At 37.5% G+C, this 120,121-nt stretch overlaps 4 protein-coding genes, 1 long non-coding RNA gene and 1 other non-coding gene across 8 annotated transcripts; 3 read left to right on the forward strand and 3 right to left on the reverse strand.

Moving 5' to 3' along the window:
- Positions 1–27,250: 27,250 nt before the first annotated feature.
- LOC105382423 (protein FAM98A) lies at positions 27,251–51,668 on the forward strand. Of its 2 annotated transcripts, XM_048632301.1 has the most exons (12): positions 27,251–27,437; positions 29,573–29,805; positions 30,196–30,329; positions 35,397–35,532; positions 36,273–36,427; positions 37,871–38,053; positions 38,540–38,623; positions 41,858–41,976; positions 42,400–42,503; positions 43,126–43,221; positions 49,889–49,999; positions 50,650–51,668. In XM_048632301.1, exons 1-12 carry the CDS (start codon positions 27,400–27,402, stop codon positions 50,727–50,729), a joined length of 1,473 nt encoding a protein of 490 aa, XP_048488258.1. In that variant the 5' UTR covers positions 27,251–27,399; the 3' UTR covers positions 50,730–51,668. The 2 variants fall into 2 exon arrangements, with proteins under 2 accessions (XP_048488258.1, XP_048488257.1); XM_048632300.1 differs by lacking the exons at positions 41,858–41,976; positions 42,400–42,503; positions 43,126–43,221; positions 49,889–49,999; positions 50,650–51,668 and adding an exon at positions 39,282–40,474.
- A 4,248-nt stretch (positions 51,669–55,916) lies between these two features.
- LOC105391124 (RNA-binding protein 25) lies at positions 55,917–91,282 on the reverse strand. Its single transcript, XM_048632170.1, has 19 exons — positions 90,914–91,282; positions 90,489–90,645; positions 89,329–89,553; positions 88,805–88,957; positions 86,997–87,103; positions 83,505–83,761; positions 83,219–83,362; positions 82,871–82,969; positions 79,243–79,377; positions 78,310–78,471; positions 77,744–77,900; positions 77,218–77,340; positions 73,695–73,792; positions 71,764–71,854; positions 68,712–68,777; positions 63,153–63,228; positions 57,729–57,815; positions 57,096–57,265; positions 55,917–56,105 (listed from the first exon to the last, which is right to left on the reverse strand). Exons 1-19 carry the CDS (start codon positions 90,989–90,991, stop codon positions 55,917–55,919), a joined length of 2,574 nt encoding a protein of 857 aa, XP_048488127.1. The 5' UTR covers positions 90,992–91,282.
- A 1,294-nt stretch (positions 91,283–92,576) lies between these two features.
- LOC125491120 lies at positions 92,577–96,088 on the reverse strand. Its single transcript, XM_048632307.1, has 2 exons — positions 95,973–96,088; positions 92,577–95,236 (listed from the first exon to the last, which is right to left on the reverse strand). Exon 2 carries the CDS (start codon positions 94,943–94,945, stop codon positions 92,744–92,746), a length of 2,202 nt encoding a protein of 733 aa, XP_048488264.1. The 5' UTR covers positions 94,946–95,236; positions 95,973–96,088; the 3' UTR covers positions 92,577–92,743.
- A 721-nt stretch (positions 96,089–96,809) lies between these two features.
- Positions 96,810–116,491, forward strand: LOC105391116 (protein IWS1 homolog). Of its 2 annotated transcripts, XM_048632215.1 has the most exons (15): positions 96,810–96,965; positions 97,999–98,039; positions 98,221–98,923; positions 99,196–99,492; positions 99,729–99,804; positions 100,168–100,223; positions 100,556–100,703; positions 101,200–101,321; positions 101,808–101,929; positions 102,544–102,669; positions 103,200–103,362; positions 104,508–104,601; positions 109,677–109,699; positions 110,747–110,844; positions 116,139–116,491. In XM_048632215.1, the coding sequence occupies exons 1-15, from the start codon at positions 96,950–96,952 to the stop codon at positions 116,262–116,264; spliced, it is 2,211 nt and encodes a 736-aa protein (XP_048488172.1). In that variant the 5' UTR covers positions 96,810–96,949; the 3' UTR covers positions 116,265–116,491. The 2 variants fall into 2 exon arrangements, with proteins under 2 accessions (XP_048488172.1, XP_048488171.1); XM_048632214.1 differs by lacking the exon at positions 110,747–110,844 and having other exon boundaries at positions 109,677–109,797; positions 116,139–116,490.
- On the forward strand, positions 99,880–99,951 carry Trnad-guc. The gene has a single exon. It is a non-coding gene; the product is annotated as a tRNA-Asp (tRNA).
- Positions 106,369–107,043, reverse strand: LOC125491100. Its single transcript, XR_007268111.1, has 2 exons — positions 106,733–107,043; positions 106,369–106,500 (listed from the first exon to the last, which is right to left on the reverse strand). It is a non-coding gene; the product is annotated as an uncharacterized LOC125491100 (long non-coding RNA).
- Positions 116,492–120,121: the final 3,630 nt, after the last annotated feature.

Consider the following 120,121-nt stretch of genomic DNA (forward strand, 5'->3'; position numbering starts at 1 on the left):
TTGTATTGCGAGAACTTTGTAACTTACATTTTGGGGGGAATTTCTTACTTAATTGCTGAAGTAATAAAGTAGGATTTCGTTCGTTTTCTCGGGGTAAGTTATGTCTGTTTTCGGGGTAGCGGGTGGAATTCGTCCTGGGTTAAGGCTTCGAAGGACATTGGAAATAATATTTTCTTACGAGACCCGACGAGGGAGAGGTTTCTAAGCCTCGTCCACACAATGGCAGTGGATCTCTTGAAATATTGACGACGTGAAAAAGACAACCTAAAATGAAATAAGTATTCAGTACCTTACGTATAAATTTGTCGTTTCAGCATTGTAAAGTATTTCTTCAGAAACAGCCTTAAGTGATTCATAAGAAGAATATTTTTTTTACGTAGCAATATTAGTGTCCCACAGCAGGGCAATAGAAATACTTATTTTAAAATAAGTACTTAGGCTTTTTTTTATCCTGGAATACTTATTGGAAGGCGAGACGTATTTCAGAAATAATACATCAAACTGAATATAAATGTTACGTAACAATAAACTTGGTTACTTTGTTACAGTCAACTTCTAAAAATCGCTTTATTGATCAATGGATGGATCAAAAATGTGACCAAAATTAATAATCCAAGTCATTATTACAGATTATACTTTGTATAACGGCTGATCCGTTTTTTATGAAACTTATCAAGCAAGCATAATGTCAGTCTTGTAATAAAAACGAGTAAGTAGAGTACATTTTAATTTTATTTATTAAATATCTAAGTATTTACTCGCGTACTTGTAATTAATGTGTGACTACATCATATAGAATAGAATAGAATACTCTTTATTTATATATGTTTTTCTGTAACCTGTAAGAGAAAATAAAAACCCAGTTTTGGCCGGCAGAGCCAGCTTTATAAGTTATTTCTGTATAGATATGTCCTGGTACACTAACTTTAATCACGTAATACATTTCTTGGTAATTCCTAAAAGGGTCTTTATTTATATTCTTATAATATTGATGTCCCAATTTGTTGCAGCCGCTTTTACAAATTGAATTTATAAATCGTCTCGCCTTGTTCTTGCACATACAGGGTGTATTTATTATATTTATACCATTAGAATAAGTAGCAAGAGATCGCTTTTAGCGATAAGGCCGCCTATTGCGTTGTATTGTAAATTGTTATTTTTGTAAATTGATTTTAAATCAATTAAGTAGTATTCTATTTTATTCTATTCTCAGTACCTAGTAGAATAGACTATTATAAATTAAAATAAGATTTACATACATGAGTTTCAGCGATCATGATTTATTTTTAAATGCTGATTTTCATGAAACGAACTTATAAGAATAAACCTTGTTACAATGACTCAAGATTCTACGTATATTTCTAACGTTGAGTGTACATGCTCTTCTTCTAGCTATATTTTCATTTGATGTAAATTGACCTTTATAGAATACCTATCAGTTCGACACGACTGAACGCTGTCAAATTAATGTAATAAAAAACGTATTGAAGACAAACCAAGGTTACTTGTTCATCGGTGTTGGTCTCGCGCCACCCGAGCACCCTGTATACATCATTCATTATCTCAATCCACTGAAATGCGAAACGAACCTTTCTAAATCAAACGACAGAACCCGATCTCACTTGCCGTTCAATAATAGTACCTATTCCACTAGTAATAGGATTATTGTAACGAATTGCGCGGACCCAGAATAATTACTTGGGCACGGGTAATGTTACTCTGTAATTTTATTACAGTATAATTTATAAATTATAGCTTTTTTGTAAATAAATAAACAAATTATGTAGCACTTAAAGGAACAGATAGACGAACGAGTAAGTGCGCGTACTTTAAATTCGACAAACTTTTTTGTGAACTACGCGATAAGGTGACACAATAAGTAGAGTGCGACAAACTTATCTGTTCCGGTGACAGTTCACTAAGTTGGTCCATATCTCATTATTTACTAATAAATTATATATTGATATAGATTAGATGGGTTTATTAAAACCGCAAGGGTAAATTACCATTACGGGAAAACTTAACATCTTAAAGAATTAAGAAATATTAGACATTTACGTGAGCTCTCACCGGAACAGATAAGTTTGTGGCACTGTACGCGATCTCACAGTATTCTCGCACGTCTATCTGGCCTTTTAGAATTTTGCAATTAGGATTAAGTATGAAAAATTAACTTTACACAAACATTATTTTAAGTTGGACATAAATATCCAACTATACCTAAATAATTTGCGCTGTAGTCGATAGTAGCTATCCGTAAAATTTATGTACTTAACAACAATCTACAGATTAGACAGACTGTAAGTTAGCTGTGCGTAGAACAATGCCGTTAAAATTTGTATCGAATTTTCTCGTATACCCCGAGAACAATTGCCGAATTAAACAAATAGTGTAGGTCCGACTCTACCATTACATTTAAAGTTATGTGCCGTTAGACGCTAGTCGCTTGAACTGGGTTTGTCTCAAACAAAAACAAACACTCACACCTTGAACTAATGTACTCCCTTGCGGGGTAGGCAGAGGTGCATTGCTGCACCCACTTTTCGCCAGTGTTATGTTAGTCCCAATGTAATAGGAGGCGGGCCTATTGCCATTTTACGGGCACATCCAAGACCCGAGAACAAATACCTTTGTTTAAACAAATATCTGCACCAGCCGGGAATCGAACCCGGGACCTTCGGCTCAGTAGTCAGGGTCACTAACCACTACGCCATTCATTCGTCTGTCTCGGTTTCTGTCGGTTTGTCTCAATTTAATAAATACAATGTTAACACTCTATCTGAGAGCGGCAGTGTACGGTCTTTTTCGTAGCAGATGTGGATAATGTGGGTATCGGACATATAGGTACGCTAATATATCTACACAGATACATAGATAAGTACATACATTTTATAAACATAACACAAACATTACATAAAACAGCCAAGAGAAATATTCTGTTATCAATCGTCTGCTAAAAAGATGATAAACTAAAGGAATACATCGACTTAGCAATGACTCTGTATAAATAAGGTACAGTTGATATTTGATACGTTACAGTTACACGATTAGGCTCTTTCATTCCCAAATCATTCAAGCTGTATAAGTTTTATTATCTAAATGGACAAATCCATTCTTCCTCACTAGTAGATATTACCAACAAATAGTAAATGTAGCGTTGAGCGAAGTTACTAACTCACTGATATTGGAAGGTCTCCTTTGTTCCTCTGTTGATAAATGGACTTACTTTTCTAAGCTTCGGAAGGGATAACCCTTCTACTGTATAGGTACTGAGGGGGACTTGGTAAGTGAAACAGTTTATATTTTGTACTGATCTTATATCAAGAGTAGTAAGATATATTTTTCAATTTTCAATATATCATTGAAGATATCGTCCCCTGTGCATACAGATTTATTGTAGACAGGTAAACTTTATTGAATGCTGAATAATAGAAGGGAAGTAAATTATAAAGCTTTCGAGGGTTATTAAAAAGAGCTCATACATCTTGAGATTTTCTACCTATAATAACTAGAGGGAGTTCCAAAGTAAAGTTAAATAAATACCTTACTACCTCACGAAAATGTCGGGATCTTGGCTTTAAAGTTGTTCCCACAGAGAAAGGAGTTCACCTTTAAAAATTTCACTCTGTGTACAAAACATTAAGTACTCTAATTCGTAAGTCGAGAATAATGTATGAAAATGTGTATGTATAGTAACTACAAGAGTAAAATTGCAATCCATCTATCTGTTTCAGAGTTGTCATAACACAAACACAAATTAATGGTCTGTGACAACTCTACTGATTAAGTCCGTTTTAAAACCACCCTGCACCGTGCACACACAGACACACAACTACCAGCTAAACTTACAACATTCCTTTCTTACAACCGAGAGTAGAAATAATAAAACGCTTCAGATAACACTTGGCATAATGTAAACTTTGCGGCGAAGACATAAGATCGAATATTCCACATCAAACATTAACCCCAGTACAAGTTTATTTTTCCTCTGAGAATCATAGGGAACCTTTTTCAAACCCCGGAGTTGTCCTAACTGATCAGTGTTTATTCTGATCAATTATGTAAAATGTAGTAACATACATACATATTGCAGACGGCGTCATTGAGCCAGCCTTTTGTGTTTAGTAGTAATTTGGTGATATAGTCACCGGAACTTTTGTATTTACAAGATTTTAAACAACTTATTACAAAATATAATTTAAACTACTTATAAGTAGGTCACTAAAAAGAACAATGCGTATTTTTTATGTGCTCAATTAACTAAATTAAATAGTTGTTATTGGTCATGATCAATTGGGACAACCCCGAGGGATATGTGAGTCTAAGGAAACGATGTGTTCTGGTCAGTCAGATAGCTTAAAGAGGGTTTTACGGTTTAAGCGACATACATACATACATACATGTAGATAGGAGCGCATTTGCTGGGCACATAACCTATTCTCTTTACGTCAATGTCGGGTGAAATAGCTTTTGAATATGCACTAGACTGGCATCTTAGAGCTGTTTAGGTCTAGAGTATCCTAGACTATGTTTAGCCAGACTGTACTCAACACAGCTTACAAACAAAACATCTATACATATACATAGATGATCGCACTCGCTAGTATGTATATGCCGTAACGAGGTAAATGGGAATTATAGTGTAAATAGGAGCATAATCTGCCTAATTATTAGCGCACCATTTAAGATATAAAATGCTTAACTACAACATAAATAACTACTACAGTATAATAGAGCCTCGATAATCCGTACCCAGGCTAACTTACGGTACTAACTATGTACGAACACAATACACACCTCAAACACTTATTTGACCTCTAAAGCGCCATTTTAATTTGTCCATTCATTCAGTTTTTTTGACATCGTCGGCCGGCGTGTTCAGGGGCGTCCCACGGATATAATTTGAAGCGACATTTAAACTAATTTGTATGCAGAGCGGCGGCGGCATTGTGTGGAACTGAAATTATATTTCGGAGCTGAAATTGAGCAATTCTCGCGCGTGTAATATACCCGTTTTATTTAAAAACGGGATAGTTAGTAGTCGGTCAGCTTCATAAGTGGCTATAGTGAAACCAAAATGAAAGCGTGACAATATAAATATTAGGTATTTCTGGAAGTATAAAATTTTGTACCCTGTTAAACTTAAAAATCATTACCAATTTTTGTTTTTGATAGCCCCTATAATGTAAAACGCAAAAAGTTGTATAAGTTCTGGAACTAAATGTATTTATTTATGTATGAAATACGTAGACTTAAACCTTTTTTTAACCGACTTCAAAAAAAGGAGGAGGTTCTCAATTCGACGGGATCTTTTTAATAAAACAGAACATAAGTCTACGCCTAATAAAAAGGGGTTTATGTTTGAATAAATAAATAATATGTCTAAGGTTTTCTTACAGCTACTGATGCTGACGATAGACTAAATAAAACGGATGAACAAAATACAAACCAGGATTTGAACCCACGGCCTCTCAAATGAGAGGACGAGGCCTTAGCCAATACACCTTCACGGCCCTTATTTCAGTCGGGTTAATATCAATTTCTTACTTAATAAGTACGAAGGGAAGCCATTGCAAGCAGCTTTAGTAACTATGAGAGGGTGAATGGGGGCAAAACCGTCGTCTGTTGGACGATAACTCACGAGCGGCGCGGGACTGCAAGTGATTGCTTATTAACTAGTGCCGCAGCTGTATTCTGTGGGATTGCGCTGTTCTGATTCAGGTCCTATCGCGAACTTGTTTTGATTTTCGGATTCAAGTTTTATAGAATTTGACACTATAATAACTTCATTTTGACTTATTCATCCCCAGATAACATAACCCTATTGAATCATCATTTATTCTAAGTAAAATTTTACAATTATTTTAAGTCAAGATCCACAAGGGCTAGGTCTTTGAGCAGAATAACATATTTGTATGAAATTATTAGCAGGTTTAGTTACGAAAATAAATGTAAGAAGTGACATTTCAACTGTCTCTTATAAATTGTGCATGTGTACCTACATAATTACAGACCAGTGTGTTGCAAAAAATATAGTAAGCTGAAAGGGGGTGACTCATTCCGAACGACTTTTATTCTGAGTGGTTATCCTTTCTTCACTGTGACAAAAACAGTACACTTTTGTCACCTACACGATACATCACGTGAAATCACTATCGTATTAAAATCTCTGCGTTAAACTGAATAGTGCACTGTTGTAATAATAATAAGGCAAGATTATAGGTACCTGTTTTTTTAGTATATTTATGTAAATAATTATTAATATTATTACACATAGGATGTAGACTTGTAGAGCCGATGCGTCACTCGGGAGGCTTATTTCGTACACCACTTATGTGTATAATTAAAAACATACATTTAAATCATAATATGAACTTTAACTACGCCAATGAACTTTTCTTATGGTGCCACCAATCATATCGTTGTGTTTAACGCAGAACGCGATATAATAGTTCACACATACATAGTTCAAATCGTTTAAATACGAATTTGTCACGCAGTCTTAACTTGTTTGTACGCATAATTTATTTAAATCTTGGTGTATTATAATTACCATAATATTGAAACAACAACCTGCGAAAGCCTAGGATGACAGGAAAACCGGATTATTTAAGCCTCGAATTCACTAGGGCACAAGTTCTGAGACTGTTAAAGAACATCTACGGTGCGTGTTCTCAGAACATTTTGGAAACATGTCGTGATACATGTTGCTTGTCCACACCAGCAGTCTCCGCCGAGATGTCGCCCGAGGAAGTCAATAAGTTTTTTCTACTGGCATGTTGATGCTAGAAGTCGCGCACGCGTCCACACTCTGCAACAGCGGTCGCTAGACACAAAGTACTCTGTGCGCTAGACTGATGTCGCAAGAAGTTCTGTCTCGCGAGCCAAAACACGGAACCTGTTCTGCGACACGTAGATGTCGCTGTATAGTCGCGTGCGACGTCGCAGAACAGAGCGCGACGTCGCGGCGACACGTAGACGACATGTGCCTAGACAGGTTCTGCGACAATTTGTCGCCTAGTGAATACGAGGCTTTTACTCTGCAAATGGCAATGGGCAGATTGGGACCACCCTCCAATAGCATTAAGACTAACATCGTTGGATAGGTCTTGTCAATAGGAATAACTTTTGCTATGACAGCTTTGTTGTCACAGTTGTCCGTTCAGAGATATATGACTTATAAGTTCCGATACTCGTCAGTTCATCTTACTGCTATTGGAGGCTGGACCACCCTCCAATAGCAGTAAGACTAACGTCGTTGGATAGGTCTTGTCAATAGGAATGACTTTTGCTTTGACAGCTTTGTTGTCACAGTTGTCCGTTCAGAGATATATTACTCATATAAGTTCCGATACTCGTCAGTTCATCTTAATACTATTAGAGGCTGGACCACCCTCCAATAGCAGTAAGACTAACGTCGTTGGATAGGTCTTGTCAATAGGAATGACTTTTTCTTTGACAGCTTTGTTGTCACAGTCGTCCGTTCAGAGATATATGACATATAAGTTCCGATAGGGGGTTAATTAAATATTTTCTTGGTAAGAAAAATAATAGCACTGGTGATTCTTTAATTATTTATTATTATAATTACACTATCTACACTATCAGGCGAGATTCGGGCATATTGGATAACAATAACTGACGATAAAAAACAAAAAGGGCTTCGGTGGAGGTGTATTCTGCCTCCAATAGCAGTAAGATGAACAGACGAGTATCGGAACTTATAAGTCATATATCTCTAAACGGACCACTGTGACAACAAAGCTGTCAAAGCAAAAGTTATTCCTATTGTCAAGACCTATCCAATGACGTTAGTCTTACTGCTATTGGAGGGTGGTCCAGCCTCTAATAGCAGTAAGATGAACTGACGAGTATCGGAACTTATATAAGTCATATATCTCTGAACGGACAACTGTGACAACAAAGCTGTCAAAGCAAAAGTTATTCCTATTGACCAGACCTATCCAACGACGTTAGTCTTACTGCTATTGGAGGGTGGTCCCAGCTTCCATATATTTTTGCCCATCCTCTTAAGGGGAAGCTGAAATCTTAGAATAAGATATGTACCTGTCTTCAAATTGATATGAAGTAAAGTTCCGTATCTCAAAATGCAAAATCGAAACACTTATAAGATCACTTTGTTGTCCGTCAATCTGTCAAGAGAGAGACACGAGTCTTTATGTCGAAAGATGAATATTTATTAAATGATCGTGAATTCATAAAGATTCAGATAATTCAAGAAGAAGGATTCAGTTTTTTTGTGCCCAACTGCTGGACCCTCCCAACATTAAATGTTGACTCCATAATTATGTTAAATTAAATAACACAACCATTATTTCATTCAGTATTACCAGCCGATAAACAGCTCAGTTGTTTGGCTGATATTGTAAATATTAGTTTTTATGGATTATTTTGGTTAAATAAATAAATACAAATACATGGGTACCTACTACCTTAAGGCCCGGTACAGGGTGACGTGCCGCGCCAATTTTGGGTTTTCAATGCTCTTCACACAGCACACGCAGTGACACGCACACATGTAAGTTTGCACAGTGGGTCGATAAACTTTTACTCGCCAACTTTATTGTCAATTATGTTCAAGTACATTTTGGGTGATTTTAGGGTAAGTATAATTCTTACTTACACTGGTAGGCACCAGGAAAGAGTAGAAATTAATAGGGGTGCCACTTTACTCTATACTCGGAACCCGATTAGCTTTCTCAAACAAATGTGGTATTTACTTGTAGAAAGGTAACTACAAGTATTAAAGTGTAGATAATAAGTTTCTGGAATCCTCCAGCCAACTGAACCCCGACGACAAAGCAAAGTAAATACATAGTGTCGCAAAAGGGCTATACTAAGCCAAAAGGGGTGACTCAAGGGGTCATTCTGAACAACTTTTGTTCTACGAGATTTGCAAATTCGCGAAAAAAAATATTCGTTTTCCATGGTAAAAAGTCACATGTCCAACAAAGTTTCTATGAAAAAGGTTTTTTTTTGTTAATTTCCAAAACTCGTAGAGCAAATGTTCAGAATGACCCCCTGTCTTACTCCTTTTTACCCGACTGCTGAAGGAGGAGGGTAATGTTTTTTGTATGTATGTATGTTTGTCTGTTTCTTTGTTCCCTCCTGTAGCCTAAACGGCTTGATAGATTTTGATGTATGAGGTATTGTTAGAAGCGTATTGATAGCACGATGGTTATAGGCCAGGGATGCACAGACCGCGGCCCGCGGGCCGCATGCGGCCCGCCTGTCGAATACTGGTGGCCCGCCGACAGCAAAAATTGTACTCTCGTACATTTGAATAATATTCCAGAATAAAACCAATTAAAAAATATGTTATTTAGAAACGTGAAACCTCTGTTGGATATATTCAGCAATCCTTTCACGATTTCAGTTGAAAATGTGCCAGATCCATTGTATCCAGTTATAAATTATCGACATTCAAAACGACGATGATTAACGCAACAAAATCAACGAAGGAGACTTGCTGAACTTTTACCGCTGCTTTGATAAATATACGTACAAAGATGTGCCAGGTTATTAAGTTTGGTTTTACCCATATATTATGTGAACAAACCTTTTCAATATAAATGATAAAAATACATAAATTAGGCTATTTAAAAAAATTACAAGAAATCGAAACAGCCTTTTGCAAACGAAAGTTTTGAAGCAGTTTTACGAGTGGCTACAAGTAAATTATAAGTAAATATTTAAAAAAATTGTAAGCAATATGCAGTGCCATGCTTCAAATTAATAAGTTCTTTTTAAATTTTAGCATTATTATCAATGACCTATTTATTGTCTTTAATTACCTATATTTCTGGCGGCCCGCCATCAGTAAATAATTTGTCCGAGTGGCCCCTAGTCTTAATAAGTCTGTGCATCCCTGTTATAGGCTATGTGACGTTCCATTAAAATGTACATAGCGCCCTCTAGAGGACATAACGTGATGATCGAAAAAATAATAATTCAACTTTGCCGTGTAAGGTATCAAATGAAAGGGCTTGATTTTCACATTACAAAATATGCATATTGAAGGTATTTAAATAACAACACCAAAATTATTGAAATAAAAAATGATCATGAACTACTGACGTAAAATTTGAAAAATTTCATAAGTAAAATAAAAACTACTAAAAAGTCACAAATAAAAAAATACAATTATAAACAAACGAAAAACCCGACTGTACGCTAAAAACATGAAAACAAGTCCCAATGTTAATGGAAAGTATCGCAGGCGGGGACCAACTTGACCGCCACTCAAGGCCGTTTTCTAAGTAACATTCAGCTAAATGGTGAACCCTCTGCTGGTCCCCGCCTACGATACTTTCCATTAATATTGGGACTTGTTTTCATCTTTTTAGCGTGCAGTCGGGTTTTTTGTTTGTTTATAATTTGTTTAGTAGGTACTATATACCGCTTTTTCAATACCTGTAAGTACATTTTTTGGTAGCAGCATAATATTTTTACTTAATTTTAGGGTTTCGAACGTCAAAAGAAAAAAAGCAACCGTTATAGGATCTCTTTGTTGTCCGTCTGTCTGACTGACTGTCTGTCACCGCCCTTTTTCTCAGAAACGGGTAAAGATATCAAGCTGATATTTCGCATAGATGGGGAGTACCCCAAAAAAAATATTATGGTACTCCCTGTCCCACACAAGTAAATTAGGGCTTATATTTTTTCCAGTTATTTTGATGTGTATCCTTTTTTTTCTTTGTTGTTTTGTATAAGTATGTGTTTCTTTTCTTTAAATCTGTATTTTTTTTGTTGTTGCTGTCTATGTGTCTTTATCTTCAAATCACGCCATATATCGTTTGTTTTTTTTGTGGCTACTGTCTATAGAAGAAATTCCGTCATTGTCAATTTTACGTTACGAATTTATTTTTATTTATTTTATTTTTATTTTTACATTTTCGTGGAGAACCAACAGCATTTTGTTAATAAATAATAATTACTTATGAACACATAACAACTTGATGCCATTAACAGAATGAACTTAGTAAACCCAGTAAACCTAACACATCCAGAGGAAAAATAAAATCTCTTTCTCTCTCTCTGAAAAACATACTTAATAGCCCAAACTCGATGCTTTTAGCTATTAACATCTTTGAAATAAAATTGAGCCACCACCGTGTTACTGCCCTCATCAGATCCTCACGAGACCATACCTCAACCAGCACCAAGAGACTGTATTTTTGATCCCTAACCTAATGTTCGTGCGTATTGTCATCACTTAGATCCATTCGCTATATTCCTGCTCCTCATCAGACCTTTACGAGACTGTAATGTCACGAGAATATTGCACACTATCTAATTTAATTTAATGTATTGAATATACTGGAAGAATTATGCTTCCTCAATTTCAAATCAAATTATGTTGGTGTCATAAAAGTTGAAAAAGTGCAATGACAACCAATGTGCACTGATTTTGTATCTGTACACGATAAGATCGCGAGCTTGACAGCTGCTGCCTAAACCGACGTGACCCTTCTTTGGAGGCCAGCGGCCAACTGAGTCAAACGTCACTTGTGTTTATCCTAATCCTAATCCTAACTATCCTAATCCTAACTAATATTATAAATGCGAAAGTAACTGTGTCTGTCTGTCTGTCTGTCTGTCTGTCTGTCTGTCTGTCTGTTACTCTTTCACGCCAAAACTACTGAACGGATTTGAATGAAATTTGGTATGCATACGTTCTGGACCCTGGGAAAGAACATAGGCTATTTTTTATCCCGGAATTCCCACGGGAAAACTTTTTAAGGCGAAGGGAAGCGCGCAGGAACAGTACTGAACGGATTTGAATGAAATTTGGTATACATATGGTCTAGACCCTAAGAAAGAACATAGGCTACTTTTTATCCCGGAATTCCCACGGGAAAACTTTTGAAGGCGAAGGGAAGCGCGCGGGAACAGTACTGAACGGATTTGAATGAAATTTGGTATACATTGGTCTAGACCCTGAGAAAGAACATAGGCTACTTTTATCCCGGAATTCCCATGGGAAAACTTTTTAAGGCGAAGGGAAGTGCGCGGGAACAGTACTGAACGGATTTGAATGAAATTTGGTATACATTGGTCTAGACCCTGAGAAAGAACATAGACTACTTTTTATCCCGGAATTCCCACGAGAAAACTTTTTAAGGCGATGCGAAGCTCGCGGGAACAGCTAGTGATTTTATAACACAGAAAGCCGCCATAGATATTTGTATGAAGATTTGAGGGAAAAAAATGCTCAAGTTTGGGATTAATTTACACAAAATAAGTGTGTGTTTATTAAAAAACAAGGTATTTAGCGCCTAGTCCAAGCCTTTAACTTTATAATATGATAAAAATCATATGAAAATTCTTGATAATTACGACACAGTTGTTACAATACGGGAGTGTGATTTTCTGGTCATTCGTGATATTCTGAATTTTATTTACAGTTATCCATAAGCATTTACTTGAATTCGAATCATTCAGCACCTAGCTAGACTCTTCGGCTACCTGTGTGATTATTTTCAAGGTTGTAGAGCATCGTTTACTACATAATTCTATGACAATGCCAACCCTCGATTCCCCCTTGCTGACCCTTAATTTTATTTAAAAATACGTTTTCCTAAGTACTATTTGGTATTCAGCGTGTCACTTGAAAATTTTACATTTTATTTTCTACTGGAATCTAAAACGTGATATTTACAATTTAATTTAATACAAATACTATTTTATGCACTATTTGGCAATATTTTCGGTGATACAACATGGAGAATGAACATAACATAATTATAGTTTGTACTAGGTTAGTGTTGCCCAAATGCAAGAACAAGACGAGACTTAGCCAGTCTTGGTCTTGGTCTTGCGCCAATACACCTGGTCTTGGTCTTGGTCTTGGTCTTGCGCCAATACACCTGGTCTTGGTCTTGGTCTTGGTCTTGCGCTCCCAGTCTTGGTCTTGGTCTTGGTCTTGCAGCAAGAGTCTTGCAAGTCTTGCAATTACCTATTAGTCTATTACTATTTATTAAAGTTTACTTTTTGATTTTAATAGATATTTTTTTATTCGCTATGTTTATGGTATTAGTCGTAATGCGCATAGGTCCAGTTTTTAATTTCCTTTGATACAGTTTTTTGCATCTCATAGAATTCCTAAGCGTACTTACCTATACACCGAACTGTTACACCTAACTACTCAGTGAAATAGCGCTCTGCAAGACGCAAGAGTCTTGCAGGCTATGTCTTGTTCTTGCTCAAGTCTTGCACGGTCAGTCTTGGTCTTGGTCTTGCTAAAAATACGCGGTCTTGTTCTTGGTCTTGGTCTTGCAAAAACGCAAGAACAAGACCAAGACTGCAAGACCAAGACTGAATTTGGGCAACACTATACTAGGTTATTGGCTTAGGAGAACCTCTAGACTCCTCAAAACGTAATTTTACTTGTTCTAGCTTCGTTTATTCCTTACACTAAGTCGTTTATAACATTATTATAAGTAGGTATATCTATAACTAAATAGTGAATCACTATTAGTTATACAAACAACTGGATCTAACTAGAAGAAAAAGTTTTGTAATTATATAATACTACAAAACCCTAGCATTAAAAACTAAAGTGACGACGATGAAATTCTATGATGATTCTAATTTCAATTAGTTTAAACTTTCCTTACATAATTTTTGAACTCAGCCCTATTTTTTGTGAAAACTGGAGTCCTCTAGTTACGAGTTCACTTTGAGCAACTTTGTAACAAGTTGCGGCCGCGATGCCTCGTCGAGACGGCCAGACCGTCTTTATGTTGCGGTCATATTACAAAAACACAATTTAATCCGTACATTTTTTATTTTGTTGGAATAACCTAGGTATTTCATTGAAAGAAAATAAAATAATGTTGAATAAATAAAATTTTAACATCATTGTGAACAACAAAAGAAATGGTGTTAGAAATCATCATTTATAATATTTTATGTAACCATCATCACAACAGTTCATAAGCGCCAAATGCTGGATGAATAATTACTACTATAACTATCTCCACATCTACCTAGTTAAACAAAAATATCTGGAATTTCCTCATACCTTATAGAATTTCAATTTTGAATTTGAATTAGTATTGGGAATTTTCTACCAAAAGTTACGAGACTCTAGAGTCTAGACATTTCGCCTACCGACCAGTCCCGCGCTTGCACCGCGACATGGCTCGGTGACTTCAAGGGAGGTAGTTGCTGTTGTGTCGCAGGTACTTACTCACCGGGACAGCCACAACTTTTTGTCTAACCCTGTAGTGGAGGTAGGTAGTGTAGGGAGGTACCTGGCTAGATTAATTTGAGAAGAAAGTACTTTTAGCTCTTGTTTCACATCGCTGCGCTCGGGGATTTACAGAAAAAAGTTTACTGGTTTTGACTATACCTACACACAGGTAAATTTTTAGTTCGATAAAATTAACCTTTATAAAGGTATTGTGTGTGATACAGGGGGTAATTTTGAACAACTTTTGACCCCCTGAGTCACCCCCTTTTGGCTTTGAATACCCTTTTTGCAACACTCTGTATTTAAATATGTGATTTGAATCTGAAAGCTGATCTTCCATCTACGATATGTCTCGAGTCTGTGTAAACTTTTGATCGGCAATATCAGATCAATACATTAAATATATTATGTGTTTCCGAAACTAAGAGCCAGTGTACAGTGAAAGGCTCTTGGTGTAGTTATAGACAAGTTATGGAGCCATCAATCTCTGCCAGCCGCCGTCAAGTGGAGTTAGCGCCGGCAGAGTAGCCGCGGCCTAGAGGGGACGGGACTAGGCACAGTGGCTCGCCAGTTGAGGCCACGGTGTGGAGCCTACAAGATTTATAAAGAAAAGACAGTGCGCCTACGAATTACATGCTACGGGCTACGCTGCTACGAGCTATGAGCGGAGTTAGTAGTGTTAGAAAATGGATTCACAAGAGATATTATATGGACCTACCGCGAATTTGTTTTGAATACGATTTTCGGAATCAAAATGAAAAATATTGAATTTGACGTTGTAAATGTTGTTTATTTTTGACTTCATTATAGGGTACCAGATTACTTTTGGACACTGCGGGATACGGCTACATGGTCTTGTGTTCCCAATACTTTGCCTGATAATTATGGTGCCAATATTTACTCACAGGAAACTTCTTCAGGAGTCTCTCTGTATTAGCGCTGGGTCTGTGACACAATACATCACCGTTTATTCGTTGACCGACACGGTGACAAGGAAAGCCGGGAGAGAAAACATTGAGTACATAATATAACTTATACCTACTGAGCTGAAATTATAAATATAATGTGGGTATACATATGATTATGTACCTACATCATACTTATAATTTTATACTTATAATTTTATCATACTTATAATATAATTTTAAGTACAACGTCAGCAGATAAAGAATATAAACATTTATTTACTTATTTCTCAAAAAAAGCAATAACAATAGTGGTAAGTAAACGACGAAACAATATAATACAAAAACGCCGACCGTGGGAAAGGAATAATATGAGAAATTATGACTCCGGGTTTCATTTTTATGTTATTTTTTTTCGCGCACTCCTAACGGTATCTTACGTATCGGATCAAATGGATTGTCATAAATGTATGGAGAAACAGCGTCGGCAATGCCGATGAAGTGGACGCACTTGTGTGAATTTCTAGACAAAGAATACTGAACACGATGCGTCTGTTGCATACGATTCCGATAGACGGACGCTAACCTTTAGAAGTCAATGTGGATTGTAAACTCAAATGATCAAACTGTCGAACTGAATCATCCAATATCGGCTTGGTACGAGTCCGCGTTGTTCTATGGCTTTAATAATAATGATGAGTGGAAGTAAAACCATATACATACCTGTAAACACCCTGTAAAGCAACATCTTCGAAAATCACAACTTCTGCCATCTAGCGAAGTAAACCGCACTTAAGTTCTCATCTCACGAGCGGTAGGTGGGTATTATTTTCACTACACTTTCCACTCGTCTACGCTACATGGTCACGAGCTTGCAAAACTTTACACGAGGTGGCGCTACAATATATATCGTAAAATTTAAATAGGATCCCACTACACATCCGGTAACCTGATCCGATAATCGGATGGATTCGGTTTGGAACCAGAACACGCTACAAATATACTGATATCGTATTATACGGGATTCGCGCGTGTATTTTCACCCTAATGCCTCAGTAACTTTGCACACATATATCAAGTTAAAGCTGGCTTTAGCACATAATATAAACAATAGTTGAGCATACAGTCTAAAGCAGTTTACCGAGGATATATAACTATGATGTAATGTACAACTAGATATGCAACGTAAACACGGGGTGTATATCGTCTTCTAACTAGATCGTTATAAGGTACTGCAAAAATAAAAGACATGCTTCTGTAAAAGCTAAGCGCTCGTCACGCCAGTATCTCTGGGTTCGAATCCCGGCGCTGACATGTGCCAAGGACTTCTACTTATGTATACCTTCGCTCTTACGGTGAAGGAAAACATCGTGAGTAAACCTGAATATATTTCGATATGTGAACCCACCAAGCCGCAGTGGACCAGCGTGGTGAGAAATCATGCAAGCTTATGAAGGCTTTGGGATATTCACAAAGGTTCTATTCGAGAGAGCCAGGTGCAGGGGGGTTACCCTCTTAATTGTCGAACGAACGAACGGGAATTGTCACGCAATCGCGTGACACGCTTAATACAACGAGATAGAGCCGTGGTTAGCGCTGCAGTATTGTTTTTCCTAAGCTAGGAGCGCTCGACTAGAGAGTGACCCCCGAGGCACTTACACTCCCCACATAGAATAGAATAGAATAGAATAGTGTCCTCACCTGGCTGTGGGTTGAACCGTCTCCGCATGTAGTCGAGCAGCTTGGAGCTCAGGCCGCCCTGCTTCCTCGCGCTCTCCTTCAGCTCCTGAAACAATCATATCATCACATATCCGGCCACTGCTAGATCAAGTTGAGGGATAACGTTAAAAACCTCCGAGATTCAAAGCTAAGGGCCCTACCACAAAAACTTAGGCAGTATTTAACAGATGTTTAGAGCTGTCTACAAAATCCGACAATTTTTATTTAAGACGCTTGTTAAACAGTGTTTAAAGTTTTTTGTGGTAGTACAGTAAAAGTCGCATAACTTTTGAACGGTCAGGCCGACATTGATAAAATATGGCTAAGAACACTCGGGCAAACATTACCAATGACCATGACCCAAAAAATATATCTAAAATCAGTTCAGCGTTTTGGAAGCTACTCTTCCACAGACAGCTATACAGACACGTTTTAAACTTATACCCCTCTGTTCCGTCACAAGCTAACGGGAGCTCTCTTACAATAGGCATGTTTAATACAACGAGATAGAGTCGTGATTAGCGTGGCTGCACACTGAAGTTTAGAAGTAGTTTTCTTGTACCAATAGCCTGCGGCTGATTTCAGACCTCATTTTATATGAAAAGTGTGTGAAAAGAAAGAGTGTTGCTACGCCGCGCCGTAGCAGGCTACGACGTGCTACGAGCTACGGCGTAGCATACGACGCTTGCTACGAGGAGTGAAAATCAAAACTACTTTTTGTAATCTGATTCTTTGCACGTTGTTTCACCTCAGATTTTATTTTATTTTACAATATTAGGCAAACTTAACTAATTTAATATGTAGATAAAAATGAAAGAGTAACTTATGTTGCACAAGTTTCCACCTCTAGGTAGATTAGTTAGGTAGTATATGGAGGGTTTACTAAAGCTATAATAGACTAAATCTAATCGCAAATAGAGCTACAGATAACTTTAATACAGCTTGTTGCTTCTTGCCATATATTAGTTCTAATGGCCATACCTAATCTCATGAATTGGAGCCCAGATGGAAAAAAATAAAGAAGTGACTGAAAACCACCTAATGAAACAAATGTAGATAATTAATTTTGGGTATCCACTTCCATTCTAACTTAATTTAACTTTAGTCCAAGAAGTGCTTACAAAGTTTAAATGTTTCGTTAAATTTCAGTCGCGATCGAGACCTTGACAACTTTAGTGTTTAGTTATTTACTGAAAGTCTGAAAGCAAGTACTGTATAATATACTTAACTAAGTAACAATTACTTACAATTTCGTAAGTTAATTAAATTATGTAGGTCTAACTATTGTCCCCGATTTGATAGCCGGCTGGGGCTAACATCAGTAGTTCTTAGTGCATACATAGTTGGGTGAGCCCAAAACATGGCCCCATAATACGTTGGGGCATTTGGGACTATTAACATTGAACCGACACCGCTAACTTTGCAACAAGTACGGTTATTGCGATCTGTGTCTCTTGAAACTACCTAATATGTGAAGCCTGGAATGCCCAGAATTGGCGATTACCCTTTTTCTTAGTTTCTGCGGTTAGATAATTAGCTAGACAATACAGTAAAATGCCACATTTGCCATTCGAAATTAACTCTAACTACGAAAGTATTAAGATTAAGAACGGCACAAAGTTCAATGGAAAGCTATGAGGGTTTAAGGGCGCCCCACGCTCGTTATAACTACTTGACCAAGCCTTTGTTCGCTCTTCACAGCCCCAACATTGCGGAACACAAAACATGGCAGATGTGATCTGAGAACTCTTAAAACGGTGATACGGCTCGTGACCTATCACGTGAGTACAAACGTACAGCGAAAAGCGGGTGTCTCGCTTGTGAGTCACCCCTGACCACCCCTTCGGGGATAATAGTCGTGAGCATATGTATGTATGTATGTATGTGATCTGAGATCAGAACTATAACCGTAGCATACGAGTTCTCGGGTGGAGACCACAAACAGGTAATCGTGACGTGGGCCGACGACCTTAGACGGGTAGCCGGTAGCGGCTGGATGAGGAAGGCCGAGGGCAGCTAGCAGTGAACTATTATGTCTATTGGCTTCTGAGTCTTATGACAGGTAAAAATTTGTGCAATAAAGAATATTATTAAAAAATTAATGTTATATACGTAAGTAGTTAGACGATAATGTGAACAAGAATGTAATATGATCATTAAAAGCGGTCTTAAGCACACATTTGGCCAATATAATGATGTTTACAGTAAATAATAGCATCTCCTTCTTTTAAGTATTCTGATATGAAGGCAAATTTTCCACTAAATTAAATTCAACCATCTGGTTCTGCCCAGAACTATCGGCTGAGCCATTTGGCACAGATGAACTTTTTTTTTACTGGCTTTCTTCTCATAATGAGAGCAGAAATGGTTCAATTGCGTACCTACTGTTTTTTTATATATATTGTAAGTAGGTAAGTTTAAAGCTGAACTCCTACCTCAGAATCAGATTACTGGGCAGTTCCCGTCAGTTACGAACCATGTTAAGTGACACTATGTTAAAATGGTAGAAAAACCTTCTCAACTAAGTATCTAAACTGAATTACGTGGGGGTCAGATATCTGTGTGGCTGACTGCACCATTTTAAAGAATCTATAACAATAATATTGTTTCCATCTCCTCCCGACAGTGATCGATGTCCGCGAGGAACAGACCGACAGTTACATAAATTAAGCTTTTTCAGAGAAATATTCAGGCAATTTTAAATAACATAAAATTGAGTACAAGGATTTAGGTCATAGAGTGTAGTGGCAGTGGTAAATAGTGTAAAAGCGATAAGTGTATTGCAGATAGTTTTCAGACTTGCTTCTTCATCTTCCTATAGTTTCGGTGGCAATCGCAAGAGCTTCAAGGATTGCCACCGTGGTGCAAATGATTATTGGCCATGGCCAGCCAGCAGTCCGGTTTAAGGTAATCGTATCCCCAGATTTCCTTTAAATACTATCGGGAAAAACGGTGACTTTCGCTAAATGTTATTAATAAAATGTTGAGAAATATTTAAATTTGCGTCCCATAGGTTAAATTTCAGTGCGTACTTTAGTTCCTTACATTCCCTAATTCTTAAAAACATTCCAAGCACACTCGCAGAATAACGAATGGCGTAGAAATGAGAAATAAGTACTCAGCCCAAGTAACAGGAAACAGTTATAAAACTGTCAAAGGCCTTTAGGAGGTAATTTATATTGAGACATATTTCATAAGTGAGCATTTTTTTCGGTAGCCCTTTACGAAGTGAACCGAGCGATATAAATGGAGGGTAACTATACGCTTAGAGCTTAGGCTTAGCAACTTCGTGAAAAACTTTTATTAAAAGTACCTGTTTATACGTATTATTACACTCACAGGCAATTAAATAGTTCCACTCACAAATGCCGACTCCAAACGACCCCAATGTTTTCAAACATTTAATTTAAAATTTGAACAAAATATTACAGTTTTTAGTTGGTAATATCTTGATGCTCGGTTAAATATACTTCAATGTTGCAGAAGGTGAAGCTAGCATTGACTGCTAGGAGTTATTTATTCAGTGGAACGTTTTCATTGCCCGTAAATGTATATGACGCTTTCAAACCTCTTGTAAACTGTAGGTTTTATGAATGCGGAGGTTATGGTGTAAACACCGCTTTATAGAGATCTTTAGAAAGACCCCAGTATGATGCTGTTGTAACTTTCTGGCGAAAGCATTAAAAACACACAAAAACTGGTAATAGGCTCGGTTTCCGTCTAATTTCCTCAAACAACACTTTAACACCTTTTATATCCTTTATTAGGATTAGTACAAGTGGTTACAGTGCATATCTAAGTCTATCTTTTTTAAGTGTAGATATGCGTCCGTAGTAGAGGTACCATAAGTGGTCACTCATTGGATGGTATTGCTTGTGTTGGGGTCCACCGACCCTTAGAGGGCCCGCGTAGTGGACTAGGCCTAAAATCGTTACTTGATTGGAAGGAGCCCGTACCCCAGCAGTGGGGAAGTGATGGGATGTGATGATGAGGTATCAACCAAACCGCATCTCACGAAATTGTTTTATGGCGCTCCTTGGATGAGACCACATTATGTCTAGCATTATTACGGGCATTTTAAATTGGAAATGATAATATAGTACCTAAATTACCTATAATAAATGTTTTGTCCATTACATCAGGACGCTTCGGAACGCTCAACAAGCACAGACAACTACAAAACTCAAATTTATTACACCTATTTTTTCACAAGGGGTTCAAATGTTACATGACACGTGTCCTCTAGTGTACGCTGGCTTTAAACTCGAGTTAAAACTGTGAGTACCCACGGCTGTTGGAGGCTTAATTAAGTCATTTGTTTTGTTTGTTGAGCGCAAGTAGGCACTTGGCGGGGTTCGTGCTAATAGGACAGTTTAGTTTTTTGTTGTTTTACCCGTTGGCGAATAAAGTAAGTGTTATAAATTTTAATATTATGAAGTTTTTTGTAAGTATTTCTGTAGGTTGGTGTTGATTTGTACCCGCAAAAATGATGAAAAGTGTATTTTCGAAAACTGTGGTTTTAACTACAAATAAATTAATGTTTGGTTCAATGTAAAGTTTGGTTTGGCTGTACGTAGAGAGAGAGTAGAGTTTTTACTCCCGTTTTATCTTTTATCGTAAATATTATGGCTTTCACAAATGGTCTGTAGTGGCTGGATGAGGAAAACCGAGGACAGAGAGTGCTGTGGCTTTCCTTGGGATAGGCCTATGTCTAGTAGTGGACAATTACGGGCTGACGATGATGATGATGATAAAATCATAGGGATTTCTCTAACCACTGACGAACAAACACAAAGGATATTACCTTAATTTGGCCAGTATTTATATGCCTCTAACTTCTCTTGTTATAATTTTACGACGCTTACGATTGACGATGGTTTACCTCGTCCATCAACACTTGATTAGTCAACCGTTCGTCAATAGCCTCAGAACAATGACTTCCTCTCGCTGGCTGGTTGTAAATAAAACAAAACTCCGCGGAGTTTCTCTCGTGTCCGGATCGGTGTTGCCATTACAAAGGCATTAAATAACGAGCTGTCAACAACGGCGCAGTTATTTACGAGCAACGTTACTGTATCGCACTTCGTTATAACTGTATGAACAGTGTATACTATAGCTAGGTACTATATGTGGTGGTGCAGTGTTCGCCAATATTTACTCTTTAGCCGAATGTCCCGAGTTAGTTAGAAATACAGATTAGGTTTTAATGGCCTGCTGAAAATAATACGTATAGAATGTACCTATCCACCTCCTCATCAGAACGATTTTTATACATGTAACTAGTTATAAACGATATGCAACCCCTGGCAGAAGGAAAGGAGTGTCATGAGTTTGACTGCTGTACTAATAATGTATGTTTATGCATTTTTGCGTAGGGAGGGCGTTAAAATCCAGAGAAAACAAATAAGGGTTTGACCGGAGGTAAACAATGGGCTTTTCATTACGAATACGATGAAAGTAAAAATTTAAACGTGAATGGTAAATGAGTGTACTAATTTATTGTACTTCTAAAATGCGTACCTAAAGGTACTTCAATTCAACATCAAAATATTCGGCAATAGGGTAAGTAATGCCGTCCTTGCCGCCTGCTTATGAAGAAAGAAATTGGGGTGTCATTTCTGCACCTGGTCTCCTACCCATCATATACATATGTATAGTAGTCTTTGCTCCTACCTACTTGCAAGTCTAGGTATCCAGCAACCTAAGAAGCTGGTACAGTGGTTTGCAGCCACCGGTAATGTACCTACTTTCATGAGCATGAGATATGAAAAACTGCTATCTTCAGAACCAACCGCACTGTTTACAAATTCCAAATCTTATTTCACTTGTAATAAATAGTTGATATTCGCTGAGCGCGTCGGATGCTAACTCGACGAAATAAAACCCACTTTGGAAACTTTCCAACGCCAGTTTTCCTCCAGAACTTAGCGGGATGCTTAGATTAACAATATACGAATAAGATTGTGTGGCACATACAAAAAATAAGCAAAAAACAGCCGCAAAACCGCATTTTGTTTACTGTCAAATCGTTCTATGTTCAACCTAATGACAGGCATTGTATCAAAAAGGTACCTATGGATAGTCACAAATCTTCTAAGCGATCTAATTTAAAATAAGAGCTCAGTGGTAGAAGTGGGCTGATATTTGTCGAGACTTTTCTTTTGCACTGACACTCCATCTAGTTATACTATCGTTAATCTAAGGCTGGATGTAATAAGAACCAACAGACGTGCTGCCTGTTGCAAAGACTTCGAATTACCACTTTAAATCGCTAATGCTTAAGTTTGAAAGTGCTACGGATATGATTTATAGTTTCCTTGTCTTTGAGTAAACTTCAGTCAGTGCAGTAGAGGAAGCTCAACTACGGATTATATATGTATACAGGATGTTGCAAAAGTGGTGGAGCCAACTGAGCCGAGAGGGGATCATCCAAAACAACATTTAATTTTGGACTACGATTTTCGGATGTTATGCTACATGTAGGATGTAGGTATAACAATTACTGAAAGAACTGAAACAGCTGATATTCTAAGGACGAAGATGAAACCTTATTACCTTTCAGTCGTGCCGCGCTATAGGTACGGTCAAGTGCAGAGAAACCTGACCCCCCTCTCATAGTAACAATGCTTCTGAGGGGGGTCAGGTTTCAGGTACACACGAGTATGCTGAATATAATATGAATATTCATGTCACACGCACCTCGTATTTTCAGAAACAAAATTCGATGTTTGGTAACTTTTTATTTTTATTATTGAGTACACCTACACATACCAATGGGTATATAAGGTTAATAAAATATTTGTAGAACATACTAATACCGGCCTAAACGCAGTCGCGGTCGCACCTAAACGGCGTGAGTTTTGAAATATTTGAAATAACATTATAGGTATTGCGCTACTTTCAACAGAATTTCTACAAACGCAACCATTTCTAGATTTCTAGACTTGTTACAACGTAGCACAGAGTCGGCTCTCCATCTGGATTCAAGATGGCGTCAGCCCGCCTCTTCCGTGTTCTGTCGATGTGATCTACATTCATGTCATGTAAAAATATAGGGTACGGTTTTGTCAATAACCAAAAAGAACAAAATTTCGGAAAAATTGTTGCAGTTATTTTAAATTCGTAGTGGCAGTGGGAAATAACAAGGAAAAACGTGTATATCCAGGTAGGTAACTACATCCATCTCCTACCGTAGGTTAATCACTGAAAAAAATTCAACCTGTACATACCTATGGAATATTGGCGTAAAATACATTTTCTAAAAGCCACACTGTACGAAGGTATTCGTATTCTCCAAACTCCGAATAAATAAATGATGTGGAGTGACAGAGAGCCTCTATAAATATTAATTGAATAATATTTCCGCACGTGTGGTGCGTGACGAGACCCTGCTAGATACAGGGTGTGCTAGATACAGGGTGTTCAGATCCTGCCACACACAGACAGGGTGAGAGAATGACCTGGTTGTAGAAGCGAAAACTAGATTTACGCTCGACGCTCGACCAATGATGGTAGGTGTTGTCAGATTGGCGTATGTTTTTCTATAATAAATAATAAATAATAAATATGTGGGGACATCTCACACACGGCCATCCGACCCCAAGCTAGGCAGAACCTGTGTTATGGGTGTCGGACAGCTGATATATCTACACAAATACATAGATAGATAGATACTAAATATAAATATCAACACCCAAGACCCGAGTACAAATATATGTCTTTAAACAAATATCTGCCCCAGCCGGGAATCGAACCCGGGACCTTCGGCTCAGCAGTCAGGGTCACTAACCACTACGCCATTCGGTCGTCGGTTTTCTGTAACCACTCAGTCGATGTAAAATAGTGAACTTAATCGAACTTATAATTATGAAAAATAATACAAACCAGGAGCTTTTAACAGTAGAGTACCTAGGTCGAAATAGCGGCCTAAGCCATAAATTATGAAATATGCAACGCACAGATAAATTGATTCGATAACACCGACCAATTTCTACCCCAAAACAATGATAGTAGGTATAGGTACTGTACAAGTATTTCAAATCGTTTTTCTATCCAAAATATTGCTATAAACACAAGTTCGCCTTTTCGTAGTTACTAAATGTTTTATTTTATATGTTTTGTCTATTTTTTTTGTGCTGCATATATATTATTATTGTGATGTTTTGTGCTGTGCTATGCTGCTTGACCAAAGCTTATACCGACTATACCTAGATCCCTGTCGTAAGCTAGGGAGGAGGAAATAAGTAGAAACGCTCTGACTGCTGAGTAACAACTTCTTCTTCTTCTTTCGTGTCAGTGAACATGCTAATTTTAAATTCTGTTTGGCCTGGAGTAAGTCTTCCCTAGTGCAGGTAAGGGTAACAATTAACTACTTAACAAACTTTATATCTTTTACACGGACATGGCAAGTAAGCAAAGTAAGCATAATTGTATATCTATAAGTGTATCTATCACTACACTGTAGTCTCACCGAGTCTCTCCTAGCGCGGGACGCCCTCCCGCCGCCCCGCTGCCCCGCCATCACGCCGTACATCGCACCCTCTGCTGTAGCACCTTTGTATCACTGTTGTGGCACCTTCAGCTGTGTAGTGTGGCTGTTGTGGTGTTAAATTCCAGTCTATGTAGTGCAATGATATTCAGAGTCCGACACACAAATTATTAACTTGCTGTAGGTAAGCGTCCCACCCACGTCCCACCTATCGGTTTCGTACGTACCGCACTAAACGATTTGTCATAAATGTATGGAGAAACGGCGTCGGCAATGCCGATGAAGTGGACGCACTTGCGTGAATTTCTATACAAAGAATACTGAATGCGATGCGTCCGTTGCGTACGATACCGAAAGGTGCACGCTAACCTTAATATGGCAAGTGTATGTAGTCAAATTTAGTTCGAATTTAGAGTCATTCGACACCAAAATTTACTCTTCATTTGGTTAAGGCCAGTGTTATAACACACCGTAGAAGAATGATACTAATAACAGACACACAGATACTTATGTTGCCGCCAAACACATAACACCCCGCTATTTTATACTTCCGTCCGGCTTTAGTAAGTTTGTTGCCAAGATAATCAGGGAACTAATGAACTGCTTAATTAAGTGAGAGATTTAAGGTCATTAGTTTTAGTCGTCGTCTGCAGTACAATAAATCACAGTTTTTCAGGAGCTGAGATTTATTTCAGAATTACACTTTGTATTCTGCTATTGTCTGGCCCATTTAAAAGATGTAGGTATTATATGCCTAGAATGTAATTTCTTATAGAACATTATACCTACATTGCGTTACGTACGGCTAATTAATAAATAAAATAAATAAATAAATAAATAATAGACATTTATTTCGGGTGTATAAAGCCCATTAAGTAAGTTAGTATCTCCATAATATAAGATATCGTTGTACCTATGGGTTAATTAATTTATTTTTGCCGTCTCACCCGGCTTGTAAATTACCTCTCTACTAGGTACCGTGTATTTCTTAATGCATTTAAGGATCAGTACCTAAATTTAATTTGATTGAGTACCTAGGTATTTATTTTGTTAATTTCAAGTTTAGCAAGTGTCTACTGTCTAGTGTATAAACTACAAACTACTTTAGATTATTGTTCCGAGCGCGCACTACGAAACTTTTTTTATTTTTCTCCAGTTTTCGCGCGCAATGCGTGTCAATGCTTCGCGCGGTCTATACGTACTGGCAGCTATACGTGTAGCACGGACGCTGTATGTACGCACACTAAGTAGCTATAGTACAGCGCGTACACCCTCATTGCAGTGGTTTAGACCGGGAGTGAAACGCTTATTTTAAAGAGCTACATGAGGAGAGTTTAGGGATCTAAGTGCTTAAATAGTTTTAATGCTTTAATGGGAGTTTAAAGTTATGTCGACCTCTATCTGCCAACAAAGACTGTAATAATTTTATTTAATGTTAACATTAATCGACGAACATGGTGTAGTGGTCCGAGTTCATCTCCTCTATGTTCAGCGATCGTCTACCTATGACCTATGAGTCTTCATAGGCTGCGTTCCCAGTCGGCAAACTGCTCAGTTGCTACTGAAGGCGCTCGTAGATAATGCGGCAAATTGCGTACAGAACTGCTCAGTTTGTTATCTGTCTACACTCGGCATACCTACTACACTTCTTGTGATTTGGTAGATTTAGCCAAGCGAATTCTTGATGTTTTTAAATGTTACATATGGCCTGCCCCAACTCCACGGGTAAGTTATTGGCATTACGATAAATACACGTCAGTAAAATAGCGATAAGACGTCTACGTCGTCGTCGTCGATAACTAACCCGTGTAGCGGCAGCAGGGACGTTTTAGTACCATAGACAACAATGCGCATTTTTACCATAGACAATTTTTATTGACAGCGTCCCGGCAATGACAGATGACACTTGACACTGACAGATTGTAAAATAATTAGCCCGGTCAGCTCACGCGTTGCCTTTTCTTTCTTATTTTTACATAGGAATAAATGCAATAACTTCAATAATTTAGATTTTAATAAAACCCTGTGATACTAATTACGGCCGAGTGTGAACACGCGCTGCGGTGATCATGGAGACCGATATTTTAGACTCTCTAAACGATATCGGGTAAGTGTTTTGTTGCATTTTTAGCATTTTCAGCTTTTCCGATGGCGAATTATAGTGCTTTTATGAGAAGTTACTCAATAATTTCAATGTGAACTTTTGAAATGCATAAGTATGTATATGGAGTGTACAAATGGAGTTTTGTTAAGCATTAACTGTTAACAACAATCAATCCAAATACGGATGAAGCAAAGCACAGACCAAGACCCAATAACTGACGAATCTTTTCACCACGACGGCACTAATGCTAATCAAACAAGTACTAATACCCACCATGTATCATTGCACATATAATACCTATCCTGTCAACAACCTGGTTTATCAATATCAGTGGCGGATTTACAAATTTGCCGCCCGTAGGCCATTCAATTTTTGCCGCCCCAACTGACTTCTGAAATTCAATTTGTTAGTTTAATCCCGTTATTATTATGATTGTGAACTTAATGATGTGGATATTTCTATGTCTATCTGTCACCAACTTCAAATGTTTCATCAAATCTTATTTAAGGTTCCGTACCTCAAAAGGAAAAAAAGAAACCCTTATAGGATCACTTTGTTGTCCGGCTGTCTTTTTCTCAGAAACGGGTAAAAATATCAAAGCTGACATTTTGCTAAGATATACAAGGTGGGCCAAAAGTAATCACCCTATTGGAAATCGCTCTCATTTGTACAAATGGCCGCCAATTTCAAATTTGTTTTGATATTGATGGACTAGACAAATGCAGAATATAAGTTGACAAGCCATGGAAGCCACACTTCCCAAGAACGCCAAATAATTTTGTATATTCAGTTTTCGGGTCGCCTTTTTTTTCGTTTTATATGTCATTTTCCCTGCAATATCGCCCGATTTAACCGTTTCAGACAGTTTTTGTGAGTGTTTTTTCAAGACCCGTGTTAATGTGAATAAGCCCGTGTCTCTGGAAGCCCTTAAGGACAACATTCGACACGAGTGCGAGAATCTCTCGCCCGAAGGTCTCGCTGAATTGATGAGAAATGCCATAAAAGGAGCCCATATCTATCAATTGTGACGGCGCCCATTTGGCCAATATCATCTTCTAGACTTTACCAATAAAATTTTAAATGTTCAAATAAACATAGTTAATAAAAAAACAGAATCGAAGTTTTTCATTTAGAAAAAAATTAGAGCCAATCAAGATAGGATGACTTTTTTTGATCCAACTTGTACAAATGAACGGCATCGACAAACTGGTAAAATAAATTAATGAAAAAAAATAATGTTACCTTCCATACATGTAAAATGGGGATGTTTTTTTTCGTTGGTGTAAGGTATTGTACAGGTCTTTCAAAAATATCAAAGGTCTTCTCAAACCATTTTTTTATTCAGTGACTGGTTTGCGAAATATTAAGCTTCAAACTGCGAATTCTTGGTAGACTCAAGTGACTGTTTGGTCCAAAAATATCACTGATGTACTTAGTACATTTATGACAAAATTCCACATTATCCACATATAACCATTACAGCCGTTTCCAGTTTCTCCAAATTCGAAAGTATTCCCGCCGCTTCTTGTCGCATTACAGGCTTTTTAGTAATATCATATTTGATTGATTTCAAAGAATATGAATTTAACTATTTCTACTATCTTTTCTGACTGACTATCGTCTCAAATTCACTCTATTCCGGGTTTTGCCTTTCCCGATTTCACTCATTTATTTAAGCCAGCGTTGTGTCGAGTTTACAAAAAATTCCTGAAGCAGCATGAAAAAGCGTCAATCTTGGCTAGTTTAAATCGTGATTTAAGTTATGCATCGCGCTCACTCACATCGCGCAGCCTCAAGAGCGAGCGCGACGACGTAGAACTTTTGTCACGACTTAAATGCGCCCCGTACTAGCCCTTCTGAGCATAATTCAGCAGCCACAGTTGCCACTAAATTCAAAGAATATAAGTACATACTGATTATATGACAGTGCGTTTATTTATATGTAGATTGTGTACACGTAAATTTATATTTAAAAAATCTGTAAAATAAAAAATGCTAAATTTGCCGCCCCTCTAAATCTGCCGCCCTAGGCACTGGCCTTTTTGGCCTATAGGTAAATCCACCACTGATCAATATCAATACACTTTTCTAGCTTAACTTACATAAACAAAATTAAACATTCCAAACCAAACTTCCAGCTATGAAGGCCCCCTCTCCGATGAAACAGCCTTCACCGCTGCGCTGGCTGCGGGCCCCAAATCCCTGGAGCTCACGAAGCTGGTGCACATCCTGGCGGCCGAGCTGAAGGAGCTCCTGCACCTCGAGGAGACCGTCTCCATGATGAACAGTCCTGATGAGTCTAACACGTTCCTGATGGAGCTTAGTTCCTTTCTGAAGGAGTTGGGCTGCCCATACACTAAACTTGTTACTGGTATGTGGGGGTTTTGTTTTTAATTTTTAATACAGACAGTAAATTATTGCAAAATGTTACTACTAAAAATCTATCAATAATTATGTGTCTGTGTGTGACTGTGGTGGCTTGTCTTCTCATTTGAGAGGGTGTTGGTTCATGTTTTACCATACTAATTACTAATGTATTATTTACTGATAGTAAATTTAAATTAAATACACTACTAATACTTTTGCAGGAAAAGATCATGAGCATGCATGAGGAATCCTACACTGTGTGTAACCATCCTAAGTCAGTTCTGTCTAAATTTCCCAAACATAGGTAGCAGTTTATACCTGTCCAGTTTTTTAGCAGTTTAGACCTCACCAGTTCTTTTTTTCCTTATTGTGATGATTCTTACTATGTCTCCAGGCCACATGTCCTCCCGCCTGCAATGCACAGAGGACTGCGTGCTGCTGCTCGAGTACCTGGTGTCGGAGCTGATGGCCGCGCGCATGGTGCGGCACGACCGCCCGCAGACTGGACCCAACATGGAGATTGTTGTCGTGAGTTGCCAGCCAATTTATTCTTTTATTTATTTATTTATTTGTAAGTTACAAAAACAGATTGTTATTAACACATTCTTATAAATTCATGCTTGTGGATCTTAATGTAAATAACAGTCCAAAACTATGTAACAAAAACAGGCTAGAGTAGTTTGCTACACAAACATTTGTTTAGGTTTATTCTATTTTAACCTCTCACATCCAGAGAAATCAAAAATATATTGTGTCTGGCCTATGTATGTGTTTGCCACTGCATAAAATTAGTTTTTTAGTATTCGGTTTAATCAATAATATAAAGTGTTTTTTTTTATATATGATTTTGCAAACATGCGATCAGTATGTATACTATGAGCAGTTGTGTTGAGAGTAATATAAAGTAACACTGTTTCTTCTTCTGGTTCATGAAGTAATACAGTCAGGTTCCTAAACCATGATGTTAAGGCTGTCACTAAAGCTGGAAGAAAATCAGAATCTGTCAAATCTAGTGAGGGGGGGTTGAGGTATGCGGGGCGTTCTACGGACAATGACATGAAATTTTAACATAGTACTCGAAAACATAAAAGTGAAGACATGCCACTTTGTTAAAAATATACTAAGTAAGTAATATTGTTTTGTGATACGAAAATATTTATTTTTATTTGAAAGTATTTTTAATATTTAATAATTAATTATATATAAAGTCGTACCCGTGCCGATATTTATACAGGTTGTTGCAAAAAGGGTTTAATACTATGCCGAAACCTACGTGTGCAGCATGTTATTGATGTTATTTCTAAGCCAGGAAATGAAATCAGAATGTAAAAAAATCGCGAAAATATTATCAGAGTTTAATAGTTCAGGGTGTTGTATTAAACTCTGCCCCCGTGTAATAAAAAAAGTATAGTTAGCCGAAAGGGCGTTACTCAGGCGTCACTCTGAAAAACTTTTATCCTACGTAATTTTTTATATTCATGAAAAAAACGGTTCTTCATATAATTTTTTTTTGGTCACGTGACCTTTTAGTTCCCTGGTACTCAACCTTTTTTTTTTTCGCGGGCCACAAAAACGTTTAAGTCATGGTTTCGCGGGCCACAAGCAATATTTTTTTGTTTTTTTTAAACTATTATAAAGCGATGTAAACTATCGAATATAATATAAAAAAACACACGCATATTCCCTATTATCTCTCATGGCACGCGGGCCATTGATTAAGGCCTGGCGGGCCGCATGCGGCCCGCGGGCCGCAGGATGAGTATAGCTGTTTAGTTAGACGACCTGTTTTTTTTTGGTGTTTCAAAAGCAGAACAGTAGTTTGCAGAACTCTGCATATACAGGGTGTCACAAAAGGTTACGTAGCTGGCAAAGGGATATGGGGAGGTCACCAGAAAAATAATAACATGTAAGTACCCCCGCAAGGGAGTACATTAGTACAAGGCGAGAGTGTGTATTTTTTTTTTAAGTACTTATGTGTATTTGGGATATGATAGAAATAATATTTTTGTTTCTTAAAAACCAAAAAATTTACACCTTGCTGCGCTCTTTTGCTCACTGTAAGTACACCTACAAATATTGCTGTATTAAAAAAAACGGTTTTGTTATAACGATTATAAAAAAAAAGTTATTTTCATGTCAAGGAGTCATTTACCTAATTACGATTTCACTCAACAGCAGGTGAACTGAAAAAATAAGTTCTAGTTCTATCATCACTTTAGATCGCAAACATTGTAACTCCACTTTTCTCGGCGAAAAGTACTCTTTGGTGTCAATAGAAACGTTTTTTGAATTCACATGTTTTACTCTTTATTCGAAAAAAAAAACTGTATTCCGCATTTTACCATTTGTTTTCCTCTAAACCCCAAACCGTGATTTTTAAACAAGAAAACTTAGTAATTATACCCTTTATTCTCATATACAACGTGCGATGTAGGCGAACGTGAACGAAAACTATGCAATAAGCCTTTGTTTTTATTACTACTTTAGTAAATTACAATAACATACTCAACAATGTTAATTTTTTTTTGCAATGTTATGTTGTTAAATTAAGATCTAATATTTTATTAACATGAAGTTACTTTCAACTTTTTTTTGCATCTATGCGTCGAATCACAGCATGACGGCTGCTGCAGCTTCCTGCTGTCCTGTCCTCCAACCAATCCCACCAGTACTGCAGGTTGCGTCGAATACGAGCCATTCTCTTCGACTTGACAAGACAGGTGCTCCCGGAAGGATCATAGATCGCACGGAACCCGTACCGTATAGAGGCAACGGACTCCTTTGCAACAGCCCCCCAGATTCGGAAGTAGCCCATGCACTGCATGGCGAGCACAGCTGCAGCAATTTTTTCGTAATGAATCATTGGGATGTCATCCCCGAAGGAGGCACTCAGCCTACCTCACGACCTGTGTGACATTAGAAAAATGCACTGTGCTAACGCCGTTTGCGAGCTTGATTTGCAGGACCGCGTTGTATGCCAAGTTCCACAGCAGAGGGGTCCAAGACCTACCGCTGTGGAACTCCGCAACTGAACTTCTTCAGTGAAAACAAACCCTCTCTTTTCGCATCCTTAATGTACTTGTTAGACACGTATGACCTCTGTCAATTTTCTGCAGATGACGAGATAGAGAAGACAAGTGATGGTATACAAGAGCCGCCCTAAAGGTTCGCCTTCTAGGGGATAGAGTTGAACGCGGTTACTATTTTTAAGCAAACAGCCAGCGCAACAACTCGCCCGTGGTTCTTATCCTGCTCCGACAGTGAACGAACGCAAAGTATTGTACCCACTATTCGAATCCGCATTTCGGATGCCAAACTGACTGTCCGAAAGGTCGAAACCGTACCACCACAGAGGTATGACTCGTTCGAAGAGCTTATCAGGCTCTTACAGCAATCAGATGTGTCGGTACACTGAAAGATAATCTACAGGCCTGCTTTATTTATTTAGGAGCACTAATGGCCTCCTTTCAGTCATTGAGTCACTGGCACTCAGGCTGCGGTTGAACAGGAAGATAGACTGTCTAAACAAATCATTTTTAGGCTAGTTAAAAAAAACTTTAGGTGGGTAGTATGCCAACTAGAACTACAAATAAAACAGTATTTTTGTCTCCTCTAAAATTTGGTCACGAGGAGTTACGATGATTACGATCTAAGGTGACGCTGACGATATTTTATACAAGGTATTGAAAAAAGGGTATAAAGCTTAGCCAAAAGTGGATTTAGGTGCCATTCTGATCCACTTTTCTTCTACAATTTTGAAAATTCACGTAGCAAAACCTTTTACATAGAAACTTATTCGATCACGTGACTTTTTACTATAGAGACCGAATTTATTTTTCGAGAATTTCCAAAACTTGGAGAACAAAAGTTGTTCAGAATAACCCCTGAGTCAAACCCTTTCGGCACAGTATACCCTTTTTGCAACATCCTGTATAGGTAATATCAGGTTTATAAAAGACCTGGGCCTGTAGAGTGAGACTCGGCATGGGGAGTCATAATTTATAGATCTTTTAGGTTGCAGTGGCGAATGGGCACTGGTAGCCCTGCCCTTTTCTATAACTATAACTATAGGTAATTTTATGGCAATTTAAAAATGGTATAACATTTATCTATTTGAAAAAATCATTAAAAATATACATTACCTATCACCCTAATTAAAAAAAAAAATTCAGCCCTTACTTTAAACTTATAACACCCCTCTATTTCCTTCAGGGGTTAAAAAACCTGTGTATTTAATATTTTCTTATGAGTTTTTTTTTAAAAAACTAGGCTCTTACATAGTTGTACATAATATTATGCGGTATTTTATTCCACTTGTAACGCATAAAATTCATAGCTACAGTAAACATTTCATTTTTTTCATGGCGAGATACAGTCGCACTTAACCGCTTTTTTGCAAAGCTTGTTAAATAGATTTAAAAAATTATGTAAATTTTAGATCTTCAATTTTTAAAAATACTTACTTATTTTTAACAACCTGTAGTGTACAGACTACCACATCTTAAAATATATATATTTTTAATTAACTACGGTTTTTGGTTTCAAATAAAACAAATTATGAACTTACTTTTCAACACCCTGTATATTGTGTAGCTTACCTACCATACCGTTAAAACAAAATAAATTACCCCTCAGAATATAAACAGGCTCGCGCTTTGGCATACTGCATTGACCGTATAGTTCTTATTCGGAGAATCTAATAAGTGTCATTATGTGCAATGTTTACCTTTATCTATGCATCTGTAACTCTATAGTAAAAAATGTAAACAAATCAAAAAGGCGAAATGTTTTCTAAGAATTTTCGGCTTTTCTGCATCTAAAATGATTAGAAAATTAACTTTCCATAGCAAATGCATATGTATTATAATACTTGTAGTCATAATTTGTTGATTTAATCAGTTTTTGTGAAATATTTGATAAAAAATAAAATGGCGTGGGTATCGCTCCTAACAGGCCGCCACCAGGGCGACGACTGAAGAAATCTGAAATCTGTCACGGTGTCATCATTTTTAAACCGGAATTTATTAGTTTTTTGCAAAAAAAGTTGACTTCTGGTCCATTAAATCCAACTCTTTAAGGTAACTTTGTTAAGAATTTAATTACCTACACATACATATAAGATTCCATGAAAATGGGCCCTCTGATTTCGAGGGTTTTTTCATAATAAGTCAAAAAATGGCAAAAGACATGGTGTGTTTGCAATTTTTTTTAACATACTTATTATAATCCTGCACCAATTTATAAGCAACTAACATGTTCAGTATACCCTCTGCTACAAAATATATTTTTATCAATGTGATAGAAGCCACCGTTTTTCCAATCTAATCAAGTATATCAAGCCGACTTTAGCATTTTAGCTTTAGGGATCCCCTTAAGCTTGGACTATTTTCTCTTCCACATTGTGTTAAAACATTTGTTTCATTCCTTTTCAAATAAGTATAAATTTTTGTACCTTGTAAATGTTTCTATATTTATACTTTGACCTTACTTCAAATGTAAATAGCGACAGATATATCCACGCAACCCACATAATATACCTAAACATATATCATAAGTTTAAGTGCTAACAAGTCTATTTTATCTCCCCGTATCCAGCAAGAGTCCCCGACAGCCAGAGACCTCAAGAACATCCTGATCTCCCTGAAGTTCAACAAGCCGCCGCCCGGCATCACCGCTGAAGTGCTGTTCGCTAAGCTGGAGACCAAGCTGAAGGATACTATACAGAAAGAAGGTATTGTGTACAATTTCTATTTCATTGAAAGAATAACAAAAAACGAGTCTATGGTCTGTTTTTTAATCTTAGATACTAAATTGTCAGATTTTAGCTCAGTATTGTTCGCTAAGTTAGAGACTAAGCTGAAGGATACTATACAGAAAGAAGGTATTTACACATAATATAACTCATGAAAGAATAACAACAAACTATGAGAAAGTAGCGAGTGTCGGAGGGAACATTAAAAGATATATACAATGATAAATTTATTTATTGTAAAATTACATCATTATTAACGAAACTATAAAGTACCTCTTTTTGTAAACGGGAAAAGCAGCAACAAACTAATGTTTTCTTGAGTGTTACTGCTATGTAAGATATTATGTATGTGTGCTAACCCAGCCCAAACAGTTAGCTCCTAAGGGCTATATTTCACCGGGACACCATGGCGGCGCAACCAGTCGCCGCTACCAACAAAATGCATAGAGCTCTACGGAGAGTTACTCACCTGGTGTGCGTTTGGTTGCGCAACCAACTCGGCGAGCTCTATACATTTTGTTGGTAGCGGCGACTGGTTGCGCCGCCATGGTGTCCCGGTGAAATATAGCCCTAAGACTCAATCGTGGAAATTATAGATTAATCAAATAACAATAACATTGTATCTGTACATACAAACTATATATTTTTCTTGTCACATATCACCCGACAGTGGGGTGGCCTACACGTCTCTTTTGCTGACTCCACACATTATATTCCAGGCGACAACCTAGTAGGCAAGCCTCTCTACAACAAGGCTCTGACGGAGAAACAATGGCGTGAACTAGAGACGGCCTTCGCGGAGATGAGTAAGGAGTACAAGCTGCGGAGAGAGACGCTTATAACCAGGCTGGAGTGCACTATACGGAGCTTTGAGGTATGTCATATGTCGTGTTTATTATTTATTTTATTCTATACTAGCTGTTCCCGCGCGCTTCGCTTCGCCTTAAAAAGTTTTCCCGTGGGAATTCCGGGATAAAAAGTAGCCTATGTTCTTTCCCAGGGTCTAGACCGTATGTATACCAAATTTCATTCAAATCCGTTCAGTAGTTTTGGCGTGAAAGAGTAACAGACAGACAGACAGACAGACACAGTTACTTTCGCATTTATAATATTAGTTAGGATTGGACCAAATGTTACACAGGCGTTTTAAGTACGTACACTCTGGACAATAACCTTTGTTTTGTTTGTTCTGTATTAAGTATTCTCTTTATTTTGTTGTTGTTTCTTTTTCTTTTTCTGTCTTATTATTCTGTGTCAGTGTGTCAAATAAATATATCTTTCTTTCTTTTCTTTTACATAAAAATAAAGACCTTATTATAGATACAGCAAATAAAACGAAATAAAATATAAATAAAAGGTTTTTATTTCTGTTAATATCTTCTGCCTTTTAGTCTTTTGCTTTGGAAATTAAAATTTGCCTTACATATAATGGACTGCAGTTCAATTGCATATTCACCACATACAACTCAACTGCATACCACGAGACACACACCGCCTAGTAAAGCTATGCCCATATACCTCACTTGTATATAATGTAAACAATAACTTATTACATCATTATCTCCATAACGACAACAATTGAGTAATAAACAGTACATTTTAAGTTGCTGATTTTAGTTAAAACTGCGCAGCTGTGTACGTTTTTTTGTCGCTTTATTATCCTGCCTGCAATAAACTCGACTGTGGGCATCCCGCTTACCGAACTTTCTAAGAAATTCGTTCTTTTGTTTACAAATTGGGATTTCTTGCACGTGTAGACTGATCTTGCTTGACCATGACTAATAAGTAGGGATCATGGATTGTCTATACGTTATCTTATTCTTAGTTGCTCACAAACTTTCAAACTGTAAACATGGCTAGTAAAATAGTTCGTGGTTAGTTCATAGTTATTTATTCATAAACAATATACATTGTGTGTGAAATTTTTAAAACTATCTTAACCTAGGTAAGTATTTACTCAATTATAAATGTGACGTTCCACGTGAAAAGGTACCTTATGGAACGTCCTGTATTTATATGTCCATTACCCTACACCTTCTAATTACTTACCACGTATCCATACATTTTATCTGTAATTTTAAGGTTTTCAAGAGAAAATGAACTTGATTCTCCATGCATAAGCATCTGTCCATAAAACTTCATAGGGTTGTTAAATATTTTACACAGTATAAGTGGCAATAAGTCCGCCTTCGTATGTATGTTTTACAAAAACTTTATAGTTACATTTTGTGTACAAGGAAGTGTCCATCGTAGTAGAATAAAAATGCTTTTTCTACTTCGATGGAAGTTTCTATGAATGATTTAACTATGTCCGCAGTGGTCGGACCGCCTCAAGTGCAAGAAAGACGCCATCCTCTCCGTCTCCCGCCCCGCCATCTCCTCCTTATCCCCCCGTCCTGGGGTCACTCTGAGTCAGCTGCTGGCGGCGCGGAGTTCCATGTTGGAAGATAAGAGGAAGAAGGATGCCGAGAGCCATGTCAGGGGGATCGTTATTGGGCCGGTGAGTGGGATTAGTTGATACTTATTTAGATTGATATAGTTATTTAGTACACTCGACCCTGTTTGAAATATGAATATTCTTCTACCCAAAGGTTATCCTTAAAAAACGGTTTTAGTGATAAGACCGCCATTTTTGTACCTATATGTTTGTTTATATAAACTTTGTAACTTATGTCCTTGTGTGTGTATAAATTAATGCTTAAAGAATATTCTATCTTTATCTATTCAGATGTATGGGTAATGATAGCATGAATGGAGTTGTTCTTGTACTATTTGTTTATAAATATATCATAGGGTTAAATTGAATTTGAAAGTGGAATTTCATCTTGACTTACCTAAAGGTATACCCAAGTACGCCGCCGTACTTAATTTGAGTGTCAGCCGATAAACTTTACAGTCAGTTTAGCTACCTACTTATCTATTTAAACACATTTGTAATATTTGTGGTAAAATGAACGTGTCAATATGAATATCTGTCTACTCGCAGGTGCCGGACCGCGGCGGGCGGCCCAGCGAGGCGCAGCCGCCGCCGCCCGAGATGCCGAGCTGGCAGCAACGCACTCCTGGACAGGTACCTACGTCACAGCTGATTAGATAAAACATCATTTATTGTGAACATTTAGACGGTCGAATGGCGTAGTGGTTAGTGGCCCTGACTGCTATGCCGAATGTCCCAGGTTCGATCCCCGGCCGGGGCAGATATTGGTTCTCGGGTCTTGAATTTTTAATGTTTTCAGTGTTCTTGATACATTTGTCTTTTTTAAAACTTTAGTGGCTGATGACGTCATCGTTATTAAACACTACAGAATCTAGTGAGCCTATAGGTCTAAATAGAATTTTGATTTACATTCCATCATGGAAACTAACCACCCTTTTGTATACAATGTGCCATGTTTAATGTTGTTTTAGGTGTTAGTTTTTTTATTACTTAATCGTACGTGTTCGTCACTAGCGTACCATTTCTACGATTATCGATCAATACATAGTAGCTGTGTAGTTCGTAGTATATCCGTTAATATTATTATAGGTGCTTTTTGCACATTATGTTTTAAATATACAAACTTTGTTTTTGCATTTAAACTAAAATTGCACCGAAGAAAACCAATAATGATCTAAGTGACAACAGAAGAAGTAATAAAAACAAACTCATAACAGTGATGAAACATTCAGCAAGACCCGTGCCTGAAGATAAATAAATGAAATTGTTTATTGAAGACATTTGTTCGCAGGAAGAGGATGAAACAGTTTGCTCGGGAGATATTAAACCAGAACGAACCATCCACCAATACGAGAGACCAGCCGAAAGACGACAGAGACGAAGAAATAAGAAACGTACATATACATTACATAAGAAAATCTTGCTAGAAATGGCTAGCAATGCTGCAGGAACATCGTGCAAAATGGAAGAAAATGATTTGACTCAAGACACCGATACGGATTTTACCGACTTTGACAGTAACACTAGTTGTACAGACGACCAGAGTGATGATAAGAAAGAAATACTAGATGTTACAGACAAATATTTAGAACCACCTGTGCCTATGCAAATTGGAAGTAATAATATACAAGTTCAGTGCAAAAAGCGACGAAATACAGAATCTAACGCGTCCACAACGCAACATGAGAACATAAACAGTGGTCCAGCAAGAAAGAGAAAACGAAATAACAGATCTGTCCCGATAGCTATTGCAAGTTCTTTGAAAAGATTCGCCGTAGCAATATACAGAGAGGATGGCGTCAATGTAGATGAAAATACAGGAGCTGTTATAAAGAAAAGACTAGTGAGTCTACTGACCGAGGCTATAAAGGCAAAAGTCGATAGTAAATGCCTGAAATTCGCCGCTTCAGGGGTATTTTTCGGAGGATTCTACATTGTGACCCCAATGACGCCTGAAGCACAAGATTGGTTACTAAAAAGCGATTTCGGATACTACAATAACGCGAGACTTGTATCGAAAACTATTGTAAATCATCCTAAGAAGCGAATAACCGTTTGGTTGCCGGGAGATAATAATCATGAAGACCCTTTAATATTGTTAAAAGGACAAAACTCCGAAAGAGGGGATCTGAGAATCGACGAATGGGCAACAATAAGTAAAATAGTAAAAACCTCGGGTATAGAGCTAATAGTGAATGCTCCATTGGATGTGTTAAGATATTGGAAGACTCCTATTTGGTTGAATTATGAAACGACAATGGTGGAAGCTAAAATGATTGTTACATATGATAATAACTATGACAAAATGCCTGAAGTTGTGGATAGTAACGAAGGTTCGAATGATGTGAAAGTGTTGAATGTAACTCGCGCAACACAGACTGATCTTACGATGGTGGATATTGATAATATGGCCTTATGATATTGTGAATTAAATATAAGCTCAATATGTTTTTTTTATAGTAGTATAATAGATCACTCTAGTGAAAAACAAAAACATGTAAATGTTACACTGAATTATCGCTACATTATTTTTATCCTCTCTTTCTTTAACTATTGATATTTTGCTAATACTTTATTGGCTGTTATTTTTTAGACCTAAGCAAATAAGTAGTTTTTAAACTCACAAAGAATAATATTAAGTACTTACCTAATTAAGAACAAAGCCTTTAATAGATTTAAGACGTTTTTGTAAAAGAATACCTACGTTATTTTTTTATTATTATTAAATATGTATTGGCACAAACGGGAATTCAAGTTGTTTTATTTAATTATATTCACCCATCACCGTGGTTACTGACATGAAAAAAATTGGCTGAGAGTGCTCGTATGTATTCATTATTTTTTGTATTTTGACTCCCCCATGAGTTTTACGATCAAACTGTTTGCGATGGGTTGGCATACGTATCTCTTTAGGTGTCTGTACACACTCGAAACCATAGTTGAACTTCAGAGGTAGACAACAGTTTTTTTTTTAAATAGCCTGCGTTGTGTCCCATTGCTGGGCAAAGGCCTCCTTATATTTGGTCCAACGATAAATAAATAAACACACGGCCATCCGACCCCAAACTAGACAGAACCTGTGTTATGGGTGTCGGACAGCTGACATATCTACACAAATACATAGATAGATGGATACTAAATATAAATATCAACACCCAAGACCAGAGTACAAATATCTGTCTTTAAACAAATATCTGCCCCAGCCAGGAATCGAACCCGGGACCTTCGGCTCAGTAGCCAGGGTCACTAACCACTACGCCATTCGGTCGTCATCCTCGCGGTTTTTTTTTTTAAAGTGGACTTATTATTGTCGACCTCTGGGGTACAGATGCGCGATGTGAGTTAGCACGATGCAAAACTTATGTCACGTCTTAAATGCGCCCCGTGCTACTAGCCCTGGCATATTCACAGCAAAATCTTAAAAAATGCAAATTCCTATTTAGTTAGTATGTTTAACAAATGTGGTGCGTCTATCACGAGTGGTGGATGAATACCAAAAATATTCATTTGTCACTATGCAAAATATGGAAATTGTTGTCGTGAGTTGTATTGTTTGTAGATTTAGCTTACTATACAGGGTGTTGCAAAAATGTCTACCTACTAAGCCGAAACGGGGTGACTCAGGGGGTCATTCTGAACAAGTTTTGGAAATTCGCAAAAATAATATTCGTTCTCCATAGTAAAAAGTCACATGACCAACAAAGTTTCTACGGAAAAGGAAATATTTTTTTCGTGAATTTTCAAAACTCGTAGAACAAAAGTTGTTCAGGATGACCCCCTGATCCACCCCCTTTCGTCTTAGCATACCCTTCTTGGAACACCCTGTAGACAATAATAGTAATAAGGTGACCCTTACCCCCATTACAGCAGGGCGGTGGTCGCGGCGGGCCCCGGGGCGGGCGCGGGGGCGGCGGGGGCCGCGGGGGCGGGGGCAGGGTGCAAGGGGGGTATAATCAGGGCGGCGGCGGCGGCGGCGGCGAAGCACGGTAAGATATACTATTGAGCTATTAGAGTAGGCTTTGTCACCGTGGTGAAAGTATTTGCGAGTCAGCTGACTGACTAGGATGCTCCAGACACAATTGATACCTTTAGTCCTTTTTTGCACCCCGTATAATATATTCGAACAAAATAGTAACCACAAATTCGCTATGAAACTTATTGCTTACTAGCTTTTCCTACGTACTTCGCATCTCCTATAACTTCATCAAAATCTGTTCAGTAGTTTTTCCGTGAAAGAGTATCAATCAAACCTACACAATATACACATAAACCCAGAAACTTTCTTCTGTATCATTATTAGGACCGCATTCACAATGTATAGAAAATGGCTGACACGTAGCCATTATCCAGACATTGTGAAACAGGCTCTTGTGTGTCCTTATGTACAAACCAAACCCTTTTCATTTCAGTCCTCAATCCAACTCATCCGGCTACCAACAACAGAACAACCAGCGCTTCCAGAGCTATCAAACGTACGAGGTGCCGCCGGGAGGGTACCAGAACCAAACCACAGGTACAACATACGTTTTTTTTAAATATATTGCCTATGGAACAATTGCCGTACAAAAAGGAGGCCTGAGCCGCTAGCACAGGATTCGATACTTACACACACCTTACATTTGACGATACGCAACGTAAACGGAGGTTTCGAATCCTGTGCTCGCGGCTCTGTATACCCAACAGTGGCTGGATAGAAGGCTGATGATGATGATTTAGTTTCTTCTGCTGGGCAAAGGCCTCCCCTTTTTTCTTCCACGCCCTTCGAATATTTTATGTTTATGAAATATTAATTAAAAGTTTTCCCCTGGGAATTCCCGGATTAAATGTTATTCTGGGCGTCAGCACCCAGCATATAAAATTTTCATAAAAAATACATACATAACTACAGACAAATTGATCCTTTTTTCGAAGTCTGTTAAAAATTCTTTCTGTACTTTTGGGAAAGAGTAACTATCATTCTCACAAAGTTTCCCATTTTTTATATTGGGAGGATATTTTTTTCTCTCGTGCCTATTTTCATAATATTAGTAGGCACCTAAATTCATTTTAAATTTAGGGTTGCTTTTTAATAAAACGAATTGTAAAAACTGTACCTACTTACCTCCTCTGAAATAAATCAATTGTAATTGCACCAGGTTACAACCACAACCGAGGCGGCTACCAACAGGGCGGCGGCGGGTACAATCAAAACCAAGATAATGGGTACCAAGGAGGTTACAACAAGAATCAAGGTATTTATACATAATGGTACCGATTCTGAAGGGCGCACTTCCTAATTTTAAAATGAGCTAAAATCTCTAAATTTAACTGACAGCGCCAATTTTTGCTATTCTGAAGGCAACGATTTTAACGGCGAACTAAATTTAGAAGGCTAATTTGACGTCTTTAAAATGAGTGTGGCCATGTACTTAAGGATATTACAATCTAAAATATCGATTAAATTTTTTAACCTTAAAGCACTCCAAATAAATATAATTATCCTAAATAGTAGTTGAAAATAATTAAAAGGATTAAATACCCTGCATTTATATTGGTTTTCGTGATAATTTCAAATATTTATGTAACATATTCATAATTCATTATTGCAACTGGTAACCCTGGCTAGAAAATGCTTCTATAGTGTTCTATGGTGTGATTTAAAAAAATATAATAGAGTAGGGATGGGGTAAGTTGATAAAATTGTAAGAATAATCGAATATAATCGATTATTGCACTAGAATATTTTAAACAATTGTTTTTCAGTAAAGTATGTAGGTACTAAGTTCTACATCTATGTGTTATCCATGATATTTAATGTAAGTACTTACTTACTTACTTAAATGTTTAATAGTTGATGATGATGTAACGTTATATACTTAAGTAGATAACTGTGTAAGGGATGATATTCATAAGTATAAGAATTTGAAAAGTATCGAATACTTACAAAAGCACAAATACCTTATCAGTACTTACTTATTTCCTATGAGTACGTATTTATATTTACCAAAAACGCATATGATTATAATAAAAGTAAAGGAATCGATCCAGCATCGATTATTTTTTCATTCAAGCATAGTTCGGAAGCAAGTAACATTGCACTAGGTACATCTCTATGGCGCTTTGGCGCATGCGCACTGGGCTGCAAGAGATGCGCGCCGCCGCCGGCGCGGCGCCACACCGCCATATTGAATTTTCCGCCGAAAAGTTTGCCGCTATTTTTTAAAGTATTTTTGTTAAGTCTTTACAATATAAAACAAACATCTATTATAAATATTATGTTTGTGTTTGCAATATGCAATTGTAAAATCGATAAGGTGCTTGTGTGCAAGTTTACGATTTATTTTAGGAAGTTACCTATACGTAAAATCTAAGGAAATATTTTTATCAGTTGGGCATCTGGTTATTAACTATCTGGTTACTTATGTTTGTGTTCTAGCGTTTTCGTTTCTAATATTTAAAGTTTTGTGTAAATAGATACCTATAAGGATAAGCTTATTCTGTCAACTATCCATACAACTTACCTATACTTACTTTATTTTTCAGTGATGAACAACAAAGAAAATGAAAAATCAACCACACCCATAAACTAAACATGAAACGCTGGATACAAGATATTAATTCCTCTCCGGGACAACAATACTAAAACGACCATCAGACGACCTAGTTACCTACCTACTAACTAGAAGGATAATGGAAATAAGATACAGAAATGAAATCAAGCAATTGTGTATATTGGTGTCAGAAAAATTACTAAAAGTGTGTGTTGTGTGTCACCCAAATAAAGTTTTACGTCCATAAAATATATTTCTTCTTTCATAAAAAGTAATAGTATAGTAGTAAGTGTACCTATATAGTTTCTTAAAGTCAGGCATATTTTTCAGATAAAAGGTAACCTAGGTAGATATAACTTGTTTTTTCCTGTAGCAAAATAGGTAGTTAAATATTTGAGCTATGTAGAGACCACTTTGAGTAAAATATTCTTACAAGTTGAAAGGGGTAAGTAGAGAGTTAGATAGGTACACAGGTAGGTGAGTTAAGGTTAAGCTGTTCCTCATGTATGTAGAGCCGGTCCGTTTGGAAGAGGAAAGCCGAGGTGTTAGGGCTAGTGTAATCCTGAAGTAGATCCGTAGGTGTGTTGATTAATTTTTAGACCTAGAACTATAACTTAAGTGGTTTTAAGCAACCCGGTTCATGCCTACCGTTACTACGTTTTTCAGTCATTCAGTCCAAAGATCAGAAATAATAATATGACAAAACAGAGTCACTTTCACATCTTAGTTTCGCAAAAAATAATAAGTTAGCGTCGTTGCAATTAGCTTTACATGCTTAAACAACACATCAGCTCTAAGTTAAATACATATTTATGCACCTACAACAACAATTTCCCATATATTTCACGGTTTTACTTTTAGAAATTTTAGTATAATTTTAAAAGGTACCTGTTTAGACCCCTTTTAAATTTAGGAAGAAAGTTGCTAATTTTAAGTTGACAGCGCTAAAAATGGCACCTTCAGAATACCAATTCGACCATCTAACCTTAGTTGAATAGTTTTAACGCTGTCAGATTCAAAATTTAAAGTGACGTCTCTAATTTTGGAGATAAACGGTGCCTTCAGAATGCCAAATAAATTTAGAGAGAATGTAAGCGTTTTTTGACAGCGTTAAAATTAGAATGTGCCCTTCAGAATCGATACCAATATCTATTCTCTTGTTTTCACACGTTACCCATTTTAGTAACTTTATTTTTAACTAGCAGATACCGCGAGCTTTGCTTTGCCTTAAAAAGATTTCCCGTGGGAATTCCGCGATAAAAAGTAGCCTAAATCCATACCAAATTTCATTACTATTATTATTATTAAATACTTTATTGCACAATAATAAATATGTACATAGGCGAACTTAATGCTAACAGCATTCTCTTCCAGCTAACCTTGGGTGTTGTTGAGAAAGTTATAGGTAGTGCGAAAGACTGAGGGGAAAGATAATACTACTAGAATACTACTAGATAATATTACTGGGAACACCCAAATATTCCGAAAAACTTTTTTCCGAATTTGATAACCCCGAATATGAAATTTACGAAACATTGCAATACCGATTTTTTTAAATACCGAATTATAATAATCACGAAAATTATAATTTCGAATATTATAATCACGAATATTGTTATTACGATTGTTAAATATACGAATGTTAAAAAATACGATTACTTTAATATACGAAAAATAAAATACCGATTTATTATAATCACGAAAAAGTCAAATCCCGATCGGAAATATGATAATTCGTGATTTTGACAAAAAAACATAAACGTCTTTAAAACTTTAGAACCAAAACCAAAAGATAGGTGCGACGACGAGCAAAGCGAGGAGGAGCGTGTTAGGTGCACATAGATATCGAAAAAACAAAGCGGAGCGCAGCGAAGCGGAGCGGAGCGTTTCAAATTTAGAGCAAAACAATTGCTAGGATTTTTATGGTGTTTAAACTTAAAAACCTTAGGACCTAAACCTAAAGATAGGTGCGACGACGAGCAAAGCGAGGAGGAGCGTGTTAGGTGCACATAGATATCGAAAAACAAAGCGGAGCGCAGCGAAGCGGAGCGGAGCGTTTCACATAATATAGCTTAAAAAATATTGTTTTTATACGCATTATGCTGCATTATTCATATAACCATTTCTTGTTAACTAAGAAACAATCGGGAATTTGTATTTTCGGAATATTAAAACTTCGGGATTCGTAATTTTAACAATTCGATATAATAAAAAATCATACTTTTGAAACATCGAAATAATAATATTCGGAAAATTGACTTTCGTCATTTTAATAAATGTGTTGTTTGAAATTTCGTTTATAAACTATTCGTGATTTTCGTTATTCGGAAACTTAAAATTCGGGATTGTGAATTATTCGGAACTATGAAATTCGAAATTTTAAAAATGGTTATTTTCATATTCGTAAAAAAGTAATTCGGAATTATGTAGTGTACCCAATATTACTAGACTTGAAGAAGTAACTAACATACACACACAGTCGCAAACTTTCGCCTTTATAATATTAGTAGGTACTATATCTATTATGAGCTCCTTGAGCTCCTTGAGCTCCTTGAATACTGCCGTGATCAACGATGGCAATGTGCGGACTTATCTGTGTTAGGTGAGGACTCCAATACGTTTACATATCGCAGTGCGTCGCATGGGACAATAAGCTGGCTTGATCACTGTGTTGTGACGGCGGCGGCTATGGACTTAATAACTAAAGTAAGTGTTGATAATAATGTTAACTGGTCAGACCATTATCCACTTATAATCGTTTTTGACATAAATTCTGTAGTACCAAAAATTAACTTAAAATGTAACACAATTAATAAAATACTATGGGGAAATAGGGTTCCTTCCCAGATAGACAAGTACAATGAGTTAGTTATAAATTCCTTACAATTTATCTCTGATCCAAATTTTTTATGTACAGGTAAAACCTGTAATAATTTAGAACATTGTAATCTGATTAATACCTACTATGATAGCCTGGTGAAGTGTCTGAGTAATACTGCTATTGACTCACACAGGGAAGCTGATGTTAAAAAGAAACAACAAGTTATAGGATGGAACTACCATGTGAAAAATAGTCATTCGTTGGCTAAAATAGCCCACAATGCATGGATTTTTTATGGATGTCCGAGCTCTGGCCCTTTTTATAATAACATGAATAATACACGGAAAGAATTCAAAAACAAATTAAAATGGTGCCAAAGGAATGAGGATAAGATAAAAATGGACATAATTGCTTTTAGTAGGCACAACAAGGACTTTGGTAAATTCTGGAAACAAACAAATAAGTTAAAGTATAAAACAAGCCTCCCTGTGTCAGTGAATGGCAGTCATGATGAATCTGAAATTGCTAGTATGTTTATTGGTCAATTTAAGGTTGATAATTTGGAATGTAAGAACTGTAAGAGTGACTGTGCCCGTCGTGGCGCGGCATGCCCGTCTCAGGGCACGGCTACACCGCCGCCGGCCGGCCCGTGGTCGCCGCCCGCTCCGCTGGGCGGGCGGGTAGCACGGGACGAGCCATCTGAGCCCGAATCACGTGACACACAGATGCTACACGTCACGGCTGACCAAGTGCGTAAATGTGTTGTTTCTATGAAGCGTGGCAAGTCTCCGGGCCATGACGGGCTCAGCATTGAGCATGTTCTATATGGAGGTTCATTCATTTGTGAGAAACTCGCCGTCCTCTTGAATGCGTGCATTGATCATAGTTACTTACCTATGAATTTTATGAAAACAACTGTAGTGCCGATTGTAAAAAATAGAACTGGTGACCTCTCAAGTCTATCAAATTATCGTCCAATATCATTGGCTACAATTTTTTCAAAAATTTGTGAAAGATTAATTAGTCATCACTTGAGTGAAGAAAATATGCCTATAAACGAAGCTCAGTTTGGTTTTCGTAGCAAATTGTCAACTGACCTGGCAATTTTTGCACTTAAAAATACTGTTAAATACTATACTGCTCGTAAAACGCCAATTTATGCTTGTTTTCTAGATTTGAGCAAAGCCTTTGATACGATAAGTTATCATAAGTTATGGTGTAAATTAAGAAGTACTAATGTTCCATGTAAGATAACAAATCTATTACAGTATTGGTATGGAAATCAGAGAAACCATGTTAGATGGGGAAGTGCCATTTCAGAAGAATATAAGCTATCTTGTGGAGTGAGACAGGGGGGTCTGACCTCCACGAGTCTTTTCAACCTCTATGTAAATGGTTTGATTGAGGAACTCAGCAGCATGAGGATTGGGTGCCATATAGGGGGCAAATGCATAAATAATTTAAGCTATGCGGACGATATGGTGCTGCTGAGTCCCTCTGTCTCAGGACTGGGCAGGCTCTTGGAGGTCTGTGAGCGCTATGCGACTGACCATAGTCTTGTGTATAATGTAAATAAAACGGAAATCGTTGTTTTTCAATCTAAAAACGAGTCTACTTGTAGTCCTTGTCTCAATATGTATGGAATTCCATTGAAGGTTGTACAAAAATTTAAATATTTAGGACACCTCCTCACTAAAAACTTAAAAGATAATGATGATCTTGAACGTCAAAGGCGTTTATTAGCAATGAAAAGTAATATGTTAGCGAGAACATTTTCTCAATGCTCGATTCAGGTTCGCATAACCCTTTTTCAGGCTTACTGCCAGGCGTTCTACACTGGTCAGCTATGGTGGAACTACACGCAGCGTGCCATGAACACTCTGCGTGTTCAGTATAATAACGCATTTCGATGTATGCTGAAACTCCCCTGGCGGTGTAGTGCCTCTGCCATGTTTGCCACGAATGGGGTCAAAGACTTCTTTGCCTTGATGCGTAATCTTACAACTTCATTTCACAATAGAATTGTTAACTGTAATAATGAAATTATTAAAACTATTTTTGTAACTGTTTACCAAAAAACCACACCGTTCTGTGGCCTTAAGACTAATGATAAAATATGTAAAATGCCTAATCAAACTGTTCAATTTGTACCACACTCTCTGACAAACTAATTCGATTCAATTCTATGACATTAAATAAATCTCATAATTTCTGTTTATAACAATTTAATTTAATAATAATTTAATTTAATTGCTTACTTTATAATTGTAAATTAAGTAACAATGAATGTTAAATGTAAATTCTGATGTTTATTATGTTAAATGTAAATTTTGATGTATTATGTATTATGTATAACTATGGGCCTGTGCCTGAAATAAAATGATTTTATTTATTTATTTTTATTTATTTATTTTATATCTATGTGGTTGTCTGGAAGAGATTAGATTTAGTATTTAGGTCGCCGATTGTGCTATTTATTTCCTGTTGTATGTTTGTGCAACTGTTTCTGTTTGTGTGCAATAAAGTGTGTTATTTATCTTTATCTAGGCGGCGGCTATCAAGGCGGATATAACCAGAGTCAGGGCGGATATGGTCAGAGGGGCGGCGGGTATAACCAAGGCTACGGCAGCGGCGGCGGCGGCTGTAGTGGTTATCAAGGTGTGTTGTGAAAATTTTAATACCTATGTAATTACTTCCTTATTTGGTTGAAAATTCATTGGTACATGTCAGGGTAGGAATCCAATACACCATCGATGTATATTATTATATATCGAATATATATGTTTATTTATAAAACGTTTATAGCTCAAATACACACCGACTCGTAGAAAGATAAATTATTAGGCAGCGTCCACGACTTATGTACAAAGTGAGAATTGCGTACAAGTAAACAATACTAGTATTTAGTCGCTGGCGTCCTTATACGTATTGCTTTTCTGATATAAAGGTCTGCGAAATATCCCACCGGTTGTCAGACATGAATTCATAAACGTGGTGTGTCATTAGTGTATGCAACTTTTCTGACTTGGCTGTAATAACCCACTTTCAGCACTCATATCATTCATACATACCTGCCTACCCATATGCTCACGACTGTAATCCTGAAGCGGTAGTCAGAAGTGACTTTCAAGCAGGTCACCCGCTTTTCGCTGTACATTTGTTCTCACTCACTTGATAGATCGCGAGCCGTATCGCCGTTTTAAGGCGATATTCTGTTATTAGTTCTGCGTATAATAGCGCCTTTAATGAGTATAATACTCTCATATCACAATGTTCTATAATCCTATGTATGTATGTGTATCCTTCAGGAGGCTACCAGAACGAGCACGACGACCGCGACCGGCCCGCGCGCGGTCGCTCCAACTACAACCGCGGCGGGCGCCGGTAGAACACATGTAGCCCACCAAGAAGCGTCCATCTATCGACATCGCACGTATCGGCCCAATCGGACAGTTGGGAGGAACTAGCTAAGATGAGGCCAGAGTGGCGTAACTCTAACGTTCACAAAGGCTTCCTCAAAGACAATTTTGAAAAGTCTCGACTTCAAGACCTTGACGTGAAACGCCACTCGGAAGACACGCCCTAAGCCCTCGTACAACTATACATACAACAGAATGGTACAGCTCTACTGTGCTCAGTGTGACAGGGTGTTCAAGACGAAGTTCGGACTTGCCAGCCACATAAGAGCACATAACAGAGTGTAGCAAGAGTCGCTGTTGTCGGATACGACGAAGAGGACATCATCAACATCGGCCCAAACGTATTGTCAAAGATGTATAGAGAAACGGCGGCGGCGGCGGCAGTGCCGATGAAGTGGACGCACTTGTGTGAATGTCTACAAAGAATACTGAATGTGTGCGATTTCAAAAGGTGGACGCTTATCTTAAGGAACCTCGTATCTGTTTCCTGACACAAGTTTGATGAGTCATGTTTTTGCCACAATAATTATAGGTACCTAATAATGAATGGATAAACAACTAAAATCTACGAATGGATTCCACCTGTTCCTAAGTTTTGTATTGAAACGTTTTGAAACGCATGACTTGAGAAAGTATATTTTATAGCAGTCTGAAACTAGAACTTACGCATCACGTAAATGATACTTATGACTACGCTTTAGTATGTTTTTTCAATCGAATAATAATATAACTACTATTTCTGCCTTAGCAATAACAGAAACTGCCTATAAATTCGTGCTTAGATTATTAATATGTGTATTGTGTAAGTTATAGAAGCAATGTTAGCTAAGGAACTGAACTATTTATTTGGTAAAAACCCGACAATACATTATGTATTTATTTATATGCAATAAAAATCATCTAGAATACTTTTGTCTTTAATTTTCGTTAGTAATTTTTGTGGTTGGTAAGCGCAAGCGGTAAATATAAATTCGAGCTGTATTTAAATGTAAGTGGGCAGTTCTTCTTTTTAACCTACATAATGGATAAAAAATTATCCCGAATTTGAAAAAAATAACTTTAGCTTTTTGGTGAACTATTATAATTTTTATGATAGCTACATTTCTATTCTATCGAAAAAGGTCGTTGGCCGCGAAGTTTAAGTATTTTTTCAAGATTTTCAGAACATAATACGTGGATAAGGCAGAGAAAATTACACCTTCGTCACAGAATCTTTTATTTTATTTTAACGAAATAGTCTCCGTCGATTAAAATGAAACTTTTTTGATACGTTAATAAACAAAATACCATTTTAGAAAATATATGAAGGAATGGATTTTTAGTAATAACAAAATATTTATTAAGTAGTTATTACCACTCTGTCACAATTTCAGCTAAAATGAAGCTTGTTTTTGCTATAAATATTTTTTCGCTACTAATTACAGTCAAAAATTAACAGCATAGACGTTAACATCAATGACTAAATTTAATATGATTTTTCCAAAGTTGCACTATTTATAACATAACATATAAACGACCAAAAATAAGTTGTCTACCAGGAGACACCAATCGTTACAGAGTGGTAAACGATGTGACATAGTTGTTATTCTATTAAATATGCGGCAGAGTTTTGGAATAAAACAATTTTATTTAAAAATAATAATTTAGTAACTTACATATAAATCATTATGGTTTCAAGTTAGTCAAAAAATTTACTGGAGATATCTTTATTATTAGTATAACTAATGAAATCACAAGTGAGAACCTCTGGAGAGTGAAATATCCGTATTTCAGGAACTTAAAGGACAAATTTGTTCTAACTACATAAAATAATGTTTATCTGCACAAATAATATTTTCGGCAACCTAAAATTTAAGTAACATAATGAAAAATTACGTAATTTGTTAAAGTTTTAATCAGCCAAATTTCGAAAATACAGCAGTGGCTCTTAGAACTTGAAAAAAATACTCTTTCCTTTTTTAAGTACCTTAGAAGCTGGAAGGACTTTAATGTTATCATCAAACATCCGATAAATCATTCTCCACCATATTAAACAGTCTACCACATTCATCGTCTGTTCTTAAGAACAATTGCACGAAATTACCTTTTTCACTAACGAAACTTTTTATTAATGCAGCGCAAGTGTATTGGACGTTCCTTTCGCTTCGTACTTTAACCAAAACGTGTAGTTTCTCTTAAATTTTTCTTTGATGAATATCCTCAGGTTGGAGTGTTTGGTAAGAATGTGACAGATTTGTCGTGTGACAGAGGGGTAAAATGTGTTGCAAAGTCGATTAGCATTTAAACAGTAACATAAAGTGTAATATTCACATGTTGATTGCAAAGTAATTGTTATTACCAATGAGTAAATAACAAAATAATAATTTAATTGTATTTTATTTTAACAATTACCTACGTGACGAAGCTGTCGCCGAATAAACACACGCACCTCCTGTCACACTTTGCGGGTGGCCGATACGCGGTGTCTGGATCTCAAAGCGGAAATCTTACCAAGGGGAAAAGGAGACCTTAAGCTCTGATCGATGGCAATAAGGACGAGTGGCTCAAACAAATATTTTAAATGGCAACCTACGTGACAGAATGTAACTACTAAAACATTAGGTAGTAAGAGACAAATTTTCAAGATTTTTTTTAAATATTTCATAAATTATTTAAAAATATATATTTTGTTTTACTAAATAGGTAATATCTTTTGGAGTTTAAATAAATTTTTATATTTTATGTCGACATATATATTTTTTCTAACACTATCGAATATGCGCAGGATGAAGTGGCGGGAGACAGCCAAGATTCGTATGAAATACACCTCTGTCACGCGGATTTACCACTCTGTAACATAATATTAAATACAAAAATATAAATTTATATTTTTGTAAACGTGCACAGCCGTTGTGTTTTTAGTACAATGTACGCTGAAATATAAATAAATAAATAAATATTTGTAAAACTCATGATTTTTTCTTCACAACTGATGGAGACTAAGTTATGTAGGTTAAAAAGAAGAACTGCCCAAGTTCTCTTTATCTTAACATACCTATTGGAAATATTGGGATAGGTAAATAGGTATGTAGGTATTTTAGGTAGGGAGTCAAGGAAAGAAAACTATTAATTGAAATTCGTTTACAATCACGGCCTAACCATTTCGTCTTTTGTTACTTGCGAGTGAAATCAAACCAATATCGATACCCTTTATAATTATTTATTATTTCGAAGATAATATTAAACTTAACGTACACAATACAACAATATATTTAGTTCTCTGCGCACTCTTACATACAAAATTGCATACGTACAGGGTTCATACTAACTTAAGTATAATCATTCTCCTATGGTACTTCATTTACAGTGACCAAGTAAATTATAATAAGTAATAATGGTGATATAACAGCCGATTATGAAAATAAACTTTATCTCAATACCGGTTAATAATTGCATTAGTCGGGACCTAAACAGTTTCTAAATTGAAAAAAAAACTACCTAAGCATGAACTTAAGTTTTGCTCAGCGTCTATCCATTCACATAGCTATATTATATACTTAAGTTGTGCTTAATTTGACATTCTCAAGTAGTTCGGTAGTGGATGGATGAGGAAGGCCGAGGATTGGAAATTGTTAAGATCCACGCAAAAATCAGTATACAAAGTCATTACTGAAGACGAATCATAATTTTTACATGAAAGTTATTCAAATGATGGTGGACGTTAATGATTTTTTGTTAGCTAACACATAAATAATTTAGCTACGTATAAAATACTAAAAGTACCTTATCTTGTTGGGTGTTATTTCTGTCCTATTACAATTATATAAAAAGAATATTTCTCTTGACGATACGAGAGTTATATTTATAAATACAAAATTTATATTACAATTCTAGTTACTGCGTTTTTAAATTTAGACAATACATATTACATAGGTGATGGCTGAATCATTTTAAAACCGTCTAAATCAAATTGGCTAAAGTTAAAAATTACATGAAGCTCTTGTAATGCGCATGATAATCTGATTGTGAACAACACCTTGCCAGTATCTTAGACAATAATTGTCAACTGTTTTGAATTGACTTGCAAAAAGAGCAGTGTGATATTTAAAATTTTCAATACCTTTTTAGGTTATTTGTAACAGCCTGCATAATTTTATATCCATCAGAAGATCTTATAATCAAAACGAGTTGCGCAAAGTTCACAATAAACTATCACACGAGACAGTCCATCCAGTAACACTAGCACTTTCATAATTATACTGTAACTGCATTTTCAGACTTGTCATAAAAAGTTAACAATCTTACCGTGACTAATAAACGACAGCTAAAATATCGTTCATTGCCAATAATAAAACATAATTATTATGAACCGGTGTAATATTAACTAGCACAAATTGTGCTAGTTAATATTACACCGGTTCATAATAATTATGTTTTATTTGAACTTACTTTATAGATTCAAATAGGAAGTCAAACAGTAAGATTGCTTACCTTTTATTTTATGACAAGTCTGAAAAAATGCAGTACGTATAGCACTATCATCTATCTATGTATAACACTGGCACTATCACTCAGTTTTCACTAATCCGGCCTTCTTCGCTTCTAGTTCGTAGATGAGCAGCCGCCACATCTTCACTACGAACACTTCGGCTTCTTCATCTAGTACCTGAGGAGGAGAAGGCGAATTTTGAGTTTAGTGAGATAACAACTAGATAATAAGTAGGTATAAAGCTAACTAAATACGGGGGAAAGTAGGCACCTATTACTATGAACATGACAATTTGCCCTTTAAGTTACTTAATTTATTACTCAACTTGCCTATTGAGTTACTGAACATGCCTGTTGGGTTACTAAATTAACACATCAAGTTACTAAATTTGCCCATTGAGTAACACGATTTTCCCATTGAGTTACTCAATTTACCATTAAGTTACTCAATTTGCTCATTGAATTACTAAACTTAACCATTGAGTTACTCAATTTGAACATTGATTTAATCAAATTGCCCACGGAGTTACTCAATTTGCCAATTGCGTAACTCAATTTGCCCACTAAATTAATCAACTTCCCAATGACTTAACAAATTTGCCCATCAAGTTACTCAATTTGCCCATCAAGTTACTCAATTTGCCCACTTCGTTAACCAACTTGCCCACTTCATTACCCAATTTGCCCACCTACTTTCCCAACTTGCCCATCCTTGCACTCACCATACAAACATCATCGAGGATGGCGGCGGGCGCGGCGCCGGCGAGCACCTTGCTGCAGATGAAGTCCACTAGCGTGGGCTCGGGCTCGCCGATGTACTCGATGATCTTCTTGTTGATCCACGGACGGATCTTCTTCTCCATTAGCGTGTTGTCTATCTGTTGGCGGGGTAATGGGGGGAGGGTTAAGAAACAGACGCATTTCTACCACGATGGGGCAAATACTAATGTAAACGTAAAAATGGCTTTTCAGAACAGACAAAAAAAAAAACACGCACTCACGCCTTGTACTAATGTACTCCCTTGCGGGGTAGGCAGAGGTGCATTGCTGCACCCACTTTTCGCCAGAGTGTTATGTTAGTCCCAATGTAATAGGGGGCGAGCCTATTGCCATTTTACGGGCACATCCAAGACCCGAGAACAAATATCTGTGTTTAAACAAATATCTGCCCCAGCCGGGAATCGAACCCGGGACCATCGGCTCAGTAGTCAGGGTCACTAACCACTACGCCATTCGGTCGATTTGTGCAAAGCGTTACATAAGAGGGTAGTTTCCATGGCATGAACAAGAACATCATTTTGTTTAGTCCGTATTTTAGACAATAGAAATTGTAGACACGTTTTTTTTCTATTAAACACTTTACTCTTATACTCTTATACTGTGGCGGGGGCAGTGACGTCACACCTTCTATTACTATTACAAGTTCTGACGTCACACAATATTTCAACACTTATTCAAGCCATACCTGATCCATTTAATCTCATTGTGTTATTACCATTAGTGAATCAATTATTTGAAATTAATGTTTTATTTAGTTTAAATTAAGTGTAAACTGCATGGTAATAAATTGGAAATAAATGGCTTATTATTATTTACCTAACGACCGAATGGCGTAGTGGTTAGTGACCCTGACTACTGAGCCGAAGGTCCCGGGTTCGATTCCCGGCTGGGGTAGATATTTGTTTAAACACAGATATTGGTTCTCGGGTCTTGGATGTGTCCGTAAAATGTCAATAGGCCCGCCCCCTATTACATTGGGACTAACATAACACTGGCGAAAAGTGGGTGCAGCAATGCACCCCTGCCTACCCCGTAAGGGAGTACATTAGTACAAGGTGTGAGTGTTTGTGTGTGTATTTAAGCCATACCTGTTCTGTGTCCAGCTTGTACTGGAACAGCTGTTCCTTCTGCGTGGGGATCTTGTCGATGAGACTCTTGATGTGGCGTCGCTTCTCCTCCGCGCATTTAGACTCTTCTTTAGACTTGTCCTTCTTCTCTCGCTCTTTCTCTTTGTCCTTTTCTTTCTTCTCTTTCGCTGCTGTAAAACAGAGGAATTTTTTATTTTATTTAATGAAGTAGATGTTAATTCAATTAAATAATATTATTAAATTTCATTTATCAATTCTCGTCATAACAAAAATTTTGTCAAAGAGACCCCTTCTTATGGTACCTGGCTTGAAGATTCTATAATGCTAGCTGCATTACCGCGCTGTACAGGCATGGAGAGTCTTTGAGCCAGAAAAGATCCAATATTCAATTATAAATATTGCCAGTAAATAAAATTACTTATTTATTTTTATTTACTACAACTCTTTTACAGTTCAAGCCGTGCCACTATGGAATGCTCTCCCTTTGGAACGTAAGACTAGAGCCAGCACCTGTGTCTTTCAAAATTCCTGTTTTTATGAAGACGTGTGAAAATGAACAGTTGTTGGCGCTTGACGTCCAAAGGGAGGCCCATCCATATAACTGATTGTAAGGTGTATTATGATGTGGTATACCTTTATGCGACTCCTTAGTATGCGTAACTTCTTCTTCTTCGTCAGCGAAGGCCGCGTGCACGCCGCGTCGCACGCCGCGCGCCTCTCCTGGGGGACAGTTTATGTAATAAATAATATTGTTATGTATAGCTAGCAAAAGAGATACATTACATACATTCTTAAAAGGCACAAACTACAAAGAAAAACTTAGACTGTATTTAACAGATGTTTCGCAATATGTTTATACAATCATACATTAACTATGCGACCGAGCCCCTATCACAGGCTCACGTGGCAATACGCTAGCGTTGTACGACACTACACAAACATATGGATAAAGAACAGCGCTAACTTTTGGAACTAACAAATTTACCTTAAATTTTGACAGTGACAGTTGACGATACGCAACGTAAACGGTGGTTCGAAAATATTGACAAAACTAAATGTATGAACCAAAAGTTGATTTCATTTTTCATTCATTTATTTATTCATTCACAACATGCTGTCATATTTGAAATTACAATGGGGACTTAATTCTAACTTAATTCTAAAAAAATACAATTTTCAAGGGTAATTTACACATGAGATATTAATAATTAACAATAGTAAAAATAATAATAATAAAACAATAGAAGATAAGTAAATTAATTAATTCAAATTGTAATAAAATAAATTTAATTTTAAAAATTATCTAAAATTTAAAATGTCGATTTAAAAAAAAATAATCATGTCAAATAATAATACAATAACTACAAATAAAAATAAAATAAAAATATTAGTCATTTAAAAATTCGTCTATTGTGTAGAAGCACTTTTCCAATAGATGTTTTTGTAATGTATTTTTGAATGAAGCTATTTTATCAATTTGTTTTAGGTGTGAAGGAAGTTTATTATATAAAGTGATTGCCTGGTATCTCGCACTGTGTTTTGCGACTTGCAGAGTTGGGTGCACAGTATCTATGCGTATGTCTTTCCTCCTAGTTTTATTACGCGCAGTTTTATTTTCGGGAGATTCAAATCTCGGTAGGTTCTTTGCTAGCTTGGTAAGCAAGACAAAAATATACAGACATGGAACTGTCAGTATGCCTAACCGAACGAAATGTTCCCGACACGACTCCCATGGTGGAATCCTAACCATTGTACGAATTGCTCGTTTTTGGCAAGTAAAAGCTTTCTTAGTGTTATAATCGTAACTGTGGCCCCAAAACATGATGCTATATCTTAACCGGGATTCCACTAGCGCGTAATATACCATCTTAAGATGATTTAGACTCAGCTCATCCCTCAAACTTCTGAGGGCATAACAAGCTGAGCTTATGGAACCCTCTATTGCTAGAAGTTCATGCTTCCAGTTTAGAAGTGAGTCTATATGGATACCGAGAAACTTCACTTCGTCAACAAGTTCAATTTTATCTCCGTTCAGCTCAATATCAAGTTTATCATTATTTCTTACAGTATTTCTAAACAGTATCGCACTCGTCTTATTTGGATTAAGGACTAGCTTATTTGCACTAAACCACATGTTAAAGGCTGACAGAGCTTGGTTAACTGATTGGCTCAGTGCATCCATCTCATCGGAATGTAAAATTGCGTTTGTGTCGTCAGCAAAGACTACCAGTTTCATATCAGGGACTTTGTTTGTTATGAAATTGATAAGGTCATTCGTGAAAGTTATAAAGAAGATGGGTCCTAATATTGATCCTTGTGGAACGCCTCTGCTGATCTTAACCGCATCGGATTTTGCTACTCGTTCAACACCATTTTCAACATATTTTATTTCGACGAATTGTGTCCTATTTTGTAGGTAGCTTTGAAATAGTGCGAGAGATTGACCTCTGACCCCATAGTACTCTAACTTTTCTAGCAGGATAGAATGATCAACCATGTCAAAGGCTGCACTTAAGTCGAGGAAAAGACCAACTACTTTTTTACGATCGTTAAGATTTTTAACGACGTCATCCACTAATGAGTCAATTGCATCAGTTGTTCCAATGCCCTTCTGGTACCCAAATTGTCTACTACTAAGCACATTATTTTGAATTAGGTGTTGCACAAGCCTATTCTTTAGTAACTTCTCGAATATTTTTGATAAAGTCGGAAGTAGTGAAATCGGCCTATACTTTTTAGGATCCGTCTTAGAGCCTTTCTTAAAGATTGGTAATATTTTCGCAATTTTTAATTGTTCTGGGAAAATATTTTCTTCAAAGCATTCATTAAAGAACAATGACAGTGGCTCAGCTAAAATATCTATATTCTCCTTGATAATACCTATGGGAACTTCATCATATCCACACGATTTTTTATTTACCATATTTGATACTACCTTTTCAACTTCTATTGGAGTGACATTATGTAGTCGCATACCAGTTTCAACTCTTTCAGTGTTGTCTCGTAGAAATGACTGTACAGTTTCAGAGTTATTGGAAGAAGCATTATCATTGTTATTAAATTGGTGTGAAAAAATTTTGGCTACTTGTTTGGGATCATCAATAATTTTACCCTCCATTTTGAGGATGAGTTTGTCCTTTAACCTAGCACCGCCCTTGTTCCTATGTTTATTTACTATTGTCCAAATATGTTTTGATTTATTGTCCGCTTTATCTATTTCCTGCTCAATTGTTAGTTTTTTCAAGCTTCTAATGACTTTACGATACTGTTTAATGTACCTAGATTTGTACTCCAGTATTGAGATATCGGCATTACATTTTGTTGCAGTGCTCAAGAAACGTTTCATTTTACTTGAAACCCTCAGTCCTTTTGTAATCCAGTTTATTTTGTTTTGTTTACCAAAATTGGTTTTCTTTTTCTTTTTTAAAAAGCTCTGATTAAATATTTCTGTAAATTTGTACAAAAACGAATTTATACCCACAGATTTCCAGTCTTGCTGTGCAATTTTATCTCTAAAAAGATTGAGGTTATTTTTATTATACGTTCTCTGTTCCTTGTATACAAACTGAGTACAGATATTTTGTTTATTTAGTACATCTCCTTGTAAGGTACTGTTAAAAGTACCAGAAATGCTTGCATGTCCATCGCCTATATTGTTGTGGTCAATATCAATATTGGTGACGTCGGGCTCATTAACGTTTGTCAAGATGTTATCTATGCATGACATAGACTTATTTCGTACAAAGGTTACAGAATCGATTAGTGGTCTAAAGTTATAGCATGTCAATAGGTTTAGGAGGTCATATTTTTTTTTGTTATTTGTTAAAATGTCAACATTGAAATCACCTACTAATATCAACTTCTTATTGAAAAAGTGCTCCAACAACTGCTCCAATCTACTCATAAAACAATCTATATTTTTATCCGTAGGGGTACGATACAAACAGCATATATTTAGATTTGTCTTTACATCCCTTATTCCACAAACTTCGAAGGAGTCAATTTTATACATTTTTTTACATATTGCAAGTTCTTCGAAATTACTGTTATTTTGGGCCAATATGAGTGATCCTCCTCTTTTTTTATTGACCCTAGCGGTAATTGCAGCAACGCAATAGTGGTTCATGCTAAATAACGGAGCAGAGGTGTTATTTAAGAAGTGTTCTGTAATACATACATAGTGGGGTTTAATTTTTAAATTATCTAGATAAAGTTCATATTCATCCTTTTTATTATTTATGCCACACACATTTTGATGAAGGATGTTTACACAAAGTGTTTTATTGACGAAAAAGTTTAGTTTGTTCTTCATGGGCTGGAGCGCCATCACTCTGCTGCTGTAGGTGGTTTATCTCCATCTTCAAGTTCTCAAGAGCACGTCTCATACCGTAGTTGTTTAATACACCTTGTTTTCCGCTATACATATTATGATCATATGATAGCATAGAGTTTGTGTCATAGACATATACATGTTGATAGGTCAGAGCGTCCAGGTACATTAAATTGTTAAATATTTCCACCCTTGAGTTAAACATCATGTTATATTCACCAAATTTGTAAGTCGGTAAACAGATTATTATGTTTGTGTGATCTATAGCTTGTGACAATTTGCGTATCATTAGGACTAAATTGCAATAGTCCTTTGTTTTTAAGAAATCTGCTTCTCCTATCATTATGATGCAGTAATCATCTCGGGTGAATGACTCAGTTTTCTTAGCAAGACTTCCCATTAGGTCTTTTAGACTTCCTCCTGTAGTAAGATAGTGACATAGGTTAAATCTATCCCCAAATGTTTCGCAAGCAATTTGAAGAAGTTCATTTCGTTTGTTAGAGCTTATGATACACATTTTATTTCTTTCTTTTATTTGTTCTGTTTTGGTTTTAGTATTAGTAATTTGAGGTTTTTGTGTCATTTCTTTATTATGTACAACTTGCCTTGATGACTTGGCAGCAGTTGAAGGCATGCATATACTGCGTTCTTTCCCTTTTTGATCATTGCCTTTTTTTATTGGTGTGGAACTTGCCGATTGTCCCTTTTTTGGTGTTGCGTTTTGAAGCGTCTGAGCAGTCACTTTTTTATAGATGTCATTCTTTCGGGTCAGTTTGACAATGGTTTCTTTGAGATTCATGTTCTCTAATGATAAATTCTCAATTTCATAATTAGCAGTGCTTAACTGTAGGGTAAGATCGTCAATTCTTTTCGTAAGTTCCTGTATTGTGTTATCATTATCGTCACTTGTTGACATGTCTGGTAGACTGTTGGCTGAGTCATCTACAGTAATTTTAGATGAGTCTTTGGAATCTTCGCTCATATTTGCCTCAGATTGTGTCCTCGTACGCACACCTCGCAATGTTATATTTTTGAAGAAAGACATTTTTGAGTGTTATTTAGTTATAATTAAATGAAAAAATAATTTACTCCCGGCAGGATCGAACCTCGTCTCGCCGAATGCAATTCCGGCACCTCTACGCTTGAGCCACTGTGCTGTTAAAAGAGGTTGTGAATATAGTGATCAGATGAGTACACACTACTTCGTAGCACTCGTAGCAGAGGGTTGTAGCTCGTAGTCCATAAAAACGTAGCACTGGTCGGAGCACTACATTGACCCAGGTCAGGGATGAATATTGGCCGTTACACTTACTTATTTAAATTGTTTTTGTTAATATCTCAATAATTCGTGCACGGATTTTAACACTTTTTTCACTGTTATGTTCACTGGGATAAGCACTATTGAAGTAACTATGTAGATTTCCGGAATAAATACTTTTTGTGCGTTTTTTTGAATTTAAGAAGCGGAGTAATCAAACGATAGACTTGACGTTGTCGCGCTCGTCGTTGAATTTGATTGGGATTGAGAAATGCTCAACCTTTTGACTAGTTTTGACACGCGCAGTACGTAACATTTGGGGAATCTAGTATAATAGCGTACTGAGACTCTGAGACAAAAAACTCGTCTTTTCGAAAACTGTCTTTGTCTGAACCCTGTCGTGAGTCTCCCCCTTATGTCATCGTATCAGGTCTCGGGGTCTCTAGAGTATCAGATAATCGTTCCTCACCTGCGTGCGGCTCGTTGTTCTGCTTGAAGCTGATGGTGAGCGGGGACGTGGCGCCTCCGGAGCGGGACGACACGCTCTGAGAATTACACGGATAAAAACATTATAATGACAATAATGGACAATTCGCATTTCGCCGCTTGTATGAGTCCTAAGACAGCTGTCATTTGTTGGTTTTATATAAAAATTTACTTTACTCACCAGGCATAAGCATCTGTCCATCACGTCATAGGACTCTTGGTGTATTTTACAGAGTATTACCTATAGTTTACAAGCGGCGAAAGTTAAATTTATACTTTGCTAATAGTGCATTATCGTATTATACCTTCAGTCCAGGTCTCGAGTTAACTAAGGCCTGTTTTTTCAATAGTCAGATGAATGTTATGTGACGAATAAAATTGTTTCTGACACTGCCTATTACAAACATTCAGACGCGACAAAGCTATAGAATTATTACCCAGATAACCCACCCCATAACAAGAAGCTGCTAAGTAGAACCAAGCAACTTGCGCGCCATAAGAATTACCTCTATGTCTGGGTGAAACATGCCAAGATCCATATTCGGAAAAATGACTCTGCACCAGTTTTAACAATCAGATCCATCGAAGATTTAAACAAACTCAACTAATCAGGCTAAGTAGAACCAAGCAACTTGCGCGCCATAAGAATTACCTCTATGTCTGGGTGAAACATGCCAAGATCCATATTCAGAAAAATGACTCTGCACCAGTTTTAACAATCAGATCCATCGAAGATTTAAACAAACTCAACTAATCAGGTTCTTTTGGCAGTTAAGATTAAGTTTGATTGTGCCGAAAAATAATTATTTGTCAGTGTTGGTCTGTTGTACTGTATATTCTAAGTCTCTTATGTATTTGTTTTTATTCGCTATTTATGTTGTGTGCCTTGCTTTCTATTTTTTGGGTGTCTCTACCTGTATTGAAATCAATCTACTCAATTTATACTTTAGTGTCGTTATAATTATAGTTGGTCACGTTTATATTTTCAACATTGTTTTGACTGTTATATTTGAAGTGGAGTTCCATGATGAAATGAGTTCTGTTCCGGATTGCTATCTTATAATGTTGTTAATCAAGTTACTTTTCAACTTAGTTACTTATTACAATGCCTAACTTAAAAATATATCATCAAAATGTCAGGGGCCTACGCACCAAAACAGATATTTTCTCTAGAAACGTAAGAATCAATAATTACGACATAATAACTTTAACAGAAACCTGGTTAAACGACGGTTTTTTCGATACGGAATTATTTGACGACCGTTATTGTGTCTGGAGGCGCGATCGCGATTACGCCCGCACAAAACAAGAGCGCGGGGGAGGGGTTTTAATCGCGATTAAGAAGCAACTTATCGCACATGAACAACCCAATTGGCGTTCATCTGCCGAGGATCTTTGGATCACGGTGACTCTACGGTGTCCGACATCCAAATCTCATTATATCCTTAGTATTTGTACGCTATATCTATGTGCCGAAAACCTAGGTTTATCGTTTGTGGACCAATTATCGGCTTTTTGTGATAGTTTAGAACTAGCTTCTACGTCGAACGCGTCCCATAAATTCTTAATTTTAGGTGACTTTAATATGAGCGACATTGTTTGGACTACAATCAACGACCATCTCGAAGCAGCACCAAACTCTTGTGAATACATAAATAACTTTTTAGAATCCCTTCAATTTTGTGGTCTTCAGCAATTTAACAATATCAAAAATGAATTTAACCGTATTTTGGATTTGGCCATCTGCAACGAAAATGAGCAAGTGCTTGTTGATGCATGCTCTGACCCTTTTGTACCTGAAGACCCGCACCATAAAGCGCTCTCTATCACTTTTACAATTATAGACCTCAAACCACTTCGTCCACTAACTCGCTTAGTATATAGCTACAATCGCGCGGACTATACTGTTATTAATGATGAAATCTGTAATATAGATTGGCTATCAATCCTAAGTTGTGGATCCGTTGAAGAGGCTGTTATTAAGTTCTATGATGTTATTTATAAAATTCGTGATAATCATATTGCTCAACGTACTGGTTATACTGGCCAATATCCGCCATGGTATAGTAGAGCTCTTTCTAAAGCAATTAAAGAAAAATTCAAATTTCACAAGAAATATAAAAAATATGGGAATCTCTGTGACAAGGCAACTTTCGAGTTACTAAGAGAAAGAGTTAAACGTCTTGAAAAACAGTGCTACGATAGTTACATGAGTCGCATCGAAAATTCACTTCACACCAACCCGAAGGCTTTCTGGTCTTTTATAAAGAACAAACGTAAAGGGTCCTCATTCCCATCCACTATGAACTATCTAGGAAACTCATCTTCTTCTGGAGATGAAATAAGCAATTTATTTTCCTCCTACTTTCATTCGAAATTTCTTCAACCGGAGCCTGATCAAAATGCGGATGGTGGTACTGTGGACGATGCGACTCCTAATATTGCGGACGTAAGCTCTATAGAAATAACCGAAGACGCTGTCCACAAGCTATTGAGTTCAATTGATCCCAATAAATCAGCAGGACCAGATGATCTACCAGCGATATTCCTCATCAAATGCTCAAAGTCGCTATCAGTCCCCATAGCCACTCTATTTAGAAGATCCTTAGCTGAAGGCGTAGTTCCTGTGATCTGGAAATCGGCTTTTATCAGTCCTATTCATAAAAAGGGTCCTAAAAATCAGGTAGACAACTATCGACCTATTTCAAAATTATGTTTAGTAGCAAAAGTATTTGAACGAATAGTCTATAATGAAGTCTACGTTTCACTTAAACTTACTTTTAATCACCAGCAACATGGTTTTTTAAGGCATCGCTCCACCGTTTCTAACCTGGTACTTTTAAATGAGTTTATTAGCAAGGAAATGGAAAGTAACAATAACGTTGATGCAATCTATACTGATTACAGTAAGGCGTTTGACCGCATCGATCACAAAATGTTACTAAAAAAGTTACTTATGGCTGGCATTCGAGGTGATCTCTATCGTTGGTTTTCTTCATACATTTGTAACAGAACTCAGGCAGTAGTACTAAATGGCTATAAATCTTTATGGACAGATATTCCGTCAGGAGTTCCTCAAGGATCATTGTTGGGACCTTTATTGTTCGTTATTTTCATAAATGACATAGATACTTGCTTCCGTTACTCCGACTTTCTCCTCTTTGCGGACGATATGAAAGTATTTAGAGTAGTTAATGACTCTCTAGATTGCTCTTTGCTTCAGGATGACCTTGATAGAGTGGAACAATACTGTCGCCATAACAAATTAGACATCAACGTATCTAAATGCTTTTCTATTACATTTAGTCGGAAAAGAAATATATATTTAAATAGTTACAAGCTGAACCACCAATCAATTTCCAATTGTTCCGAAATAAGAGACCTAGGAGTAACAATGGATTCCAAGCTTATCTTTGATACACATGTTCAAACTATAGTAAAAAAATCCTACAAAGCATTGGGCTTTCTTATTCGCTCCTGTAAAAATTTCAAAATGATGAAGTCCATAAAAATTCTATACTGCTCCCTTGTCAGGAGTAATTTAGAATACGCGAGTCAGGTTTGGAATCCACTATATAATGTTTACATATCACAGATCGAATCAATTCAAAGAAAATTTATTAAATACTTAGGTTATAAATTCAGAATCCCTAAAGGTCAATACGAATTTATGTGTAACAAACTCCATTTATTGCCCCTCTATATACGGCGTGACGCAGCAGACATCGCATTTATTTTAAAGATCGCTCAAAATAAAATTGACTGTCCGGATTTATTAGGTAAAATTAACATATTAGCCCCCGATCGTCAAATGAGACAAAAGACTATTTTGCATGTACCAGTAGTTCACACAAACTACCGACAGAACTCATTTCTTTTAAGAGCCTCACGATCATTTAACTCCCTGACCAGAGAATACCCAGGTCTTGACTTATTTGTTAGTAACCCTAAAATGGCATACTTCTGTCTGACCGACAAATTCAGCTCAAAATTTGTTAAGTAGGTAGATATTTATATAGATATTTTGTGTAATAGGCACATTCACTTCATTTATTTGTAATCTCACTTATAGTTACGTAAAGTTATTATTTAAGGCTATTTTAATGTTTTTTACTTTTATTTATTACTATTCACTGAAATAAGTAGAACTTATTAGGCATAATGGCAATATTTTGTTTCTTACATGTGGAAACTTGTAATGGACAACATTTCATTTTCTTTACCCTATATTTTTATTAGCTATTCGGAAAGTTTATAGAAAATTAGTGGACCCGTATTTTTTTATTTTGTACATACATTAATTTTTGCATGTTATTTTTAACTTTAAAGTTAATTATTTTAAAACCGGAAGTGACGTTACATATTAGGCTCAATTTTTATTTTTGTCTATTGCCTGAATCTCGAAAAAAACATAAATGACACTGACAAGTGACATTTAAACTTTGTTTACATGCCAACCAACAAGTGGGTCATTTTCAAGTGACATTGATATTTCTGATGATGGAAAGTAGGTACTTATCATGTAAAAAAATAAGCAGAAGCATTTTTTCAACTGTGTAGGCGGTGGCATGCTCTGGGACATATTATATAGAGGTCATCTCTTAATAATAAATAAAAAAAATAGTCAGAAAGTGTCAGAACAGAATTAATGAAAATGACCCAAATAAACAACAACGTCACGATAAAACGTAAACGCCAATCAAAAATGAAAGTGACAGTTACTTTGTTTTTAAATCTATGGGCTTTGATCATCAAAATGCATCGCACCTGATGCATGACGTCATCAGCACTTTTTTACTATTTTATGATTTTCTCGAAAATGATACATCCAAAAAATACAAAAACATTTTTTTTGTGCCCTTTAGAGCTAAATCTCGAAATGGTTTTCGATTTATAGCAGCTTTAGTTTTTTGAAATGTTGTCCATTGGCTGTCTGTCTCATACTTTGCTATTTTTACTGATATCTCTAGCTGTAAGTTTTCCTTTAAATAAATAAATAAATAAATAACTTTGATCTGGCTATTGAAACATCAGTTCTAAGTGAGTAGGCCCTATTTTGCCATAGTTGGATCATTAAAACCCCTCTGTTACATTGTAAATGTCATCTAAAATAACATTATTATCTATCTTAAATTATTGACAGATGTATCAAAGTCAACAACTAAACTCACCTTATAATGTAACAGTGGTGTTAAGGATCTAACAGAGTATGGTGTAACTATACTCGAGCCGTGATCGTATTTAAATGATTGTAAACATAAAAGTGACAGTCATGTGTTGACAAATGTAAAAGATGAACTTCAAATAGAACTATCATTGATTCAGTGTCCTCTTTGATTTGGCGGCATTACAATGTTTGCAATTTATGACTTTGAGTCTTTTAAGGTGCTCATTCTTATCAAAAGCAAAATAACTCAAATATTATAATGACAGAATAACTGCACCTTGAAAAACCTTTTTTATGTTTGTTTACAATTATTTAAATACGATCACGACTCGAGTATAGGCCTTAGTTAGTTAAGAGATACTGTACTGTACTCACGGGTCGCCGGGGCGGCGGCTCGGCGGACGGCGGCCGCGGCGGCGTCGTCGCGCCGTCCGAGCTGTCCTGTAATAGGAATTAAATTATATGTTAGTAACAGTATATTGTATGGTAGACATTATAATAATATGTATGTTAATAACGTGATGGGTCGTGATGATGTTAATAAGTTATTAACATCATCACATTAATAAGTTATTAATAATAACATTGTATTGAATGGGAGATAATTATATTGTTGTTTTTGTTGATGATATCCTGTGAGGGTCTCCACTCAAAATCTAATGTCGTATTGCAGAAAAGGGCTTTAAGCTAGTGTCGACATTAAATCTGTCTGTCTCTTTCTGTTCGTATACTGTCACTGACACTAACTTAAAAGTAGTGATGTAACGAATGTGTGTTTTTGAACATTCGCGAATGCGAATATCTGATATCGACATTCGCGAATGCGAATGCGAATATTCAGTTTGTGTTCAAACTTGGCGCCATTTGTATGGTTTGGGGGCAGTCTCGGTTCAGTAGAACGAGGTACGTTACGTTCTAGGCGCATTCCGAATCAGACTAGCCAATCCTAGATGCAGTGTTTTGTAAAAGTAGTTACACTTGTAGTAACTACTTTTACAAAACTACCCCTACAGGTTCACTGTAGGCTGTTACTAGTGGACTGTATGTTGTTTACTGTTTTGCTGTTACTATTAGACTGACTACGTTATTCGCCGGACCCGTCTCTTTATATAGTCCGGCGAGCGATCTTCCCGATAGTTCCAGAGATACCCGAGTTCACACTATTTATTATTATTATTACCAAAGTAGGTACAAACATAAACAATACATCGAACAACTATAAGTACCTAACTTATGTCTAGAAGGTTCGCGGACGTTATGGAACATTCCCTGGCCATTGTTCTAGAACCTTCTGGACTATTATCGAACATTCTATTCTATATATATAAGTCTAGAACATTATGGAACCTTCAGGAAAACTATGGAATGTTCCAGAACCTTCGCGTGTGTGATCGGGCTAACTACTCTATCTGGTTATTTCTATGTACTATTTACAAAGAAGACTAACTATTAGACACATTGCGACTGTGTGCGGTTTCTGAGGACGACTTACACGAAATTAAATGTTTAAATCGATTAAACGTATTTAAATCTATGACTGTCTTGCTTTGAAACTACAGGGTTATTGTTAGTAGACCTGATCCTTTCAAGAGGTGACAGAGGAAGACATTTTCAGCCGATTGAACCTATAATGCATTATCCGGAACTTAACCATTTCTAAGATTAATTTAATATTTAAGCTTTTTTATTTTTTGCCAAAATTTTAAGCTTAAAACCGAAAAAAGCTAGCTTTACTTTAATAAAACTTTTTTGGTTGTTTTGCATAAGTAACACCTTAATAAACTAATTTAAATAATAAAATGTTTAATGTAATGTAATAATTTGAGTAAAATTAGAAACAATACCTCAAAATTAAACATTTTTTTAAAATATTCAAAATTTATAAACAACTAAGTAAAATTAAAACCGGCCAAGTGCGAGTCGGGCTCGCGCACAAAGGGTTCCGTAGCAGCAAAATTACAGTTAAATCAACCTATCTCAAAAACTATAAGAGATACTTTGATCAAACCAAAAATCGTTGAAAGAGTTAATTAGCATGCATCACCTCTATTTTTTTTAGAATTTTATACCCCGTAGTTATAAAAATAGAGGGGGGGGGGACATACTTTTTACGACTTTGAGAGCTGATATCTCAAAAACCGTTCACTTTAAGAAAAATGTTTTTTAGAAAACTTTATATCATTTTAAAAGACCTTTCCATTGATACCCCACACGGGTATGTACATCGAAAAAAAAAATTTCATCCCTCAGTTACATGTATGGGGGGCCCCACCCCCAATTCTTTTTTTTACTATTTAGTGTCATATTTTTGTAGCGGTTCATACAACACATATTCCCATCAAATTTCATCACTGTAGTACTTATAGTTTCCGAGTAAATCGGCTGTGACAGACGGACAGACGGACAGACGGACAGACGGACATGACGAAACTATAAGGGTTCCGTTTTTGCCATTTTGGCTACGGAACCCTAAAAAAGAATGTCATATGACAATTTTTTGTGCACTTCAACTTAAAAACATTGTCAACTTATAAGCTTTAAAATAAGATATTTTAATATCAAATCGATTTAGGTATCACTAAGATATTGCCAAAACAACCAGAGAAGGCGGAGAAAACTCAATAGGCGTTTCCATACTAAAGTCAACAGGACTGAAAACAATCACATTTTTTACCGTTATAATGCACATTTTGATTATTTTAATTAGTTTATTAAGGTGTCACTTATGCACAAAACAACTACAAAAATATCGAAAATGGCTAGTTTTTTTTTTCGGTTTTAAACATAACATTTTGACAAAAAATATATTAAAAAACTTAAATATTAAATGTCTTAGAAATGGTTGAGTTTCGGATTATGCATTATAGGGTTCAATCGACTGGAAATGTTTCCTCTTCCACCTCCTGAAAGGATCAGGTCTACTTGCAAATAACCCTGTATACTGTCAAAATACACTTTTTAATTGTTAAATGTTTTATGTTTAGGTATTATGAAACTATAAAGTAACTATAATATCTAAAGTTTCATTTCCCAAAGTAAATACCTAAATAATACCAAATGATAAAGTAAGTCTGGAAATGTGATTAAGAGGGTAATTTGTAATAAAAAAGTTATAGACGAATGGATTTAGATTTTGTTAACATATCATTATTTTCAAATCTGAAACTCAGCGAAAGTCAGACATTTTATTTCGTCGTAAAATTCGTAGAACTACAAGCAGTGTTTAACTCGAGAGAATCCCTTATTCTCTCGCTGCGTTTAGGCGTCAAACCCCGTCTTGTTTCACGGGGAAAGACATCTGAGAGGAATCTTATTACATACGAATAAGGGTAGTTTTTGTTTGTATCACATGTCTTTCTCCGTGGAATGGGATATAAATAAGCGGCTTCTACCCGTTGGGTAACAATGTATAATGTAAAGCACATACCTGGTGCTGGTGGCGCGGGGGGGAGGAGCCGGCGGAGGGCGAGGGGGAGGGGGTGCGCGCGGGGGACGCGGCGAGAGGGGACCCGCCGCCGCTGTGGAGAGAAACATGTATTATATTTGAACACTTTATTGTACACAAAAACATAGTATAAATCCTACTTAATATTATAAATGCAAAAGTTTGTAAGTATGTGTGTATGTGTATGCTGGTCACCTCTTCTAAACGGTGTCTAAACGGCTGAATCGATTTTTAATGAAATTTGGTAGCTGACACCCTGCATTAACACATAGGCTACTTTTTATCGCGGAGTTCCCACGGAAAAACTTTTTAAGGCGAAGCGAAGCTCGGGAGAACAGCTGGTATTATAATATTTATAAGAGCCAGCTGAAAACCAGCGCTGTGGCGTTATTGTCCACAGCCACATACTGAGCTGGTGCGTTTTTAACGCTCTGGACAGCAACCATTATTTTTTGTCTGTATCTTGTTGTTTGTTTATATCATTTTCTGTATTTTTTGTTGTTAAATAAATGTTTCTCTTCTCTTTCTTTCTGTCTAATAATAATTGGTATGTATAAAGGTCTATCTCTCCCTCTTTCTACGAGGGCTACACCGAAAAGATCGGGAATAGAATACTTAGGAATAAATTAGAGTGAAACCTTTTTGGTGTATCAAATGTAGTGTTTTTTCAAACATAATTCCATTTTCGAATTTTAAAAAAAGTAAAAAATAAAAGAGTATTGACCATTTGAATTTGACAAGTCGGTGTAAAAAATGGAGCTTACGCGGGAACATTTCCGTGCAATAATTTTTCACAACTTTCGTCGAGGTTTATCTCAAGAACAATGTCTCGCCGAGCTTGTTTCTATTTATAAACTTGAAGCACCAAGTAAAACGACTATATATCGTTGGTATTCTGAGTTTCGCCGTGGACGTTCCTCTCTTACCACAGTCCCTTCTACTGGTCGGCCAAAAACAGCGGTAACACAAGATAACATCGATGCTGTACGCCAGTTAATAAAAGAAGATAGACATGTGACATACGAGCAGATTCGGGCTTCTCTCAGCATTGGTATGACAGCCATTCAAACCATTTTACATGAAGAACTGGGTGTCAAGAAGTTAGTTTCGCGCTGGGTGCCCCACCGTTTGACCGAGGAACAAAAGTCGGCTCGTGTTAATTGGTGTCGATCTGCTCTGCAACGGTTCAATGGAGGCAGTTCAAATGCTGTCTACAATATAGTCTCTGGTGATGAATCGTGGATTTATTCATATGAGCCCGAAAGAAAACATCAATCGGCAGTTTGGGTCTTCGAAGGTGAGGTCAAGCCAACAAAAGTTATTCGCTCACGCAGCGTGTCGAAAAAAATGGTCGCTTCGTTTGTATCGAAAACTGGCCATGTGGCTACGATTCCATTACAAGAACAAAGGACGGTTACTGCTGATTGGTACACAACAGTTTGTTTGCCGGAAGTCGTAAGAGAACTTCGTAAAACTAACCCGAATCGTCGTATAATCCTTCACCACAATAATGCAAGCTCTCATACCGCTCGCAAAACAAGAACGTTTTTAAATATGGAAAACGTGGAGTTGATGGACCATCCTCCGTATAGCCCTGATCTGAGCCCCAATGATTATTTTACATTCCCAAGAATTAAAGATATGCTACGTGGTCAACGGTTTAGCGGCCCAGAAGAGGCGGTCGAAGCTTACAAATCAGCTGTTTTGACAGTATCCACTTCAGACTGGAATTACTGTTTCAATGATTGGTTTAATCGAATGAAAAAGTGCATTGAATGTCACGGAGACTACTTTGAAAAACAATAAAAGTAAATAATATTATGATATCTTTGTACTTTTTTCTATTCCCGATCATTTCGGTATCGCCCTCGTATCTCTCTCCTGTTTGGGAGATAGATTTATACAATACATACCTATCATCCGAGTCGATGGGCTCGGCCTCGTCGGGCAGCTGGCGGCTCGCCTGCGCGCGCAGGTAGCGCTCTCTCTCTCTCTCCAGTCTCTCTCTGGCCTGTGGGGGAGGGAGATGGAACATATTAGCAACATGGTAATAATGATTTGCATACAAGATACATTACTTGTACATGAAGTCACTGAAAGTGAACAAATGACATATTTCTCTGTATTTCAAATAGCGATATCTCTCTCTCTCTCTCTCCAGTCTCTCTCTGGCCTGTGGGGGAGAGAGATGGATGATATGAGTTGAAGACATCATATACATAATTACAGACACAGTAGTAAGGATTTAGTGGCAAAAACATTCAGTTATTCATTTAAAGAAAACAAAAGTGGTATTTGTAAAGTTTCAGGGTGTCCACTCAGAATGCTCCAAAAAATTCCCTGACTTTTCCCTGACTTTCCCTGACCATTTCAGAAAATTTCCCTGACCACAGATCAAAATAAAATCCCAATTTAAGTAATTAGATGACGAAAGCTTCAAGTTTTGCGTTTATTTGTTTGAAAGTTATTGCAACTTCGATTACGTAAAATATTTATACAGGGGGCTGCAAAAAGGGCATACTACAACTAGGGCGGAAAAACGTGAATCAGAAGGTCATTCTAAACTATTTTTGTTTTACTAAAACATTCACAAAAAACTTAGGTTTTCCTAATAAAATTTGTTGATCGCGTGACTTTTTACTATGAAGAACCAAATATATATTTTCTAAAGCTCGTATTTTTTTTAAATGAACTACCTTTTTAATCACTTTTTTTGATTTTGTATATCATCATCATCATCAGCCAATAATAATCCACTGCTGGATAGGCATCTCTCAAGGAGAGCCACTACACTCGCTCCTCGGCCTTCCTCATCCAGCCACTACAGACTACCCACCTAAGGTCATCGGTCTAGAGAGCAGGAGGGCGTCTCACGCTATGATTATATGTTCGAGGTCTCTACTCGAGAACTCGTCTATCCCAACGGTTATCGGTTCCTCGGCAGATATGACCAGCCAACTGCCGATTCAGCCTGCATACTATTTTGACAGCTATGTCGGTAACCTTAGTCCTCTGATGGATAACCTCATCTCTGATACGACCCATCAGAGAAACCCCAAGCATAGCTCTCTCCATAGCACGCTGAGCGACTTTAAATCGGTGGACCAGTCCTGCCGTCAGTGTCCAATATTTAATTTAAAAAAATTTTGGAAATCTACTGGTTTTTATTGCAAAAGAGGTTAGTTAGCTGAATTGTTTGAAGTTCACTTTATGCTAGGTCTAGTGTAGAGTACAGGTTTTTAAAGTACGCATCATCGAAAATAACTATTTTTTTAAATGTGTGAGTCAGAAAGCTGGCAGACAGCATATTTTTTTAATTTTTGGATAAGTTTTTTACTTGTATGTTCATCTCATGACCTTTCTTAGTCCTCCAATACCGAAAAAAATATAAAAAGTTATTTTATGGGTGCGGGCGCTTTCAAATTTCCCTCTAAGAAGGTGCCGCGAAAAGGCAGCGTTTCTGGAGAAACCCGGTTGCGCTGTCGTCGTATTAAAAAAAAGCTTGAGCTGAGTCACCCCCTTTTGCAACAACCTGTATAATTTTACCATTCAAAACCTCTGAACTATATCAAGATCTACTTGTAGCTAAACATTTAAAATTCTTAACACATATTTTTCTAAAGTCATATTTTTATTATATCACTACTATTTACTATACTTTATACATATTTATTGTAATAGTATGGATCAGACAAAAATATTTATAAAAACTAAACGAGATTTTATTTTATGACTTCTGTATTTCACGTCTAAAATAATAACGTAAAATACTACAACTTTGCCAAAAATTATGCTTTGATAGTAGTTTTTCCCTGACTTTCCAGGTGGTCCATCAATTTCACTGACTTTCCCTGACCACCTTGAGCTTCCCTGACTTTTCCCTGACTTTCCAGATAGTGGACACCCTGAGTTTATATCAAGTAGCGCTCTCTCTCTCTCTCTCTCCAACCTCTCTGTGTGGGAGGGAGATGGAAGATATTAGCAACATGGTTTGCATGAAAAATACATAATTAGTAAATAATACATATTTTATTATTTCTCGACAATTGTAGTCAATGAAATGAAAGCAAACATAGGTAATTGTTGGTCTATCTGTCCAGTCTTTCTCTGGCCTGAGTGGGGAGAGAGATGGAAGATATTAGTTGAAGACATGATATAATTACAGACATAGTAGTAAAGACGACCGAATGGCGTAGTGGTTAGTGACCTGACTACTGAGCCGATGGTCCCGGGTTCGATTCCCGGCTGGGGCAGATATTTGTTTAAACACAGATATTTGTTCTCCGGTCTTGGATGTGCCCGTAAAATGGCAATAGGCCCGCCCCCTATTACATTGGGACTAACATAACACTCTGGCGAAAAGTGGGTGCAGCAATGCACCTCTGCCTACCCCGCAAGGGAGTACCTACATTAGTACAAGGCGTGAGTGCGTGTGTGTGTGTGTGTAGTAAAGATTTGGTGGCCAAAAAAATGAATGTATCGAAAACAAAAGTGGTATTTGTAAAGTATATATCAAGTAGCGCTCTCTCTCTCTCTCTCCAACCGCTCTCTAGCCTGTGTGGGAGGGAGGTGGAAGATATAAGTAATAATCATTATTATACAAAATAAATACAATAAGGGTTTTCTCGGCACTCAATGGAGACTTCATAGTCAACGAACGTAAAGCAATCAAAGGTTGTGACTCAATTAGTAACGTTTATATCAAGTAGCGGCCTCTCTCTCTCTCCAGCCTCTCAGTGTGTGGGACAGAGATGGACGATATTACCTACCAATCTAGGCACTTTTTAAAACAGTCAAATCTTCATAAACAATGTAGCCTAAGAACTCTCAGTTTAAGCGGCATCTAAAGCGTCGCCGTTTTCACAACACAAATTCGATACTCGTTTCTCAGCTATTATTGAAGCTTTTAATGATAATGAGAATTCTATGAACATAAAAGTTAAGCATACAAGATGATGATGATGCTAAAGTGGTATTAATGGTAAGCCGAAAAAGACTGACTCAAATCGTTATTCCGAACAACTTTGATCTAAAGACTTTTGGAAATTCGCGAATAAAACCCATTTTGGCTGACCATACCACTTATGCAACACCCTGTATAACATTGCAGTACTCACTTGCTTACTCGCTTGCAGACGAACGAATGGCGTAGTGGTTAGTGACCCTGACTACTGAGCCGATGGTCCCGGGTTCGATTCCCGGCTGTGGCAGATATTTGTTCTCGGGTCTTGGATGTGCCCGTAAAATGGCAATAGGTCCGCCCCCTATTACATTGGGACTAACATAACACTCTGGCGAAAAGTGGGTGCAGCAATGCACCTCTGCCTACCCCGCAAGGGAGTACATTAGTACAAGGCGTGAGTGCGTGTGTTTTTTTTTTAAACCCATTTCGGCTGACCATACCCCTTTTCCAACACCCTGTATAACAGTACTTACTTGCTGCCGTGCCTCTTCTCTCTCCCTCGCTCTCAGCTCCTCTCTCTGTCTTTGCTGCGACTGCTCTAGATTCACATCTATTAGAAGACGGGGTGTGTACAGCTCTTCTTGTTCACGTTTCGCCTGAAATAGGGGGGTTTTGGTTATTGCTTTTGTTTCTGTATGTAAACGTAAAATTAAGGGATTTTCAGAGCTGATTTTGGAATACTAGGTTCACCTAGTGTTCATTATATGTGTCGCAAATCTCGCCCGGTCATTCTGCCAGCTTACACATACCTAGAAAGATAGCTATCGCTACCTAACCTAAACTAAAAGGAGCCTGTGAAATAATGCTATAAAAAACATCTTTGAGCTTTTGGGATCTTATCTCAGTAATGGATGGACCGATTTTGTCCTCAATATGTGTAATAAACGGTTTCATTCACCAAAAATACTGGATACATGAAAAACAGTTGAGCTAGCGATGTTAAAGACCGTATGTATCAATGAAATTCAGTTTAAAAAATTAGTTATTTGTAATAATTACCTGTTCAAACGCCGCCTTAGCGTCCTGTTCATCTTCTCTATCCTCATATATAGCTCTTCTCAGCTGCTCCAGTTCTTCCGTCTCTCTCTCTCTCTCCCGAGAGTCTCCTTCTGCCTCTCTCACTCTCGCGCCGAGGCGGCGTTGTAGCTCTTTGCCTCTGTTGGAGGGAAAGGGATGGGTGTTAGTTAATGGAAATAAAGCCTTGTATGATTATTTATTTATTTTATTTTATACTTTATTGCACAAATATGAGATATAAGTGTACAAAAGGTGGACTTAATGCTAAAAGCATTTTCTACCAGCCAACCTACAGGAGGTACAAGATGATGATGAAATAAGAAGAAAATTGAGGTTAGAGCTATGCCACACGGGCGTTATGTGTGAGTCGCCCTTAGTGATTTCAACGCAACGCACCCACAACGCTCGTGTAAATAGCTTACGTCGGTGTTTTAATCTATTTTTATCTACTGCATTATGTAGATTATGTTATTACCTGATAAAAAGTAGTTCACTAACATGTATATACATATGTGTTTTAAACAATATTAATAAAATACCCCGCTTACCTGTAATACTTATGATCGTCCCGCTCATCGTCATAGTCCTCGAGGAACTCCTTGAGTCTCTTGGCCTCTCTCTCCCTCTCCTCCTCGCGGCATCTCTCTCTCTCCTTCTCCTTTTCGTAGTCCTTCGCCTTGCGCCGCTCGCGGGACTCCCACTTGCGCAGTCTGAGAGGGAAACACATAGGATTTTGTTAATTAATTTATTTGTTTCACAAATTTGTGTAGGTATAATGGATAAGGTAAGTATCTCATTCGCTTTTCAATTAATTAATAATAATTAATTTTAGGTAATTCTGTTTATTTTTAGAACCTACTTCCTAATACCTAAGTGTCGCCGCACACGGGCCACCGGCCACAGCCACAAACGCCGCCAAGAGAAGCTTTTGTATGGGAACGATTTCATGCAGATTTACTTCTAGGTACTAGATATTAGGAAAAAACGATTGATGCCGCTAGTTAGCACTAGTAACACCCTTATTAACCCTTAATAGCGCATGACTACTACCAATTTTTCATTGGTTTTCGTCCTTAACTTGGATAAAGTTCAAAACAATGTGGGATCCATAATAATTTTGCCCAAATAAGGATTCATTAGCACAAACTAACCTCGCCTGGTAGGCGGCCTCCTTCTCGACTCTCTTCCTCTCTCTCATCTCTTCTTTCATCGAGCAACATACAATAGATATTACGGTGAAGGAAGAAATCGTCACAAAACCTAATCATCTTATTCACTATAAGCTACAATTGCTTAACATTTGAGTAAAATTTTAATCTAAATTCGTAAAATTCTGTAGCTAAAATTTAATCAAAAAGGTATTTTTTATTTTTTTATGTAAGTATTTTTTTAACTTTTATTTGCATAATTAAACCGCTTGCGAGTTACCTCTTCGGGGATTATAGTCGTGAGCATAATTAAGTATGTATGTGTGTACTAACCTCTCCTGGTAGGCGGCCTCCTTCTCTCTCGCCTTCTTCTCGACTCTCTTTCTCTCTCTCGCCTCCTCCTCCATCTCCTTCTCTTTGCGCGAGTCGAAGGACGAGCGGCTGCGCCCGCGGGACCGGTCGCGCTCCCTGGGAGAGAATGAGAAAATAGAAATATACAGGATGTTGCAAAAAGGGTATGCTAACCCGAAAGGGGGTGTCTTAGGGGGCGATAAGTTCGTAAGTTGTTCATAATTACCCGCTGAGTCAATCCCTATTGGCTTGCAACAGTTGCAACACCCAATATTATACAGGGTGTTAACTTGATTGCGTTGGAGCGGGAAATGGTAGATACAGCTGATGATACTGAACACGATAAGACATAAAAAAACGTATATTATTTGCTTTAAGCTGACCAACATAAAACAGTTTTATCTAGTACATTTTAAAATTTCATAGTCACCCTATTCATGTTTAGGTACGTTTGACAGAATGACCATGAACTTGAAAGCCAAGGTCAAGGCCAAACAATTCAAAGCCAAGGTCAATAAAAAAGTATGCGTGCATCAGCACCACACTCGTGGAGCCACATCGTCAAGGTACCTACCGAGACTTTGGCTACTCAAAGTACCCGATCCATTGTAAACATTTCATTTTACTCCATAAGTATCACTTTATTGATACACAATTCTTCAATCTTTTATGAATACAGAACATTTTCATTTTATGCTTCATAACATAGGTTACACGTATTCACAGCACAGCACAACATAAAACAAGATGAGGAACAAGGCTTGGTAATCAAAAGATAGAATTGTAGGTACCTTTTCCCTTTTAGGTAATAATTATTGTAAAAAATGATTGTAAACAAGTAAACAACAATGACTGACTGCAGTCTGGCGAAAGACAGTCTGGAAAAAAATAAGTATGGAACGCGTACGAAAAATAATGGCGAGCACCGCTCACAGAGTACTTTTTACGCTATCATAGACATCTTTGGCTTTTGTCATCTGTCAGTGTCAGTCAGTCAATCGTTTAGTTTGAAAAATAATTTTAAATCATAAATAAATTAAGATTTAACAGTTATTTATATATTATTATTACTGTGGATAAGTGCAGTGTTTGTGTGGAGGTACCTAACTATTAGTGTTGCTTGATATTATTGATAATAATTATGTTTTATAAAACTTGTGAAATATGTGGTTTAAGAGCCGCTAGCCGGTCGTATAGATGGCCAAAAGAGAATTTTCATGGCCAAATTTCCACTGGATGAGGAAAGGTAAGCTACAATTAAAGGCTAAAGCATAGGATTTAGATTATTTATATGTATAAAAAAGTTAAAGTCTAATAAAATAACTGGAGGGTCAGCACAAACAACAATAGTGCATGAATGTTTTTTTTTATCGATATCGATATTTTTATTTATCATTAGTACGCACAGCTCATCAATCAGAACAACTTTTGTCTACTAGTTTTGGAAATTAGCGAAAATCAAATTCGGATCTCCATACAAAAATTACCAGTGACTTTTATTATACCTACTTAAATAATATTTAATTCTTTAATAATAATTATAAAAATGTTGATTGCAGATGTAAACAGTGGGTTAAGATGACCGGTAAGGAGGATCTGGTTTATGTGCCTATTGAAAAGCTACATCAACTTAAACGAATTTTTGGCAATCATTTTCTACCACAACATTTTAAGAACACAATTGAAAAAAAAAACAATTCCATGTGTGGGACTGAAAAGGCTTGGTAGCCTTATGCTCGGATCGCTGGTAGTAGAAGCATGGTTTATTGGTATAGGTATATTACAAGGGTCATTGACATATAAAATAACTTAATACCGCGATGTAGTTTGCGGGATAGTGACATCTATGTTATTACATGAATACTACTTGATAACTGAACAGGGACTTACTGCAGACACTTTATTTTATAATAAATAAATATAATTATATTTTTCCACTTTTATTTTATTTCAACATTATATCATAGCAGCCGGCCGAATGGCGTAGTGGTTAGTGACCCTGACTACTGAGCCGAAGGTCCCGGGTTCGATTCCCGGCTGGGACAGATATTTGTATAAACACAGATATTTGTTCTCGGGTCTTGGATGTGCCCGTAAAATGGCAATAGGCTCGCCCCCTATTACATTGGGACTAAACATAACACTGGCGAAAAGTGGGTGCAGCAATGCACCTCTGCCTACCCCGCAAGGGAGTACAGTAGTACAAGGCGTGAGTGTGTGTGTATTATATCATAGCACTTACGTCAACGGAAAATCTCGAGTTTATTTTATGCATTATATTTTTGTGTTCAAATAGGAACATAACATAACGTTGAACCGAGACTTAACGTTGGTGTCATTGTGAAATACTGAAATCCTATTGTGTAAAACTGAAATTAAAGTAATACATACACTCGCACTTCTTTTTTTTTACTAGTTATCGATAAAAAATATCCATAAGAAGCACATCACTATTTCAGCGGGGCTATGTTGGCAGTTTTGTACGTCATAATTTTTGTTTTGTTGGTACCCTCTGTTAGTACGCGTGAATAAAAAAAAATAATACAAGTATTTTTTTCTTTTTTTTCCCTTGTACTCCCATCTCTTAAAACGTAGTGTTCTTTTCTCTATGACTGACTGACAGACTAGATCCACAGAGAAGGTAATGACTATCATAAATACTCAATGGTTATGATACGGAGATTGTTATTATTCTACTGGTATTCAAAGTGAGGCAATACTTATTATGAGGATTTCCGTACTATTCGTCATCAAAGACGTCGCAAGTACACAACACAAATCGAGATGAGCGAGTGTAAGTAAAACAATTCGTCATTGAAGTAGACCCTGTTATCATCCTGTTATGCATTGTGGTCTTTTATCTTTAGCTGCGTATAGACCGGCCAAACGAACGCCAACGAACGGGTTTTGTTGACCTTCGTTGCTCAATCTGCCCCTGTATTATGTGATAAATGTCCATCGGTGGGCGTTCGTTGGGCGTTCGCTGGGCCGGTCTGTACGCATCTTTAGGTAAAAAAAGGAAAATAAAACGTTATTCTGAGTAAAAAGGTTTAATTATTGTTCTGAGCTCCTAGAAAGTCATAAATTATATTCTGTACGATCTACCAAACTTTATGAACATCAGCTGTTTAATTGTTGATTAAAATGTCATTAATCACCATGAATAATTTCAATTTTATTTAATAATAGTTATTACCTACTGTGTAATTAATAACAATCATAGTTAGATAAAATAAATTATGAAAAGTGAAGTTGATAACAAATTTACAGTGTGTGTTCTTTTGCAATCGAATGTCTCATTGGTTATGTGTTTGTGTAGGGTGACCATGTTTTTGATAAAGGTAAAACATTCCACTTTACTTTAGACTTTAAACATAAATATTCGAGATTCTGATGTTTTTTTTCTTAGATACGTGCTTGATTAGACTAGTACTAACCCCCATTTCCCGCTCAAACGCATTCTACTTAACACCCTGTATACTGTACTTTTATGTAATATCATTATGGTATACGGGGTGTGTCAAAAAGAAAATAAGTACGCCACAAAAATGGTTTTGCGAATTTTGAAGTCGTAAAAAATATGACTCGAAATATTACAATTAAAACTCACCTTTCCCGTTCTCTGTCTCTTTCCCTCTCTCTCTCCCTCTCCCTGTTTCTCTCTCGCTCTCGTATCTCCTTCTCTCTTTCACGTTCTCGTTCACGCTCCCTGGAAATACAACAACATAGAATCATTAAATAATTAGTTAACTTTGTATAAAATTATCGAGCCGGTATTCGCCCACTGCTGGACAACCTGGACATAATATGCTCTGTATTGGGCCTTTCTCATCCCACCTGAATAAGGATAAAGTGACCGACATAGCTCATAAAATCTGCAGCTGAACATATATGGCATATCTACTACAATAATTATAAACAACTCTTATACTAAGAATGCAAAAAAAGTATATCTCACCTTTCTTTCTCCCGCTCTCTTTCCCGTTCCCGGTCACGTTCTTCTCTCTCCTTCTCGCGCGTCTCTCTCTCCCTCTCCCGTTCTCTTTCGCGCTCTCTGTCCCTTTCCCTCTCCTTCTCCCGCTCCTCACGACGATCCTTGCCCCTGGGAAGAATATATGCATTTTTTTTATGAATTTTTACAATTCTGCATTCTGAAGATTACTTTTTACGGGTTTTAAGGGATGTGCCATAAAGCTGAACACTTATTTATGTAAGCAATTACATACCAAACTAAAAAAACTAACCTTGACGAGCTCCTTCGCCTCCTCTCCTTGTCTCTCTCCCTCTCACGTTCTCCTCTTCCTTCTCTCTCCCTCTCCCGCTCCGCTCTCTCCGGCCTCTCCGGTCGCTCCCCGCGCTCTCTCTCCCTGTCTCTGTCACGCTCGCGTTCCTTTTCTCTATCTCCTTCTCTGTCTCTCTCCTTCTCCTTGTCTCTCTTCTCTTTCTTCTCTTCCTTGTCATCTTTGTCTTTCTTCCGACGAATGACCACGTCAACCTCCTCCTATAATGTAAGGTTTGTGGTAAAATCTAAGGTTTTATTGTGTTTGTGCAGTTGCGACGTTGATGAGGCGGGGACGGACGGTCTTGGAATACTTAATTTTACTGTCGTGATTGTTTTGGATTTGAAGCAATTTTTTGGCTTCTTAACAGTAATATGTTACGTAACAATATAAAAATGGTAACGCATGTAATGAATATTCAATGTGATCGAAGTTAATAAGACTTGCCTTGGTAATGGCGTAAGTCAACAAAATATAAAAATAATGTTATGTAAAAACGTACATACTTAACCGATAAATAAATAATTATTGTTAGATCATTAAAAAAACGGTAATAACGGTATCGGTATTAAATAATTCATCTTCCATAGATCCTTGGGCTCAGACACAGACTTCAAACAAGTAGCCGGTAGAGGCTACAGGAGTAAGGGACACTAGTCCCTATATATGGTTGCCTTGCTTACTGCTACTAAGTTTTCCAAGACCTTGCTAAAGAGAATGACATAAAGTTTCTATAAATAAAATAATTAAACAAAACATGTCAAAAAACAACCACAGGACATTTTTCCTAAAATATATAAAGTAAAGCTAAGCTCTACGGAAATTTATTGTTATTGTATCAAATAGTAGGTAAATAAAATTACTATGCTTTTTCAAGTGTTTGGGTTACATCATTTTACATTCCATTTTAATGCCACCCAGATAATTTCAAACAACAAATTCAAACGACTGAAAGTTAACCCACAAAAACATTTCACCTGAAAACCTTGTATATCTGCCAAAAAACAACGACACTTCATCAAAACAAGATCATTTACTAAAATATAACATCACAAATACAATTCATCCATCCAGTGTTGTTACAAATCCCTAGTCCAAAGTTTTATTAAAACATCAAACTATCGTTCCCAACTAGGCTCCGTGTTTGGACCCCATTTATTCTACACAATGTATATTATTGATGGTGTGTCAGTCACTTACGCATGTAGTTATCTTGCGGAGCGGCGGCGGTGACGGCGCGGAGGGGGCAACTCGGCGGGCAGACGGGTCCAATCCCAGCACGGTCACTTAGTTTAGTTTTTTTGGTCTGACGTGGCGTTATTCCGAGTTTAAATTACAGTTTAGTGGTGAAAGTTGTAGTACGAGAAATATACGTCTCGGTAATTTTCATAGAATGACTGAAGAGATCGTTTTCGAATATATTTTTTTACTTCAATGTTACAACATCAGAGAGTTTAGACCTTAAATTTCAATGCACTAAGGTTCCATTTGAGTGAGCCTGGTGCAGGGATTGGATAGAATGTAATAAAATATCATTATGTGCATTTCATATTTATCTTTTTTATAATTACTTTTATAAGAATAATACCACGTCATTCCGGATCGCTTTCTCATAACTCACGAATATGGGATCGCGACTAAAGCATATTCAATGGATATGGTTCATAGCTACTCTTCATTTCTTGTCATCATTGAGAATCACAACTTATGTGCACAACAAAATAATGAATATGACTAATTCACAGCACAACACATCGTTTGGCACAATTTTTTTGAAAAAAATTACTCCTACAATGTTTAAGGTATATTCTAAAAACAAAATTAATTTCAGTATTAAAATTTTAATCGTATTAAATAAAATGAATTCAGTCTTTGTATAAATGAAACTACTAATTATAAAATCATAAAAAAAACTTAAATGTTTCCAAACCATATCCATAAAATTTTAGCTTTTTGTACTTTAAATAATAATAATAAAAATGAACGAAAATGAATTTACCCAATACTTTTGTGTATGTGTCATGTAATGTAATGTTTTTTGGGTGTTTTTATGAAATATAAATTTAAAAGCGATCCATACAAGCCAGTGTTGATGATTACATATTTATGTTTATATTTTTAAACATAGTGTAGAAAAATCTACAAATATAAAATGTGTCTAGCGCGAGGTTTGAACCGGTTCGATGCCAATTTATTGTTTAATCTAGAAAAATATTACCTAAAAGTTACATCGAATAAATGCTGGACTTGAAAAAACTAGATTTCACTCTTGGGTTGGGGCTTTCTTATTTATTTTATTTATTAAGTATTTGACGGACACAATAGATATTCAAAGCATCTAGAATAATACGTGTCCAATTAATAACATAAACACGAAATAAATAATCGATAAAATTTCAATGCAATAGAACCCTTAGTTCCTTAATTTTATTTTTTACACATTGCCAGAATAAAGTTGAGGATAAAAACTGCAATATTTACAGTATTTTCACCATCCCATCCCCCAGATATTTCTGAATCTGCCCATTTTATACTTACAATAAACTTTTTATTTAATTATTGCACATTAGCATTGCATAACAGTACTAGGCAAGGATAAAAATCGTTTTTTGAAAAAAAAAGTTAGATTTTCTTTTACACATTTTTTAATTAAATAAAATTTTTACTCCACAAGAAAGCCCATTTCCCCCTGTATCGAATAACTCAAAATTTAGCCACCGAACGGACTCGAACCTCGACCGTTTAACAGTTGGAGTGACTCACCGCCGATGTCGCGCGGCGCGCCGCTGGGCCGGCTGCTCAGCTGCCTCTATCGTGGGTTTATTCCGTTACTATTTCATCGTCAATGCAAATTCTATCAAACATGAGAAATAAGCTCCAAGTAGGTAGATTGGTATTTTTTGTTTTTTTTTCGGTTGCCGTCTGTGTGGGTCGCGCTCGATGTGTGGATGGCTTGTTTTAATGGTAACTTATCGGACATTGGTATTTTTTTTTATATGAAATCTTTCTTGTATAAATCATAATGTTACCGCCGCCGATATTAGATTAATAAACTCTGCATATTTCAATTGTAATTTATATATTTTTGGCTAACGTTGACCAAAATATATTCGGAATTTTGAGATATCACTTTTATTAAAAAACACAGTTTTTTTCAAGAAAAAATCTATTTCTTTTATATTAAAAAGTTTTTTTTACGATTTTTGAGTTAGACCTTAATTTTTCAACGCACACCCATGCTAAACCCACCCACCGAGCGCGCCTCACAACGCAACCTCAGAACAAACACTCGACTTGAACCGTCACGAACAATTTGACACTTCGCATCGCTATTCGAAACTTACGTCAAGCGTTTGCTTTTTTCGTTATTTCCGGCCAGCGAGCGCTTGATATAGATTCGAATTTGAACATCGAACACGTGAAAGAGTTCGTGACCCGTCGTGAGCGGGTTATTACCTTCATGCTTTCTCGAAACTTGCCGATCTCGCGATGGATGACGTCACGCTTCTCCTCCTCTATGTCCGCTTCTTCGAGCGCTCGGTTCGTCTTCTCTATTTGTTCCTCTGTTGGGGGGTTGCAGGTGTTAATGTAGTACGTATTTACTGGTTATAAGAATAGAGGATGTCTATTTATTTATGGGGAATTATAAAATGAGCGAAAAAAAAAAAACTTTGCGACTGATGATGACATACTGTTTTAATAACTTAAGCGGTATGAATTTGAGTAAGCGAAAAATGAACTAAACTGACGACGTATATTGATTTATAATAAAATCCAGAACGAGCTTACAAAAAGTGGATTGTGATAAATCCATTTCAGATATTAAAAAAATATCCGAGCGACTTAATTACTACTTTGAGCAAACTTTTGTTTGCTGCTTTATTAATGATTATTGGTTACTGATATTCTATTTGAGGGCTTATGTTTTTTATTTTGATACGCTTTTTAAATGAAAACTACAGATTTTTAAGTCCAAGCCCGCACTTATTTACCAGTGACGATGAGTAGTAGGGCTCCTCATACCTATCAATGTTTCTTAGTATTAATAAGAAGTTTTTATTTAGTTGACTGAAGCGTCTTATTTTATTTTTTGTTCATTTGATTGAAATAAATGCATGCATATTACTTTATTTTTACGGAGTACATTGTTTTATTTAATTAACCTTCTATTCTATTCTATTCTCTGTGGGGGTGTAAGTACCTGCACCTGGCTCTCTCGAGTGGAACCTTTGTGCATATCCCCAGGGTCTAAACTGCCTTCCTAAGCTTGGACCATTTCCCACCACGCTGGTCCACCGCGGGTTGGTGGGTTCACATATCTAGATGTGCTAGATCTAGATATGCAGGTTTCCTCACGATGTTTTCCTTCACCGTAAGAGCGATGATACACAAGTTAAAAGAACTCATTGGTACATGTCAGCGCCGGGATTCGAACCTGCATCTCTTGCGTGAGAAGCGGGCGCTTACCCGACTGAACTACCACCGCTCCTCACCCTTATATTTCAATAATAAAATTTCTCAACTAATAGTGTTTCTTCAAATAGTTATTTCATATTATTTTTATTTTTTTAAATTTGAGCTCATTATACTCTGCTCATTAGTGTATTTTCAAAGTGGTTTTTGTATTCGAAACACTCCATTTAAGATAAAATGCCGCTCAGTATAAAAAATACATTTGCCAAATATTGAAAAAAATGCAGGACGTAACGTTGACACTCAAACAAATATTAGGTCGCTCAAATATTATGAAGCTGCTCATTTTGTTTTTTAAGTAACTCATATTAATGTTTGTAAGTTGCTGTTTTGTTGATTTCTCGTCACTCGCAGTCAGTCGCTCACTTAGTAATTCTATAACCCAAATTAATTAATTTTAATACTTAGAACTGTAATTTACAGTCACTCGTTTTATTGCTACCCTTTATTTATTAGATAAACTACAGGTATAGACATAATTAATCTTAACATCTAAACTTCTAGTTGGGAGATGTGACCGTGGAAACTCTAAGATTAAAGCTTTTGGCGTTATTACATAAAATAGTTTATTGATTCCATGGACAACACCAAAATAAATAACGAAGGATAAGCCAGTTAGCTTGCACGATAGAAAGAGGGCCCTAGCATAGCCTGCTATTCATAAACCAAAAATCGAACTTTTAATCCTAATCAATTATTTATATGAACCCAATGTTCTCCTGGCACTTAACTAAATTAGTAAAAAAAAACTAACTAAATATTAAATTATTATAATAAAAACCTAAACTCACCTTTCTGATGCACCTCATAATTATTAATATGGTGCTGATGCTGCGCCATGGCGGCCGCCACGCGCCGCGCCGCCGCCTCGTCCAGCGCCAGCTGTCTCGCGTCCAGGTAGTTCGAACCCGGGTCCGAGCCCGTCAGGCGGGAGCGCTGCTCCGCTGTGGGGCGAGAGAGGTCATTATTTACATATCTTTTAGTCCTAGGAGATACACAAACACTTGGCTTCAATGAGATCCGAGAGAGAGTGTGAGTGAGAGAGGAGATAGTGTGAGAGAGAGAGAGGGGGAGATACTGAGATAGAAAGAGAGATAGTGAGAGAGACTAGTCAAGTCCAGCTCTAGTTGTGCTACATGACACGCTAGCATATTATGAGGATGAGGCAGATAAATTTCATGTTTTCTAACTTAATTGAGCAAAATGATTTTGAATCCCACATCATTTTGAACTTTATCCCAATAAATTACGATTAGGGAAATTTTTTAAGTAGTCATGCCCTATAATGTTTAATACACTCATGTACAACACTCACTCTTATAACTATCCACAAGCGGCTGCATCTTCCCATCCGTCTTGGCCACCAGCGCCCGCTCCCCGAGCATCGTCCCGTGCAGCAGCCGCACACAGCGCAGCGCCGCCTCCACGCCGAGGAACTCGCAGAAGCCGAACGAGGAGACTCGCTTCCAGCTGAGCACTGGGCCACAGGCAGAGAGGAGTGCCCGGATCATGGGGTCTGGGGCGCGGGGGGTTATGTTGCCTGTAGGATAATGGTGAAAATATTACAATTCAATTCAATTCTGGTTTTGAATGGCACTTTTAAGGCCTCTACACACCAAAGCCGCTGACCCGGCGGCATAGCCCGGCGGCCTAGTGCCGGCGGGTTAACATAGTACAAAATGAGGCATGATTATACAAAATGAGGCCGGCGGGTCGAGCCGGCGGCCTGAGCCGCCGGGTCAGCGGCTTTGGTGTGTAGAGGCCTGTACTGTGCATGACTAGTAAATTCCGCCAATATCATGTGTTGAAATAGGAAACAGTAGAGCAAGTTAAAATGTATGGTGAAGTTTATAGGTAGACTGAATACATGTTATTTGGTTTGAACAGAAACTGTCTAGACAGAATCAGCTTGTAGGTTTTCAGAGCTGTAGCAACCATAATTCTTGAATAAATTATCACATTTTTGGTGTTTTTCTTCAGAGCAAATATGAGCAAACATTTTCATATAACCTGCATTTGCCTAACCATAATTACTTTCAGCTATTCTGAAGAAGTATTTAAAAAAAATCCCAAGGGATCAGGGATGCTGGCTATGCAGAACAGCCTCAAACCTCAAATGATAACTGTATATCTGGCCCATCCTGCATGTAAATGTTTGACATTATCTGACTGGCTAATCCTTTCACCATAGTGACAAACCTTAGTCCAGCACCTATGTTGTTACCTCAAATGCTACCACCTTACTTGGTTATTTGTATTTGCCAAAACTGGCATGTGTGGTGAGTATATTAGGCAAAATTATTGCCAAATTTGCTGACATGTTTGGTATTTAGCAAATACAGCAAACATCAAATAACAAATACGAATAACCAAGTGTGGTGCCAGCATAAGAAGAATAGATAGATAGATAAAGCATTTATTTTATCCACTTTCTTACATACCCAACATATCAAAATAAACCAATCATGCTCTCACCAATGAACACAGTAACGGGTGGCCCATCCTGAGCCTTGCCGCCATTCTGTGAGTTCCTGGTGGGTCCCCGCGCGATGACCGCGGGCTTGGCCGCCACCCCGCTTGGGGCGGGCAGCAGGCCGCCTCCGGAGCCTGAGCCATACGCACCCACCATCATCTGGGGGGCAAAAGGGATGTCATTTTTAGGGACCTCCCAATTAATCTAATATTGGTTTTTTTGAAATTCATACTATAGGGTTAAAACTCTGTGGTAATATTCTAAATACTTAAATAATAACATTGAAAATTAAATTTTATCAGAGGAATGAGTTAAATCAATACTGAAGCGGCTAACACTCGATAATCAACTGAACAAACCACTTTATTGATGTAACAAACATCCATTGCACAACTGTCGCGAGAAAAAAATCTTCGTGAAGACTTACATGCGTGGTCATGGGCATGGTGACCATCCCGGTGGCGATGCCGTACGGCACCAGCGGCGGCCGCGGCGGGAACGACATCACCAACCCTGAAGCTAATCCTCCGGTCAGAGACTCCAAGTCGACAGCATGTGAAAAAACTCCGTCCACCGATCGCTTGAACGACACCGTATTTCCACACTTAATAAGCTTGGTGGAACTGATTTGGATGTTTACGAATGTAATTTAGTAGGTAATCCGACAAAAATGATGCTGTTTAGGTGATTTTAATGAGGTTTAATTGATTAAAATCGAGATATTCCGTGGTTTTAACAACGAAAAGTGTCAGACGAAATAATAGACAACGCCATTTGCGATTAAAGTTTTTTTAATGACGTAGTTTATTTACTCTATGGTTTTTAGTGTTTATGGTACGCTTCACCACAGAGCAGATTAACTCATGAGCAAGAGATAAAAATACAAAATATGCTCGCGTCGCGACTCTGTGGCGGGTGTGTGAGTTTAGATTTGGTTTAGATGGAGTTTAGCAAGACTTTAGCAAGACACACAAGCAAATAAGCTAACAATATATAAATAAACTTTTTCAATATCAGTACGGTGTGTATTTTTGAAATGTTTCAAGATTTTTAATAGTTATAGGGCAACACTTATCTTTTTTTTGTTTATCAAAACAAAAACAAACACCGTGTTTTTTCATGAAGTTTTACCAAAAATCTTTTGTAAACTGCAAGTGCTACTATTATACCGTTATAAACCAAACAAATCGCTTACTAAAACTACAAATTAAGAACGCAAATAGTAAACACTTTATTTTCAATATGAGTTGCAAAAGCAAAGCGGACTTTTTCAAGGCCGCTCACAAAGGTGACGTAGATTTAATATGCGAAATGCTTAACAGCAAACAAATAACTGTTGAAGAGCGTAATGAACTAGAAGACAACAATACAGCTCTTCACCACGCCGCCTCGGAAGGGCATCTTCAGTTAGTCAAAATCCTGGTCGAAGAGTTCAAAGCCAATGTTAACGCCAAAAACGACAGAGACGAAATACCATTACAAAAAGCTGTCGACCACTATTTCGTGAGGGTAGTCAGATATCTCATCCAACACAAGTCTGAGAGAGCCGAATATGCAGCAAAGATGACCAATCCTCAGCCAATAGAAGATTTCTTTGTTGCTGCGGAAAACAATGATGTGGCTAAAGTTACAGAAATGCTGAAGAATAAAGTAGTGGATGTAGATGCGACGGATGCGGGCCACGACAACGGCACAGCTCTGCACGTTGCAGCGCGCTATGACTATCTAGATTTGGCTAAAGCACTGGTGGAGTTCGGAGCTGACATGGAAGTCACGGATGACATCGGTGATCGTCCAGTAGAAACAGCTGTAATTCTTCAAAAAACCAAAGTCGCTGATTACTTGATTGAATTAGAGGGTAAAGAAGATGTGGTAGCAGAAGTTCCAATGAGTAATGACATTGAGAACAAAGCTTAGAGAACAAGTGAAGAGAGTCACTTGATTTTTCTACCATAACAAGACTATCGGATAAATAGGCTCCTGAAATTAAGCATCATTTATAACAGAACACATATATTACTTATCAAATATTGTATTTTTTACAAAAATTACAGCATTAATAAACCCTAAAATTCAATATAAGCACAGTAAAGTGTTGTAAATTAATCTATTTTAATATAAGGCAGTGTATAAATTATTCATAAAAAGATATAAAAGTGCTAAAAAATAAGGAATCAATACAGCCGAAGGTGAAGAGCTATGAAAAAAAGTTGGCATTAGAAAAAGTTTACGTGCAATTTAAAAAATAGCCAAATGGTTATCTATATCTAGGATAAAATGACGTTATGAAGACATCCGCTGTTGGATCTTTGTACGAGCCGTTATGGTGGCCAATAACTAACTGCATATTCGTGTAGTCAAAATCATAGACTCTCCTCCCTCCACTCCACTTGCTAGCTTTGCTCCACTCATCACCTAGATCTAGCTCCCGGGTCGTCAACGTCAGGACTTCACGATAACTGCCTTGGTTCAGACTGTTCATCGCATCTTGCGTTCTCGAATGACTCAGCGCTTTGTGACACGCGTAATTCTGAATGTCGATGGAATTAAATGCAGATTTGTCACCGTACATGGAGTATTGTTCTACGGAGTTGTTGGCGCCGGGGTTGACGGCATGGCCGCGGGGGTGGCCTGGAGGAGGCGGCCCCCTGTAGTTCCCAGGAGGATAAACGCAGAAATTACCATCAGAGTTATCTAAAATCCTTGCAGCATCGTTTGCATTGACTCCATCATATTTCGCACCCCCCGGACAAAGCCTCATAGGATCATTCTTCTCCAATCGAGTTATGTCTGCCGATTGCTTAGAAAACTCTACAATATTTTTCTTCATTCGTGCCACTGTAGCAGCCTTTAAGGCATCCGGGTCTGTCCCACATTGTTCGCTTATTACGTTGTAAAGACACATGTTAGGTTCTTTTCCCAAAGTCACAGGTTCTTTGCCTCCTAACATTGTGTAGTGCTGTATGTCTTTATGGTATTGCACTTTTATGGGTGTAACATTTTTATTTCCTGCAATCGTGAACTGAAGCCCACCCCGATCATTGTAAACTTCAATCGGTCTTTTTGTCTCCTTACATATAGCTCCCATTTCATAAAGACCAACCTTTCCTCCTAACTCTGAGTCATTTATGATTTGTATTGCTTTTTGGGTTTTAGGATCGCTGTCATCGAAATTAGCATGATTAATAAATTCATTATATCCATGACTTTGATAGTGAAGTTGTCGTTTCATAGCTCTGTAATTTTCAATATCTGTGTGAAGTGGTCCTTCAATCTTACTAGCAATTTTATCCATACTATAGCCAACGCCAACTTGAATAACAGGATGGATAACTTTACTCATGAATTTATATCCAAATCCTTTAACTAAAACATCGCATAACCTGGAAACATACATTTCAATTTCTTCTTTCTTGATTTCAACCGGCTCAATTTGATCATTGTTCGTTTCTATCGGTGCATTTGGGTTTAACACTGATGTAAAAGCCTGACATTCCTCATGTTCTCCCAATATTATGTCTTGTTTGGCTTTAGCTTCTATACGTATTTTCAAATCATTAAGGAAAGAAGGAAGGAAAGTGGAGACTTCATTTACTGCAAATAGTGCTTGAGTTATTTTTCTTGTACCGATAAAACCTTTGCTATCGGCAATAGCAATACTAATTTTGAGACCAATATCTGTGATTTTATTTTGGTTGTTTGTATCTAGAAGCTCAAATGCAGATGCTTTAATAAAGTTAGCGTATTTCGTACTTTTATTTTTTAAATCTTTTAATAACAAAGCTTCGACGCATTTGTTATTCATTATTGCGTTTTGTATAGGTCTTTCTAGTAGTTTAAATCGAAGTGTTGGCATTACAGTTTTCTCAAGACCATGAGTTGCTATTTCACTGATAGTTTCTTTTGCGATACCCTTGGAAAGTTCCATAACAACTTTTTTGCCAACCAATTGAAAACCTTCTTTGGTTATTTCACTATAGTTATTTTTAAAGCCCGATTTACAGGTGTTTACTACATCTTTAAGGGCCAATACTCCAGCAAACATGACAGAAATACTTAAACTCAATACCTTTTGTATTAAGAAAGTTGCCCAATTAATATTTCGATTAATGATTCCTTCTTTTACTGCATAAATAATATCGTTTATTCCTTCGGTAGCCAAATTGAAAACCAACAGTGCACCAGAATCTAAACTAAAAACTGCCAGTACAGCACTAGCTATGACCTGGATAAGCCCAAGAGCCAGTATCCCGCAAACTGATTTCCAATCTACTGGTTTAATTTCAGTGATTTTGATTTCATCCCGTACCTCAAGTTTCATATTATTATCTTCAACATTTTTTTCAAGTAAACCATCGCTCATAGTCGTTAATGCCATGTGGTGTGCCATTAAGTCTGTAGTGGCGTTATCTTCTAAAGTTGTGCTAGTTATTTCTTTGTTCGATATTTCTGATTCCATAATATCGATATTGATAGCTTGGATAAGATTTTAATTGATCACCAAATATAAAATGTGGATCTTTCAGCTTTCATAAACGGCGTTTGTATTTTATTATTTAGCTGTTTTATTGATCAAGGATCAAGATCATTATTTTTAATACATAAGTAAAGCGGAGCTGATTTTAGGGAATTTTTAAAGTTATATAGTAAGTAAGTAAAATATTTTTTTTTTTTATATTCCATTGACTTGCTTGCTGCATGTTTTCATCGTGTTTTTAAGTTATTTATTTTTTCTGTAATGTAACTACATCTGAAAGCAGAAAATATTTTTAAATTGGAATATAATTACCGATTAGAAAATTTCCTCATAGTTTCTTAGATCCCAGCTTTTGTCCTTACTGACAGCTAGCCGGTAGTGGCTACACCTTAGGGCTACACGAGTGCTGTGATGTGATGATTCTTGACAGAGGCCTAACTGTGTCCAGTGAGATGATGATGAGATTAGGAACAATATAAATAACAACCATTAACCAAGATAAATGGAAAACAAAATAGAACAATTGATGCCCTTAAGCAAGGGCGTACCCAGGATTTCGGCTAGGGGGGAGGAGCTCATGTTCCAAGATGATGGTCGGTCGGATTATATTAAAACATTATAGATAAAAGAATATTCAATCAAAATATCTGACTAAAACGAAAATACATATTTTGTTTCCAACACTTCATATTGCGCACAGTAAGTAACACTTTTTTATGGGCAGCCAGGCAGGCCATGGGGCAGCTGCCCCTACCTGGGTACGCCCTTGCCTTGAGGGTTTCCGCCTTGAGGGTTTCCGCAGGTAATAGAATTCAGGACATCTCGATGTTGAAGCTAAGTATTCGAGTGAGGGATTAGACGTGCTCCCGAAGGATGTAGGTACTATTCTACTAATACATAAAACTGACACAGAGGCTCATAAGAGCACTATAAAGACAGGTAGGTACTTAACTATCAAATTATAAATGCAGCTAAGCTTCCTACCTACTACAAAGTCTACTCCACTCACCTTTAGTAACTAGGTATGTAACAAGGTATAAGTACTGCATAATGGAGTCAATGCAAACATGGTTCTAATTTCATGATGTCTATTTATTATAGTTAAGAAATTATTTATTTTTTACTTAAATTTTGCTACTTAAATTCATGTTAAGTTAACGGGATTTATTCATTGGACCAAATGAACGTTTTTTTTACTTACTATGTTTTAAATTTTTTTGCAACACCAAAAAATAACAAAGGTGAGGTTTAATATAAAAAGTCCTGGGAAATACCAATTTTAATTAACCCCATATCTACCTAATATTATTTTTTAATCAGATATAAATAAGTACTAAGTAAATAAATAAATATATTTAATTTAATTTAGTACCTATACATAATAATTATTATAATACAATCTAAAATTCGTTACGTTTTTATGAAAATTTTACTCTATTTTGAACGAACGGACGTAGGTACCTACTTATAAAAATTTATGTTCGGGGAACTCCACAGCAAATTTTAATGACAGCAAGGATGTAGGGCGGGCTCAGGATACTGCTTTTTTTGTACTGCTTTCTGATGGAATACTGTCATGTTCCAAAGTTCCAAAAAGAACGAAAATTCGACGAAGGCATACGAAGGAGTTAAATTATATTTACATTAACTTGTTCCTTCAAAATCTCTACCAGTATTTGATAAGTTTAAACTAATACTTTATTACACCTTTATATAGTGCAAAAATATCATACATTAGATTACCTATGTTTTTTATTTTATAAGAGTCAAATATTATTATTCTGAGTTCATCGTAATAGCATTGCAGACTACTCTGTATAAAAATACTATTTGTTTATCGTGTTTATGGTTTTAAAAATAAAAAGTCAGTGCAGCGCTGTCTTTTTCGTTTGCAAAATTCCTAAAAATTGGAAATTTATTTAAAGTAGCACTCTTCCGTCGCTATATTTACGTTTTCTGGATTCAGCACAGGGAGAATATTTAACGATGGACGTGGATACAGGTAAAGCCTTATTTTACCCTATTTATGTTTAAATTGCGGCTTGCATAACCTTATTGTTATTGCCTTTTTTTGCTGCGTTATTATTCCGAATTCATTGTCGACTCTGTCGAATTTTAGTGAGATTTTGTACCTTTAAGTGTGACCGATACCTTTTATTGGCTTTTTTTTCAATATAATTAATTTGGGGTAACTAAGCTAAGTTTAATGTAGGCAGCCATTATAGGTAGTTTTGTTACTGTAGTGTTTTGGAAGGTTAAAACATAAGGTCTTATTACCAAGCAATGCCATATCCATCTCACCACACGGATTAAATGTTTAACAAATAAACAATAGACCACAGCTATAATTTTTATATTTTGTTTCTGTCTACCTACATCTACATACCTAATTTAGCTTAGGATATAATTATTATTTACTGCTTAGCTCTCCATACCAACATACTTCTGATAACGATTTTTTAATAATTTCCAATTGCAGTTTGCCTTTATTTGCTGTCTCTTGTATTAGTATTCCTAGGTACATACATAAGTGTAACATTACATTGCTGTGCCAGGGAGCCTCCCAAATTATGTGATAACTATAATTTATGCTCCCTGGGCAGTCTGGCCCCTTTTCTGAGTGGGGAATAGTTTTTTTTTCTCAATTTTACAACACACTTTTTACTTAATAAACATATTTTAGGTAAATATAAGTATTCATGTTTTGTTATAGGTGGGTAGCAGGTAGTGGCTGGATGAGGAAGTCTGAGGACCAAGTGTTGTGGCGCTACTTGGGAGTTGCCTATGTTCAGCAGTTGATGATGATGATGAAACCCTGTGTAAAAAGACATAGATGCTCCATTGTTGCAGCAGTTATGCCTTAATGCAATAATAAGCAATTAATTTCTTTCAATAACAATACTTCCTCAGTATGTATTGTGTTCATTTGCCAGATATGGGCTTGGAATGTGTGCATTGCATAGAAGACAGTTTCTCAACAAGTCTTTGGTGCTGATCCTAAGTAATTTAATATCTTATGTTGTTTGTTTACAAAGGTGGCCGCGAAGGCAGTCCGGCACGCTCACGCAGTCACTCGGTAAGTCTTCTTTATTCCCTTATGTAAATGCTCCTTGAGTTAGTCTAGATTATATAAATAAGGAACAACATTCACTTATAAGAAGGTAGATGTAAAAAATGAATATTCAATTTATAAGTAACTAAATAATTTGAAAATGGTGAAACATTGATTTTAGACATTAACTATATTAATCCCGCAGGTGGAATCCAACTCCAAGATGTCCCACGACGGGTCGGCGCGGTCCCGAAGCGGGTCACGGTCCAAATCTCGCTCCAGATCCCGAAGTGGATCCCGAAAATCCGGCTCTAGATCCCGCAGTGGATCACGTAAATCTCGCTCTAGAAGCGGTTCAGCCAAGTCCCGCAGCCCGTCTCCAGGAGGAGCTGGAACTCCTAAGTCTCCCAGAAAATCCCGCAGCAGATCCAAGTCAAAGTCTCCGGCTAATGCCGGTTCTAGAAGTGGGTCAAAGTCGAAATCCCGTTCGCGATCGCGATCACGCAGCGGGTCCAGAGCTAAATCAAGGTCCAGAAGTGGATCGCCGGCAAAGTCCAGGTCCAGAAGTGGTTCAAGGAAGTCTAGATCTAGGAGTGGATCGCGAGCTAGAAGCGGATCGCGGGGGAGGTCTAGATCTAAAAGTGGATCTAGGGCTAGGAGTGGGTCTCGGGCAAAATCACGGTCCAAAAGTGGGTCTAGAGCCAGAAGTGGATCCAGAGCAAAGTCTAGATCTCGTAGTGGGTCTCGAGCTAGAAGTGGGTCCAGGGCTAGGAGTGGGTCCCGAGCTAAGTCCAGGTCCCGTAGTGGGTCCCGGGACAAGGCAGCAGAAGGCACCAGCAGAAAGAGTCGCTCCAGAAGTGAATCTCTAGATAAAGTTGAAAAGAGGAAGCGGTCAAGGTCCAAATCTGGTGAGTAGATGGATCTAGATATTGTTTTCTTTCTTCTAGTACACTATTTTTTACGCAATAATTAAATTTAAAAAATACCTACACGGAATGCCAACTGGCGTAACTTATCAATACTCATAGATAGTAAAAGACTAAAATAATCAGATCTTCTTAATAAAGTTCGTATAAAATACTCATACTTATTAGACATACCTTTTCTACTGTTGCGTTGAAAAGCTATACATAATACATAATAGACCCCATTCACAAAATCTGTACTTTATTCTGTTTAGGTTCACACAGTCGTAGCCGATCTAGATCTGGCTCACGAAGGTCCAGATCTGGGTCCAGGCGTTCCAGATCTGGCTCTAGACGGTCCCGCTCCGGCTCTCGCTCCCGATCCGGTTCCCGACGCTCCCGGTCCGGATCTAGACGATCCAGATCTGGCTCTAGGAGGTCTAGGTCTGGATCTGGGTCAAGGAGATCTAGGTCTGGGTCTAGACGGTCTAGGTCTGGATCTAGGAGGTCTAGGTCCGGCTCACGCAAGTCTGGGTCTCGGTCGAGATCACGATCTAAGTCTGTTGGTGCTGGTAAGTGTTCTCTCTATTGAAATAATTATACATATTTCGTTTTTTACGGCTGGCATGGCAATAAGCAGATACAAAACGTTTGATAGAAGTTTTTTTTGCTTATAAAATAACTCTCATTTATGTTGTTAAGGGCAAATATTTTTATGTAATGTTCATAAGTTTTATGTAGAATGTGGAAAAATATATGTATACCTACATCACATGACTGTGTAAATTGTGAGTTTTATCATTTCCAGATGGAGGACGCCGCAAGCGCTCTCGTTCCGGTTCAAAATCTAGATCTAGGTCCGGATCCAGAAAGTCTAGGTCTAGGTAATATTTCTCAGTTAACATTATGAACAGTAATATTTTGAATACCTATGGTTGATTTCACACGTTCACCCAACATCTTCGGTAGTATAGTGGTCAGTATCCCCGCCTGTCACGCGGGAGACCGGGGTTCGATTCCCCGCCGGAGAGAATCTTTTTGTTTTTTAATATTATCACTTTTTTAAAACTTTTTAGCAGATATAATTAATTTGTGTAGGAAGGTATGAGCAGAATTAATAATTATAATGTACCTTCCTGAACCAAAACTATTTTATCTTATTTTTATAACTTTTATTTTATGTAAATAAGTAAATAGTTATCGTGATTCATTAATATTTGAATACTAATACTTGATTATATTTTCAGGTCTCGATCTCGCTCTGGATCTCGCTCCAGATCTCGCTCGGGCTCCGGCGAACCTCGTTAGTATACTCTTTATTTATGTCCTTGTAAATGATTATTTTGTTAGAGGATAGAATTTTTCCGTTTTACCCGTAACATTATTGAGTTGAGAGACTTGCAGCTATTGTGTAAATTTATGAACCTTAACATTTTTAAAGTCTATACACAATGTGTACACATACCTATTAGGTATTTCATGTAATTTCTATAATTAATACGGACTTTCGGCAGATGAGAGTATGCGTTTTCGACGTTCGCTTATGTCTGGTAAGGAAAGTTGGTTTTCCTTTGCAGTCATCAAATATGTATGGATTTCGAGGGCCATACTATACCTATAATTTCTTCTCTACAGAGACCAAGAAGCGCCGCACAGTCCGTCTGACGTCAGAGTCGGGTGACGAGGCGCCCCCCGCGGTGGACCCCCCGGCGGGGGAGGGGGCGGCCCCCGCGGCCCCCGCCGATGACAGCTCTGATGATGAAGTGGCCCCGGATTCTAAGAGGTAAGGATACATGTAAAGCGGGTGAGTATAACGCTGTAGTTGAAAATCAGTACCGGTTTATAGTATTACAAAGCTTACAAAAACGTAAAAGTTAAGTTTTCTTATGCTATCTGAAAGGCTAGGACTACAGGTTTTTATTGCCAAATTCTCAAAAACGATAAAAAAGAAATACCTAGCTGGTCTTATTTACTAGTTTTTGTCATCATAAGTTTAACGTATATTCCTGCTAGAGGCGCCACTTTGTAAGCGTCAATTTGTCAAATCAAATCAAATCAAATCATTTATTTGTTTGTATCTGTCTTACAGACTTACCCCCTTATTCATAGAAAAGTTACAGAACGTTTTAACAATTGAACTGTCTTGTCCCTGTCAACAAACAATTTGTTCTTTGACAGAGAGGGACAAAACAGTTCAAAGAATGTTTGTATATTTTCAGTCCAATATACATTCAATTTTTTATTTAGATATGTAACAACTTATATCTTTCTCCCCGCAGTAACGAGATGGCGGGCGGCATGACCGACTTCGAGATCATGTTAGCTCGCAAGCGAGACGAGCGCAAGGGACGACGACGCAGAAGAGATATAGACATTATTAATGACAATGATGATCTTATTGGTGAGTAGATAAATATATGTATCTAAATCTATTATGGCGAGCAGAATTTCCAAATTTAGCCTCTAACGTGGGCCATTATGCGTGAAATACGTATGGGGTGACTAGCTATTAAGCTACCCAAGCTAACGCCAGAAAGCCAGTTGGTGACATCGAAATGTCGATGATAATGATCAAGGTCAATGATGCTTTATCGGTCAGTAAATATTGGGGGTTGTTTAGAGGTAGTTTAGAGGTATTTGGTAGTAGTTTGGAGGCGGTTTGGAGGTAGTTTGGAAGTGACTGAGACGAGACATCGATATCAATGATAATGATGACCTTATTGGTGAGATAGGTGAGGTTGTTTGGAGGTAGAATAGAGGTTGTGTATGTGGTTACTCCCTGAGTCACTCCTTTTCGGCTTAGTATACCTCTTTTGCCCTTTGCAATCAATAACGTAATAAAACTGGTGTGTAAATTGTGAATTAATCAAAATCCATTCATCCGCAGCGCAACTCCTGCACGACATGCGTAAAGCAGCAGAAGAAGACCGAGAGCTGAACAAGTTGTCTCAACCGGCCGTCCGGAAGGTGTCCATGCTGAAGAAAGCCATGAGCCAACTTATTAAAAAGGTAGGTGTAGAGGGGAGTTTTGTCAGTGAAGTACCCGTTTCTATGTCAAGTTTGATGACAAATAACTTGATCTAGCTATGAAGGCTGCGTTTCATATACATAAGTAAGAACTTATGTAGGTATATTCATTTCAAGGTGAAATTTTATCAGTGAACTACCGAGAGGCTGGTTACGAACTCATGTGAATGTGGATATGCCTAAAGCGACCGAGAAAAACACAGAATAAAACAAGCCAGCAGGCAGGAAGATGTCTATTTTCATCGAAATGAGAAACTATTGACATAATTTCCTCACATTCTTTGTTTCCTTTCTACGGGTACCGGTACAAGTATACAGGGTGTTGCAAAAAGGTATACTAAGCCGAAACCTACGTTTGCAACGAAGAAAATAATCATTCTCCATATTAAAAAAATCACGTGACCAACAAAGTTTCTATGGAAAAAAAATTCTTTCGCGAAATTTGACATTCTGATTTGGTTTTCGGGCTTAGATACCTATAACATGCAGCCATGCAGCACACGTAGGATAGCGTGTATAGCCTTTTTGCAACACCCTGTATAACTTACCCGCCTTTTTATATTTTCACTCTAACGCCTGTTTCATCTTCCTCCCAGGACCTCCAACTAGCCTTCTTAGAACACAACGTGCTCAATGTGCTCTGCGACTGGCTCGCCCCGATGCCTAATCGAGCCCTGCCCTGCCTGCTGATCAGAGAGAGTGTGCTGAGACTGCTGTGCGATGTGAGTACATTATATCCTACAGGGTGCCCTAAGTTTAAGTGCACATCTATCCTGTATATTAGAACACCATATTCAAGGTAGTAAGAAATTAGGCATTAAAATATCGAATTCAAAATCATGGTGTATATTAAGTTACCTTAATCCATTCACATACATTCATGATTTTGTGTTATTGTTATTTTCTTCAGTAATGTTGCCGGTGAGCTTTACTTCGCCTAAAAGTAGTCTCGTGGAAATTCTAGAATAAAAATAAGTCTATGCGTATTCTAGATGTCAGCTTCCTGCACATCCATTTGGTAGCTTTTACGTGTGTAAAATAAGTAGGTTAGTTAGTTATAGTAATAATGTTCCTTTCGAATAAAAATACGATTAAAATATCGATTTTAGTTTAAAATTTAAATTAGTACCTTTTATTATATATAAGTTATATAAGTTTTTATTATATAAGTACCTTTCTATAAAATTGTATCACTCTATAATGCCCACCATACTTACAAAAAATTAATATTATATTTCTTTATCCCCCGCAGTTCCCAGCCATAGACAAGTCGCTCCTAAAGCAATCCGGCATCGGCAAAGCCGTAATGTACCTGTACAAGCACCCCAAGGAGACGAAGCGCAACCGGGAGCGAGCCGGCAGACTCATCTCCGAGTGGGCGCGCCCGATATTCAACCTCAGCACCGATTTCAAAGGTGAGTGTAGCGTGGGACACCCTTCGGACACATCTAGATTGATTCTACAAAAAAACTGGGACAAAAACTACAATTTTGTGTTAAAAAGGGTGGAATTTTATCAGTGAACTAGCTAAAACGGCTATCTGGACACTTACAGTGTACAATTTTGTCAGTGACCTGGCTAAAACGGCTATATAGACACTTACAGGGTAGAATTTTATCAGTGACTCATCTAAAACGGCTATATAGACACTTACAGGGTAGAATTTATCAGTGACTCATCTAAAACGGCTATATAGACACTTACAGGGTAGAATTTTATCAATGACCTAGCTAAAACGGCTATATAGACACTTACAGGGTAGAATTTTATCAGTGTCTTTCCCGGTACAAGGTAAAATTTATCAGTGACTTTCCCGGTAAGTACAAGGTGCAATTTTATCAGTGACCTTCCCGGTGTGTTTTACTAGCGACTTAAACTATAAGAGAAACGCTGAAATCGTGTAAAAACAACAAAATTTGGGATAAAAAGAAATTTACACACCATGTACGGTGGCCTGCGCCTAAAAGTATACAGGCGGAGTTTTTAAAATAGCGATCCCTGATGATGAAGGGACCAGCTACATCTGTTATAAATCCGGGGACGTGTTGTGTGTGATTTGTGTAGCAGTGGTGTTTATGTGGATGTGCTTGAGCAGCATGTGAGATTGAGATCGCTATTTTTAAAACTCCGCCTGTATACTTTTAGGCGCAGGCCACCGTACCTACTCGGATAAAATACCACCCTGTACATCGTATATCTGTCGGTAAAGCAATAATGTACCTACCTGCACAAGCACCCTTTATCAGTGGCATTGTCATCGGACTGAGGAAATAAGGGACAAATTCGGTAATAAAACCATACCGAATGAAAGTAACTTTAGTTTCTTTGCACACTGTACGATGTTAATATATTCTTTATTGTGATATTGCAGCGATGTCCCGCTTACTGAGCAACTTTTCATTATGCGTCCAACTCTGACATTGTTTTATATCATAATGAAAGTTTTCCCTCTGTTTCATCCAGTCCCATGTTGTTCCTTGCCCCTCATGCCACTTTACTAACTCAAAAACCCTAATAATACATAATACCTATTATAACAATGCTTATTGTGCTATTCCAGCGATGTCCCGCTCGGAGCGGCAGGCGCGCGACGAGGCGATGGCGGGCGGACGGAGACCAGACAAGGAGTCCACTTCTAAGAAGGAGGAGGAACGGTGAGGGTTACTACAAGCGCGGGTCGCGATTATGATAACTTATAAAATTCATAAAATATGAGTTGTAATCATATTTTATTTTATAAGATATCATAATCGCGTCCCATCACGCACCTACTGACGGGTCTGTTAAGTTACATGTCTCGTACATTGATGATGAAGACCGAATGGGTGTAGTGGTTACTATAGTGTCTGCTGTGCCGAGTTTTATTGGCGTTACAAGATTACAACTGATATTTTATAAGTTATGATGATGAAGAGCGAATGGTGTATTGGATAGTGAAACTGGCTGCTATGCCGAAGGTCCCGGGTTCAATCCCCGGCCGTGGCAGATATTTGTTTAAAGACACATATTTTTATTCGGGTCTTGGGTGGTAATTTCGTGGCTAGATATAATATGTATCTATCTGTGTAGATATATCAGCACGCGTAGCACAGTATGGCTGGGACAAGATATAAATGACAGCTAGTTGCAACAAATTGTGTGATACCAGTTGTCCTCACAAACGCTAACATGGCCAACACGAAATAATCACTACAAGATGTGAGTTACAATTTTGACAGCGAGATTGGAAGATTTGTCTTATTTCCTAACATGGGTGTACCAATTTATCCACACATGTCTCAGTTTGACATTTGTTTAGGTAGCATTATATCACTCAAGTTCGAAGGTGGTGATAACATGTGACACAAATAATTATTTGTTTAGTTTTTGTTAATTTCATCCTTGCTCTACAAGAAGAGATGCAGGAAAGGAAAATTACTATAATACTTATAGGGAGGATGATCCGGGACTCTAATAACCCGTTGAAAATGCTTTAAAAACAACGTTTGTCAAAACACACATCCTCTTTTTTATTTGACTAAAATTATACATTAAGTATATTACTTATATGTAGCGGTGTTAGCTCAGACGGGTAAGCGCCCGCCCCTCACGGAAGAAATGTGGATTCAAATCCTGTCGCTCACATGTGCTAAGAAGTTAGATAGATAGACATTAGTTTGTTTGGAAGCAACTTAGTGCATATGTTTGCCCTTAGGAACAAACCACTGATTTTCAGTTGTCTCCCATATACTTTAAGTTTGCCTATTCACGTCAAAGTATGTAGGTAATGAAGTGGCTAATTGAATAGTTTGAATGCTAAATGTGGAGTTCACGAAATGTAAATCATATACATTGAATAGGTCCGGCACACCGGGCAGTCAGCGACTGATGCTATGATGACTGGTTGTCCTTTCACCACAGCGACAAACCCTAGTCAGGCTTTATTATTTATCAACAACACACTAACTAAAATGAAGTGGCTAATTGAATAGTTTGAATGTTAAATGTGGAGTTCAAGAAATGTAAATCATAATATAAACTGTACATTTAATAAGTCCGGCACACCGGGCAGTCAGCGACTGATGCTAATCCTTTCTCCACAGCGACAAACCCTAGTCAGGCTTTATTATTTATCAACAACACACTAACTATAAAAAAATAAGTGGATATGCTAGCATGTACAACTAAATTAAATGGTTATAAAAATATAATATTTTCTTTAGGTAAGTAAAACATTTATTAAACTTTTAATTCATACATTATAAAAAGTATACTATTTCACACACCATAAAAGCATATTAAGCTAAGAATACCTAGTTATCAACTATCACAATAATCAGTCTGAACTTGGCTTATATCAGTCATCAAATAGGTCTCATAGTATGTATGCCAAGTTTTTCAACTTTTTCAGTTCGGTGCCGCTCCGGTTCATTGTATCACCACAAGGTTGCTGATGTCATCTGACCATCTTCAGGTGGTTTCTGCCAACAAGAGCTCTCCAACCGTGTCTAGGCCATCATTTTCTGACCGGTTTTGACCATCTTCCGTCTTGCCTACGAGCCAATTTCAATGTTCTGTAACAAACAAAAATCTTTCATTAGATTTTAGTTAGACTTATGAACTAAGATTATGACTCCTATTGTCATCTTCATCATCATAACCCATCACGTCCTCACTGCTGGGGTACGGGTTTCCTTCCAATGAATGGCCTAGTTGACCAAGTACTACCAAGTGAAAAAAGTTTTTTGAGTTGTTTTGTGTGCATGTGCCCAATTATAATAACATGTGACTGGTACTGGCACTTACCTACTGTTTTTTCCTTCCATTGATTATATAAATATTATTCAGTCAGGCCGTGGGACAAGCATCGTAGATGATATTCTGTTGCACCCGTCAGGATCCTGCCCGAGCTTTTGTCTCAAGGCCTTCTAGCTCCTGGGGCCGGGTAAACGGTGGGTGGGTCATCAGTCAGGTGGCATGCTGTTTTGTTCTTCGTCTCATGGAGCCGGTGCATAGAAATCGTCTGCCGAAGAACTCCCTAGGAATCTGATCGTGCTTGGTCGGGAGCAAGCTCGGTCGTATATTATTTCATGTGACGATGTCCAAGAAACTCAAGAAAGTAGTTAATGAGCCAATACGACGGACTCATCCATGGGGTAGCGCAATGCAAAAATGCAATGGTAATATAACCAAAATATTTCACTCGAACGCACCAAACAGCGAAAATTTTCTTCAAATTTGACGTTTGGTGACATTTAAATTAAATTGTCAAAAAACCATAGACAATACAAACAAGAGCCACAAATGAGGGATTTTCAAAAAAAAGAACGAATGAAATACATATTTCCACAGAGCAGAAAAGTTTCAGTGTCACTGTGGCTTATATCCAATCACACAACTAAAACGAGTCCCATGTACACCCTATGCTAACATTTAAGACTGATATCAAAAAGTGACTCAATTTAAACAGTCACTTCCACAAAGCAAATACATAGTAGAGCTGTTGTAAGCAACGTAGCCGTGACGTAGCCAAGTTCGACCTGTCGTCACACGGTCTGTAGTTCAGTTACTCCACGCTTGGGGTGCTGACATCAGTGCGTGACAGGTTCCGAGCTTGAGCGGTACAGTTGAGTCTTGAAATGATTTTATTTTACGTGTTTCTCAATCAAAATGAAGTTGTTGCATTGTTGGATGTAAGAGCTACAGTGATGATAGAAGATTTGTGGACGAAAGCAAAGTATATTTTCACGCGTAGTAATATTTTAAATTAAATTTTATTTTACTTCTAGAACATTCTAAATTGCTGGAAGCGCCATCTAGTGTCAAATAGAAATACTAGTCAGGGATGTACTCAGGCCGGATGCCGCCGGATAAAAAATAAATAGGGGGCGTCATGTTTATTATGAATTAAATATTTAGTTTTTTTTAGATTTCCTGACACTGCATTGAAGCAGCAATGAATTAAACTAATCCACAGGCTGAGTCCAACAAAATACAGCAAAGTATGTTCTCTACATTTTAATGCGGAGGACATACCTACTAAACACGAAAATAAGGTTTGAAAAAAATAAGAGAAGGCGCTTACCCTAACATTTCATCACAAGAAAAGCTAACTTAAATTAATTACTAAAACCATCGAAGTTGAAAAAAGGCGGAAGGAATCTCGCTAACTAAACACTGAGGCACAACAATGGCGGCGACATGGGATGGGAGTGTGTGGGTGCGTCGTGATTATGATTATCAGCCATAAATGAGGATTGGCTCCATTCACTAAATGCACATATCCAAGAACAGACACCTTTATTTAATCATATCACACACCTCTCCAAAGAAATTATAGAGAAATATATAAATATTAGATTCAGGCATATTGCTACTTCCAAACACAACAGTCATTAAGCGACAGCATTTTAATAAGCTGTTCTAACAGATGATTAATATTATACCTGATTTTAATCACCTGAATATCCGAAATGAAAACGATTCCGTGTTTGGAGGGCACGTTGAGCTGTCGATCCCGCCATCTGGTGTTTTGGTCCGTACTCACATACGGTATTACTCGATCGAGCTAAACTGTTGAGTATAATATAACCCATGGCATGGACTTTCGTCCACCCATTCAGCTTTGATTTATCGAGTGGGGCGCGTCGTTTAGCATTCACATACACATATTTCGAGCGGCTTCGAGAAGGTTCGACGAAAATTACTTTCATTTAATTCCATCGGGCCGGCTCGGCGCGAGCCTTCGAGCTGTTTTTTGAGCTGAGTTTTGCGTATGTAGATTTTTACTCGACTTCGAGTAAAACTATTGAGTAATAACGATAGTGAGTACTGTCCATGTAATTAACAATAAGTGTTAATATATAAATAATAAAAAAGTTAACTGTTTGTTACGCTCGCACTCACCTAGCAATGCGCTGACGCCGCATGCCCTCGATACCTCGACATGCGTCGCCCGCGGTCACGAGTATGCTGAATTGCAAAACGTGCTTCGTTCCCCGGAATCACCGCGATTGCGATAACCTCGTCTTCACTTCTATACTTGCATTGTTAGAGTCAACTTATAATTAGACTTAAGAATTAATTGTAACTTTTTGGGAATAAATCTCTAAGATAAATTTTGGTTTTTTTTGGATCTTCCACTGTGGACCAACGTAATTTGTTAAATAGGTAACTATTTAATAAACAAAACATATTAAAATATTTTTTTCATGTTTCCCTTTTCTCATACTGTATTTAATTCTGACCATTTAGCGCCCCATTTTATATTATGCCTTAGTCCGTCCCTGTCTACCAGTTCGCAATGACAAATAAATTTGAAATACATTACGTCATTTATTCTTCTTTGGCCTTCAGATATCATATGAGCTACGCAATGTATAACCTGGTATAACCACAGAGGCTACTTTTTCTACTTGAACTTAGATGGCGTTAACCTGAGCTTTACATAAAAGTTCATCTACTTGAACTAAGATGGAGTTCGAGTCCCGCACCCCCGCGCACCTCAGCCTTCAACCCCGATTAGTGGCTTCATCTCATCCTATATAGAAAACGAAATATGGCAGCTCTACTTTGTATTTGCTTTGTGGTCACTTCACATGTTGTCTTATTATGGCCATACTAGCCGTGCAGCTGTCCGATACCCATATCACAGGCTCTGCCTATTTTGGGGTCGGGCGGCCGTGTGTGAGATGTCCCTCACATATTATTGTACTCAATATTAATACCCCCCTTATTTCACTATCCACAGAACCGGCCCGGTGGCCCGTCCGGGTGAAAAAGGCTGGGTGGCGCGAGCCAGAGTACCGCTACCCAGCAACAAGGACTATGTAGTGAGGCCCAAGAGCACTACCGATGTGGATATGAGCAGGGTGAGAGAGATATATAATATATATAACAGATATAGTAGTAATAAGGCACTCTGATAAAGAATAACTGAAAATGGCGGCCATTTCAAGGAGTTATACAGCGAAATTGATCTAGATAGCGTTAGCTTGTTCAACATTTTCGTATTTTACGGACAATATGACACATACCAGGTGGAATGTTATCATGCGTACACATAGCCGCAATGCCATAATGTTTGGTGTGTAGTATAGGTATGTTGTAGTATAGTAATAGTTTATTTATTTATAAACACTTTATATAGTTAATAGTAATAGTCAGTCAGGGTGAGAAGGGCTGTCGCTACCCAGCAACAAGGACTATGTAGTGAGGCCCAAGAGCACTACCGATGTGGATATGAGCAGGGTAAGAATAAATGCATAGATATAGTAATAGTAAGGCACTCCTAGATAAAGAAACAGTAAGAAAATGGCGGATTTTAGATACAAAATCTAGGACAATAGAGATAGAAGCTGGGGTTTCTTAAGATACCGAATTTTTACATAGATAACGTATTAAACCACGTTTAACGGGTGTTTAGAACCGTATTTGACATACTTATGAGTAGTTAGACAGCGTCTAATATGTATCTAAAGAGATATATGGTGAGAAGGACTGAGTGCCTCTACCCAGTAACAAAGACTATGTAGTGAGGCCCAAGAGCACTACCGATGTGGATATGAGCAGGGTGAGATACTATTAGCTACATACCTATATAGTATACTAATAATAAGACACTCAGATAAAGAAACAGTAAGAAAATGGCGGATTTTAGGCACAAAATCTCTGGCAATAGAGACAAAAGCTAGGGTTGCTTATGATAGCGATCTTTTAAGCTAGCGAATATTTATCCGTCTATTTTGAATGGTGTTTGACACGTATAAAGGCGTTAGAGGGCGTTTAAGATGTGTCTAAAGATCTAGAAGATTCGTCCGGGTGAAAAAGGCTGGGTGGCGCGAGCCAGGGTGCCTCTACCCAGCAACAAGGACTATGTAGTGAGGCCCAAGAGCACTACTGATGTGGATATGAGCAGGGTGAGAGAGATATACCTGGATCTTTAATTCGGCGGAATTCTGACATTTCATAAGTGATGCTACTAAAAATGCTCTTAACCGAAAAAGGTAAAATTTAAATCAATTTCTAGGCAATAAAAAAATAAAATGACAGATAATGTATCGAATTCATATTAATTACTTTATTTTATTCTTTAGCTGGCATCACTTCCTACTAAATTCAGGGATATTAAACCTTTTTAATCGATTTCAGAAAAAAAAGATTCTCTATTCGGTACATTTATATGTAAGATTATTGGAACTGCACAACAAACAAATATACTTGCAATATTTTTTAGATGTATGTATGTTTATAATGTTTCTCCACGCATATCTCCGAAACGATTGAACCGGTTGCCACTATAAAAAAATTTAATGGCTTACTTTGGCAGCAGTTACAGTAGCAGTCTAAGTTTCATCATTATCGGTTATTATTAACTAGCTGTTCCCGCGAGCTTCACTTCGCCTTAAAAAGTTTTCCCGTGGGAATTCCGGGATAAAAAGTAGCCTATGTTCTTTCCCAGGGTCTAAACCGTATGTATACCAAATTTCATTCAAATCCGTTCAGTAGTTTTGGCGTGAAAGAGTAACAGACAGACAGACAGACAGACAAACAGACACAGTTACTTTCGCATTTATAATATTAGTTAGGATTAGTTAGGATATATAACAGATATAATAGTAATAAGGCTGATAAAGAAACAGTAAGAAAATGGCCGATTTTAGGTACAAAATCTTGGACATTAAACCGACGTCAAAATGTCTTCTGGCCAGCTAAAGCTAGGGTTTCTTAAGATTTTTTCTTTAAGAGCTTTATTTACATAGTAAACGTACCAAACCACGTTTAACAGGTGTCTAGTACGGTATTAGACACAGTCATCTAAAGCATAAAACATATGGATGCAATAAATGATTGAGTATTGAGTAAGATAGTGTTCGCGACAATCGCTAGATAGAGTAGATCATTTGTGAAGGTTCTGGAACATTCTATCACTTTCCAGTAGTTTTGATAAAGTTCTAGAAGGATTAGTATGGATTCAATAGATCTACAATAGTCTGGAAGCTTCTAGAACAATGGTTAGGGAATGTTCCACAACGTCCGCGAACTTTCTAGATGCTAAGTTAGGTACTTATAGTTAGTAGATAAGTATGGATTGTTTATACCTACTTAGTAATAATAATAATAAATAGTGTGACCTCGAGTATCTCTGGAACTTTCGGGAAGATCACCCGCCGGCCTATATAAAGCGAGGTGTCCGGCGCACATTAAGTTCAGTTTAATAGTAAGACTCAAAGAGTAAACATCAAGCTCGAATAGTGAACTTCTCCAGAGATCCTCGAAGTGAATAGTGATAGTAATACTGGTGTTTTCTTTTAAGATAGTACCATCCGGCGTTCGTAATAGTTGTGAGTCGTATCGAAGGGGCTCACATTTATGGTCCTTCGAGCCGGATAGTTATAGTCGAACCGGCATTCGTTCGTGAAGTGACCTTACATTTATGGTCATTCGTGCATCCGGATTGGAAGAAAAGAAGATGCCTGTAACGAGGTCTCAGAAGTCGTACGCAGTGAAGAGGACTACGGACGAGAAATCTGCCGTCTCCACGACGAGGTCTGCAGATGCAACGGAGTACGCATCGGCATTGGGTGCAACCACAGGAGGTACACCAGGTCCACAACCGCCGTCAGAGCCGACGACGGAGACGCTGTCCCCTCCATTGTTGCCACCCTGCCCTATAGTCGTTGCCGGTGTCACAACTACCGTTGCCCCCGCCGCCGCAGTCAGCGCTGCAATAGATAGTGTCGAGTCAACATCGGCAAATCCGGGAAGATCACGTCTTCCATGTTCATCGCACTCCACTGCTTCTCGTGCACGGCGAAGAGAATTGGCCCAGGCTCGATTGGAACTTCTCGAGCGACGAAAACAGGCGGCCATTGCTAAAGCTGAGGCAGCTATGTTAGATGTTGAATTGGCTGCAGCCAAGGTGGCCGTGCTAGAAGAGGAATCGGAAGAGGAGCAGATAGAAGAAGAGGATGAAAACATCAAAGTGGCGCGCACATCCGAGTGGGTGCGGAGAAGTATACCCGAACTCTCACCGCAAGACGTCGTCGCGTGCCAAGTCCTGCCTGAACCTGCGGGACCAGGATTCCATGCTGCACAAGCAGCCATGATTGAAGAATCAAGAAGCGTATATCATGCGCCAGAGATACCCACTAGCGTGAAGGCTAACGAACCTGTTGTGATGAAGTACGACTACGAGGAGCTCGCTGCTGCCATAGGCTCTGCTGTTGCACGTTCCATGCAGCATACCAGTACGAGAATAGTGGAACTGCCATACTTTAATGGTGCATCAACAGATTGGTTGCCGTTTAAAAGAGCGTTTGAGGAATCTGAGCATCAACTCAGTGAACAGGAGAACCTGGCAAGATTGCGAAGGAGTTTGCGAGGCCTTGCTAGAGAGGCAGTGCATTGTCTCTTTGTTGGAGCAACAACTGCGCGTGAAGTCATGGAGCTTTTAGAACTTAGATTCGGCCGTCCAGAAGCAATCGCCATGGCTGAATTAAATAAGTTGCGCAGCTTACCGAAGTTATCCGCAAACCTAAGTGATATCTGCGTGTTCGCCTCGAAAATTATGAACGTGACGGCAACTATACGAGCACTTGAGAAGCCGCATTATTTGTATAACGCGGAAGTCGTACGGGCAGTCGTCGAAAAGATGCCGTCTGCTTTACAGTTTGAATACTACAGGTTCAACAAAGAACAACCGAAAGACCAGCCGAACCTCATCACGTTAACCAACTTCTTCAAAGTTGTATCCAGTGAAGTTGGTGAATTTGCTTCAGCTGAAATTGTTACTGCTGAAGACCGGCGGGAGCCCAGGTTGAGAAAAAAGCACGGAAGTGATCATCATGTCACAGAAATATCGATAGCTTCCACAGTCCCCACTTTGTGTCCGGTCTGCAAACGTGAACACGGTATCGCAGATTGCTACAAGATGAAGAAAGCCAGCGTACAGGATAGATGGGAGCTGGCCAAAGCACATAAGCTTTGCTTCCGCTGTCTTAAAGTTCGACGATTCGGCCACGTATGCAAGTTTAAGCCATGTGATAAAAATGGGTGCCATTCATCACATCACCCAATGTTACACACGGACACAGTGAAGACTACACACAGTGTAACATCGCAGGTGAACACATTGACAGTAAAGGCGACGAGAGAAAAAGTGAATTATATGTCAGGAGACTTATCCTTTGACCCTGAATCGAAAGAAGTCGTCGTCAGCCAACCTGTGGTGGAAGTCTGGCCCTGCCTTCTCGCGCCTGAACCTGCGGAAGAAGTCGTTGCCGGTGAAAACCGGCGGGAGCCACAGCAGAACAAACCGCTGCTGGGAAATAGAGTGGCTCCTGTAACTATTGTCACATCAACAAGTGAGCCAGTCTGTGCTGAAAGTGAGAGGCTAACACTGCCGCCCCCAGCTGAAGTCGTTGGAGCACTCACGCCATCCAAAGACACGACCATAGATCGTAGTCTAGAGAATCGCGAGATGAATGTGAGTGCCATAAAAACGGTTCATCTCCCCACAGAATTCGATAGTCCGACAGATAGTGAGATAGATCGGCATGCGCTGCCGTTTCTGGCGGACAAACCAAAGGGTTTACCGGCGGGAGATACCGAATTGCTGTGTAAAAATAGTGAAAACAGCAAGTATCACTCGGTAGTTAGAAGACTGGATCTCATAGATAAGAGATTAACGGACAAGTATTGGGCACGATGGATCGAGAAATATGTGCGAGATTCTCGGCAGCAACGAGACGTCATGAATCCTGCGGGCGCCTGCCATGGAGATGGTCGAGGTGCAGTCCATCGACGATGGTGTCGCGAACGCGTGTAGATACAGCTACAAGAGCTGCGGCGGGAGTAATGTTCGCGACAATCGCTAGATAGAGTAGATCATTTGTGAAGGTTCTGGAACATTCTATCACTTTCCAGTAGTTTTGATAAAGTTCTAGAAGGATTAGTATGGATTCAATAGATCTACAATAGTCTGGAAGCTTCTAGAACAATGGTTAGGGAATGTTCCACAACGTCCGCGAACTTTCTAGATGCTAAGTTAGGTACTTATAGTTAGTAGATAAGTATGGATTGTTTATACCTACTTAGTAATAATAATAATAAATAGTGTGACCTCGAGTATCTCTGGAACTTTCGGGAAGATCACCCGCCGGCCTATATAAAGCGAGGTGTCCGGCGCACATTAAGTTCAGTTTAATAGTAAGACTCAAAGAGTAAACATCAAGCTCGAATAGTGAACTTCTCCAGAGATCCTCGAAGTGAATAGTGATAGTAATACTGGTGTTTTCTTTTAAGATAGTACCATCCGGCGTTCGTAATAGTTGTGAGTCGTATCGAAGGGGCTCACAGATAGTGTTCAAGATGTATCTAAAGAGCTAAAAGGGTTCGTCCAGGCGAGAAGGGGATTTAAAAACTGTCTTCAACGCATTGATCGAGTTACGTGATTTCTATTGTTACGTTGCTGCTTTGACAGGTTTCCTCTCATCTTCTATAATATTCTAAACCAATGATTTCAAAAGGAAGGATAGGCCCTTCAGAACATTTTACTCAAATCTTCTTCATACAAGCAAAATAACTGTTATCTGTCATAATTTGTTTGAACTATGTCAGTGCCTAGCAACTATCTTGACGACGTAACCTTGTACGTGCGTTAATAATTTACCATCCCGGACATTGTTTTATTATTTGCAGGCGCCATATCAATAATTTAAGACAAATCCAACTACTAAAATTAAAACTGTTTTGGGCTGTAGACCTGTAGAGCGTCCCGTACAAATGGACTAAAAGTCACGCTCCAAAACGTAAGTGTGTGCAACAAGAAAATGTTCTCGGAGGATAGTCAACAAAAAATGACGTCCGCACAAGGTTACAGCGCGCGGCCATTGTAGACTTTGGTAGTAAAATAATTATCACTTTATAATGTGTTTATTACTTAATTTAATGGTAATTACCGATGATACGATATTCGATGTTTCTTTTTGACCTTCGTTTAATGGTTTTTGCAGCCTTTCACAACACAACTACATATTTATCACAAGATTCACAAGACCATCTCTCGGCCACAGACAACTGTCGATTGAGGAGCGTTGGCCCTAAAATTACGATTTTAGGGCCAACGCGCGGGTGCCATTTTTTTGAGTGGGAGGCCCTGTCCTTACGCTAGTAATATATATGTCAATGTTCTAAACCCTCTTCTCGGCAGGTATCTAAGAAGAAGATGACTCGCTACGAGAAGCAGATGAAGCGGTTCCTGGACCAGAAGCGCATGAAGAGTGGTTCTAGACGAGCCGTCGAGATCTCCATCGAGGGACGCAAGATGGCGCTCTAGACTACACGTTTAATAACGTAGCCATTACAGAGAAGTGTGAATGAATGACGGAAGATGGCGCTTTAAACTACACCTTTTTGTCACAATAAGAGCGAAATTATAGCGCGATACACATAAACAAAAAACAGAGTAACGCAAGACGCAAAAAAATAATAATGGGCTTTCTGTTCTAATGTAACTATCGTAGGATCTCCCTAATCCGCCGGAAAAAAACATATAACTATAGTTAGGGGTTGTCAAGGTATCCATTAAGCGATAAAAATGTGTTATTAACGCATTGACGCAAGATGGCGCTCTAGACTGTTCAATAAATACTAGCCCTTGACCTAACGGTTCTATTATATTAGACACCCCTGCATCGACACAACACTAATGCCTTTGTTCCCAGCCAGTCACACCTCAACCAGTCACACTGTTACTCGTTGGGAATTTTATGTTCAAAATTCCCATCAGTCCACACTCTGTTACTCGTTGAAACACCTTTTTCCTTCATTCCCAACGTGTCACATACAACTGTAACACTGTAACTAGTTGGGATTATAAAAATGAAAATTCCCAACAAGTCACAGTAACTTGTTGGGATTTTCCACTATAGACAAAACCGATTAAAGAATAGAATAGAATACACTTTATTTGTACACCCAAAAAGATTAATAAAATACACAAGTTGTAACTTAATTTGGATGCGGAAAGCTAAATATCGCATCTAGTGGCGTGCTTTGGGAGAGGCCTACGTCCAGCAGTGGACTGCTATAGGCTAATGATGATGAACTTAATTAGGGTACTAAAGGCGGTCTTATCACTAAAAGCGATCTCTGCCAGACAACCTTTGGATGGAGGGAATAAGAGATTAAGGTAGATGGCGATAGTGAAAACTCAAGTCTTTTGAGCCAATACAAGAGTCCAATGGATCTGTATTCCACCATATGCGATAACTTATAACTACTACATGGCTGTTATGCAAAATAGTAAAATTAAGTGTTATGTAACTAGTTTAAGTTTTCTGAATCGGTGTTGGTCCCCAATTTTTTTGCCATTATTTTAAGATCATCTGCATCTTCCGTCTATGTCCGAGGCGCCCCCGCGGTGTAAGCGCCAGGATCATCATTAATCTGAGGTACTTCGGAAGTACCATGGACGTACCTAATTATTTCTTCATGGTGGAGCAGAGCAGATATGAGTCGATAATATCAAACTGCCATAATGTCACCTCCACGCGAAATTTGGGAAATGTAAATTTTCATTTTCTCTATTATTTTATGGCTACTGCTGTACTACCCACCCAGTATCAATCATTCATAGAAATGTGAAAAAGAAAAGAAAGTTTTGATTTTATAATTCGGTTTTGATTTTATAATTTTAATGTTAACTAGTTTAATAAAACTTATTTGATTGTTCGGAATAATTATTTCTATTTTCATACTTTTTCAAGAAACGAAATAAAAAAATACGTAACAATAAATACTAATATAAGTCACAGTACATATCACGTTAGGCATCATCAAAATTCATCATCACTGAACAAATCTTAACGAGTAACGGGAGAACAGTTGGGAATTTTCTAGTTCATTTTCCCATCCAGTTACAGAGGCTGGTTTGGAATTCAGAAATAAAGCATTCCCAACGAGTAACACTCCCATCGAGTAACACTGTGACTAGATGGCACACTTTTCATGAAGAATTCCCAACTGTATACAGTGTGACAGGTTTGATGTGTGACTCGATGGGAACAAAGGCACTAATGTAAGAAGCCATTACTGTAATAGTCACCAGCCGAATTTTACTTCTGTAATCTCCTGGTTATATACAATAATACGGACTGATGTTGAAAAACGTGGGAGGAAACTATAAAAATAGTCCAAAATTTTTAATGGTGAGAGAGTGGAGAAAGCGCTAATCTCCTGATATGACAGGTGAACAGGCAGGTTGTAGGTAGCACAATATTAACATTTATCATTTCAATACTTACTCATATTATTACTTGATGATGACTTGGTGCACCATGTTCTATAAAAACGGTATTATATCATATTTATTATATCGTAGCTATAAACCGATACATAGTCAATTTTAACATTTTGTATTCTAAACATGATGTAATAAATGTTTTGCTTCTAAATATACCGACCGAAGTTATCAGTGAGCAGTGACCTAGTCTGAATGAGGTCAATGCTCCTGTCATGATAAAAACCACCGGTTTTTTCTTAATCAAGTTTTTTTTTTAACTCAAAATATTGCATAGTTTTTTTGCGACTTCAGTGGTTAACCTAGATTTATTTATATACTTTACGATGCTTTTGTTCAAGGGATATTAGTTTAAATTTTAAACGCTATGCTACTTATGAACTAGTTGACTGTATTGTGTAACTTCTCAAATACATAATTATACTTGTAAATGTTAGTTTAATAGATTTATGTTTAAAAGATAAGGGATGTTTGCAAATGAGCACAAGACAGAAGTAGATGTTTTGTACCGAGCAGCGATTTAATGTGATTTTGATAGATTAAGGCCGTATTTTGTAAGTTAATATTTAATAAATAAATAAGCAATATGCTAATGCAATATTTTTGTTTCATTTTTATTAACTTGAAAACATTGAGTTCAAATCACAGAAAAGTTGTAAAACAAATTAAATTAATCGCTGAATTTAAAATAATATGTAAGTATGGTTGAAATATAATGAAGCTGTACATAATTATTAGTACCATACCTACATGGAAAGAATTGTTTTGTTTATGAATGATTACAATAAATAGGTGATCTTATGTAAAGGAAGAAAGGAAGTAATGAATACACAGCATTAAAAAATATAATTATTTTTTCTTAAAATGATGTACGTTACAATAAATGCAGCCAGGAAAAAGATGACGATGTACCAAGCCAAGAACGCCATCACCATAGGAGGTTATTCGTATCTTCGCATCATTTCAACAATAATCAGCTGATCATTCTCTTGGGAATACGGTTGTAAGATAGATTTACTAAGAAGGTACCTACGCTCAAATAAGTAATGGTAGTTTTTTGAATCTACCTACTCAATTTAAATTAGCTTGTACTAATACGTAATGTTAATGTTTACAAACAAAGGTGAAATTCACGGAAAATTATGGGAAAATTCTTCCATTTGACACCTTTCAGTCAACGACAAAATCAAGAGTAAAATAGAGAACCTATAAAGAAGAGATGCAATGAACACACACGAAAAACGTTCGTTGGTATTAGGCTCAGAATAATACCTGTGTGACTGAGTTTAGGCTGCGTCAAGGAACATACAGTGCGACAAACTTATGTTCCGGTGAGTACGAACTATATGAATTGTATATTGTAAAAGATTAGATGGGTTCATTAACACCGCAAGCGCGAATTAACAATACGAGCAAACTTAAAATATTATAGAATGAAGAAATATTAGACATTTATGTGAGCTGTCACCGGAACAGATAATTTTGTGGCACTGTAATTAACTCTACAGTGCGACAAACTTATCTCTTCCGGTGAGAGCGAACTAACTTGATCCATATCTCATTATTTACTAATGAATGATACATTGATATAGATTAGATGGGTTTATTGAAACCACAAGAGCGAATTACCACTACTGGCAAACTTAAAATCTTATAGAATGAAGAAATATTAGACATTTATGTGAGCTGTCACCGGAACAGATCATTTTGTGGCACTGTATAGTGCCACAATCTTATCTGTTCCGGTGGCGACGTCGCTGTGATTGAAGCCAGTGGTGCCATCGATTAAATTTTGCCTATTTCTGGTTTAAACGACAATGCATTTCTGCTATTACCTATTTTTATAATTAGGTACTCATAAGTAAAGATAAATCAAAATATAGGGTCGATAG

This window comes from Plutella xylostella, chromosome 31 (genome assembly GCF_932276165.1).
Source record: "Plutella xylostella chromosome 31, ilPluXylo3.1, whole genome shotgun sequence".
Classification (NCBI taxonomy): domain Eukaryota; kingdom Metazoa; phylum Arthropoda; class Insecta; order Lepidoptera; family Plutellidae; genus Plutella; species Plutella xylostella.

Bases quoted from the DNA above. Each gene is read 5' to 3' on its own strand.
- LOC105382423 (XM_048632300.1), top strand. From the start codon at position 27,400: ATGGAGACCGATATTTTAGACTCTCTAAACGATATCGG. The intron at 35,533-36,272 runs GTATTGTGTACA...ATTATATTCCAG, and splicing joins GGATACTATACAGAAAGAAG to GCGACAACCTAGTAGGCAAG. The intron at 36,428-37,870 runs GTATGTCATATG...CTATGTCCGCAG, and splicing joins GCACTATACGGAGCTTTGAG to TGGTCGGACCGCCTCAAGTG.
- LOC105391124 (XM_048632170.1), bottom strand. From the start codon at position 90,991: ATGTCGTTCCCGCCGCGGCCGCCGCTGGTGCCGTACGGCATCGCCACC. The intron at 77,341-77,743 runs GTAATTATTACA...CCCCTATTTCAG, and splicing joins CTAAGGCGGCGTTTGAACAG to GCGAAACGTGAACAAGAAGA. The intron at 73,793-77,217 runs GTAAGTACTGTT...CCTCCCCCACAG, and splicing joins GAGAAGAGGCACGGCAGCAA to GCCAGAGAGAGACTGGAGAG.
- LOC125491120 (XM_048632307.1), bottom strand. From the start codon at position 94,945: ATGGAATCAGAAATATCGAACAAAGAAATAACTAGCACAACTTTAGAA.
- LOC105391116 (XM_048632215.1), top strand. The intron at 100,224-100,555 runs GTTAGTATACTC...TCTTCTCTACAG, and splicing joins CTCGGGCTCCGGCGAACCTC to AGACCAAGAAGCGCCGCACA. The intron at 109,700-110,746 runs GTGAAAAAGGCT...AGATTCGTCCGG, and splicing joins CGGCCCGGTGGCCCGTCCGG to GTGAAAAAGGCTGGGTGGCG.